This window comes from Channa argus, chromosome 21 (assembly GCF_033026475.1).
Source record: "Channa argus isolate prfri chromosome 21, Channa argus male v1.0, whole genome shotgun sequence".
NCBI classification, from domain to species: Eukaryota; Metazoa; Chordata; class Actinopteri; order Anabantiformes; family Channidae; genus Channa; species Channa argus.
This window is the reverse complement of record NC_090217.1, coordinates 5,808,876-5,953,054: the sequence shown is the minus strand read 5'-3', so window position 1 is coordinate 5,953,054 and position 144,179 is coordinate 5,808,876. Positions and strand designations below refer to the sequence as shown.

The window sequence follows — 144,179 nt, the reverse complement described above, 5'->3', positions numbered from 1 at the left end:
GAATGTGGTTTCTCTTGTGTAAAGTTACATTTGATGGCCTGAGACTGAAGTAACCAAAATGGAAAGTCTCCTCTTGGGCGAGAAGAATTTGATCTGTGATATTTTATGAGTTTATGAGCAGGATTGTCTGGTACGATAATGTAACTTATGTTACACTTTTTTTAATTATACGTGATTAACATTGTTTTACCTCATCGCAGTTCACACTTTAACTTATCTGCCGACTGCTTTTCTTACCTTTCGGATGGCAATTGGCCACGTATATGGTTTTCACTACATCTAATATTGTTGCCAACTTCCATGGACAATAACTTTAAATAGAATTCACATGTCCCTTATTTAGCTGGATAGTAGACCGTGATTAAAAAGTCATATCAATAACTGCCTCAAACTTTAATTAGATTGTCCTTAAAGCATTAAAGGGTTGTTTCAAAATTGTAAAACAACAGCATTGTTCATTGTTCATGTCGACACTTGTACTGCAACGCTGTGCAGCACCTTAACCCAGTTTATCCCGGTGCATTACCCGTCATCACTAATGAGAAATTATTTACTCATCATCGCTCTCTACAGTATTTGACAAAGTTGACTGAACTTTTTTAATGATAAGGACTAATCATATGCTTAGTATCATATATATATTGTAACTAACAACTACCTCAGTTCTTTTGTCCGGTTTAAATACTGCAACCACAATAAAGGATCCAATAAAGGATCCTCAGATGGGAGTCCTAACCTTAGCAGGAATGCTTCTATGTACTGTACTCTTAGGCTCAGGTCTCTCTAGAAAAGGTCTCAATGAGACATCCTGATTAACTACAGTTAAAGAAATATAGACTGTATATTGCATGTATTCTGTGTGTTTACAGAATATTTAATGCTGTTACTTTTTGTTATTGGTCAAAGCATAAGGGATTATCTCACAAATCATCTTCTGTGGATGTGAAAATGTGACCAATAGTTTAAAGAAGTAAGACAAAAGACAAACGGCCTTTGAACTTAAAGACAAACACAAACGGCCTTTGAACTTACTCTCTTCTTCACCCACAGGTGCCACTTTAGTGATGCAGCTACAAGCTAAACCGGCCCGATGTACCTGATAGGAAATTACAAGCTTCGTCAGTGAGTCAATCAGGTATCCCACAGTGGGACATATTTGCTTAAACAGTAATTGCTCATGCTGGATGAAATGAAATTTCATGTCGTAGTGTAGCTTTTTTTAAGCATTTAATGAATGTACAGTAGCTGCTAGCAGAATTCCACACCCCCTGCCTGAGTAATGTGCGTTATTAAGATGGACGCCACTGATGATGAGTCTCCTTTTCTATCAATATCTTAAAGTTCTAGCTTATTAATTTTGTTGGGATCTCTTTTCCTATTGGTGTCAAATAAACTAATAAAAATAGATAAGAGATCATGATAGTTTCAGGCCTCCCAACAACCGAAGAACTGGAGACAGAACACAAAGCTCTGTATTAATATCCTGTCTTGGCAATTTTAATTTTTCAATTTGATTACAGATTTTTTAAGTATAACCTTGCAAATTTCATTTAAAGTCACTTCTTGTATCTTATCTCATTATTATCAGATGATTTTGAGGAAAATAGCGCAGACCATTGAAATAACAAGTATAGGCCTGGCTAATGAGAGCTCCTCTTCACTTCTCTTTCGAGTGATATCATTGCCTGTGAGACCTTTAACAATACTGGTTTTCTTATTACAGGCCTGCCATTTTTCAAACTGCAAAACACTCCATGAGATTAGGGAAAATGCATCATATATCTACTCGACTTCCCTGTCAGATAAACTATTCAGTGTGATTTGAGAACATTCAAGCAAGGAGCTTTCTCATTTCTTACTCCTGAAGGACGATGTTGAGGCTGCAGTACAGGAGGTGATAAGAGGAAGGACGGGAGACACTTTATCCGAATTTACAAAAGGAAGTACATACTGTGTTTGAAGATGAACATATAGATGCATTTCGAACTGGTAAACCAAAGACACCAGGGATGTCTGCATGTAGTGGGGAGCTATTCAGTGGGAGCAATATTGAAATGATGAATGCCAAGGCTGGCAGCAAAGATAAAAAGCATACAAAAAGATGTAGGTGAGAAAGAGAGTGGGAGAATCAGGAGAGGGAAAGCAATGATAGATGCTGTTTTGGGCAAGAAGCAGAGATAAGGCAATGGGTGCGTATCGGTGGAAACACATTTAACAGTGTGAAATAACCAGACTGAGAACACTCCCTTGGCTGTAGATGAGAGGCTCAACTTAAATTTCACCACGCAACATACAGTCCCTAATAGATTAATAACAACTTTTATAAAAGATACACGTATCTTCAACCTTAAGAGCCTGACAAATGGGACAAAACACGATGAAAAAGACAAAAGGGGATTATTACATAAGCACAAAGAAGAGCAGTGCAACAAAACAGCAAACCCCAATACAAAACACATAATCTCACACAAATAATGCATATATGAATCACTTTGATAAATTAGAAACAAGATGCGTCATCCCACCGAGGTACATCAAAATCAAGAGTGTGATGGAGCAGCAAGGGGCCCTTAAAATTAAAATTAGCATCTCAATCAGGCCAATCAGCAGTTTTTCAAACGCCACCAGAAATAGAAGCAGGCATCAAGAGTATTCTCTTGATTCACAGGCAGTTAAAAAGTTTATGATTATACAGTATGGGCATTATAGGCAAGTTTTTAATTTGAAGGCAATAGGTTGTTATACCTAATTTGCCGCTGTATGATACATTCATTTTAATTGATAATACATCGATCTGTCAGTAATTTTCTCATTAGGATCCTGACAAGATCTTGACAGTTAACAGTGGTGCGGCACAAAGCAACAGAAGGGGGCAGGAGGCAGCTGCAGGAGTCTCTTAGCAGGTTTAAACACAATTTAAATCAAGACATTCGCCTCCCCCTTCTCTGATTTGACCAGTGGTGATTGACTGTGTTTTTGGGGGTAAAGCCTTCAGACAAACCTGTACATAATGAATTTCCTCCTGTCTGATGGATTTATGTAACCATCAGAGAGTAGAGGTTGAGGTATTTTTAAATCCATGCACACCGTATCATTATTTCACTGCATGCCATGCTCTGGGGTGGCTCTAATAAAAGTCTGTAGTACATCTGTCTGTCCTAGGTAAATTGTACTGCAAGGATATACACCTGGACATTTTATTACGGTAGTGGACAGGGGTCAGCATGAGTGCAATTTTACACTGGCTACGCGGTGGTGAGCCCCCGCTAAGCCCTGGAGAGGTGTGTATCACAGTGCAATTCCTGACCATCTTTCTGGACTGAAGGTTTAAGGTATAATCATCGGTTAGTTGGGACAGAATCAAATTGCGGGATCTTTACCGCCTTTTAAGAAAAGTCTATCAGTCTATTTTTTGGCTAAACGTGGATAAAATATCACAGTGCAGCAAACAAAATGATAGTAGCCCTAAGAGAAGTCCAGATATTAATATAAAGCTGCCAACGTGATAAAGGAAATGAGCATGTTTTCAGAAAATACAAGTTTAAGAAAATAGAGATTAATCTGATCAGTAACATTGTTTTAATCTCAGGAACACCATGAAATATCAGCAACTGCAAAAACGTTGAGGCAAAAACAAGATAGCGATCATGCTTTTAAAATTAAATTATACCAGCACTTTCACACAATAGAGGAGCAGCCAGAAGGCTGCGGACGTATGTTTAAAGAATTGCTTTGCATCCTCAAAGCCCTTTGAACCTCTCTGCTTACACATACACACTGATTTAACTGAAAGAAAACAGAGCCCAGGGCATCGAAGGAAGTGGAGACCAGACTGGCAACGAGCAGGAAAAAAACAACAACTGCTATTCAGTTTGTCTTAAATGTTCCACTCAGAAACCATTGAGCTCAGAGACACAGGGTGTTCAAGCTGAAGTACCAGCAACTGGAAATTCATTCCCTGGGGTCTTGAAGAAAGCTGTTGATGTTGCCATGATTGTACAGTAGAAGAGGGCACTGATTACAGTTCTAGAGTAACATAACCACATTGTTGTATGAATTGGTGTAATGGCAAAGGTAAAACGGGACTTTTAATTACTGCTGCAGAAATTCAAAGACATTTGTTCAGCAAAATCCAATCTTTACTGCAAAATTGATGTGCAGAAAACAAGTGAACTCCAAAAGAAGCTACTGGCAAAATCAGATTTGGAGCATGAATCCCATTCAGTGCAAAGAAAACTCAAAGCTCCGGTGAGTGTGGTTCTACAGACAACGTTCCGATGTAGCGAGTAGGAAAAAGCAGAGGGCGGGCGATATTGAAAACGTAAAAGGTGGAGGCATATTCCATCACAGACCAAAAATATTGTGATTCAAAGAATGAAACACAGGAGCTACAAACCAAACCCTATCAAGTGTATTGTCAAATGCTCTTTGTCTCCTTTTAAAATACACAATATGGGACAGTGGAACATGTGTAGAACATAGTTAGGACACACACAGTTATCTACTAAGAGGCGCAACACACCCCTTCACCTTCCTCTTATGGGCCAGCACGTCATTATTCCTGTCAACTCTCCATCCTCTCTAAATTTAGTCTGGACTGGGCCTTTTATTCATTGCCTATTAGCTTCGAATGACCAATGAAACGGCCCGATGTGATCCCAGAACTGTTTTCCCATTCTCTGCCTTTGCCATAATTTCCCTAAGTGTCTGCTGTGCCTTGTGCTTTGTCTGTCATTTTTTCTCGCCATTGGTCAAAACCAAGCGGTGAAATCATTCAGAGCTCTGCTTCTGTTTCATTGGCTCCATTGTCATTTTACATGGTTATTTGTCATCTTTAGCAACTCAAGGCAGCTTCCTTAATTAATCTATTGTCATATTTGTGGTATGTAAACAAATTGTCATGTGTACAACTATGATTTTACAACAGTGTGATAGCAACCCAGACAAATGAAGCCCTTAGCACAAATAAAGCTGAAGGAATTTCCGCTTATAGCTGCCTGTTAGCACCTGGATAGCTTTTCCTCTCAGCCTCAGTGTCGTTACAAGATACAAGCCCGGCACAAAAGCTCAATTATGCATCCCCCTCTTACGCGTGTTAAATATCTTTCCCAAATCGTGTCACTAGGCTGAACTCATTCTTATGAATAATCCAAACATCAGTTGTATGTCATAAATATTTCCTTTGTAGTCACTCAGGTTTGCACAAACAAGAATTTAATTATACCTTATTATGAGCTAACTATATTAACTTTCATGAATATTTTATCGTCATTTTCCAATAAAGACCCAACTAATTTGAAACTGCTGGTTGGGAGAAAAGCTTAGAGGTGCAACAGTGATGAGGGTCCCCTGCATGTGTCACTGTGTCTGCTGTAACAAATCAGGTGAATTTGGTTGAGCGAGACTGGTGGCAGACAACCGTTTACCTCAACAAGAGAAACAGAGCTCAGTTTTAGTGAAGTGGACACGAAGACAAGCTGACACCTATTATAACCAGCTTAAAGATTTGGTAACTTAAAACGATGCACTTTCTAAAAGATCACAGTCTACACTACATTAGGTATTAACTGGGGAAAATTCCTACAGGTGTAGTGCTTCCTTTGACCTTTAAACATAGGATAACGACCTGAGTTCCTAAACGTAGTTTTTAGTTTGAAATTAAAGGTTGTGTTTTTATTTTAACCCTGTTATGTGTTATTTACTGGGTCACCAATATTAAACACAAACATACAACTATGTCCCAAAATTCCAGGACACAAATCCAAGTACATCCTCAGGACCTTACTTTATAATTATAACTTTATAATAATAATAATAATAATAATAATAATAATTTAATTGTTTTTAATTGACTTTAATTCAACAAGTTAGTGGGCCCACCACACACAGTACACGAATAAAATAAAACAAACACTCGTTCCAGGCCTGGATGTTGCCAAAAACTTTGATGCCCTTTCACTTAAACAAGCAGAAGTAAACGTTGGAGTACTCACATGTGAGCAGAGTCAGCGTCACTGTCCGAGTGCACTGTAGGGAACCGAGCAACCGAGGAGCCGCCAGGCTTTCTCCTGGGGACCTGGAGCGCTACCTAGATGTCAACAGTGATTGTGATGATGGTGATGGTGACATGATTTTGATTCACTTATTATAAAACGGTGTTTCTGTCTCAAATCAGAACTTCTTATTAAACATGTCATACGCAGTGCCACAAAGCTCAGTTGTGTGACTGCTGCTTTTTAGTTGCCATATTTTGGCAAAATTCATTGTTATGCAAATTGTTGCAAATCGATATTTTATATAATTATTCTGATATAATTATTTGTTGTCAGTGTCACAGGACACAGGACAAACGACTTTAATAGCCCTTTAATAGCATCTTAACACCTCAGTGTCTGGCTGTGCTGTTTCAACGTCCGGGCTGTGTTCTAATATTATCAAATACAGTAAATGGTATTTCAAATACATAAGATGGTTGTGCATGGTTTTGTCTCACTTATCATAACTAAAGATGCATTAGCCTTTATATGGAGCAGAGAAAAGAGATTACGTTGCCCTTGCAGAAGTCTGCTCACCGTCTTCCCGTAGGAATGGTTTTAGTCACCAAACAATAATGGGAATGTTCAGCACCTGTTAAAAAATCACATTTGCCTCACGATCTCCTATTACTATTAATCTACTGTATTGTATGTCATTGTGTACGATTCTGCATTTTATTCTTAACCACGTATGTTTTAGTCAGGTTCAATTATGCAAATGCAATTCTAAAATAATGCAAACCCTCTGTACAACCTGGCAACACAATGCTCACTGCTCATTCAAACCTCTCAGATACTTTATATGATGTACCTCATAAGCTTCTCTTTGCACAATCTTTATATTCCCATTTCGTCCCTTCTCAGTAGTGTAACTACCTCAATAACCATAAAACACAGCGTAGAGACTTCATGGCCTGTGACATTAAAATGTCTACAGTGTGGGAGACTTCTCATCTCCTGGTTTCACTTTTACCGTTCAAAAATTCTAATCTTCCTATTCTCCAGTAAACAAGCCAACAGTAATATCTGCAGCACATATATAGCATGTTTACGTATATCTGTGGTTCTACCTTTCCTTTGGTTTCATTACTTGATGTGTGGGTGTAAAAAGTGATAAGTGACTCTTAATCATTGCTCTGCAGTTCCACCGCATTGCCCATTTCCCCCAGAGGCTAATCACGCATGATTAGCTGATGGCTTTTGAGATTGGTGTCTGAGTGAATATATTTCTAAATTTAACTCCAAAAGAGCACTTTGAAATGTCAGCGTACCCGCTGTTTGCATCATTATAGGTCACTCTTTGCTTGTATTAAGCCTGACACTTTGTAAAATCCACCCAGGCTCTTAATGTTTAAGACACATTGTAAAGATTTTTTTTTTGTTGTTTAATCCTTTATTATATTTGGTACAAGAGAGTTGGGATTTCCTCATGGTCCTGTAAAGATATAAATGCTTTAAGCAGTTACTTTGCAGTGGACAGTGGCTGTGGACGCACACTAACGCCTCTGGTGATTTCACATGATATTTTACATGCGGTTTGTGGTTTTTAGCTGCCATTATATCGTAAAATGAAAGTCATTTTTATTTAAGAGCTCAAACAAACATGCTCTTAGTACACAAGCGTATAGCCAGCATGGAAGCCATTTAATTTGTTCCTTGGTGAAGACAGGACCAAATTACTTCTCAGAAATACAAGAAGATTCTAGGTGGGTATGTCCAACATGTTCTCATGCTTTCTAAGGCTTCAAATTGCACTGCCTTTTATGTCCTTTAGCAGATCATATTGATGCCACAGGTACCCTTTGATGTTACTATTAGTACCATACCAATATTTGGTATTGACACTACAGTTGAACTTTGGTGTCAGTGTTGGACGCTCCAGGAGTGCCACCATTTGACACAATGGGAAGAACTTTATATACACACACACACACACAAGGAAAATAGCTTCAGGGTAAGGTTACGTTAAGAGACAACATCGGTTAGAGTTAGACGCAAAAACGTCAGGCTAAGATTTAGTTACAAGAAGTTAAATTATATAAAAACAAAATGCTACAAACAGGGACACTGTGGTGGGGGGGGGCAGTGGCTCAGCTGGTCGAGTGGCTGCCTACGGCCCATAGGGTCAGAGGCTCGCGCCCTGCTCGACTGTACAAAGCGACACTTTCTGGAATAAGAACGGGCAGGCTATCCACCACCCTGTCCACATGTCTAGGAGACTTTTTCACTGTAAAATTCTATGTCATGGCTATAGGCATCAAATACTGAAGCGTCAGAGTTTGCGTTGTACTACACTGAGAGCTCTGAAATGAAAACGGGCTGGCATGTCCTCTTCTTAACCACTGGCACCCACACTGTGCCCTAATAAGGCAGTGCTTGTATAATTTGAGTACAGAGCCTGAAAGCCCTATATTGAGTGGACCTATGTGCTCCTGGTACAGAGATTGCACGTAGCCCGGGGGGCAAGACTTCACAAATCAATCCAAGCTGCTTCTGAGTTTTAAGGCTTCATAATTTGCCAACCAACCAACTGATCAAGACAAGTGATCCAAAACAAGATCACGTTTTTTTTACGTTCGGCCAAGTGAAAATTAATATCGATTCTCTGCACAGAGAAGTTTGGTATGAGCAAGAGCACACAAGGGTTCAGTACAAGGGTACTGTGCATAACTCACATGTCTGATCAGTCTTTTCAATGCAGCTCTAGAGATAGATATGCAAGAAAATAACATAACATGTACACTTGAGCTCAGTTTATTAAAACAATAAATTTGTTCCTGCAGTCTCACTCAACTTCTGTCTCTCCATCTACTGGTCATTTTAGGTCTAGATGGGACTGTTTCGTGTCTCCTTGCAGTTGTTTTGATGTTATGTTGTTGCTGATTTGCAATCTTTGTTTAGCCCACAGGCCCCAGTGTCTGTATCTGCCGGTCTTGTTCAGTAAAAATGTGAATATATGATTATGGGAAACAATGTTGCTTTTGACAATAGGTGTTAAGTGGATCAAGATGCTTTTTTATCTTCTACATTTTAGAGGGAAGTGTGTCAGGGATGGTGAAACGTGATGTGTCAAAACCTGATGTGAGGGTTTAAGACAGGGTAAACTAATAATAGTGCCAGAAACAAAAACTACCACAGGACTGACTGGGAATCGTCAATGACAATGATATAGAGCTGTGCATGTAGAGAGACTGATGAAAAACACAGATAACCATAAATCAAACACAGGGGCAGGTAGAGCAGGAGTAAACAACTAACTAACGGGGCAACTTAAGAGAAGCTGACTGACCGGGGTCAACTAAAAACCGAACACTGAATCCCAAGGTAACCAACTAAGGATAATCAAATAACCAAATACGGAACAGAGCCGGATAGGCACAGTCAAAAGTCAGACCAAAGAAATGAGACTCCAAAAGAATTACAGATTACGCTTCTCCTCTCTGATTACACCTGCGCTTACCATTGGAATGACTGATGAAAAGAAATTGGATTTTAAATAACAATGTGTATTACTACTTTCAGCACATCAGCTGTCCTTGGTTGGTGGCATATTTTTGTGGCAGCCAGTCAAGTGCAAGCAGCAAAGCACGTTGTTGAACAAATGAACAACAAATTAGTTTCTTTGTTTACTGGAAACACAAATTGAAATTTTTTATTGTGTTACTTGCTCTTTTGTTTTCATTATCTTTGTATAATAATTTTTTGAAAAATCGTGTGCAGAACAATAGCTACACACTATTAATCATCAGCTCAAACCTTGCACCTAAATCACTGCTTGGCCTGTTTGCCGGTGCCTGTGATAGCAGCTGTCACAACAGGACAGCATGGCTGAGTGGATTTCCATCAGCCTTCTCTGTACATGCACGCTGCTGGAAGGCAAAAACAATCCGTGTCCCCTGCGTCATTTTAGGAAAACACAGACCAAAGTTGGACTTATAATTACCCGCAGACTCCAAAAGTGAACACAATCAAGCTTGTAGTAAAACAGCTAAACAGTAAAAGTAGTTAAAGTGGTGTCAAACATGAGGGAGAACAAGTCTTAAAGCATTTAATTTAATGACAGATTCTCATTTAGTAATTTATGAAAATTCATTTAAATGTGCCGAAGCGGTTTTTCACTGTGGGCCTCTGAGAGTAAAGCTGGTAGTCGGAAATATACAAATTATAAACATGGACTGGGATCCTCCTCATCTCTTTGAGAATAAATGGGAGTTTACTCTTTATTTTTCCCCACCACAAAGAAGCCAGTGAGGTTCACCTGTTAGCTGCTTGACATGCACGTGTGTTCCCTCGCACTTCACGCTCAGCGGCTGCTGCACAATGGGGCCATCACGGTAAATGTTGAAATGCATTAATGTGATATTATCCACCCTACAAAAGACGATAGCCTCCCGGGAAACTCCAGCCTGATATGAAAATACCCCCTCAGCAAGAAATGTAAAAGCAATCGAGTTGTGCCTTACATTGTGTACACTGCTGTACTATGCTGTGTAAAAATTCGTTTAGCGACCTGGAACGATGTTAATGCGTTTAGAGCGTTGGGTATTAGAAGGCTGGTCACCCGGAGGATGCTTTTGTTACAGGGGGTAAGGTTTTTAGAAAATGTGATGGTCCCAGGCCAGTGAGAGTGGTTAACAGCAATTACTAAATGTCATGTGTAAACATACTGTATATACATTTGACTTCTGTAATCATTATTCTTTTATAACCGAATTAGCAAAATTGTTATTTTTCCTTCATTTCCCTACGAGAAGGTACATGCCATTCGCTACAAGAAGGACATTTGATTGTAAAGGCCTTGGGTGGCTGCCCTGCTCTTTGCACCAGAAACAGTAATCTTTGGAACTGATGCATTAGAATTTGGGAACATAAGGACCAAAGGAATTTTAATCAGGCAGAAAACACGCTGCTGTTTCGCTTCTTTATTGATGTGAAAACTTGAAATCTTATATTTACTCCCTGCATTCTTATCGCCACAAACTACAGACGAAGGGTGGAAAAAAACAAGGCAAAGGAAGAGCAGACTAAGCAGACTCAAACAACAATACAGCCCAATGGGGCTCAAGCAGCATGAAACTTGATATTCAAAATATTGAGACCTGCTGGTCATGAAGGGAGGAGTGGGCGAAATGTACAACATTTTACAGCAAATTCTGTCCTAATTTACATAACGTCTTTAAGCCTTAATCAGTAACTGTTCTTTTCAGTGCCCCAAGAAGGAGTTTCACCCCCTCGGGCTTAGGTTTGGGCTATAAGCATAATAATAATAATAATAATAATAATAATAATAATAATAATAATAATAATAATAAATAAAGATCATTAGGTGTTGTTAAAATGTTGTGGTTTTGCTTCAATTCACTGATTTGTCACCTAACATATGCCACAGGACTTTTTACAATGAGTCTCCCTCTGTAATAGCACCCACAACTGTACCAGGCACTTTCATTTGGTACGTAACCAGTTCAGCCATCAAAGTTGCTTGTTATTTTAAATTGTACTGTAGTCGGAGAGGATTTTAATGTATTCTACACTATACTGTACATGTCCTCAGCTTGAATCTCAGTTTGGTTTAGCACATTTTTGGTGGATTTGCACATACAGGGTTTCTGCTGGGTTTTTTTTTTTCCCTTTAGCAGCTATAGTGATCCGGAAACAGCCTTTGACGGATCTGTTTATATAAAACTGCAGTACATTTTGTAACTACTGCATCGCTCTGAAACAGAAAAGGTATGTGACTAAGTGTAGAGATGCATGATTGCAAACTGGACCACAGCACTGCCAAAGGCTCTGCTGGGAAGCTAAGAGTCTCCATGGATCACAACAGCTTTCCCTTCTAACTTGTTAAATGAGACCGGAGAGGTATGATGAGTGGGTGTGCAGAAGAAAGTGAGAGTTCCACGCAATGAAATTAGACAGAGCTGGGTTTTGAATTTTCCTGTTAAGCAAGACTTATTAACTACATAAAGACTTGACTTTAGTTTTCATGGCTGGGCAGAAACAATAACCCCCCCCCCCCAATTAAAAACAAAGACTTAAAGTGTGAAAAGTAGAAAAATGGCTATTTGGGAATGTGTTATTGGAAATTATTATTTATTGAATAAATATGGTGCAAGATGAGCTTTCACACCTTTGCACCTTCTCTCACAGAGGGATGTGGCAATTTACTAGTTGGACAAAATGTGTTGAATTACTTCACACTATCATTTCCCATCATTTGAAGAAGAATAGTTAAATGAGCGTTGCGACTGACAACATGCATCACTTACGGGACTTGGATACAATATAACGTGACGCAAAATGTAACACGATGAATGGAGAAGCTTTATGAGACCGACACAAAGTGACACGGTTGTGTGGAAACACTGCAGGCTACTTGAAGTGAGGCTCCTTGGACCCAACTCAAATGAAAAGCAATGCAATCTAACACACAGCGTGAAATAACCTGCTGCTAAGTGAGTCATCTAGAGGGGCGAAGATCTATACGTTGGCATCGGGACGTTTTATTTTAAAGCACATAAATGCTATAAACCAGTTGATGTCAGTGAAGTTGGCATTTGATCAAGTGTTGAGAGGCTGAGTGGCTCATTTAAAAACTGGACGGTCTACAGTAAACAAACATGGGCACACACTACAAACACACCTAGAGCAACCCAGCATGCAAACAGACCCAGCATGCAAACAGACACAACAATGACCCTGTTACCCTTTTTTGACACTGTTAGAAAAATACTGCGACGAGTAGTGGGAAGAAGGTCACGAGCACAGACACAGTTAGTTGAAAGCTGTTTCACAGCTCTGGGGAGCAACAAAAAGTCCCAGATGATGATGCTCAAGATGTTACTAATAATTAACCCAAACTGCTTTACTCACTTTAAGAAATCTTTACAGATTTGAAACATGATTAAGAAACATCTTTCTGAGAACGCATTACAAAACCTCCACTTCGAAGACTCTTCACCAATTTTTTTCACTTTTTAATCAAAATGTTCACTGTGTAAATGTACATTAATGCTTTTAAATGCCTCTGACTTCCCTATATTAAAATAGTTTTCTACGTCTAGTTGAAAAAGTAGAGAGAGATATTTTGATCTAGTGAACTCAAAGGAAAGTTTAATGGCAACTGTGTCCTTTAGGCTTATTTGTATTCTGATGATAGATCTGCGGCTCTAACTTGGACTGGCTGCAGTGCTCTGATGCTGCGTTCACCACAAAGAACATTTGTGGTGAACGTTGCTTCTCAGTGACACATTTATATGTGGGATGCATCCTAACACAATTAACTGTAAGGAAAATAAAAAGGACGTACTGTACTGTATTAAAAAATACAGTTCATATTCAATACGTTTTATATTAACAATGAATAAATGACTCCTTGGTGGTGTATAGGGTGTGAAACCCAAATAAAATCATCAAGAAAATCTGCACTACTAAGCAAATGACTGTATGCTGGTTACTTATTTTACATCATGCAGTCCTATAGTTTTCAATAGGTCTCGTTGCTCTCAATGTTTATTCAGTCTGCAGCAGGCGACTATCAGCTATTTGTTCTGATAAATCCACTAAATCTGCTGTATCTACGCCCTGGCACCAAATGGCAGACTGAAAAAAAACTTAGTGACACTAATGGAGAGTTTAGTACCTAAACACCCATATCCAACAGTTTCTTAAGGGCGATGCTGGAGACTAAATAAATGAGAGACTTTTGGACTTAACATTCATCAGGGGGCTACAAGCATGACTCCAAGTTCAGGTCTTAACATGATTATGTGTTACCACTGTTTTAACAGCTAAAAACAGTGCAAACAATGGCCACACTTACAACTAGTGCATGTTGGCAAAATGTTTTACAGTTTCTTAGCAGTCGGCCCTGCTGGTTGTATGGTGAACTGAGATAGTACATGTGGAGCCATGACACCATGATGAAACCCAAGTAGGTGGTGAACGTTAAATATACTGTATAAAGGTGCAGTGGGTACGATTTAGTGACATCTAGTGGTCAGGTTACAGATTGCAACCATCCAAAGAACCCCAATCCCTCCCTTTCTAAAACTAAGAGAGACTATGATGTCGAGTGCATCGAGTAGCAATATGTCAAGTGATTAATACTTGGAATTGACAAAGTAGACCTGTTAAGAAAATCTAGGCTAGATTTTTTATGGAAGATCCCTTTCTCGTAGAAATTACTTTCCAGTACTACCAAACCAGCTAAACGGCAAACATGATTGCATTTTTGTAGTCACACAAACTGGACATTGTACTGCAGCAGATAATGACAACAAACATTTTGCTGCAGTGTTGGATACATATGTTGCCTGGTAACATTTCATTGATATGTTCAGTATCAACGTATCTGCAACTCACCATTTACGTTACACGTCAACATATTTTCATTATACTCACAGGAAACACAACGTAGTTGAAATTACGTTTCTCTAGGAAATATAATCACATTTGCAGTGTAGTTGTATAGGAAAGTAATTTTCCATGCTAGATATGTAACGATAGCATTTTATCGGCTACATAGCTGACTTTCAGGCAAGTATTGAGAAAAAGCCGCTTTTATTTTCAGTGGTTTACAGGATAAAAGACTACACACTCCACCTGGTAATTATACAGAGTTTGGAGATAGTCAAAGGAAGAGAGGCAGAAGTGATGGGGCCGGGGCCTGGTTAGAGGGGAACTGCAGTAATCTAACTAACCCTCCTCCATTTTAATGTATGCCGACTAACATTACAGCACACAGGAATTCAAGGGATGATATTGAGTCGTTTCGCTCAGAGAAGCTCCTCGGCGGGCTTTCAGAAAAGTCCGCGCTCTGTGGCGCCAATAAAAGAGTGAGCGGGATCGAACTACATTACCTTTGCTCGTGTATTGACTGGCTCGACTTTTTTCCTGGGAGCAGTTTGCAGAGTAAGCACAAACTGAATGTGTTTTTTTATCTCTCGCTGTGGTCCCAGAGCAAACACAGCCCTTGTAGAAGTTTACAACCATTTCAAACATTGATTTATGAAGGACTTCCACTTCTGGCTTGAAGAGCCACTACACAAGCTCATTAGAGGCGAGTGTCCCCGTTTATATGACAGTTTCCCAGCTCGGATGAGTTCAAAATAAACAGGGTTGATTACAGGTGAGCATGACATAAAGAAGAGGAAAAAACCATAAGAAACACATGGAAAAGGAAGTCAAGCTATAAGGTATAAAAGAAGGGTGAAGCATAAGTGCTGCAAACACACCAAGAGACAATAGGCAGCACCAATTAACTCGCTGTAAGAGTTACCACTTTCTCTCGAGCTTCAACCTTTTGACTGCTCATCTATAACTTAGAGACCATTAAGGGCCTCACAAAAGAAAGCCTCTCATTATAATTGCTTAAAATATTCATGATTTCTTCACAACCAACAGTAATTTCCTCAAAAAAGCCGACTGGATGTGCGGGCACGTTCTATCTTTTTTTAAAAATCCATTCACCAGAAAACACTCAGCACCTTGCTTGTCTCCACAAGTGGGGTCCACCCATCAGGGAAGCGAAAGCCGTGATCCACTCAAATGCCAGACGCCGTGGGCTCAAAAGGGAACTGTTTGACTCCGTGATGCAAAACAGCTGCTATGGCCTGCTCGGATTCCTCTCAATTACAATGCCAATTTTGACAGAGCGTAAGTGATCACAGCAAATAGATGAATTGGCTTTAGCCGTGGTGTTTCCAGGCTGCTTGTACGGTGCACGCTGGCCCAGTGTCACACTGGGAAACTCGAAAGTACAAAGCCACTGATGACGTCATTAGCAACACCCAAGTTCTTTCTGCTCCAAGTTAAGTGTCTGTTGAATATAACGAATGGAGGATTTATTTATTTTTTTGTTAATGAAAAGTGTGAAAAAGGTAGATTGAGATATATTCAACTCCTGGTGCTTATTCCATGTACCTCTGTATATCCAGTGTTTTTCATACAGACAACTAAGCAGCTTGATGTGTTTCACAGGAAAACATTTCACATTTCAACCCTGTCTCCCGCAGCATTTATGAGAAATGAGACTGCGACCATGGATGGATTATGAGCATTTGGGTCCCCGGACACAGTCAGGTGTGGTAAGTTGACATTTCTTTTCGTGACAAGTTGTGTGACAGTTATTCTCCTATTGTGTCTAGATTTTGTACGTTTCTGTCTGATTTGGGTCCAATTGGCTCCATCTTGGGATGTTTTCCGTCAGTGTCATTTTGTGCACGTCACATTTCAATGTGAAATTTCTCGGCACCTGTCAGATTTCTCTGTAACTCGGTACAGATTCAGTTTATGAATAACATTTCCTTTAGCTCCATAATACGGTTAACACTTGTGATTCGGAGGTAAATATTTCAACAGCTGCTGCGGGAACAACCATCAAGTGTGATTCAGGCATGATGGCCTTCGTGAACCCTGGTGACTTTTCATGTAGCACCATCCTACAGTGCCAATTTTAATTCAAGGTTTTGGTTTTCTCCACAAAGACCATCAGATCTAAACGCCAAAAGTAGTTAACGGACACATAATCCTGTTTTCTCTTCACTCGCACATATTCTATTTATTCTCCACGGTGGAAGTATGAAAGCCGAACAGACCAATGTCATTTAACTGTAACATTTCCCACATTTTTTTTATTTAACTGATCGAAACACTGTGCACAATTTCTATTTCCCTGACTGGCTTAGTTTGCTTTTGACCCCATGGATACACGACGGCCTGGGTGTCATAAAGGAGAAAGACATCTGTTTTCCTCTGCGGCATCACTCATCCACGACAGCTTGCCGGTATGACGTCTCACTCTTAGCTGATTAAGTCCCTTTAGAGTTTTTTTTGTGAAGGTGGCAGGTATGCTTTCCATCTGCGGTGTCTAATTCAAGTGACGTGCGTTGTCAAAGTGTGATTAGTCACACCAGATCCACTGTGGATACTTGATTAGGTCTTGGGCAACCAGCTTCAGGCTGTTGCACATAAACTGTTCTGTTCACTTGTGTAAGAACATAAGAATGGAAGGAGATATGAGATATGTGCCGTTTCAAGTATTTGGATAAGCAAAAGACAATACGAGGTAATATCTTACAAAAGCTTCAAAACAAGGTTATGAACATAATTATGCTTAAACCTTTTCGCAAATTCAATACATTTAAGTCAAAGAGGTGTCGTTGCTAGTTCATGTTCACATGTGAATTAACATTCACATCATCACTGCAGCACTTTTTCCGACTTACAGTCATTGCCAGTGTCACCCAACTGCTTCATCCCTTCTGTCTGCCAAACATTCAAGTTGATTTTTTTTTCCCTCTAAGCCACAGTCAGTGTTTTGGCTGTTTGCCAGTCAGCACTCCACACTTCTGCTTCTCCTCTTTTCCTTTCCCAGAGACTTCTGATGAGCTGTGAAAGAGCATCGATGGACTCCAACAGTGCTCCTTCCACATCTCAGGAAGATTGTAATCATGGGCACAAGGTTTTTTTTTGTTTTCCCCCTCCGAGCCAAGGCAAACAAAGTCACAGGCACAACAAATAGGTTCCACTCGCTGTGGCCTAATGACAAATCAACAGTCACCCATGTGAATGAGCCACTCATCTGTTTGAGGAGATGTGAGGTTTCTCTGCTGAGGACAAATTATATCCTGTTTGTGACTTTATTGCAATATCTCTCTGCTAGGACACATATTCACACTTGCAAAAGCGCATATTCTAGGTTTTGTGGTCTCCTAATTAACAATAATACTACTGTATGACTGCGGATCCCAGGGCTGATAAAAGCTCCTGGGGGTAATAATTGACTCCAGAGGAGTTTCCAATGTACTCATAACAAGAAAATACAGAGGTTGACCATCTTCCTGGATTTTAATTAATCCTGCTGCATAATTTCCCTTTCGGTGTGGTCAACGATACTTAATGTCACAACTCAAATTTACAGTGTAATTAGTGTAAAATAAAATGACTTCACATCTCTCATTCTTCCTCTGGTGGTTTTCCTATTACCCTCATCACAGAATGTGATTTAAACTCCACCAGCACCAGCACATATCATCTCAACACAAGCTCGCAATTACACTGCTATTGTCCATACTGCTAAACTTCGCCACGGCCATAAAACTCAACAGCGCTCTCCACGCTGGAAGCAACACATGAGGACAGGAACTTGCACACTGAACACAAGGTAACAACCACTGTTATTTGGAATTATTTCAGTTTAATACAATATAATGCTGTGTATCTTAATGATTACTATAACAATCAACTGGTTTAGTCTCAAAACAATAATACTCATCAACGTTTCCCTGAGCCAAAGTTGCACAGGAAAATTCTTCTGCAGAGGTGCAAAGGACATACACCCACCTCAGAACAGGGGGATTAGCTGTAGTCCCACCTAAATAACCACACATACCAGATGCACGAGATATATCAATGGACATTTCACAGAGCAAGGCAGTTTGTAAGAGATCTAAAAGCCAGCATTATTGTGCAAATATAGTTTTTTGCAAATGAATTTAAAAGTTTTGTCTTATGTTGGCCACATTTTATTCATTTGCATTTAAATCCAGGTAACAACACACAACAGAACAGCTTGTCTTACTCATCCCAACAATCCAGAATCTGAAGATATTCTGCTTTCTGCAAGAGAAAAAACAGCTACTTTTACATTTCAAAGTCCTTCAGCCTTTATGCCCAATATTGGTTGTTTGGTCCTAACGTCTCATACGAACAACCGGATCATTGGTTGAAAGCGCTCCCAAAAAATGTAAAAATGTACATGCATATGTTTATAATCAGCTACAGCCAATTCATTTTGAAAGGAACGTAACTCTGCTTGCATTTACATTTGCTAAGAGTTGTGAATTGTTCAATAGCAAAAAATGGAATTAGTGTTTCCTGAAGTTGCCATGTTTGCATGTATCCACCGTGCATGACCAGCTCTTTGCTCTGTTAAGCATTTCTTTGCATTACAAAAAACAAAACAAAAATAATGCCAGAGCACATCAAATATGTTTCTATACAAAACCCACATTTCTAGGAGCTAGAGTTTAAAAGGGCCAAAGCCTGTGATAAATGGTCACAAATAGAAATTATGTAACTGTCAGTGATCTGAAGTAAAAATAAATCTGTCCGCTAACATTTCAGCACTGTAGACAACATATGTGAGAAGACCTCTTGCTGCATCTGTGTTACTTGGATGACAGGTCAACTCCATTTTGTTCCTGACAGATCAGCACAGCGTTCATACTCTTTCTGAAATCGGCATTGACTAAGTATATTCCTCCCTTTTCCACTTAGTTTCTCTTCTAGTGTCCATTGCAGCCTTCTTGCTCACATAACCAATTTTTGTATTATTTAGAGACAAAAGCGGCTGCACTTGGCCGAGAATCTTCCAGGCTGCGTCAGTTTTCCTCCACAGTTCTTAATAATTTGCACCATTAAAGTACAGCACCTTCTCATCCTTCCCTGACCTCGCTCGCTCTCCACTTCATTTTGTGTGGTTATCGCGGCTGACGGAGCTCGTCACAGGTCAGATTTGATAGTGTAAATGAGAAAGCCTGGGCCAAGTGAAATCTCATTTTGTGAACACAGCTATACGCCCTGGCCATTTGACGACACGCTGTGCAGCTCCAATTTCCAGCTTGTTGTTGTCCACACAATATCAGACACAGTATATGGAAGAGAACGAAGAAAAAAAAAGATCCCATAAAAAAGCATTTGCATTTTTATGACTCACCCTGTCTGTCTGTCATTTCCCATGAAATCACTCTGAATTTGGCAGTGTATCTTAATGACACACTAGGAGGAAATTGTGTTTATGCTCGGTACCATAAGAAGCTTTTTTTTTCCCAGAAAAAGTTCCAACAAGATCTCTATTCAGTTAAAAATTCAGAGACAAACTTTTCCAAAACAGCTCCAGCTGCTTCTTACGCACATTTTGACACAAACTCTGCATGAAACGTTGGAGCAATTTCCCATATGAAGTTTGCTTTTGCTCTAATCATCTCTAACTGATAATTAGACAATGTTCTTGTCACACATAGCTCCTACTGGCCCTTGGATTTTGCTGTGAATTACACTTCTTCAGGGGTAGCTGTAATTTTAAAGTTGTGTCCGTATGAAATAGCACAGCCTTATCTAGGGAGGAGACACTTTCAAAGTCACAAGGGGATAGGGAAAGACTAAAACTCCCAAGAAACACGCAGATTTAACTTTTAAATATCCCTTGTCTGCTCACAAAGGCAGAGTTTCCATTATGGACACAACACCTGCCAAGAATGGGACAGATTTTAAACATGTAATCTCAGTATTTGTCTCTCCGCTGAGGAGCAAAAGGCCAAATTGCCTCTTACGGTGCATTTTTGTGTCAAAACAACTGTCTGTGTGAGTCACTGCAGCACAGCGCAGAGCTTTCGCTGAAGGTGAGGTATTTAAAGGCTGCAATAACCTCTGCCCCAGCACAGAAGCAGTGTCCTCTTATATTCCTTTCAGCGCAGCCACAGGTGAAAGCACCATTAAAAAGAAGTTGAGTATCTTCAACAGGACAGAGTAAAGCCAAAACAACAGCCTGTGTGCACGAGACTAACAAGTATTGTTTTCTTCTATTCTATCATATCTTGGACGGCATCCAGGTAAAGGCTGGCTGGCCACAACCAATCACACGATGCATGTTAGGCAGCTATAAGGCTACGAATTACTGTGATAGCCAATATTTATTGTGGTGTTTGTTTGTTTTTTACTACTACAATTTGTCTTTGAATGGACAGACTGTACATTCAGAGTTTTTTTGAGTTGCTGTTTTACTCCTAATTCTATGATTAAACAGTGGACCCCCCAAATGATCAAAAGCCATGGTTCATTTCTCACCCACGCCACGTCATGATTTAATTAGCCTATTAATGATACAACGCAGTACGATAAAATACAATACAATACATGTACGATGCAATGCGATACTATACGATATGATAGTGTACACGACTTTACTTTCATTTCACAGTGACATTTATTTTGCTGGACAGTTATACCAGCCAAAAAAACAAGCACAGCACAAATATAAAGCAGCAACACTCAAGACGCGTCTCGTCACCATTGTGAATCATTCATAGCACAACATATTCTCTGGATTCACGTCTCACTTTGCACCTCGTTCCTTTTGGTTAAGCAGCAGAGAACGACTGATGTGCAATAGCATTCTTCAGTCTGTTCTGTTTATTTTGAGGGAGTCTTAAATCACCTTCTGGAGGGCAAAAGTTGGTAATCTCCATTTAGGGCGTGAGGAGACACCTTTAGCAAGTCTGAGCAGGTTTTAGCGGGGAGGTACTTAAAAATAGGTTTCTAAAGGTCAGCCAGCAATCCAGACACAGAATATAGTTTAGTAGCTGTGGATATGGTGGCGGAGGAGTTAGTGCTCCCACCTCACAGGTAGAAGGATTCTGGTCTCCAGTTTCTTCCTACAGCCTCTAAATGTAGGAAATAGATGCAGTTTCTTTGACTAAAATGCCTGTAGGTGTAAATATCTGTCTTTATAAAGTGTGTGGCACTTAATAGACTGGTGACCTGGGTTAGACGCCAGCTTGAGACACTACGCAGGATTAGCAGTAATGGAAGAGTGGAGATACTCCAAAGTGATTTGTACTTTTTGGTAAAACACTACGGTGACCTGGTCAGGATGGAACAAGGAAACTGTTGACTGTGGGCACACACTGGTGTCCCTGTGTCAAAACCTGACATTTAGTTGATGCATCCACCTCACAGCTCTCATATGCAAACATTGGTTCTGTAATTAAAAAAACAAAACAACATAACTGTACAATTACTTTTTTCAGTGTATTCTCCAAAATCTTAACAAGAGAGTTCTTGCTCCATTTACTTATGGAGCAACAACTCACAAATTCTCTTTTTTTTGTTTCGATCACATTGTTAGCAAAAGTCCAGCAAACAGACTGGACTTCTTCGTTTCTAATGCCATGTTCACTTGAGATTTCACCGCTATATTTTCGCTCCTCTGCAGTTTTAGCTCCTCAGAGGTTTGAACTAGTGCACTGGGGAGAGGGGGTTTGGTCTTTAGCCGTGGCACACAGGGTCAAAACCTGCTGGGCTGCACAATGTTTGACAAAGCTCTATTGCACATCTGCACTCTGGTACAGCATTCATCCCTATTCCAATTATCCCACTTATCTAAATAACAAAAAAACGTTTCAGGCAAATGAACGCATTGCTCATCTAAAGCTTTAGCACAATAAGAGCTCGTAGGGTTTATTCTTGAGTGTCACCATTAATGACATATTCATGTATGCTACACCCCTAGCAGAGGTTTTGATGCTTTGTCCACCAACCCACTAATGCCATCACTTCACTTAATTACCCTCAATTAAGACACTATAAAAGAATTGCAAAGAATTGCTAATGAACTAATTTGGAGACATGGAAACACTCAAAAGGAAAGTCTGGATTGAGGGCAATTAACCCCAGGCAGGATAGATAAGCAACTCCACTCCCTTTATATATGGAGAGAAAAAACAGGAGCCTAAAGTAAAAAACAAAACACTAAACAACTCAGTCAATTTACGGATTAATATCCGCTCCATTGACCATGAATACAGGTGCACAACCTCGTAGTCAGAAAGCTTATGATTTCATATGATGCTACGTGGCTTCAATGAGAGATTTCAAGTGGAAAATGCATCCATTTACAAATAAAAATCTGCCCTCTTCTCTTCACTGGACCTGCAGACTGTGTTTCCCCATCAGGTACAAGTGACATGACTCTATTTATATCAGCTGACATGGCCTGTAGGAGAAAGAGGTGTGTGTGTGTGTGTGTGTGTGCCTGGCTTCAAGTCGAACTCAAAGTGCTCAATACCAAAACTCAAGGAAAGAAAGTAATCGAGGCTGCATTAATAGATTTCATTGGGCACTTTAGGGCATAAGTACAAATTAAAATATACTTTTTACTTTGAAAACTTACTTTTAGGAGTTATAATGTTGTTAATTAAAGCACCTTATTTGTGTGTGTTATGCACATTCATGAATGTAAAACAACATTTTAATTGTGGTGAGATTAAAAGATTGCCCTTTGTGAAATGCAGCTAGAGGGTTTTTTATTGGTTCCACGTGGGAGGGAAAACGTGTTAGAGCGTTAAAGCATTTTGAGCAACTTAATATTATTGAGTAGTCAACTTTTTATCATTTTGTCATTTTGTTTTATCCTACTTTTAAGTATTTAAAATAAATGATGGTTGTTTTTAAAGCCCTAAATAAATATTGAATTGCATTAAATGTATTAATGATGCCGATGAGTAAGTGAACGATACATAAAAATGCATTTAATTGTAGCTGAAACGTCAATTCCCACTAAATAAGGCAGTTTGTTGTTTTTTTGTTTTGTTTTTTTCTTTCACTTAATTTCACCACGCATTGCCACAACTTGACGCCAAACTTGTAATTGTATTTGTTGAGTCAAAACATTTGGTCCCCGACACTTGTTTTAGTCCAACTAATGAATACAAGTAAAGCTCTCAACCTTCTTTTAGTTGTGTTTTCTTTACCACCAGCTCCCAACATCCACCGCTTTAGTGGCTAAACTGTAAGATTTTTGACTGTCTTCACAAGCCAAATTCTAGCTTTGCCATCTGGTGCTGGAAAGGTGGTGTACATGTACCTTGGGTTTGTCAGATCTTTTTAGTGCATAAGCTTCCTGCTGTGGCTGGAAACAGGATTTGTGAACCAGAAAATGAAAAACAATTAGCTAAAAGTGGCTAAAAGCTCTGTGGGGTTTGGTGATAATTCTTTTAGCATGTGCGATGCCTTTGACATTCATTTTTTTATAGAAAATACTGAGAAGTGGAGGTCTACTCTAGATAGAAAAAAAGGTTTGAGAAAAGAGTGAAAGCTACGTAAATGTTTAAAATCCCCTTAAAAGGAAAATCCGGGCCACAGATTAATACACAAGCACACATCTCTCAGTTCTCATCCAAGGTGTGTCCATCAGCAGCTTGGAAAGCGCTGAATCGGTGGATTTCCCATGCGAATGGCCGTGCAAAACAGAAAGACCGATCGCTCGCAAAACTTAGTAGAGCGCAGCAGGCGGGTCACCAGGCTCTTGTGAAACCTATTTGAAAACGCTGATGCATCCAGAACAGTCCCTTTACCCGTTATTGTGCCAAGCTGTAAGCAGGGGTGCAAACTAAAGTAGCTTACACGGGAAAAGGACTGAGACAGAGCATCAACATCTCATATGACCACAGGGTTAAACCCAGGTCCACTAATACAGTTTAAATCCCTCCCTCAAATTCCAAAAGCCAAACATTTGATTTTTCACATATTCCACGACCATCCTCACCTTCTTGCCGCGTATCCTTTGATCACTTGATTAAAATAAAACCCTTCGCAAATTTGCTCTGTCCTCTTCCACGGAGGACTTTACAAAGAAATCCACAGCAGACTGTTGCTCAAAGGCACCAAGAGGATTAACTCATCCTTCTGTTTAATAAAGTCATTTCAGGTTTTTTAAAAAGCAAGTTAAAGTCTCAGCAGCTATCAAAGGGCACTCTCCAGCAGGTCCTACTGACTGCAGAGAGCACTTGAAGTAGTTAAGCGGATGTTAATGAGGATTTTAACTGTAACAACTTGCTGAGGGGGAATCACATTAAATTACCGTAGTTCTGAAATAAAGGAGCAGCACTTGGTCAATGACATGCGCTGAATCCAAAATTGTCATAATTAGACTTACTTCCTAATTGACATGAGGCTTTTTATTAATTTACTATGAAATTATAAATTCCAGAAAAGTTGTGTGTGGACAATAGTTGTGTACAATATAAATCAATTAAAAGCAAATTTTTGATTGTAAATACAAAATTCTGTTACATTTATTGGTCCTTTTAAATTTGATGCCAGCAACAGGTTTCAAATGTAATGGGACAGGAGCAAAAAGAAATGTGGCGTAATGCATAAAAATTGTGGTCTAACATCCCCCAACCAATGAGGTTAATGGGCAACAGGTAAAAAGTGCATCCCAGAGAAGCTGAGTCTTTCAGGAATAAGCATGTGACAATCACTTTGACAATAACATTTCTCAACATAAAATTGCAAAGAATTTGTGGATTTCATATAGAGAGATGCCTCTATAGACGAGGGACAGGGTCTAAAAAAATTACTGGCTGACTGTGACCTTCAGGCCCTCTGGGCTTCAGGAAGAACTCGGCTGTGAATGCAGTTTGTCGCTGCATCTATCACTGCAAGTTTAAACTCTACCATGCAAAACCACTGTTCTAAACGGACCCACCTGCAGGCCAGACCTGTCTGAAAACATCTGGAGCGTATCGCAGGGTTGCGATTTTGAAAAAATACATTGGCCAATTGTTGCGTTTTTATTTTATTAACATTTCACACGGTGTCCCAGCTTTTCCGTAAACTGGGTTTGTGTAATGGTTTGTATTTGGCATCTGTTCTACTTAAACTATGACACAGTGCCTTTTGAAATCTGAATAAGCTGCTTTCCACCGCTTTTTAGGTTTGTTTGTTTGTTTAAATTCAGTCAGTTTGTGCTGTGAAACGGAGCTCCATCACTCACAGAGGATACAAGGACGAAATCCCGTACAGCAGCAGGTGACACAAGCTTTTTTCACCCTGGGGTGAGGACTAAAAACCAAACCCACGGCAGATCTCAGGTGAAACAAGGCTCGACAGATCTCTGCTGCCACAAAAGGAAAAGTACATTAACGCTCAGCTTTATGTAGGCACTTTGATGTATTTGCCATTTACAGGATGGTGCATTAGATGAGTCTTTGTCACCGTGTCTCTCTCACTTTGAGCAATGCTGAGTCCATTAAAAACTGATTTTCCTCAACTAATTGCAGTGCACTCAAGCCCGCCTTTGAGGCCCTCCTGTTCATCAGCATGACACAGGTGCATATGCAGTACATGATCTGTCCATTCAGGTGCCTGTTTACAGTGAAAAGACACACACACACACACAGGGATTCATGAGCAGCATGTGTGTATGTACTGTGACTCATGTATTACAGATGCATGGAGAAGAGGAATAACTATAGCATGCGGAGGGAGTTTTGACTGTCACCCAACATCATTGTTGTCTCTGGTCATCGGATGAAATTTAGAAATGGGAACAACAAAATTATTATTATCGTGGTGCAATTTCCGTTGTCAATTTCCATGAGCCAATAATTCTGAATTCTTTCAAAGTTAAAATATGCAAAACTCTGTCTGGCGCCTGTCATTAGACGAAAACAGCCCCTCCCCTGTATCTTATGTAATTTTATGTCTTTCACAGAGCTTCCCTACTTTAAATGCAACCTTTCAGCACATCATTTCATCGTCTTCAGTCGCTACAGTAGCCACACTGCTAAATAATTCAAGTACAGTATGCATGTGTTTCCCAAACCCAAACCAGTGCCACTTGATCTGTTTTAATTGACAGCTAAGGTTCAGGATGGCTCCCTTCAAACTGTGACTAATGGCTCCTTTTCTGAATACGAAAACACATAAAAGTCTCAGCGTTGATGGGATGAAATCTGGAGTGATAGCATTATGAAGCTGGGGAGGATGAGGAGGGAGGAGAAGAGGCAGGGGAGGAAAGAAACACATTCATTAAAATCAAGTTGGTGGTACCTGTCCATCAGCGCACGGAGGAAGCAAGCCGACTGGTGTGAGTGTGTGAAACTGGCTTTAACTTTGCCTCCTGTTGGCAGATGACCTGTGAAGAGCCACACACACACACACACACACACACACACACACACAGAGAGAGAGAGAGAGAGAGAGAGAGAGAGGGGGGGGGGGGATCTTTGGAGATTATTTCCCCAGTAGATGTCAGTAAAACATTCACAATTTCTCTTTATTTCCCTTAACACTCATGGCTGTGTGGCAGGTTTTGAAGCCATAAATACGAAGAAACGTCACGTCACACTGAAGCTACAAATACAAGAAGCTTTAAATGAATTTGGTAACAAATCAGACAGGACTGTTCCTTTCAGGAGCGAAGGTAAATGTCTCTCCTAAGTTCCAGCCATTTTTAATTTGGCTTTAGCAGCTGTGTTCAGGCAGAGCAGCTCAAGGTGATGATCACCAAGTCTCCAGGTCTTCTTGGTTCAGACATGTGTTCAGACAGTCAACACTTGTAAATCTTTGGATGGGAAAAAGAAATTACAACTCTTCTTTTGTCTACTTTTAATTTGTTTGCCCTTATAATTTCTTTCAAGACACGTATTTAATTAAGTGTGACGGTTTAGTGATTCATTCTGTCTTGCTCGAAGATATTCCCAAACTGATTAGTCTCGCTCCCAGTGGCGGATTTCCCCTCTTATTTGACTTCAAATCGGATTATGGGAATGAATATTACATTTTTAGTTTGTCTTGTTCGCAGTGCGCTTTGGATGACGAGAGAGAGAGAGAGAGCGAGAGAGAGAGACGTGTTACTGTAAGAGTGCTGCTCTTTAAAAAGCCCTGTATGGCTGTTTATCATTTCATATCAGAAGGGAAATCTGCAAACAGCGCCAGCAGGTCTCCTTTTTCTTGCCTTGTCAAATCTGCGCTCTCCTCGGTGCTGAAACAGGGACGTCTGCGTAAAGCTGCGTCGATGTCCTTTTTTTCCCTCCTGAATGGAAATTAAAATATTACAAAAAGCCGTGTGCAAACTCTAGTTTTACTATAAAACTTGAAGTTTAGTCCAAAGAAATGTGAGTACCCAGTGATAATGGACTAAATGAGCTGATTTTATTTAAAAATGGTGGTTGCGTTTCATCCTGCTGTCATGAGATTTATTTGGTGTATTGACCAATGACGAGTGATTTCTTATTTTAAATGACGTCCAGACTGGTTTTCCCGGATCTAAAAAGCAAATAACGACTGTCATTATTGCCAAAGAAATGGCAGCCTGCTTCTTATAGCTGTCCCTCTCCTCCATCTCTCTCTCTCTCTCTCTCTCTCTCTCTCTCTCAAACACACACACACACACCTCCCCACTTTCCCTCGCACAGCCGAGGCGCTTTTCGTCTCCAAAGCCTGTCTCCAGAAGCATGTCCTCAGACATGCAGCCGTCGCGTGATGAAGCGGACCAAAAGACGCCACCAGCGTGACAGCAGGTAAGCGAAGTCTGATTCATCCTTCCTCGTTATGACGTGTTGGTGTTTTCTTCCGTGTTTCTCTAGCAGATCGGGGATAACATGTTTGTGCATAGAGTGGATGAGAAAAGCGGACAGCGGGTTTCATTAAGCTCTCCGGCCCACGGACAGTCCGACAGGAGGGACTGTTTATTACAAGGGATCGAACTTAAGACCTTTTGGGCTGTTTCTTTATAAGCACCAGATTGCTCACGCATCCAAGTCGCCACTTGTAAATCCTGATCCTCCGGCGCACGAACGCCAAAGCATAAAACCGGGGGTGATAGTGGGAGGGGGTGTTCTTCATTGCTTCAGAAGTTGTTCTGCACAGACAATGTGAGTAAAAGTATAAACTTTATTTTCAGAAATGCTTAGTCAGCAGGTGAAAACAGACAGATTCTGGCTGCAAAAGATGTTACACCGCGAAATCGACTGAATTATTGCGCAGGAAACGAGCGCATTGGTGGAGGAGCATAGAGGAAACGAAAGGTTTTACGCTTGATCCACAGCTGCCTGTCCCTAATAGCGCATCGTGGACCAGACCGATAGAGCAGAACTTTGTCCGCGGTTCGTTTCATACAGTTTTCTAAAGTCATTTAATTGTTTCTGGAACAAAAATATATCGTTTAACACGTCAGTAGTTTGTTTTCTTTGCCACCCTGCACCACCAACAGATTGCGCACTGTCCTCCTCCTCGGGACTATTTCCTTTAAGTGTTGTTGAACCAATTGTGGTTCACTGTAGTAATGTGTGCGATAATGGCACTGGTCTGCTATGTCTTCGCTATGTGCTATGTCTATACCGATGTTTGTCTAACGAATTGTCCTGTTTTGACTTGTACTCGGTGCTGTAACGATGCACACACAGCACAGATGCAGATCCCGGTCTGTTTGCCCAGAAGCCGTCTCTTCTCTCGTCTCCTCAATTCCATCAACCATTCTTGATTTCGGCGTATTTGGTCCTCAGAGGGGGCAAAAAATAAAAATAAAATAAACACGTGTTGTCATTTCTGTCTCAACGTCAGTAAAACAATCAACACAATGTAAAGTGATGCAACTGTTTGTGTCTTGAAGAATGAGTGAGAATTCCGCGTCGCAGCCGCGTCCTACGCGCGTAAAAGCGCAAAGCAAGAAACAGAGCTGACTTGCGAGGGCAGGTTTGTGTCGGATTTCCTGATTGTGGGTCTTCTTACATGCTTTAGGCACAGAGTGGACCTCTGAAGTCACGATTTGAGCAAGAAATTCCCCCCCACACACACAAACATACAGTTAATCTGATCACAGCGGTGTGGTCGCATATTTGAGAAAAGGAGCCAGAAAACGCAGATGTCTGCTCCTCCTGTCATTTGGCTGGATGCAATAGGACGAGCTCTACTTATGCGGATGAGTGTCGGTAGGCTCTAGTTTTGGTTCATTTGGCTTCAGAGATTCCATACATGAAAAAAATAACAAAAAAGTAGCTTCTCACTACTAATCTGAGAAAGAAAATCTGATTACTCGCGTTACTCTGAGGCTCAGACGCTGCCTCTATATATGGAAACAGTGATTCTTAGGATTTTTTTTTCCTGCACACTGCACAGAGGTAACTAATAGTCTAAACAAGGCACCTTGTTGCTGTAGATTTAGTTTGTGACTCTCAGCTTTTGAATTTTAATTTCGCTGCTAGTAATTGGTTTTGTTTGAAGATGGCAGGTAAACAACAACAACACGACAAAAGACTAATCTCGTCTTCAGTGTGTGTAATTGTGGCGTCTGGTCCCAGGTGTGTTGTTTTGGTTTTGCTCCAATTAGAATTTAGATTCGTAACAGAAGGTTTTTTTCTTTTGCCACTGTCCAGAATCCATGGGAAACTTTCTGTTATTGACACTACCAGCAGAGCAAGGCTGCCTTTAAAAAATCAAAAGTCAAAAATAGCACTGCAGAGGAACATCACTTGCAAGTCCATGTTCTTTTTTGGAGGAACTTGTTTGTTCGTTTGAGAAAACTCTTGATCCAAACTGGGTTCAGTAGATAAGTGACTTTCGGCACTGTCGAATTTCTACTTGAGGAAAAGCACAATTTGCTGTTTTTTTTTCTTCCACTTTCTGAAACTGTATTTGGTGGCTACTTCATCGTGACTGAATACTATTTCCTACTGCAACGCTTGACACAAAGCCATTTGTTTACCTGGAGATAAAGATTTTCTGACAGGCTATTATGTTTCCATAGAAAACACAATTTGCAGGACCACAAGTAAAACCTCCAGGTTCCATAATTCACTTGCAGAACCTCTTAAACCACAGCTAGAGTGGAGAGCCATTGCTTTCATTATAAATAAATGCTTCTAATAACCAACAACATACAGATAACAGTTCCATTTGGCAAGCAAGGAATCCACATTCTAATCATATTTCATAGTAGAAAATGGGATTACAATGCACAGCTGGTGAAACAGTTCAGCTTCTGTCAGTATAGAGCTTAAACAGTGCATGTTTCAGTACACTAGCCACATCTTTGTCCCATCTTCACATTATCTTTGTTTTCACACTAATTTCCTTACCGTTATTACTACAAAGACTGGGGCACAGTGAGGAGTGCAAAATGTCAAATTGAAACCTTTGCATCATACTTTGGCATCCCAGCCATATTTCTAATGTATTGCACCGTCGCTCTTTTCTCGGCGCAAGTTTTCTGAAGTTTCTCCGTCTCACTGCTGTCCATTCCCACTTATCATCCTGTTTGACATCCTGATGTTGATGGATGAGGTTTGGATGCATCGTGACTGGATGCTTATTTGATAGGGTTTTCAATTTCTGGCAGGCCACTGGCAGAGGTCAGACATGTGGATATTTTCACAAGAGATGTTGTAGATATTATAGAGTGGGCATAATTATTTTATGCAAATCGCAGCATTGCATGTATGTCCTGCTTCTGCAGCTATTATGCAGGAATTTTGCGTATTGGCCTGTTGGTTAATGCATATGAGAGTAAAGTGACGTGTGTGGTGAACAGATTGTCTATCACTGATTAATGAGTATAGAATTTGTGCGACTTAAGAGCCTAGTGATGCTTGTTGCCCCATATGGTGAAAATAAGCCACGGACAGCTGATCCTCACATCCAGTTTTCTATCCTATTGAAATGACGTAAACCAACATTTTGCTTCATAACAGCTAAGTATCCGTGCACACACAGAAAACATAATGAATCCGTCTTTCTTGGTCCCACTCTCATGGAGGACAGAGAGAGGAGGAGAAATTGAACGAGGAGGCTAATGCCAACCTTCCACCTTCCACCATGAATGCACATTGCTCACATACGGTTAAGTCAGTGTTTTTGGCAGCGGGGGGAAACTGTGTAAGGTTGCTTTTGTGCGAAGTTAAAATTAGCTGCTGGGGTGCCTCATTCCATGGACATAAGCTTCTCAGTTGTAGAGCGACTGCACAGTGCACATTAGTGAATCTGTGTAGCTGGCACACACAGAAAGGAATGTCTAATTATCACGCTTTCAACCGCAGTAGGCTCCTCTATTTGCTCTGAGCTCCTGCTCTAATCGCTGTCCTTTTCTGTCATTACACACTTATTTATTTTATTCTACGCCAAAAAAAAAAATGTTAGTTTTGCTCTGTGTGGATGGGCTGGGAAGTCCACGGAGCGTCGGCTGGGTGTTGAAGGAAGGTCTAATTGAGCAGAAACAGAAGAATGGCTCTAATATTGTGTGGCGCAGATGAAAAGAGAGGGTTTTACATAAGAGTAAACATGCCGTGTAAATGTGGGGATTGTGATTGGGCCCAAGAAAAGACTCATAGCTGTCTAAATATGGCTTTATATGCTCACACATCCATGCAGATTTCCATATGCTAAAGTTAGTTGGACAAACGGCTGGTGTTCACTTTATCAGATGCTGAGTGATTGCAGAGATTTACAATATGAAGTGCCACTAAACCACTACACGAAGTGGCATTGATTGGAAAGGATGGAAAGAGGGAGATTCCTCCTTAAGGTCATTATCTAGCAGAGAGAGCTAGACGAAACAAACCAGTGTAATTGCATTTGTAACAAAAGACTTGAAATCAATGGACTAAGCACTACTTACAGCTTTGTGTCAGCATATTTCATACAAATGGATTCAGTGACCCTGTAATTGCTCATAAAGTCTATTCTGTGAAATCAGTTCGGCAGCTCCCTGAAACAGTCAGAAATCATGACCACCATTTTCATTTGATTCAGAACGCGCTGATCATTTGAATACCGACGTATACTGCCCACATTTGAAGAATGTGACAAGTATAAGACGTGAAGGTGTTTCACTTCAGTGTTCCTACATATTACAGCAGTGTTGACCTATGCTTTACACTTAGCCTGGGGATCAAAAACTCTTATTTCTGGTCCTGGCAAAAGCAGCCATGGTGATACAGACACTTGTAGCTGTGCACAAAATGCAGACACATTTTTTAACTGCATTGAAGGATGTTTTGGCCACTTGGGGGCAGCAGAAACAAGCTGTAAAACCCCCATTGACTAATTCTTTTACCCATGAGGTTGATAAGGGAAAGTGTCATTTAAGCTGTTTATTTGGAGCAATGTTTCATAAAGCAGCCTTTTAACCGCTTGGTTAGCTGCAGTAGTCAACTTGACACCCTGATGCACTAGTTAGAGCCGTAAAGTTGTGAGGTGGTAGTTTGGGTTGGTGGATGGATCACAAGACACAGGGCTATTACATCAGGGCGCAGGAAAACTCTTACTGTTGCTTTTGCAGCGGCCACATGAAACATCTTTATTTAGTGCTTAATGCTAATTAAACCGCTGTGTTTGAACATTTTAAATCCAACATATTTTGGGTGTTTAAAGCAAAACATGAGTATGAAACAGGCACCAATTTGGCTCCATTGTAGCACATGGGATGCCCAATTTAGTAGTGTGATGTCAAAAGAGGTGCAACTTCAAACAGATGGCTACGTCCCTGGTGTGGCGCTATTTCACCAAATGGGTCAGTGATCAGCATGAGAGGGTAGGTATAAATAACATCTTTGTATGTTAAAGGACTTGGAAAACCAAAACATTGAGCTGAAAGATGCTAAAATTCTCTGTAGAACAATTATCAATTCATAGTTATGAAATTGTGATTGTAGCAACTTCAAAGCTGCAGTGAAAAGAAAAGAAAACTTTTAGTTCTTACCAGCAGATGTTTATTTAGATATAAATAAATGGCAAAATACAATGACTAGATTTGAATGTGGTCAAAAGAGTGGAGAGTAAATGGCTGATAAGATGAACATTTCAATTTGCCATTAAGCCCAATTCAAACATCTCCACACAGACTGTTTGGATTTCTGCAGCAGAATAGAGATACGGATAAACACAAAGTTGAAAAGCTTGAGAACTGTGATAACTCATAGTGTTAATGCATGGCAGCAATTGAACCCTATATGCCAATAAACTGCTGATCAGATGTCACGCTGCAAGATATACAACATGCTGTATTTATTTATTTTTTGTGTTATTATTGTACAACAAATTGTTATCATTGCAGTTTCAACAGTAGCACCATAAAGCAATTACAGATGGGCTTCATATGGGAACACACTGCATATCTGCATAAACACACGAACAGACTTGGATATAATGTGTAGCACCATTAATGTCACGAAAATCTGGATGTAACTCTTTAGGTGCTCCTGCATTTAACAAATACCAGTTACCGTGGTGATACAGAAATTCAATCAGAAAGGGAAAATTAAAATGTGTTTACGTTTTAGAGGCACTGAATAGCAAAGCACACTGGCATCTAACCTGGGTGAAAACTAGTCGTCCTTATTATTATGCTTGTTGCAGAGCAGCGTCTTCTTTTTAATCAAGATGGTTGTAAATCGACTTGGACAGCGGAGCGTTCACACCTTTCACCCCAGTATTGTTAGTCTGCACCTATTACACTCCAAGATTCTGAGGGTCTCTTTGAATGTGCTGTGCTTCCAAAAGCCTCAGGTGTTCCTCAGTCTTGCTGCTCATCCAGTAATAATGTCGGTCGGCCATTCCCAGCTCTTAATTACTCTAAGCTTCGGTACCAGATAATTCCAGCCAGCTACTTCAAGCCCTGGTGCTGCCGTTATCGCTGGCTCCATAAAACATTCAGTGTGCCTGTCTGGTCCGCTCAGACCGGGGCACAGAAAGCTTATTGTAATTGCCAGCAGGCCTAATTCCTCTGTGATTGCAGATTGTAAGACATGAGACAAATACAGATAGGATTGAACTTCCTGTGTAGGTGACACAATCAGGTACAATCGGGGTGCATAGGCCGTAAGGCAAACGTGAGAGAATTTGATGCTGTGGATGAGAAGAACAGACAGTGAGAATGCATTTCAGTTTGCAGCTCAGGTTGGTTTTACAAGTTCTTGTAAATGGCGCCAACATCACAGGGCACCTTAATGTCTCACTGTGCCGCTGCAGATGCTGCTTGTGTGGGTGTTTTTTGAAGTAGCCCTATGCGACTTTTCCTTCTTCTTCCCGTGGATCAGGAGCACTAACAAGCAATTAACCAACAGGAAGAGCGCTCTGCATTTCAGGGGAGGAAATCCAAGATTACAAAGTCAGGGGCAGGGGCTTTTGTTTGTTCTGCGAAGCACAAGCCGCTGCAGACACAAAAGCTGCTTAAAATCACTTAGGCAGACAAACAAGGAGTATCTGAGCATTTTACAAAAAGCCAGGAGATAATGGTCAAACACTAGACATGGCTGTGGAGGCAGGGCTTCAATATCCCAAAGAGAAGTTTTGTAACTTTACCACTGATTAAACTACAGTGTGCGCAATGCTTTAAAAGATGCTAAGCACTAATCCATCCACATGAACTTTTAGGAGCAAGTCAATAAGCTGCTGGCAGCCTGCCTCTATTTAAATGGGCAATAAACGTCAAAAGGTTCTCCACTGCTGTCCTAATTACAGACCTGCCTGAAGCTGATACACAGCCATGATTGCCAAATGGAAGCACAATGTACTTGAGGCCAATAACGAATCACTGGCCTCTTCTTCTTGTTATTCAGTTGTTCTGCCTGGATACAGGTAATGTCAGTCTGCCCACCAGTTTGCTGTAAAGTAAAAAAGCTCAACAGATGCGTTGCAAAAGTAAAACAAAACAAAACGTAGAATCCCAAATTACTTTCTGACACTATATTAGGATAAAGCAGCAATGTGGATCCCGTTATTCATCAATACGGTCCATCGTCCTTCACTGGAAGCCTAGTTGCAGTTTAAGATATAGTTGCAAAGAATGTGCTTTGTAATATTCCTGATGAGAAAAGCATGAAGGGTTTTGCCAACTTCAGAGCCCATGGCCTGCACTTGATTATCCCTGATTCACAATTTGCAAATGTCACAAAAAAAAAGAGCGTTTTGAATCTCAATGATTATCTAGGTTACAGATACTGCAACGCTTACTGTTGAGCAATAACTCATGGCCTGCGTTTTTATTATCATTTATTATAATAAGGGTTTTGTTAAGGTTGAAAACATGTCTTCTATGCACGGGTGACAAGAGGAGACACGTATGTGAGTGCAGTCTGCAAACGGTCTGCGACCATAAAACAATTATCCTCTTCACATTCCCAGCGAGAGAAACCCAATGCGTGAAATCAAAGCTCAATCAGAGCTACCTGTGAGACGCACAGCTTGACACAAAGTTTAACACTGTGTACATACTCAACAGATAAACGCAGGTGCCGACCCTGGATATTGTGGCTCAAATCCAAAGGTAAACATTCCTCTCTCTGCACCAGGAGAGACACTACAGCACAAACTGAAGTACCGAGGTGGTGGATGAGAGGTAGGTCCATGAGCTGACATTATTAAGCCCAGTGACACTCATTGTCTGTCACCGGATCTCTTATTGGACTCTGTGTCGACTCTCACTTTATTCCCGCACTTTTGCAAGCGAAGATCTGTTTATTGCCTCAGGTCTAACTGGATTCGTTCCGTGCTTCTTTTTAATGCCCGGAGGCATTGTAAACTGTAGTTTCCTTTTACGTGGTCAGTCAGTTTAATTTATTGACATTGTCAACACTGTCTTTTCAAACGTAAACGTGAGACAAAGCCCAGAGAATGGTAGTAAATACCACTGTCTCATTTGAGGGCATTTGGTGGATGTGTGTGTGTGTTTTTTCGCCCCTCAGAAAACCGTTCTGTTATGCAGCAGCTCTGAGGGACGTTAGAGGAAATTACAGGAGAAAGCAGCATTAATCCAGGTTGCACAGGAAACAGGGTCATGAGGTATTTGCAAGGGATATATGTGGCTGAGTTATTTAGGAGGCAAAACATATTTTGAGATTACATGTAGATGTAAGTGCAGCCTAAGTTCCCTTAGGCCTCACTATAAGAAGCCAGTGGACGTTGCACTTTAGTCAAAGATTCGTGGTTTGGTTTGACATTCTCAAAAAAAAAAAAAAAAAACTCCCTGAAGGTCTGTGGAACTTGTTCCAGGTGAATGATTTGACATTTGGAGGAAATGCCAGCACGAAGGAAAGTGGGCATTTTTGAGGCCGTCCGGGGTTGTGCGTGCACACGTGTTGTGGAACTCATAGGGAGTCTTTACATTCTGCAGCCGACAGCAGCGGATGAGTTCTGTACATTTCCCGACTAGTGCTTCGAAGCTCTGTGGCTGGCTCGCCGAGACAGAGCGGGGAACCTGTCTGAAATGTTATATGACTTGGCAGGAACAGGGCTGCTGACAGAGTCCAGAGACTACACTGTGTCCATGGAACACAAACAGATTGTGGGATGGATACACTGTGTGTGAGATGCCCACTGCCCCCGTGTTCACATTCTCTGATGGCCCGTGTTGACAGCTGGCTCACAAACAAAACAGTTGTAGAAGAGAAAAAAATGTCGTATGAAGCAACAGTCAAATAAGAAATCCTGTACCTTGGAGACAAACATTCCTCTGTAGCGTCAATCACTGTAACACTCCAAAGATGCCACAATCGTTTCAATAAGTAACGCCCACATCTGACTGGTCTAATCTTTCATAAATGCACACTGGCATATGCCTTCACATATAAAAAAAAAACAAGCTTAAGAAGAAGCTGAAGTGGCTTCAGCTGGCTCTTCGCTGTATCTTTAAAACCTGTCTTTCAAGCAGACAGTCGGAGAGCTCAGAGGGGGTGCACTGCCATGCAGGTACAGTACGTCTCCACAGCTGCGTCAATCAGCACAGCAGAACAAGAGACAAGGTCCCACCTTTTCTCTCCAGTTTTGCATAGGTTCCCAGTCCAATCAATACAGCCCAACTTGGCTAAATCAAAGCTCTGCTCGTTGTGGGAGTGCAGAACCCCAATCTGTTTTTCGACGTGGAACCGTTGAGTATGTTTCGGGAGGATCCAGAGAAAGTCTCTAGGAGTCTTTGGAAAACCTCAGTTGAGAGCTAAAAATGCCCATTGTGGCTTTAGATTTCAACTACAAATATGAGAAACACGTTGTATGGCTTCTTTAAAGGTAATTCTTGCACTAGTAACAACCTTTTATTCAAAGTAATACAGGTTTGATGCATATCGAGAGTCTCATTTTGTATTTAAAGACATATTTATTAAGCAGTTTTTCACAATTCAACTCAATGTCAATTCATGGTTTAAACTATGGTTTAAATGTAGTCATTTAAACTGGGACTGCATTTGTTTAACTCGGGGATTTGTGCGGCAATTAATGCTTTATTAAAGGCAGGCGCTTCGGAAAGGTCACCTAGTTTGTAAAAAGCACAGTGATAACATGGAGACATTCAGGACTGTGTTTTTACAGGTGCCCGATTAAAGTGATTTAGGTGCAGTTGATTAGTCAAGGAGATACAGTTGGTACAAGTGAGAGATGGTGTAGTCTGTACACTTACAAAGAGAACTTCTGAGGGGACGTACTGTACCTCAACTGACTGAAACGAAGTTTTGTGCTTTCAGACAAAACATTAGGAAGTACGTGTTACAGTCTCAAATAGGTAAACAGAGTGGGAATGTGTGTACGCCCTTGCTGAACGACCTTTGCTCAGCAGTCGATGGATGTTGGGCTCAAATGTTGACACGGAGGCCGGCTGATTCACCTCACCCTTTGGGTCACTTAACTTTCTCTGTAATGCTCCAGGACAGGTGCAGCTGACCCGATGAGAAAAGAAATACCTTCCTTCGAGCAATGTAAACCATGAGAACTACTCACCAGACAAACATAAAAAAATATTCAGCTCCGAGTCCTGCTCTGTCATTCCCCACATAATAATTGCTCTGGGTCATTAGGTTTCTAGTTAGTAACTTTCAAAAGCATCACAAAGTCCTTTTGAATGGTGCTATAAAGGGCTTCACAATAAATACCCGTATCCAGGTTCCTCCAGGTCTAATTTTCTGCTCCTCAGATCGAAACATTTGCTCCTTGGAGAGGGGTGCCGCCATACAAGTTAAATGATGACAATGATTCCTGCAGCCCAACACAATCATTATGGCAACCAGCCTGTCAGGTATCACATTCCTGGAATTAATCCAAACGGGAACCAAATCCCCATTCTTTCTCTTGGAGTTAATTGCAAATCACTGTGTCACTTTTCGTGCCGCAGTAGTCCCTCGAGTGCAGCTCGTCCAATTATCTGTTGGCTGGTGATTTATTCGGTCACTTCTTTTCTCCTTCCGTCCGCTCGCTAGCATCCTTCATTTACACTCCCTCGTTCCCTTTCCCCCACTTCATCATTCTGCTTATCCTTATATCCTCACCCCTCTCATCTTTCCATCTCTCCTCCCCTCGCTCGTAACGGTCTGGTTCACCATGCCTGGGGTCCAATAATGAAGCTGCTGCCCTAGAAAAGCCATGGTAATGTAGACCTCTGGATCAGATTCTGCTGCACAGCAGTGACAAACGGAGGCGCCAGGTTGAGCTCAGTTGGCTCATGTAGATGTGGATTCACGGCTTTGAGAGTTGGGTGCTGAATTGCTTTGTAGACAGATTCTGGATATTAACAAAAACTACGAATTCAAATGTACTCATGAGGGAATGTTCAGATCAGCTGATGGTAAATACTGTAGCTAACCACTAAGTGTTTTGGGATGTGTCCAAATGCAGCTGTATGATATGTTAATGAACAGGAACATAGCACTGTAGCTCTCTTAAGTATTGGCTCATCCATCTGGTTGTCAACAGCATTGACAAGCTGTCTGCTTGCTCCTGCTCTGCCACTCCGACCTCCCTTAACCTCCCTCGGTCTGGTCTGACAGGCAGAGATGTGCGCCGTTCATAAAGAGGTGTGTGCGTCTGTCTTTCTGCCATTGTGCGGAGCTGCATTTACATCTGAGGACTGCTGTGCCGCTGACCTTGGCTGATGTACATAGTGAGATGAGAGGAATCTCCTCCGTCTGCCATCCCCACGTTTCTCCTGTCAGGCTCTGTCTGGAGCCCATAGAGCAGCCAAGCGTGCCTCCCCTCCCTCAAAACCATGGTCTCTTTTGGCCAGGCCCACTCATGCTCTCGTGGTCATGTGTAATACATTAGAATCTTTATAAATGTTTACATTTATACATTGTTGGTCACAATGCGAAACTAAGTCGCCTTTCTCTATACACAATGGCTACTTCCTGTACGTTTGTCCTAAAAGAGGGATTCCTCATCTGTGGCTCCTCCTGAGCCCCCCAAATTTAAGGGCTTCTTCTTATCCGATTTAAGGGTCTTGAGCTAAGAGCGTTTTTTGTTGTACAGAGTGTTAAGCCAGCAGATGAAAACAAATGATTGATCTGACTCTGTGAATGATGTATTTTTATTTTAATTATAATTTTTTGTGAAGCATTTCTTGCAAAACAATTCTCTCAATTGGATTTAGTTTAGTGCGTAAATGTACATTAATGCTTTTAAACTTTCCTCTGACTTCCCGATATTAAAATATTCCTCTGCAAAACTGGTGGTGTTCATCACCTGGAGGAGTTCATTAAGAGTTCAGATGATATCATCTGTCGGAGCTTTGGAAAAGCAGGATTACAAACGTCATAATGTGAGCAACAAGATGACATAATCTAAACTTAAGGTTCCTCCGAGTGATGCCATCTGGAGGCATTTTTTCAGCGAGAGGTAGGGAGATATATTTGGATATAGGGAAGTCAGAGGGGGGTTTTATGGCATTTATGTGCATATACTACCCAGGTCCAAAAGAAGAAAGCTAAATATCAGTGAAGGCGTGCTTTAATGCTACTGTACAATATGCACTTTGGGCCTCTTCACATCAACATAAGTTATTATGTTGCTGTACTGTAGCTTTAATCCAAATTGGACTTGTCTATTAAATTTGAAATGTGAAATCTTGCACAGTTATGAATGCAACAGACGCAATCAGACCACAAAATGACACCAGGCATCCATCTTGGAAAAAGGAGGAGCTGACATCATTCTGCTTTCTCAACACCAGTGCGATGTTTGTTTGTAACAGTTGCAGGGCAACGGCACATGAAATTCAGATATGAGGTGCAGTTCATTCCTGGGCACTCACAGCAAGGAAAGCTGCATCCGTCATGCAAAGATCATCCCCACCCTGTCTCTTTGAAGTGATGGCTGGGATGTTGTGAAGCAACATGGCTTCGGCCACACAATTTCCTCCACAGAGAGAGAGAGAGAGAGAGAGAGAGAGAGGGAGAGAGAGAGAGAGAGAGAGAGAGAGAGAGAGAGAGAGACCAGTGTAAAAAGGTCCTGCTTCTTTGGAGACGCTTACTGAAAAATGCATCAAACTCTCTATGCATAAGGGATGTGAAATGTTATGAGACCAGGTGTAACGCGGCCAAGTCAATCAATTTCCAATTAAGCCACGCTCCTCAGTCATCCATAATTCTTTTTAGCATGTAAGTGGCTTTTTAATCTTTTCATACAGGAGGTGTGCTTAACCCATGCACTCTGTATGAAAAATGTCAATGAGCGTGGGAGGAATTAATCAAAAAAAGGCAACGTGTCTTATGGATACGGTTGAAATGAAAAATATCGTTCAATCATCTAATTTATTCTGTGTGTTCAAATCAGGGTGGAAGTTCCAGTGATGGCCAGACTACTCATTTATAGTTCAAAAACTCCAGAGATTTCAAGTGTCCTTTCACTTGCTGGCATGCATAATTTATTACTCCATCTCTCCAGCGAAAACCCACGGGACATTTAGTGTATCCGACTAATTGTGTAGAGCTCCAAAACCATAACCAACGCTTTTTTAAAATTCAGCTTTTATGTCACTGTAGCTTTTCCAGGCAAGTTTTGTTGTCTTTGAGTTATTAAGCCACAGATAGACAGTGAAGCATTACTTAACTCTGGGGGCCTAGTTTTCAAAGTAAAAACTGTCGCTTTGCTCAGCACAGAGAATGTGATCGAGCACGTTTGGTGGCTCCTCACACCACCGTCTTGCCATCTTCCTGGATGCACCAATTGATTAAGCTGTCTGAACTGGGCTTTTGTTGGCCTGGTGCCCAACCTAGGGCCAAAACACACCTGCCCGGCCTGTCAGCTACTAAACTTATGACATCTTGAGGCCCCTCATAAGGCACCTCCATTGTTTTTAAATGAAGGCCCATCAATTTCATGTGCTCCGTTGCCCATCGGATGATTTGTGAGCGCTATTATTCCCTGAAATCGCTCTGGAAAATGACTGTGCAGTGAAAAGACAGGTGACAGGGGGCTGGAGGAGCAGTTGGATGCATGGACATGGTTAATTTGTTGTTTAAGAGCAAAGTCACAAAATGTGTCTAGTTTGGTTTGGAAGTATAAAGGCATTTCCTAAACTTGACATCCAGCAAATAGTGACAGAATGAGAGAGTGGGGTGAGGGATGAGGGATAGTGACCAGTAACCTAGTTACAAAATCTGCATGCAAGCACTTGATCTTTCTCTTTTCATTGCAGCAGTGAGAACAGGTCTGAATGCCATCCAGCTGACAGTGGAAGTTCTCATTTCCAAGCCTGACTAATTCATTATGAAGCCATTTGCATGCCAAAACTCTTTGTTGTTATAACCTCAATCTGAGAAATGGAAACTGCTGACTGTTGGAAATAATCATTTCAAACTTGACCACAGTGGAGGTAAAATGCAAAATGCATCTAGTTAGGAATTCACTTCACTAAACACTTAGTATGAGCTGTTCAATTTGTCTGAAGCTTTCACCAACTTAGCAGCAAAATAAGCAGATTGCTGATAAAAGAAAAAAAAAAAAGCTCATTAATCAAGTCTGTGCAGCAACTGAACCTGTCCGCCATGTATTTTCCTTTCACGGGTTTATCTCAGTCGCACGAGAACAAAAATGTGAATGTGTTCGGGAGGAAAGCATCGCCGTACGCTTTCATAAGAGCAGCTGCCGGAGCACAATACGTGGTCAAATGTTGGAGTTATCAGTGGAGAGCAGAAGTGAAGGAGCCACTTCACCACTGTGCTTTCCACACCTGCACTGAAGGATTTCAGTTCACTAGCATAGCCCTCAATGATGTTGCAGAGCCATTCTGCTGGTGTGAGATAAAACATAACACACACACGCACACACACCAAAAAAGTCAAATAATGAGTTCCAAAGAAATGCATGGGTATTAATCGAGAGCAGACTGGAGGATAGCTTCTCCCACAGGGTTGCTAGATGGTTTCCAGAGGGACTGAGGAGATGCTTCCCAGTTATGTACCAATAATTTTTAAAATACCAATATTTGATGATGTTTTTAATTCATTCTTAAATTTCTACAATAAATGTGTGCACCCCTGAGGCTGTGCTTGTAATTATACAGTTAAATTCTTCTTAGATGGGAAACATTATTCTCTTCTATTTCTGTTGTTATCACTGTGCTGCTGCAATGTGGGGGGCTTCTTTTTTAGGCATCCGACTAAAAGAAAGTTAAGACATTTTGAGGTAGTGTCAAAGTGAGAGCAGACTAAGTTATATATTTCTCTCATGAAAAGTCATTTTTTTTAATCACTAGCAAGTGCGCAGAGGGTGACAGTGCAGCCACAGGTTTAGCTTGGTAAAATGCCTTTGATCCCAGGGTGACTGCAAATGAGGTTCAATGAGGATGAATGTCGTGAAGACATCAGATGTTTAAGGTAACAAGTTGTTTTTGGAGGAACTAACTTGTAAGTTTTTACACAACTCATTACTGAGAAAAAAACTGCACAAAGATAAAATGAACTGAAAAGCCAAAGCATCTACAAAGTTATTAACCACTTTGTGATAATCAATCTATTATTGTTAACTATAAGCAGTCACCAGCAGAATAGAATAGACTATGTTTGGTGCCATCATATATACACTGCAGTTTAATCTCACACCAGCCTATTAACTAGTTATACACACAAACACATTGGTGGTTACTGAAGGGGCCTCCCAGACATGGGCCCAGGGGACCAAAGGTGCCCCCTGACCCGAGCCTTTGTGTCAAGCAACACCAAAAGAGAAAGCACATGGTAAAAAGACAAACACATAGACTGAAAGAACACACACACAAAAAAAACAAAAAACGCTGTTTCTGCATACGGTATAAAATAATGACGTAAACATTGTTTTGGTTTGTGGAAACAGACTTATTGGCTCTGGCAAGTATATTGTAGTTTGTCAGAAAGCAATGATTAACCTTAGCCGCATCTACGGTAAATTTACTTACAGTATTGTAGTCAATGTTAATTAATTGAACAGCAATAATTTTGATAAATGAAGCAATCAATCCAAATTAGAAGCTATTTGGTTTGACTCATGCTGAGTTCATCTAAACCGGTGCTGTTACCCTTCAGCCCCATGCTCACATGCTGGTTCCAAATCAAGACTGGCCTTGGTCCTGTGACTCTCTTTATTGAGAGTCAAAGCTTAAACTGGAATTCAACAATGAAATCATCATTAAAGCACAACAGTGTGAAGACTGTGAAGGTTTTTCTTTCTCAGCGTCTCCATTATTTATTTATTTATTTGCCTTTTTAGGGCAGACGAGTCAAACCTAATACTCATTTTCAATTCCAGCACCATAATGGGACCAACGTTGTGTCTCCTGAATTGGTCGTAACAATAAGATTTTTATCTTCCCCAACTCTTTTCTTGCTACTCACTTGCAAACACCAAGATTGTGTTTGACCCCATGGGAGAAAGGAGTAAGCACATAGTAGAAAAAAGAGGCTGTAGTCAAATTATCTGTAACGCTAACATTTAATAAAGGATTTACTGGCTTGATTTGAAGTTTATACTTCAATATTCTTACTCAGTCATAATCCTCCGATAGGATTATTGTGCTGAAGAGTAGTACCTTTTTAGCTATTCTGAAACCAGATGGAATTTGCCACAAATGAAAGCCAGGATGTGTAAGAAGGATGTCAAATGTACAAAAGAAGTGACAAATTAAATCCCTGGCTCTGCATGAGCCACTAACAGAACTTTTGAGCGGGGAGCAAATAACTTTCTCTAAAGTCTGCTTAACCCGTGTTTCTGGGCTTTTTCTTTGTAGAATAATTCCCTGCGGTTTGACTCTTTTCTAAAAAAAAAAATATATCAATTGTGAATTTAATTACAGTTGTAAGAGAAAGGCGTGCTGGAGAATAGAAAGAGATGGCTGAGGTTTCTTTTTTCAAACTAAAGTTGTAATGTTATTATTTCATTCAGTTCATTTTATTGTCATGATTCCAGATATGTATGATTAAAACCCACTGGCAGTGAGGAGAGGTCCAGCCAACTGGCATTGAGATTGAATCGAAGCTCAATGGAATCTCATCTCTTCTCCTTGTGAGAGATTTTTTCGAGCTTCTGTGCCTGCAACCTTTATGTGATCCTCACTGAGAGGGTCTTCACATCCTGTCCTCTGTGTGGCTGAACAAAAAAAAAAAAAAAAAACTCTTGCCCCAAAGAGTCAGTGGTTTCCACTGAAGAACAGATGGTGTCACGATTCTGGTCTTGGACTTTGTTGGGACGTCTCATCAGTCATGGGGTGTTTCGTCAGCTCCTTGCTCCATGATGATCACTGCACTTTCTTAATTCTGCTCCGATAGTGACTAGTATTTACTGCTCTGTGTTTGCAGCGCTTAGTGATTGTGATTTAGCTGTACTGGGAGCGAGGGTTTAGTTTTAGTTGGATTCAACACGTTCTCATCCCACAGAGTCAGGAAATGATGCTGCCCAAGGCACCAAATACCGCTGCTTTTTAGGTCCTCTGGTGTCTCATATTGATGCCACAGGTGCCCAATGTCGTCACTTTTGGACGCCACAGGAACAATGACATGCCAAGACATGCTCTGGTACAGTTGTGGAAACATCACAGTTTAGATAACTTTGTTTTAGATGACCTTACATTACTTTACACACTGAACCGTTTCCCTGTGCGAGTCCAAATCTAAAAGTAAAAAAGACGGCAAAGACAAAAAGACATTATTCATTTTCACTCAGTATTCACTCAGCAGTCTGACACAGTAAACAACCATTTGTTCAACTCACAAAGCAGAAACAACAACTATGGGGGAAAAAAGAAAAATCTTACTCTCAAACTTCTATTTTGAAGTTGTTGGCAGCAGCATCAAAGATGTCTCTCATGCGCCATTTAGGGTAAATGTCTGGAGTCTGGTTTGAAGCAGCAGCTCGAAGTGCAGTGAAGCCACAGACTCATTACCATAATAACTATTATAGTCTGATAATGTCTGCACAGAGATCATGCTGTGTCATTAAAATAAATTAATAAACATGGCAATGATAAAGAGTACAATTGCATAAGTCCTTATGAAATATGATTACCGGGGGTGGAAGTATTTACAGCCATTACTTTAATAAAAATAGCAACAACACAATGTAAAAAAATACCAGCATGTAAATGTGGTGACACACTTTGCTGTATCTGTTCACATTTCTTGTTTTCGCTCATTTAAAAGACATGAAGACCTGCACCACAAGTACAACAAGATGCAAGCCAACTAAAAACGAATGAACAATGACCCGAAACTGTCCGAAGAGACAAAACATGCTAACATAGTCACAAAATCTTAGAGGAAAATAAAGGAAAAGCCAGACCAGCTGATTCACACTGACACTGCAACAGCCCCAACAAATAATAGCAAGAGTCAGATGTATTAGACATTTATTATGTCTTCTTCTACTAATACTACAATGACACAGTCCTTGAGTAAATCTACAACGGGCGACGTGTAACGGGGGGATTGACACAGATAAATGTCACTGAAGTTCGACTAAGAGACCGATGACAGGCAATGTTTCCGCAAAAGCACACTGTGGACTTCGCACGGCTGTCTGCCTTCCTGCAGTCCTCTGCCTGTGCAGTGTGTGCAGTAAGTATTTACCAAACAGCTAAGTAAACTCTCCGGTCTAATAATGGGACCCTTCTGCCCTGAGATTAAACAGATCCACTAATCACTCTCTTTGTTTAGTTTGGGCTTTGCATTCATCCAGGCGGCGCACACAGCGATGGATGCCTGTGCATTCGCGGCTCTGCCGTTTCCGTGTCTCTCGAACCTAAACACTGGAATTAACGTGCAGGTGCAGAGAGATCAACGCACCGAATATGAATAATTCTCATGCCAATGGCCTGTTTAATGACTTATTATTTGGTTTTTTGATCAGTTAAAACTGAAACAAAGTTAACAGAATGTGCTTATTGATCCATCATGTTGACTGGAAGTATAAGTCCCAGATTCTCTAAAGGATCAAATGCCTTGGCTTGTAAATAGGCTGACACCCCGTCTTTCAGACAGTTACATAATCAAGGCTTTTTTATCCAGACACAACCCCCCCACCACCCCCCCCTGCTTAGATCTTAGCTGAGAGCAGATAATGAAGAGCTAGTGTAGATGTCCACTGAGATCTATGACCATGTTCAGAATCGGAGACGGAGCCTCCCCCTCCTCCCCAGTCATAATGCTGATGTAGCAATGAAGCAGCAGCCCACACTTGAAAGAAGGCTTTAGTAGTTGTAGCTGAGGGACAACAAGTACTAGGAAATTACATTAACCACGTTCCCTTAGGAGTCTTTAAAAATGGAAGCACTGCAGGCTCGTTTTATTGCTTATGCTTTCGATGAGGTCGCTCCAAAGCAGTGTGAACATGTGAACACAGCGCTCTGGGGGGGGTGCAGAGGTGGGGTTGGGGTGGAGGATCTCGTGGAGATGCAATCTCACTTACAGGGTATTCTGAGGTGAAAATGAGATTTTCTCGTTTTCCACAAGACGCACGCCACATCGTCCGTGTGCAGCACAGGATTTATTAGTATTTTATGCCATTGCCGGGCAGGGGGTGACCCACAGTGAATTACGTGCATCACAAAAACGAAAAGGCCTTCTTGAGGAATTTTGTGCGTCATTTGTGACATTGTCCCATCACAAACATGTGAAGGCTCAAAGATGCCATGTGAAGAGTTTTTTATTTTTCAAATATAGGCACATTTTGAAATTGATATACTTAAATAAACACAGTTAAAAAAAAGTTGGAACACATCAGCTCTAAGGGTTTAGAAACCAACTGCTTTATTTTGAAAGGGCTCCCCCCCACCCAATGCATGAATGGATCTTTGACAGATGTGCCGGTTACCCATGTAGCACGCATCAATGTGCTCCTGGCTATTGAACAAGTCAGATGGTCTCTCCCCTCTGTAGTCCATTTCAATTCTCTGAATGTTATTGATATTATTATGTGGCGTAGATGATGAAGTCCTCACTCGGCTTCTCTGGGCCTCTTTTTTTTGCGTTCTCTTATACATTTAACACACTGCAACTTTTCTGCAAATGGGGTTTGTAACACAGAAGAAGTAGTTAAAGTTTTTGAACTAGAGGCAGCTGCTGAAGATCAGCTCCCAAAGAAAATCATTTCTTTCAGGCTGTTACGGTCCCTTTCAGCAAACCACGTTCTCTGCCAGACATTTAGGCTTCCTCTGTGGTGTCAGTCTGCTCTACAGGTCTGTCAGTTTATTTAATAAGAGGTCCCCCACCCCGGAGGCTGAGGTAATTCTGGGGACGTGGAGGTGATCGGTTGTGGTTAAAGACAGCTGCCTGGGTCAGGCTGCACTCGAGGAGAACGTGTACTGGTCTTGATGGAGTTTTTCCTCTGTCCACCCATTTGTAGCCTGGAGAAACTTATCTTCAGTCATGCTGCCTTACAGGCAATCAAGCCACACTATATCTCATCTGTGTACTGTATTGTACAGCCTTACAGCACATTTAATCAGAATTCTCAGATTTGCTCCTGCGGGAGATTGCAATCCAAAACTGCCTATAAGCCATTTCAAACCCTTATCATCATCGGACAATTTTATGAATAATTTTCCTCACAATGCTGCGGAATTGCTCGAAGCAATAAATCCTCTTCCTACACGATTAGAGAACAAGGAAGTATGTTTATGTAACGTCTGATCAGACCCGTTAGCATAATAAATGAATTAAAGCACCAGAGACCAAGATCATTAGGCAGATTTTTACCAAGGGGAAATCGTTTGGACTATGTCTCGTCTAACTATGTGAGACAACAGTGATGTGTCACACAGCCTCAACATGTTGCACCCCTGAAACTTTTCCCAAATATTTCACTCCCTAAAGTTAAAGATTTAGGGAGCTTCACTCCCTAAAGTGAAAGATTTGGCCCTGTTTTGTGTCTGCATTCTGCTGGAGCGACCTTCAATTTATTCAAGCCAGCTGCTTCGCTTCAAATGTGGGGGAAACTGGGATTTCTCCGCTGTCATGTGCTCTGTGTTTAGTCATAACAGTGAACGGCGTGCTGCAGACAGTAACGGCTAACACATCCATGCAGCGACATGCCATAAACACAAGCTGCTATCATGAAACTGTATCTCTGCAGCAACACAGACTGGCTTAGTGTTGTACTAAACGTTGTGGCCTTAAGGTTTATCCCATAATCAGCTGTGTCTACCTTTCCCCTCGTCGTCTACAGGTCAACTTCTTTCTCTGCCTGCACTTTAAAAGCAGGTGTGACATTCTTTCGTTCTTGCTCTTCTTATGGTAAAGACATAAGCAAGCAGCTTGTTGGGAGTCGTGTTAAATAAGCGTGTGCAACTTGGTTAAAAAGATTTCTAAACTGCTTTGGTTTTTCTGTAAGGTGCTCCATCTGAAATTTGCATTTAAATGTCAGGTATGTCTTTGAGTGGCTCATCTGGAGATATGAGTGAGTGCTTCAGCACTCTGGGATAATGGCCTTAGAGGACTGTGGGTTCCACACATCGTGTGCACGTATAGTGATCTTAGGCCACAGTCATTTACATTAGAGGCAGCTACACACCCTTTTTTTCTCTGACTGTCGTGCAGGATGTGTCTATTATGTAGCTCATATCAACAGAAGTCCACAGGGATTGGTGAGGCCTATATAGATTATGAAATGACGTTGCCTTTCTACCCTTGACATTTCCGTCAGAAATGCTGCAATTGCAACAATTGCTTCATACAGAATTTGGTGAATCCTGTGCAAACAAAAAAACATTGCAACATGCACACGTTTTTTTTTTTTTTAAACTTCATACTCATCAAAAACTGAGATTGAAACTCGGATTTTACTATAGGAACAAACAATGCTTCTCTTTTGAATCAAGAGAAAAGTTGGTATCTGCTACAATACTACCACTTATAGATTAGTGTGATATTGTGTATATGCAAATAGTTGAGTGTCTAAAAGCCATAGACACAGTTTATGTTTATCACAGTGTATTGAAACATGTATTCAAACAGTATAGAGCACATTTACACATTCACTCAATTTTAAGTAAGTAAAACTGCTGTTTTGTTGCTATAGTGTTAATGCTGCGGTCTTGGCCAGGTCTCTCCTGAAAATGAGATTTGAAATCTCAATGAGTTTCATACGTGGTTAAATACAATATCTAATAAGATATCAGGACTTTTAGGTTGCCTTAATAAAAAGGTCTAAAATCTATGAGGGACTTCCCTTAGATGGCATCACTAGCTTTGAACCATTGAAGAAAATAAATCTGCAATATTTACAGTGGATATTTTACAGTACATTTAGAAAGAAAGTGCAACCACTTTGATTTTACACTACGATTTTTAATGTTTTTGAACCCAACCACATCTTCCTTAACTTTACCGATGTGTTTAAATTGGGTAAACTTCATCATTTAGTTGAACAACCTCAACCACAATCATTTTGGGAAATAGTCCTAAATGTGTTTTCTTGCTGAGGACGAAGATTGTCGTAACGTTGTACAATAAGCTACAGCTGTCTCCTGCCAGCAGCTGAATCTGTAATCGAGAAAGTGGAGCTTGGTCAGTAGTACAAAGTTCCTGATGAAATTAACACTTTCACTTGGTTCCCTCACACTACAATGAGAGCTCATCAGCGCCTGCATTTCCTGCGTCGGACAATGAGAGCACACCTTCCCCCTCCCACTTCTATAGAGCCACTGTAGAAAACATCTGCTCTGGTGGCTGCAGTGCCTCAGACTGGAGGTCCCTGCAGGGACTGGTAAGGACAGCGGAGAAGATCATCAGGGCATCACTTCCCCTGAGATACTGCCTGACCAGAGTCCACAACATTATTAGATACCTGGCCCAGCCCCACCAGTACAGCTGTACTCCCTCCTCACCTCTGGGAAGAGGTTTAACACCAGGAAAACCAGATTCCTCAGCACACGCACACACACCTATCTTTCTCTTAATCGAGCAGAATTCAAACAGAATTTCCGGCTTTTGCACTAAACCACCTCCAGGCTTTAGTTTCATATTTAACAAACAATCATAAGAGTGGTGTCAATGTTATCCACATCATGGAAGGAATGTGAATAAGGGAATTTATTATTTTCACCATACTGTAGTCACCAAGCTTTGATTGCTAGAAACAAGGCTGCTGGCTTTATTGGGTTTTATCAAATGTGTGTGTTCTGCCTGGAGCTGGGATGACATGAGGCACATCACAACTTCAATGTCCATTGTTCATTACTTTTTTTGTGTGTGTCATTTTTTACAGTGGCCATGACTATAAACCATGAAGCTGGAGCCAGACACACCCATCGCATCCCTGTGTCGACAAAAGCAACTGTGGTGCTACGCTGAACACAAACTCTCCAAATATGCTCAACGCACTGCCTAACACCCACTGTAAGTACTGACACACTCTGACTCTGCAGTGATACAGTGACAGCTTTTGAGTGTTTACTCATGGCACTCACATCAAACCAAATCTCAGAAGAAAAGTCATTTTTATTATACACACGCACACAAACACACACAAATGTGTTCATTGTGCATATAGGTAAGTTGCTCGATGTGTTTTAAGATGGCTCAAAGGTCACAGATGTGTCTGTGGATCAATGTAACAGCATGTGTATGTGACATTTTCCCGCTTGTCAATGGAGCTCGTCCTACATCAATGATACAAGTGAGCACTTGACCATGAAGTGAAGTCGTGCATCCTCGCCTTCAGTGTGTGTGTTTCACTGTGCCACAGTCACGTTGACACTTTTAACACAGACAGTGTAGCGATGAGAGTCAGGCGGCTTTCAAGCACCAGCTGGGTGAGATTCATTAGGAGGAAAATTCAATCGGTGTCAGGTAAGTAGCATTCATAGTAATTCATGCCAAACTGAAATGTTATATATGTAGGATTTACTGTTAATATTACAATACAGTCATTTCTATAAGTGCAAATTGTGCTTTTACAATTAAAATAATTTCCTATTTGCATGTTCAGATGACATATTAAAGCAATTAGCAGTGAAATACCCAGAACTGTGTGTGTGTTTACCAAGTTCCGAAACACATCCCAAATTAATGCTAACATTGCTCAGTGTCTGCTGGTTGTGGAAAAAATGTCAATTGTTTTGCTATTATACCATTGTAACGTGATAATGTCAAAAGGCAAACACAAAGGACAATGTGTACAGCAATGTTTGAGCACTTGATATCAACAGCTTCAACTTTTACTCTGGGAGTGTGTCCCAACGTTATCAGCAGACATGGCATCTGCATGTACACTCACACAAACACACACACACACACACAAACACACACACACACACACACACACACACCACTGTTTGATGCTGTTCACCCATCAACACTGTCAAGTGCTCTTCCTCTTCATCATAGTAATGCTGTACAGAAGCATATCTCAAATGAAGTTGCAGCTCTTTGAACTGAGATTGTGTGTGTGTGCGCGCGCACGTGTGTGTGTTTGCCTCATATCTATGCATCTCATTTGCATAACACTCTTTGTATATATGTGTTTCTAAGTGTTTAATCTTCTCTTTTTCTGGGCATGAGCCCCCCAAAAAAGACTGTCAGGTCAGTTCCATGGAAAGCCAGCCAAATCCTTGGCACAGATTAACAGGAGAGGACAGCACCAGCCTTTGAGGGAGAGAGTAGGAGCAGTCGCACCAATTAGACAATCCGACCACCCAGCCTCGCGCTGGCCCTGGCTGGCTCAAGATAACAGAGCAGACACACATGCTCAGACACACGGGGATGCTCTCGTTTCTACCCACACATAACTTTGTAGCTAATGCATATGCAACGCTGTGCCAAACATCATCCATTAGGTGCAACAGGGGCCTCAGCGTGCTGTTAGAAGTGTCAAGTATGCATAAGGGAGTTGGGGTCTGCCTCACAATCCTCGAGGCAATTAATACAGCTGTTTACTGGGCCAAGCACCTAGATGCACATATCAAACCTCACCTGGGGCCTTCTTCATTTTTTAGCTTGACTTATTTACAGGTGCATTGGCCAGAGGCTCACTTTCATATATGGCAACAGTCTGGAAGCAGGTGGCAGTGAACCACACTGTGGTTAACATATTCACAGTGCTGGAAAAAACGTGTTTAAACGTGTTCTGCTAATAGTCGCATTAATTGAGTAGCGATGTGGTGTTTGAATTGCTAAGCTGAGTTAAGTGTAAATTGGGGTTTAATTGTTCAATTATAACAGGCCGTGAGATTCAATTATAGTACACAGTCAGTCCTGCGAACATGCTTTCAGAGAGATTCCTTTCTGTTGAGACGCTCTTTAAATTTACAACAACCAAACGTGCTATTCGCAGTCTCAGCTGATGTACAAAATGTAGTCGTTGTTATTTTTTCTATTAAACTGTTTTCACTGCATTGATGCTGTAGACAGGCTCCTGCAGAGCGCACTGTCGTCTCACTGTAAAGCATTTAATTCGACCCCGCTTTTCCGTGTTGCTTCTGCACATGTTTTTTAGCCTCCGGTCAGATTATTGATTGAAATGTTCAGCCCAGTGTGAGGAGAGGGAGGCTGCTATTCAGAGGCAGGTTGGCGGGGAAGCGCTATTGATTGCACTTAAAGTGACAAGATTGACGAGGTCCACTTTGACACGTTGCCCCTATTGCCACCAACGGACAAAGCGAGGGCCAGAGGAGCAGCGCTGATTGATTTCTGATCATGAACGGCCTGAGACCTATTAATCAATCAACCAAGCTATGCTGCTTGAAAAAAGTTGACTATTTTTCAAAGCACAGTGGAGACTCAAGGGCCGATAGTGTTGTGTTTAATTTAAGAGAAGTAAATGCTATAGCTTTGTGCACATTCTGATGAACTATGAAGTCCTCACAGCTCTGGCAATAACAACGCAGTGCGTGAAGCACATAGGGGGGGTAGTATATTTGAAAATGCAGGGAGTGCAGGCATCTATGGGATCTGCTTTGTGCATATTTCACTGGTGAGGCATGAAGCTGATATAGCCTCTCCCCGTTTTTGGACCATCCATCAGGTAAAATTGCTTTCTTCTAACATTAGGCTATCAACGAGAAATAACAAATGTCGCCTTGCAGAGCAACACATGATTACAGAATAATAACACCCCAGGGTCAGAGGAATGTGACCTCATTTTGAGCAGCTTGTGGAAGGAAGCGGGTGAAAAACTAGTTGCAATAGATAAACAGTCACCAGGGAATGATCATCGCGGTAGCTACTATTAGGTACCTACACTGCTGTGATGTCTGTTTGCAATTTTATGTTTTTAATGTATGTTCCTAAAAACACTTGAGAGGAAAAAAAAGGGAACTAGGAAGCTCGGAGAAAGGTTCAAATGAATGCAGGAGCGTGATTGAAAAACATTTGCGTCACCCCTTGATTCTGGTGGGCTCTGAAAAACATCTCGCACCAATAGTGGAAGGCTATTTCAAGACCCACATATGCTCTGATTGATATTGTATGAATCCATCACTATAATCTTCCAGGAAATTGCACAGGCATTTCCAGAGGTCTAATTGAGATATGGGTGCACTCACAGACTGAGTAGGAGTGAGAATGAGGAGGAAAATTAAAGAGACACAAGACAGATGGAGGGAGGACCTGCAGGCTGAAGATGGATATTTTCAAATAAATAAATACACACATATACATACACATACACATATATAGATATAGATATAGATATATAATAGATAGAAAGAGAGCAATTGCTGGACAGAGTGTGGGGAATATTGAGGAAAGGGAAAGTACAAAATGAATAAACAAACAGCGATTGGATGGAGGGAAAAGTGTTTACCATGCTTCACCAATCTCAGTTTCTTCCATTCTCGTGTTCCCCTCCATGCGTCGCCTGCAGGTCTCTTGTTCCATGTGCTGCATAGCAAATTACACAGAGAAACATCAGAGAGGAAGCCAGTTGCTAGTGTTATGCTCGCACACACACACACACACACACACACACACACACACACACACACACACAGAACATCTGTGGAATTTCAACAAATGACAAGTGAATACTAAAAAAATCTTTATGAGTTATCAGTCATATCTGTATCAAATTGTATTTTATTTCTGTATCAGAGCATTTAATCTGAGAGCACATTATTTTATTACTGTCTAATGGGAAAGAACAGCAACCATAAACTGGAGAGCTGTTTTTTTCTTTTTTTTTGGCGTTGTTGTTCTTTACTCAACTTACAATGAATGTCATAACAGCCAGCTCTGCACAAGCAAACACAGCATGGTATATCATCACAGTAAGTGTTAGCACATGCCGTTGGGGAGGGGGTTTAACACAATTCCGAGGTCTAGATTGGTAGTGTTCTGTGCAGGAGAGGACTCAAAGGACATTTTATCGAATGGACCTCGGGGAATGCTGGGAGATTGGCTGCCACAGTATAGGGATGAATATACCGTTACATTCTGAAGTAGACTTTGAATCAATGAAAGATCTGTGCACTAATCATCGGCAGCACTATCTCAGCCTGCTGCAAATTTTTATTATTTGGGTTTCTAGGCAGTTTAATTCTAAAAAGGCAAATGAGCATCCGAGTCGCTCACATTGAGAAGCAGAGTTCATTATTACCAACACGACTTTAAAAAAAAACTAAAGTGGCTGAGAGGCGTGTTGCTACTTGATAAGTTGTGACAGCCGACCTCACTCAGCCTTGGGCACCTCAATGTGTATGTTCCTGTGGCCAAATGACGCAATGAATTGCAAATGTATTCTAATACCAATTTTGTCCTGTTTGAAATTCCATCTTTGTTGCAGTTTATTAGTTACCTACACTTTTCTCTCAGCTCTTAATCAAAACACAGCAGGCAAATGGGGAATTTATGTGCATACATATTTCTTTAATATTAAAGACTGTGAGCTTTTCTGGCGTGGTAATATATTTTAATCATCCAAGGATTTCAGTGATTTAAAGGAGCTGTTATTTTCAGGGATTAGCGATGCTCGTGTGGGTGTGTGTGTGCACGCAGGATCTTGTCTTGTCTGTGCAAATTCTTGTATACTTGTGCACATTTTGTGTGGAACCACCTGTACACAATGGACCTGACCCTGTGTGGATCATTTCCCTTCTTTGGTTTAATTAGGTTGTAAATGTCAACATGTGAACCATTCTCTTCCGCCATAACTATGCGCACTTGCTGTTTTGCCTCGGCAGACGGTGAACTGCTGTTTATCTTTTGCCTTATGTCGAATTGTTGGACAATTAGAGAATGTGAATGACTCCAAGACAAGGCCAAGAATAGCTGCCTGAGGAATCTCTCACTTCCTGACCTCCATTTCTCCTACCATGCATCACAACAGAAGCGGGAGATATGCGTCCTGGCAACCACCAATTAAGGCCACATATCCTTCACATGAGGGCTATTGCTTAATCAAAGCTTTGAGAATAATGAGCCAAAGTAAACAGTAATTAGTGGAATCAGGTCAGTGATTACTGTCCTGCCTCTGACTAACCCTATGGGAATTTCTGAGCCAGGGAACATCCCCAAATATCTGCTTGAGAGCAACATGTGACCTTAAGGCCTGTATTTATATCCATTCACCCTGCTGATTTTGCATTACATAGTGTTCATTCAACTTTCAGAAACACACATTTCCAGATCCAGATTGATGACAACTCCCCAGTAAACATATATTCACACTCAGCCATTTATTTATTGTGTGATGATAAATGGTGCCCACATTGACAGCGCAAATTATGCATGACATGTAGACTCCCTGCTCCTTCATATAGAAGGCAAAGACATGACTGTGCTACAAAAAGTCTGCAAACTGGACAAACAGCCAACGTTTGCTTGAACTTCTTCGTCAGCATGGACATTGACTGTCAGTTCCTAGTGGGCCTGTGCCATGTTGTAACATCTGCAATATATTGCAACGTCTGCTCACTATAATAGGAATTTGGTCATATAGCTGAATAATGATGAGTTCACGTGCGTGTGGGCACCTCATAGGAGCCTGCAAACAGTGTATGAGGGGAGCAATAAAATATGATGCCAATCCAAATTCAGCAAAATAAAACATGAACCACAGATATACCTTTATGAAGGAAATATTAAATTAACATTCTAATTTTCTGGCACTTAACGTCTAGCCTTATTATTTATGGCTTGGCTCTAAAGACCTACTGTCTGAGGTGACTTGATGTGGCCAAAAAGATTTTCATATTGTAATTTAAATTGTTCAGCACAAATATTATAAATTACTGATATACAGTACAGTACAGTACGGTAGATCCCTTCAGACCCCTGAACTTTGTCTCTTATTTCAATATGTTCAGCTCAACCTGATTACTAGACAGAAACATCAGCACAGGACAACAGTTCAATAAAAACAGATCAGTAAAGTGTTTATAAGAATGTTTAGTCAGTGATAATATAGGACGCAGGTGCAGCTTCCAAACACGTAGGCCAGTGAAATAGGAAGAATCCCCCAGGGTCTAGATGCCTAAGGTGGAGGTGGTGATGAACTAAGCCAAAAGAGGGAGGATGAAATGCCTGGGTTGCCTTTCAAGATGAGATGGTGAGGGGGAGGATGTGGGCTGTGCAAAAAATCTCAGAAACAGTGATATTTAAGGGGCAGTCTCATCAAACTGATCAGGGAACACGGGGATAACTGTTGTTAGTCGGCAAAGAGGCTTAGCAGAATTTCATTTGTCTAATGCTGTTCAGCAACTGTATTTTATTACATCCAGTTCTTTAGAAGATTGTTTTCTACAATTCATATGGCATATTACAGGCAGACTTGGGTTATAGCACATTAACTATGCTTAAAGATGTATGAAAGAAAAGTCGAGAGTATGGAATAATCCAATTGAGATAAAATGAATACTTGGACAATGGACATTTTGAAATTTTTAATTAGCAAAAATATTCATAAAAGCATATGACCGCCACATGAAACCATGTTTAATATGATCTACAGTCGTGTTGTACAATTTAGTTGCGCTAACATCAGGCAATTTAAAAAAAGTTTCATCATTTAGCTGTGTGTGCTTCAATGTAAACCTGTGTCTGCAAAACTTGGTATGAGAATTAACCTGACCTGTCACCTACAATTATCCTGAAGAAGTGTAAAGTGCCTGCAGCTGCAGCCACACTCCTGTACACACACACACACACACACACACACTTTAAAATTCATCCAGTTTGTGTTTAAGCAGCACTCTCACTGATTCGTGAGGTTAACTACAGCCCTATGAACTTTTTCCGCTGTGGAAAACACAAACTGAAATGACACAAAGCTTTTGTGGTAATTTTCTGACCAAGTTTGCAAAGTATTATCAGACACCTGGACTCTCACTTCTAGAAAGATGAACTGAGGGGTGAGAGGTGATGTTGCAGGCATTCACAGTAAATAAGATCGCGTCAGCTAATTAGATTGGTCCTGCCCACTCACATTTACTTAATTTTCCCCCTGCCCTTTACCAATTCATTACATAAATGCGCTTTTTACCCATCACACATCATTTGTGCGTGTTATTGCAGGACTCAGATGCATGTTGCACACATTTCCCCAGAGTCTTCACAGCACCTGCAACACAGCTACAGTATATGAGGTTCACAGAGGGGGACTCAAACAAGGCATCGGAGAGACACTACAATTCTAGTATCTCACTTGCCATGGGGGGGGATGGGGTTATGCTAAATCTACTGGGAAAGGACAGTTGTGTGTCGATACAAAGAGTACCCTCATTGTACTGCAATGACAAAGTATTGAGTCATCTGTGTTCGCCATTTGTCTGCAAGGGGGGTTAAAGGCCACTGTAAAGTGTGGCTGGTTGACTGAGAATTGGTAATGGGAACACGATAAGGCTGCTCACTCGGAATTACCATTCACTGTGGCTCTTATCATTAGAACAGATACTCTCACACACACACACACACACACACACACACACACACACACACACTATGTCCTGAACACAACCTTCTATTACAAGCCATTTTGCATTCCCACCATGTCATCAGTGTTCTTTGCATACATGTCACAAGCAGTCTGTGTGTGTGCGCGTGCGTGCACCATGAAAAATGCAGTATTGTGTGACTTTCTTCTCTCCATGAGAGAGTGTGAATGTAATTGTGCTGCTGCTGACATTTCCCATTATTTGGACTGCAGGTGCAAAAAGTTTAGAGTTTGGCATTGAAAAGGGTCTAAGCTCAAAAAAAGAAGCGGAGTGCCGGACAAGCAAGTGACAGCCTCAAAGCACATAGATTACTGGAGAAGTCAATAATAAAATAACACTATTCATAAAAACAACCAAATCTTGTCAATAAATGATAGTATCTATAGAAAATGGAAACATTTATGTCCAATGCAGTTTTTCAGTGCCACCTGAGTAGTATTCAGTGTATGGATAGTTTGCCGCTTTGAGGGAAAGATGGTGGATGTGTGTGATCATGTATGATTTTCATGCAGTAGCCAGAGTTCACCTGTTGACAGACCTTTCGTTTTAGCCACAAATACTATTGTTCCCTAACCTTAACCATATATAAGTGCACCGGGGAGACGGTAAAAAGTGGCATTTTGGCAATTTGGGGGTTTACAGAATTATCCAATATCCATGTTCTTGTCTAATGTTTGGATTGAATAACAGCAACTGTTGCCATGTCCACTTTTTACAACACACTTGTTTTTCTGTCACAGGTTGCAGATTTTTTTGGACTTGTTTCGAAGGCTGGGTCCACACTACAGACTAATCTGCTCAATTATGGGTCCAATTTGTCACTTCTTACAAGTTGGGGAACTAATTCCAGTCCAAATGATCCTGTACTGTGAGGTCATTACCAATGCAATCCTAGTGTTCCTGACTGCCTCAGAGTCTCCCTGGTTTGTTGAATTGCAAATATGTTGGATGCGGAACTCACATTTTGTTCTCTGGGCCTCATAGAGGTTGTAGACTGTGTGCTTTTAGCATTTGATGTATGGCTGCTATCAAGGGTTCTGCAGAGTTGTCCAAATCAGCGTTCTTATCTGATGATGTCTGATGGGGTGAGGCACAGCCTACTGCTCATGAGAGGCCCCAATGGAGACAAATCACTGACACCTTAGGTCCCTCAGGGGACAAAAAGAGCTAAGTTATACAGTATGCATGTAGCCACTGCAGCTTTAAAGTATGGTTATAGAGATACGTACAGCATCACACAGAGAACATAAGAGCTTGGTTTAGTTAGGTATAGAATTGATTATGTCCTTTTTAAAATTTAGCTCAGTTGCAATTAGTGCTGTCACTGTTTGTCTGTCACAAAAGATCTGCTGTATTCATGATCTTCAATGCTCCTTATAAAGGCAGCGTTGTGGAAGGTGAAAAACACTTTGAAAAGGAAACGGATAGGGCAGATTTGTAGCATTTCACCAGGCAAAACATAGGTAACAGAAGATGCAATTGTCAAATTGAGATAACCCTGTAAAAAACACAAAATCAAATTTTGTCCAAACAGGGCATTTTAATGAAACCTCTCTGCTCCCACAGAACCTGCACACTTCTTGATATATTACTCGATTCTGTGTCCTGCCACAAAATCAAAGAGCGGGAGGAATTAAGTTCAACCTGTAGCGTAACCAAAACCTCCTTTTCTCTGGCAAGTCGAAGTAATGTCCATAGCTGAAAACCTTTTCTAAACATAGAAAAGCCTTTGGCCGACCACATTAGATCAATGTTTTGACATGAATATAACCCCATGGAGAGGTTCAGCCAGCCACATAGTGTCTAAGATGTTCAATTTATGATAACCCCTGCTCCTGTGAGGGTTTCGATTTAGCACATCAATACCACTCAGTAATTTCTAAACAGAATGAATGAGTGGTCAATGGGGAGTCGAGAGGATGACACAAGCTCTGCCACAAGAAGCCTTTTTCTCTGTGTCCCGCTGTTTTTCAGGACACGGGGATCATTCCCGGCATGGACACAAGATGGTAACTGTAACAGTTTCTTAGTCTTTGCTGCCTTTCAGTGCACTTCCGGAACACATTCATGAGAATAAGAGTGTAATGAAGTGGACGGGGCACAAGAGCTTTAAATGATGCTTTTTGGATCTACAGTGCATTGTCTCTGCACTTTGCGCGTGTTGTTCTTTCAACATGGCTCCAGCACAGTCCTCCAGCTGTTGGCGCATAGAACCAAACAGGGTTTCAATTTGCAGCCGGAGAGCTTCAGCAGGACAGCGGCCAGATTTGGGCGGGAAGAAAAGGGTACATGTCTCAATCCTGAATGTGAGGTGTCAGCATTTGATTAATGCCTCACATCCCTGTGCATTTCATCTTGGGCAGGTTGATAAACTGAGAGAAATTGCTGATGGATGGCCACCTTCCCCTGAGATAAGGCTCATTTCTCTTTGGGATATAGGCAATAGAGAAAGTAGAGATTTCTATTTTGACATTAAAGACCTTGTGTGTATCACATCGGGGATCTTATTACCCGTTAGTCCACTGCAACAAGATAGGCTCGACTTTGTGCACTCTTTTGTAAAATGGCACGGATGCTGGCTGAGGGACAGACGTGCAGCCTTCGAGACACAGAGTGCATGTCTTGCAAATGAGCCAAATTATAACGTGACAGACACTGAACCACACCTGATAGCTCATTTAAGTGGCAACCTAGTGTGCAGTGAGGCCTCCCAGGTGCCACATGGGCACATTAATGATTCATCAGCTTTTCTGTCACAAAAACATGGCTTCCTTTCACATTTATTCCCATGTCTTTATAATAAGCTGCAGTTTGTTTATAAGCTAATATAAGGATACAGGCCTAAAAAAAAAAAAGAGTTCTACTTAGTTTAAAACAAAGACGTTAACAATCCAATGCATATTTGAAAAATTACACTTTTAGCCTCAAGAACTGCTTTTGACAAGTCACCTAACTCACAGTTGTCGATTCCATCATATTCACACCGTTTGACCTAATCGGTACTTTAGATGGATGGTGATTAGGACAAGCTGAGAAAGTGGACTAGTAATCAATTCCACGTGCACTAGTATTAAAAAGCAGGCAGAGGCCTTACATTTCATCTCACATCGTTATTCACCACACAGCACCTGGGAGAAATATTTCGTTAAAGAAATTCTCTTTTCCTGCCATAAAATAAACAAATTAACATCTTCTGGGTCGTTTTCATGTGCCTGCTCGACATATTATAGTCAGAAAATGTATCAAGACGGTGCTGCATTTACTCTCTTTTACCCTAAGGACATGCCGATTAGGGGAGATTTACCACATCTACCAGGTCCCTGCAATTGATTTGAGGTAATTCCCAGAGGAGTCGAGTAAATGAGATGTCAACATATGTGTTATTTGATGTAAATGAATGCCATCCAAATACGTAAGAGGGTAAAAGTAAGAGTGCGATGTAGTTGGCTGTCAAGTTTGTTTAGACTTCAATCAGTCAAGTAAAATCTTGACTCTGTACTAGTTGCCAGCACTGCTTACATGAGTCAGAATGAAATGGTTCTTTACAATCTGCACTTTAGTTCACAAAGGTTTTTTTGTTTTATTGACATGGATAGAGGTGGTAAAAGTACACAAAGTACATGTAAACTCCACTAGTAGTAGAGGTAGTACTTTAAAGTCTTTATTCAAGATGAAGTATAATAGTAAGTACGTGCACAAACATTTACCTAAAGTACAAAAAGCAAGTACTACACTGAGAAAGCAGTGTATTAAAAATTATGTGTGAGTTTTATGTTCGGATTTGTACAAAAACTTAAAAACTTTCAAACTTTGTTCGGCTTCATGAACCAGTCAGACTGCAGTTTTGTCTCGCTAGACTCATTCTAATCAGTTCTTCGATGAGTCCAGATTTAATGAAATTCCCTCCAAGCCTTTCTGAGATAGCAGCATTGATGGCATTGATAGTAACGGGACAAATGTTTAGTCACAGTAACTTTTACATTTGACCGCCAGAATCTAATCAATTTATCCTTGAGTCCAAATTTGAAGAAGTTCCCTCAAGACCATACTGTGATAGCTCATCCACAAGAAGGAGAATAATAAAACATACGTGACCTTTGAGCACTAAAATATAATCAGTTTATCATCAAGTCCAAGTGGATGCATGGACCAATTTTTAAGAAATTCAACTAAAGCAGTAACTAAAGTTATCAAATAAATGAAATGTAGCTGAAACAGAGCCTAAAAAAACTTTAAGGTGTAAAAACACTGAGTGTGTTCACAGCTGGGTGGAGTTTTTGTTGTGTACAGCTCAGCGGAGTTCACCTTCTTTAATCTCTGTCATGCACCTTCCTCACCTTCTCACTGTAATTATGGGCTACATTCACCACGGTTGAACTGGCAACGCCGGTAATCATATTAAGTAATCCCACTACTGAATGGTAGCAACAGCACATTGTTCGATAAGATGCTTAGGGTGGCAATGTGCCAGACATGTCTCTCTCCCACACTTATAATTTTCTCTTTTTTGCTGCTGAACATTAGTTCACCTTGATCTGGTCTGAGAGTGTTGTCAGCTGGAGTCACAAGATACAGCAAAGTACAAAAACACACTAAACTATACCAGATTTGTTTCCTCTTTTGAAGCTAATACTTATTTCTGGGCTTTTTCTTTTGGCTTTTTTATACAGTTCATCTCCCTCATTATTTACATCCTCAAGTTGTTTCCCATTGAGCTGCCATGGTAGTAGCAGCACCAGCTAAACCGAGAAGACAAAGACACTTAATGTGGTGGAACGTGAAAAAAAACTCATTGGATTTGAGTTGTTCTGACATGAGTTCTATCAACTTGAGTTAACAACTCAGTAACTGGGAGATTTAAGGAAACTTTAAATTATGAAAGAAATTTTGATATAGATTACAAAAACCAACTTCCTGCATTCCATGCATTGTTTGAAACTTTAGAGTTTTACACTCAATGTAATCAATGTATTCTTATAAATATTTTAATAATTATTCTTTTCATAATAATAAAAGTCTTGGTACAGCAACTGTAAAAGTCACTTGTGATGCCCACAGATGTCAGTTGTAGCTGGAAATTCCTAATTTCAACAGGAAGAACGGACTCTAAACTATAAAAACTAAAATCTATTTTGACTGATCATTTATCAATATCTTGAGTACTGTAAACTCTCATGTTCATTTAAATTGGGGACAACCCTGGAGACTAGCCAGGACTGAATAGGCCACACATGAAGTCTGTTTCCACCAGCTATCACAGATTTATAGTCGATGAGCTTCTGGGAGCAGCACACACTTGACGACTGAGTAAACTGGGGGCAGTTAGAATGTGGCAGCAAACAGGAATGTTCACATTTTATTTTACCTAGTTACACAGAAAGAAAAAAAAAACACAAAACAAAAACAAACAGCAAAGACCAGTTTTTGTGACTCAATCACGTTCATAATTAGTCGTTCATTGCCGGCCTTTAACTAACCTTTAAGTTTACATTTACAACTTTACATTTTAAAATTTCAAAATGCTTTGAGCCAACTATTAAACTTGTAATCCATTAAAACGCATTTGACATGATTTACTGTGCCGAGGAAGTCATTTCACCAAAATGACCAAACAATCTAAAAATAGTGAGTTTTAGAAATGGTCGCAACTGCTTTCCCTCATTTATAGGTTTTCTCACTTCCAATGTACAGCATAGATGTGGGACTTTCCTTACTGCTGTAAGTGGTCTAAAAAAAATGGGTAAATGAGTAACTGGCAACAGGAAGAAACGAAATCCAAAATTAAAGTTTCATCGCCATTTAGACTGGCAGTGGAAAACAGCCCTGGACTTGTCCCAAACAATACCTGGGGAGTAGCAGGTTCTTTAGTAGTTCCTGGGCAGATGTGGTAATAAGTATAAAGTATTTTACATGTCAAAGAGACAAGCAGCATTCCATTAAATTTTAACCATCTTATCCATCTTTAATTTATGTTCACTTGAAATTATTGCCAAGCTTTTCAATTTATAGAAACTAATTTATACAGGAAATAAATAATAAATCAAGTTCAAATCCAATGACACCTAGTTAGTGTTTCACTCATCTGCCACAGCAATTAATTAATTGAAATATCTCAATGTGAAGCTTGCTCCAGCAAATACAGCCAGTCACTGCCTAATTTGATTTTTACTGATTGTCATCACCCCAGCCACATGTCTGGTCCATTCATTTATATGGAAACATAAAATCATTTTAGGCTGTCACACTCGTCAAGTGAAGTCTCATGTTTGAGATATTAGCAAAGAGGCATTACCGCTAACAATAATGAGGGGTGTTTGAATAGTCATAAAATCCTAGTAGTATTATTTTCCCAGCATAAATTCCTCTGTACTGGTACTGAGAACTGGCCTCTTCTTCACGTTTGTACTTTACAACGCTTTTCTGCCGCCGCTGCCTCCAGCCCTGTTACTGGGGTTGGTCAGCATTCCCATCATCACCGAACAGCTTTGTTAACTTCCTGCATTTGAAAGCATTGCTCTACACCGACCCCTTTTTTTCCTCTGCACTTAGCACCCACCATTTTCCTGACTATGCATTTTACTAGTAAAGTCAGACCTGCCTCATTTATTTCAAATACTCTTCTCCCGCAGTTTTCACTAGATGTAGAACAACCACATAGCCCAGTATAACCAGCACCATCTGCTACTGATATATTTTTTTTGACAAAGGGGTCCTGGCTGAGATAGTCAGCAACCAAAATGCATCACACCTAATACGGTTGAGACTAACCTTGACAATTGATTAATACTAGGCTAAAATGTGCATGATAGCATCACCCCATCTAACTTTGAAACTGACTCTACAGTCTATGTAATGAATGGAGTGTAGTGGCAGCTTTGTTGGAGTTCAGCAGGACATTTCCCATAAATAGTCGCTTATATTAAATAGTCCCGTATGCACAAATGACCAGTCCGCCATTAAAGGCTGGTGATATCCTCAATGTCGTGGACAGTTCTGCTGCGGAGGAAGGATTAGGTCCAAAGCAGGTAAAGCTGAAAGAGCAAGCGAACAAAGTTAAATGGATGTGATTGCCAAATTTGTTCATTTCTCAGATGCCCTTCTCGCTTCTTTTTCACTCTGGCATAAAGCAAAATCACTCGCTGTTTCACTTGCAGTTACCACAGAGCCTCATTCATCTCAGCCAATCTGAGAACAAGCAAAGTGGAAAATCTTCAGTCTGGTCAATCTTCCACAAAGCACATGAAGTACAGTTAAACATACAGTTCATGCTGCATGAGTGTAATTTCTTTCAGACTAAGTGTGTGATCGTTACTGTTTCAACAGTAATAATTGTTTGCATCTGTATTAATTGTTCAGGTATTTGATCATTAAACACTCGAACAGTTCTTTGAAATGATGCCCGGATGATTTGCCCGTTCTCATTCATCCTCAATCTTTCACTTTCACCCACTATAAATACAGGCATTAGTTGTTCTGTTGACAACGGACCAAGAGTAGAGCATATTTTTCATCCATTTGTGTCACCAGTAGTTCAGACACTGTATTTTTCACTGTCAACCAGCTGAGATGTGGTGAATAATTCAAACGACAGGCTGATGGGTGGCATTAATCATTCTTTGGTTGTCAAATGAGAATCAGAGGCCACAGACAGAATCGTAACATCATAACTACCGCATGATTACAAATTATAGCCCTGAATGGGGCTGTAAAATTGCCTCCTGTCTATGACAAGATGCTGCCAAATGGAGTAAAGTATTATTACTCGTAAATTTAAACTCTACAACGCAACAAAGTGAAGGGGTGTGAATGTGTACTGTATCTAAAAACAAGGATAATCAAAAGCAAGAACTTTATTAAAGCACTGAAATACTTCAAAACAATGGAACAAAGGTACATATAGGTTAATTAATCATGTTTGAAAATTTGTAATCCGATGAAAATGATGATTGATGGTAAAAATGGAAGATTTCGCTTCCAGGAACCAAAGGCTGCTTTTTCTACTACATGTACAGTAATACACAGTTCTAGTTCCCTTTGCAACACATGTAATGTCAAATATATTCAAAACGTATAAAGCTATTCTGCAGTATGGGCTCATTGTCTATGTTGAAGTATTTTAAAATTTAGAAATAATGTCAAATTCATTTCCCCATGTTTTTTTTTAGCAGAATCGTCCAATACCATACTGCTATAATAATCTCCCTCAAACTTTAGAAACCTACAAAATAGAGTATGCACTGCTGAACGTCTGGCAATTACATCAGTGAGAAAATCCTTCCAGGTGACGGCCGCTGGCAGAGGAAAAGGCTTTGAGGAGCTCTCTGCTAAGAGCGAGCAGTGACCCATTACTGAAGTCTGGCCTTTCTGGCTGCTCACCACAGCCTTCCCAGTCACTCACACACAGAGCCGCTGCTTTTATTACTGCAGGGGTCACGGATGATGGCCTTTCGTGACTGTTTCTCAGCACACAGAGCTGCCCAGTGCCCACGGACCATGTGGTCGTTCATTTCCATAAACATATCGACACACACAGGGGAAGGATTTCATGTGCATAATGAAGCTTCTACACACATACGAGCTTTTAGTTTAAATGTTTGCCAAAGATCTTCCTCATTCCCTAAGAGCATCACTCCATATGCACAAGAGGATGACATCCTCCAGTCTCCAATGCAGCTGCTAATCGGGGAGCTATAAATCAAATTGGCAAAGCCACTCCCTGTCAGCCTGAGCCACATAAAGGCGACGTGGCTGAGGATAGCATACTGATGCCAGCCCTCTCGAGTCCAGTTGTGGCTATCCAGCTGGACTGATGCCTGACAGTGCTTCTGCTCGCTTCCTGCCATAGCAGTGGTTTTTCAAAACCACTGCGCCATGAAAGCATGACAGCATGAGGCCTGCAGATTAAAACCACTGCACGAAGAAAACACACTGTAACAATACGTTCGACAAAAGTCACAGCTCTGGGTTATTGAATTATCGTTGCTAGTTCTTTTTCCTATGCTGGACTAAAAAGAAACCAAAAAACGCCCAAAACACTGAAGGCTCATCCAAAACTGCTGTGTTTGGTGCCAGGTGTTTGATCTTGCACACTTCAACAGTGACATCCAAACAGACCTTAATCTGAATGTTGAATGAACACATGAGATATCGTTTCATTCCCATAACAAAAGTATTCACACAGCCGCACAATATTACATTCGTAAACCTGAGGGAAGCAACAGAAATGAAGTGGTTATGCAACCTAACGCGAGCCCTTTTGGAGAACACAAGCCTTTTAGCTTCTGTGTGATGGCTAACTCCTACAAGTCCTGCTGGGTTATATGGGAGTAAACAGATCAATAGTCTCACCTGAGAGATGGATGCTCACCTCCTCTGAGCAGCAGTGATCAAGCCATCCTTCCAGCTGGAGCTTAATGACTCTAATGGGCAGGGATGCTCTCAGAGACACTGATTAGGCCAACAACCTCGAATATAAAGTCATAATCTGATTAAGAGATGGACAGGAGCGGTGGGGTGGGGGTAGAACAGACAGTGAAAGGGAGCAGACTAATACAGATGGGACTCCTTGTTGTTTATAAAGCAGAAAAAGCTCAATTGCACAGATCTGGCTGTCTTCTGCTGGTAATGTACCCTAAAATGTCGTAGTCCGTAGTTCATGGTCCTTAAAATAAATAAAACCATTTCCAAGTGCACAACTGACACCAAAAGGGAACTTTTCCACCAGTGGGAATAATAAGTACTAGTCAGATCCCCCAGATGCCTGGGAACCTTTCTGTGGTCTGTGTACAGTAGGGTTCAATATGCCAATAAATCAATACCTTGATCTTTGAGGCCCAAAATATGCAATTGCAGATGCTTCAAATTACACAAAGGTCAAAGTTACGCTTTGTTGTTTCCACCAGAGGCGCAATAGCGGCTGACCAGTTTGACGAAGCCGAACAGGTCTGTAAACATGGGCATATTTACAATTTGTCATCTCTTCATTCAAACCGTGGAGCTCTTGCTCAGTGACCAGCCTATGGCTGAATGTGCTCCTCTGACCAGCCAGCAGACTGTGCAGTGTGTGGGAGGGGAAGTCCAGCATTGAGAAGAGTTTAGACAGCATCCTCCTCTCAGCCACAACATGCAAAGGGTCCAGCTGCACACTCAGAGCAGAGCCATCCCTCCTAATTAATTTGTCCAGTCTGTTAGTGTCAGCCACCTTCCTGTTGCTGCCCCAGCAGACCACAGCCTAGAAGATGACACTGGTGTGTTTCTCTCACTTTTTTTCTCTTCCTTTTACTGCTGTAGAGTTGTACAGTCCAGTTTATTATGGTCGATTACAACCGCCAGCTTCTCCCCCCAGGTAGTGAGGAGTGGTCATCCCACACCTGTCCAGCACTTACTGAGAAAACATCTGAAGGTGGCAGGTCTCTGAGATGTATCTCAAGTGTGGGGTGCACAGAACTGTCCCCTGGTGAATCTCTCAGCTGTAAAGTAGTGTCTGACACATTGGGGGTGGCCATTGAGATCTACCTGCATGTTTTATTAAAATTTCTTACAAATCAAGGCAGGTGAGATGGTCCTGCAGAAAACAAAAACCCTTGTCATCCCAGTGCCCCCAGGCTAAAGTAGAGCCAAACAATTTTTACCTATGGAACATTAAATCAAGCATTCACTCAGGTATGTGCAATTCAAAATTGACATGAGATTCAAAAGGCCCATCATATCTGCTCATCCCAAACAATTCCCATCATGTTAAAGCCCTGAAATGTACTGTCTAGGATATGGATTGCATCACTTTTATCTGTTGAAAATCCGAAGGACAAAATAATGCACTTCTGCTGTGACGTTTATCATGTGACCCAGGCCAACCCAGAAAGCAGTCATTTCCTCGGGGGTGAAGCCTGCAGTGATGGATACCTCCCCCTGGCTTGCAAGACAAGAGTGGCACTTTGGGAGTTTATGTGTGTAGACTACACTTCATTTAGCACTGCTCCACAGGGGAGCCAGGGGAAATCACATAGAGACACAGAGAGAGAATAAACAAACAAATCAAAAGCGTTAAACCGAGCAAACAGAACATAGGAGGCTTTTTTTTAAGGACCGTTAAACCTCCATTATCCACTCAAATTAAATGTCTTCTTTGGCTGGCTCCTGTCATTCTCAACATGCTATATAAGAACAGGTTGCAAAAGAAAATAAACAGGCTGTCAGTAGCTGCATTTTCAAAACAGACAAATTGGATATTAACTATAATCTGTTTTGTCTCTCATTTTTCTAGTCAAATGGAGAAAATGTTCCCTAGAATAGAAACGGCTCTATATTTACTCTGTGAATGCTTGTTATTCTTTTTACTAGCCAACAGGAATTAAAAGAACACAAATTTTTCCACTTCACATCTTGTTCAATGTACGAATCCATCTCCCTGAGAGTGCACTGATGTCACGACGCTTGCAGTGCATATTTATATGACCACACCCATCATCTTCCAGCTGCAGGCACTCAGTCGTTACATGATCCAATTAGATGGCACAAGCTACCCACCCGCTCAAACAACATCAACAGGAACAAAATGTCATTACTGCAAAATTAGCAAATTGTACTGGGAATTAAATTTTAAGATTGGAATCATTTTAGAGACATACAGCAATGTGTATATTTGTTAAAGGAATAGTTCATAATGTTGACAAGGATGTTCTCTTGTAGAAATATGTATATGAAATATGTAGGCAAATACAGTATACTGTTCAGTTTTTGTTTACAGAGGTGTTCACGGCCATTTTGGAAGACAGAGTTTGTAGTTCTGTTGATTTGTTTTCTATTCAAAAATACTTCCAAAGTGATCAACTTTTAAAATTGTTTCAATATGACTGAACCACATTCAACAGTAACTGAAGGTGTCCCTGTAAATAGCCAAGTGAGAGTAAATATGAAACTGCTTATATTGATTAAAGTACATAATGTTTTCCCCTAATTCCACATGTATTATAACAACTGTAAAACAGGAGCTAATGCTCTTATAGTCTAATTTAGCAATCTAAACTAATCCCTCTCATAGACAGCAGTGGGGCAGCTGCATAACAGATGACTACCACCCAGGAGAAAGTTGATTCTGACGGATTTAATTTTCCCATTCTGCTGACATGAAACGAATGCAGCATGAGCTGTGCCTACTTAAGACAACTGGATGTTTCTTCATATTTACTAGTAAGATCAGTATTATCATTTCACTCTTTACAAGCACTTAATTAGGCATATTTCCCAAAATACTGACTTTTATGATATTATGATAAGCATTTGCAATGTCCACAGCCAAAGTTTGCGGACGTTTGCAAAGTCTGCACAGAAAAGAAACATGTATTTGTATTATTATTTTAAAAACAATAGATATCAGTTTAAAAACAAACAATAGAAATATACAATGGCCAATATAAAGCTCTGGCTTCTGCTTATTGACTTAGATTAAATTGTGTCTGAGTAGGATTTTCACAAACCTGATCAGACTATTTTTATCCATCTAAATACTAAATCAAACTTGGATTTTGTGTTTATTTAAGCAAACTAGTGAGAAGCTGGGTTTTTGAAATTTAATGTGATGGCGGGTTATGCATGTACTTACAAGTAATGTGATGTAAAGCTTTATACTTTGATCAGAGGTCACAGTAATTTATAGTGAATGTTTTATTTATTTATCCAGTGCTCTATGATTGCTCATAAATGAGAGTTGTTTCTTTCAGCAAATCCGACTGAATGCAGTGGTTAAATTAGCCAAATAGAAAATGTCCATCTCTGATTTAGCTCTTAGATAGCTTCACTTTTATTTGTTTGACTAGTGAACCTTATATCAAGATGGTGTTCAGTGGCTGCTGTCTGCAGATACAATGGGTTCAATAAACTCTGCTGTTCTGCATCTTTTCACGTCATTTAAAGAGCTTCTGCCAAATCAGACCTATTCAAAAACTTGCATGAAAGGCAGACAGTTTGCTGTATTTGCATTATGCCTGAGTAGATCTAGTGCATTTCTAAACATGGTTAGCTTGTATCTTCTAATTGGATCAGCTAATGAGTCAGTGCCTGCAGCTGTGAGATGCTGGGTGGGGTCAGAGTTGATATGTTTTGCACACAAGCAGGCTTTGCTCATGACGGTGTCACAGCCGTGTGGCAGTGAGGGCCATTTCTTCCACTTTTCTGACAGTTTACTCAACTGAAAATATCTGCTACACAGAACTGTAGGAGCTTAACAAAGGTCCTTTTCAGTCTTGTGAGTTTTCTCTTTTACTAGAGAACCACATCAATCTGTCAAAACCCCCTGTCAGACTTATAGTTGGACCTGTGCATTGTGAACTTTAATCAGAAATCTATTTGAGTGTGAAATAGATACAATATTCTAGGTTGACATTTCAATTCAATTGACAGAAAATGGCTTTAGAAACTGGGAAGGTTAAAGGCTAAAAATAGTCAAGAAAAGCCCTCAATCATTGTGGGTGGTGTATCGAAACTGCACAAGGAAGAAAATACAGAACATAAAAATTAAGAGGCTTAACTTAACCAAAAGCTGATGTGACTGGAAGTAATCTGTTTTTTTTCCTTTTTGCATGACATATTTCAGTGCATTAAAAAAAGCCAGCATAGGAATAAGGGGCTCTAAACAAAGCAAAACAACAATAAATGAAACAATTAAAATTGATAGCTGTGAAAGCTGTACTGAAGCCTAATAGTGCCGACCTGTTTTCGTCAAACTCGACACAGTGCAGCGCTCACTTTCCCAGGATTTCCTCATGTTCTTTGGCTACAGCCCACTGTTATTTTCTTTTAAACCAAACATTATTGCTAATACCCTTTTGAATGGAACACAATGCAACACCAGCACAACTTCCATTGTGTGCTGCCTGAACCACTGGCACGCTCACCCTCTATATGCAGATTCGTGCAATTTATTGACACAACTTATAGGGGGAACATGCAGTAAATGAAAATGAAACGAGAATAAAAGAGTGAGTCATGGTGTAGTGGGTGATATTTTCTTTCGATTATCATGGAGGAAACGCTGCTCTCGCGTGATTAAGCGCAGTAACGAGCAGCTGTGCAGAACGTTGCACACTACTTTGCTTTTTTATCATGAAAGACTATTATACTACACTACAGCTCTGCTCCTCTGCCTTCACTTTTTGGCTTGACTGACACCATGATTGTAGCATAATGATGAGCCGGGCAAGATTTGAATCCTTCCTCCAGAGACATGTTCTTGCCCTTTCAGTCTGGTCAATTATCCCCTTTCACTTTTTTTTTTCTTTGCAACTGGTAGTCGTCAGAATCAAATTACAACAAAGGGGATCAACATCTGCCTTTTTTCCTGTAAATTATAGACCATGGCAAAGTTTGAGCAGAGATGGGTTGAATTCATTGTAATTAATCTGATTTTATCATTATCATTGTCACTGTCACACTGGCGGAGGCACTCAAACACTCAGAAGCTGTGCTCAGCCTCTCTTAGCAGCCTGAATAGGCTCCCTTTGGCTTTTTGAGGTCAGGCTTGTCCCATTAGGCTGGCAATAGAGAAAAGCTTTATCCCATTTGTAAAGAGAACATTTTATTTAATTAATTATTAATGCAGAGGTTTCCCTCCTGTTCCACAAATGCATCACTTCATTTGCTCGATTAAAAAGTTTTCTGTTGCAACCATTTAAAAAAAAAAAAAAAAAAAAAAAAAAGGTGGCCAGTCTAAAACGACTTTTATATTCGGCATCATGAGCACATTGATCTGTTAAATTAAAACAATGTATGTGGACTAACATCAAGTCAAAGCAGCTCCACGGCATGCAGTGATTGTGATTGGTGTGTGTCATGGATACAAATCTGAATGTCCAAAAACCTCATTTACTGTGTATGTGAGTGCACAGCTTCTGTCTGTTTACTTGTGCTGTCTTGCTCAGGATAACTTAATGATTATTACCCGTTGGCTGATTACAGTGATGTTTATTTCCCTGCATGTTGGCAAATAATCTCTTCAATATATCCTCACTAGCTTCATTAACTTGCATATTTCCAATCAAGATAAAGAGAATTACACTGAGTGAACAAAACAATACCAATAATCATCCAAACAAAGCCCGTTTCTGCAATTTGGTGAGCAGTGTGTAAGTCTATCACATTTGAGTTAGTTTGCTATAACCATGGGTAACTTTGGCATAAGTACAAAGGGAAATGAAACCAATTTTTAATTTAAAAATATATAAATAAATAAGTAAGCAGGAATATCAGTATGTCTGACTGCACATTAATTCTGTCAAAGCGGTGTTGCAGCACCACCTATACATAAGTACTGGTTTAGTTAACAGTTGTTTGTGTACATATGCCAAACCATAACTTTTACTAACCCTAAAATCTTTTTTAGTGCATAATTATAACCTAACCTACCCGTGACGCAAGCGTTGACTAGTACCAGAGTTAGGTTCTTACTAGTTCACCAGTGCTTTTTGGTGTGTGGTCTTAAGGGGGTGGAGTTACAACAGATTCCTGCTTGTCTACATGGGGGCACTATTTCAAGCGTTTGTGTGGGTCTTATACAAAGAGGATTTGGTGTGAAGACACATTTTTGTAGACATGCTGCAGCATAGATCTGAAATTATTCACTGAGGTAATTTGCACCTAATCACTTGTTGCAATGACTCTACTCAGTGACTACTCAATGACTTCATCCTATTAAGTGTCATGTATGTAATTCTCACCGGGACAATAACCACGAAAACAAAATGGGTCACTGACGCAGCTACGCTGACAAGCTATAAGAATGTCTTCAGTCAAGCAAATAAAGGAAGACCTGGAAAAGGAAACGCTAAAGACAAAGTTTTATAGGACCAACTATTGTAGCAGAAGTTTGACTAAATGTCGTATTCACTTTGATTTTGAATACACACTGAATCTAGTGTTAAAGGATGAAGGATGGTGTTTAGGTGAAAACTGGTCAATTCAATCTGCTACAGGCAACATGACACCAAAATTTACCAGGCAAAAGAATCAGAAATGACAGCAAGTTCCCTCAGGCTAATTTTCTTTGTGTGTACTCTGTCAACAAAATAGCTGTCACCAGTGTCAGCTCTGCTAATGAATGTTTAGTTGGAAGGGCTTGATTGGCTCTAGGCGAAATGTTTTGATGAGGTTAGGTGAACTAGCATTGCTCCAGCAAATGTGAAACACCAATTAGCCACATTTTAACGATGGAAAGAGCATTTTATTTTTTATTTTTTTGGAACAAATGTCCAGTGGCATACATGCCTTTTAAAATATAAAGCTGTCAGTCAGAACACAAGGGGAATGATATACTGAAAGCAAAAGGAGGACAGGCTAAGAAGAGCTAATTACATAGCTGACACCTCTTGCCTTCAGACATCCTCTGAAAAGCATTTGTTTCACTTTTCCGCTCTAATTTCACGACACTGGCTTTGTTTGGGTGTGCATCATTGTCTCAACTTGTGTGGGGGGGGTTGCTATTATTGTTAGGTCACTGCTTTAAGACAAACAGAAATGCTGTGATGTACTTGGTGAGCAAAACACAATGTGGGCAGTTTGTGTAGTTCCCACTGTAACACTGGAAACAGTGCTATCAATCCTGTCGAGACCAAAACGAAAGACAGATGGCTTAAATAAATCAAATATGACGCAGGATCGTGCCTCTTATCTTTCCAAATGCTTCATACATCCTCCAGCAGCAGAATCAAAATGTCTCTCACATCATGTCACCAAAGCAGCTCTTCTTGTGTGGAAACGTGGTAAGAAAATGTAACTCTGTGATCATTATTTGTCTTTTTACACTCTACAAAACATTGGTAAACTATGAGTTGTGAAATCGAGAGCAGATTTAAAGGTGGGGGGCTTATACTGTAGTTCTTCTCTTAAAAGAACTAAAGTAACAGATTATAAAGTAACATGCGCACATTAAAGTTTTACACAAAGTATCAGAAGTTATGTGAGACTGATGAAAAATCACCCGCAGAAAGGGAACTGCGGTGAAATAAAGGATGAAAAATTGCCAGTCGGGTATCACATTGCTCCACTTCTAATCTCTTCATCAGCACATAAATGAGAGGCAGTGACAAGGTAATCAAACTGGGAAAGCCACGTAAGTGAGGCCCGTTGAAATTACCTGTCTCTGTGACAACGTGGCTTGACAGGCCGTCAGGTCTGAATGCTTTGAGCTCTGGTCATGGCGCATCTGTTATTTGGATCAAGGTTGACTAGCGTGGATTAGCATCTGTCAGCTTTATTTTCAGCAGCACCACGAGGCTTCACAGTGCAGATTACTGCCAAGGATGCTGACGGCCACTTGTGACTGGCTGTGGCACATTGCATTCCTGTCTTATCGGACATAGCTGAAGCTCCTACTTTACATGTGTGAGACAGATCCCTCGGCAAGTGAACAACCACAAGTGCCTTCATATATCAGTGATTCTCGGACCACATGTCCCGTTAAGGCTCCACAGAAACAGACAGCGTTATAAAAGTAAAAAGTTGTCAAAATAAATACTTGGATACTGTGTCTGAAAGTTCTACTTAAGTACAGTAAATATATTTGTATGTACTTCATTACTTCCAGCTTCTGATAATCTCCTGACTTTTGGTTCAGCTGTTGCATTCAACAACGTGAATTTCAAAGAACATGAAAATGGAGAATGGAAACTAGAGTTTTAACAGGCCAGGCAGGTCGATTTACTCCTAAAAGAAACTTTACACCCCACCGCCCCCATTTGGTGGTTCAGAGCAGCCACCAAACAGGACAAGATCAGGCTCCAGCAGACAGTGAGAATTGCAGAAGAAATCACTAGTGCTCCCCTGTCAACTCTGCAGGACTTGTACGTACCAAGAGCCAGGATGCGGGTGAAGAAACTCACCAGCGACCCCTCTCACTCTGGACACAACCTCCTTCAGCTTCTTCCCTCCGGCAGATGCTACAGAACCCTCTCTGCTAAAACTCTCAGACAGCGGAACAGTTTCGTTCTTCAAGTCATCACACTCATTAACAGCTGACCTCTTACTCACACACTCTCTCTCTTTGACTGATAACACGCATTGTTGTGTTGTTTTCTTTTTTCATGCTAAATGCATCACAGTGTAGGCTGAAAACGTACGTGACCCTCTGGGCTAATGACGTCAACAAAAGTTAATTGGAGTCAGGAGGTGGCTAAAACTGGCGTCCAATCTATGAGAATAGATTGAGCTGCTCCGACTTCTATTCACATTCTCTGCTGTGAACAATGCCTAGAAAAAACAGGTCTCCAAAGATTATTGATTTGCAATAGGGTGGAATGGGTCACAAAATAGTTTCAAGTCTTAGTTCACGAGTCACACACATGTAAATGCATCATTTGCACTGTGAACAGGCTCTTATACAGGTGACCAAACAGATTGTGGCAGTGACACAGCAAACAAAATGTATTTTTTTTCTTCCCAATAATTGTTTGTTCTGTGACAAAGACAAAGCTCGATTTATACTCGCGTGTCAACTCTATACCACAGACACTCACACACCCATCAGAAATATAATTACACGTTGCATTGTCCCGGACAGCATCTATGATTGGTCCATTCAGTCTTTCTGCCTTAATCAGTTCAGTTGTCATACTGATCACCTTCTCTGATGTTTGCTCTGCTTTTGGCCTGTGGCATAGGATCTGCCTAGACTCACTGTAGGACAAGTGCAAAGCAGAAACAGACAAGATATAGCCGTGACTTTGCTTTCTAGGGGCTTGCTGGCTCATCAATTTTTTTTTACCCATGCTCAGTAGGAGCCCAAAATGGTGGTTTTAATGTAGGCAAAGCCTATTTCAGAAATAGGCCTAAACAAGAGGTGCCAGACGCATAATTTCCCATGTAGATTCATGACTGAAACTGTGTATACGCACAATGGCAGAAATGCGCACACACATTCTTTTTGTCAGATTTATGAAGACACCTACGTCTGGTTCTGGCTACAGTACATAAATCTCAATTATCGTGGAAATGAGCACAAGCCTCAATTACACACCCACAATTCCCCATTAATGAAGTAGAAACGCCCTAAAACACCATGTGCCTGCTCCTCTGTGAAAAGCAAGATTTAGTGAATGTCATGCATGTGCAAAGTTTTATTCCACTGTTATGCACGACACTGACATTTCTTCTTTATCAAACGTAGATAAGTAAAATAGAAAGTGAAATAATGACTAAATGAAAAGGATATAGTTCACAACTGTGATTCTAAATCAGGCCTTTTATGATTATTAGATCAAAAGTAGACTTTAAAGTCAAGGGAATTTTGGGAATAGTGAAAAAATCTTATGTATTTCATCTAATAGTTAATCTCCTCTTGATGATTTCTTTGTTTGTTCATGTGTGGGAAAAAAGATGGAGGCAGGTTTTCTGTGTGTACGGTGTCCATGCTTTACGTGTTCATGCAGCCCCTTGTGTGGAGAGATGAAAACACGATGAAATACTTCTGGCTTAGTGCAGATCTAGTACCAGTAAACTCAATCAAACCCAGTAAAAATGCTGTGGAGTGAACTCAGGCGAAGGATGTGGCTTATAAAGACCAGTTCTGTCAGGAATTAGGGTTCAAACTTCCTCCTGAACATTGTGCAGGTCTGCACTGCAGCTACCGGAAGCACTTGTTTGAAGTAGTTGCTGCCAAAAGAGGTGTGACCACTTATTAAATCCAAGGTTCACTTACTTTTCCGAGTCAATAAAAACATGAAGGATTGTAGTTTGTCTGTGTGCTATCGTCTTGAGGACATTGTGTTTATGGACATATGGGACTCTGATGAAGATCAGATCAAATTTTATGAAAACTAAATTCAGAAAATACAGACTTTTAGGTTTTTTAGAACAACCTGTCCAAGGGCAACATCGCGCTGCTTTTTATCACTAAACTTTGAATCACAGGAGAAAGACAAAATGAGGAGGGGGATGGTTGGTGAAATACAGAAACAATGAGGTGGAACAAATCCAACAGGCACACGCTTTATCTCCTTCCCTATGCCTTCCCCGCCTTTTTTCCATTTTTGCTATCTTTCTCTATCTTAATGAGCAACACAGCTTTCTATCGAGGGACGGTGCCAGCATGATACATCACAGGCAGGACACATACAGGGAAAAGAGGACAGGACAGTAGCAGGGTGACAGTGAGGCTGGCGGAGCGATTAGGAGCAGGCGTGCTGATTCAGAGTGTGAGCACAAGAGTGTCATCACCATGCTCAGGGAAATGGCAGAGCTAGCCTTCGTTTCAACATGAGAATGGTACGACTTCCTAGCGTAGACGATGTAAAATGGGTTGCTTTGGTGCAGCTGCTGAACTCTAGTCAAAGTGGATTCACTTCCAAACCTACTGTGGCTCCTGGTGTAAATAATTTGCCTTTCATCCATAACGAGGCTCGTGCACTAACTACAGCTTTAATTTGCATGACATCAAATGACCTAAAATGCGCTTGACACCTTTTTGGAGAAGCTGTTAAACCTTTAAGAGTGTCACACTGAGAGTGACAGTAATGGGCTGGTGCTATTCCGGCAAAAGCACACTCAAGTCAAAGGGTTAGAGTTAAAATGCCTGGTCATGAAGTCAGTCTACACAGAGAGCCAGTGGCAAAATCCGAACCACTCACTGTACAAAGTCGGAGGGCTCACTTGCATAACACAATCTCATTATTCAAAAGCAATGTTGCACCACATTAATAGAAGGTGACCTTTCCAGTTGTTTGCAGCAGACGCTGTCTCATTTTATTTTTGCTCCTCTTAGTCATGGTGTGTGTGTGTGTGTGTGTGTGTTTGCATGCTGGGTAATGCAACACCATACATTTGTTCAGTGTTGGCACATGAAAGCAGAGGTCTTGATCACCTGCATAAGATGATTATGGAGCTGCAACATAGATGCAGATAGTTTGGTGGAGAGCGCGTCTGTCTCGCCAGTGTGTGTGAAATCAATAATAAGGCAGCAATTGCCTGGAGAGACTGGCCAACCGGCTCATTGCCATGCACAGTATGAAGAAGCAGGCACAGCAGGGGAGTCCCAGAAGCAATATAGAAAACAGGAAAACAGCCTATATTGTGGGGGGGGTACATTACTTGAGTGATGCTCTTAGCTGATAGCAACAATAAGGTAAGACTGCATATTGCAATGTGGCCCATGATAGGAGTCCTGGCGGTGGCTCCATTTCCTTAGAGTTATCAGAATGGAGTCTCAAATACTGCAGGTCTTAAGATGGGCTCTCAAAAAGTGCGTGTCAGATTACGTGGGCAAAAATAGAACATTTTTGTTTCAAACTCAATTGCACAGGGGGCCAAAGCTCAAAGCAGGGCCGAACAGGGTAAACATTTATTGAACACGCTAAAACTAAATTTTTTTTAACATACATATGAATAAGAATAGACAGGAATATTATTATAGAGGATGTTAAGGGATTTCTCGCATAAAAGACTGAAATTGCCGGTGATTTAAACCTTTAGCTGGGATAAAGTTTCCGGTTTGTGTTACAGTGCTCATTAAATGTTCAATTTTTAACACTTTAACACACAGTGTTTCTGATGTATGATGCGGTGATATGCTGTCAACTCACCAGTACAGTTCTCCTGCATCTTTACCCGCATCCTACCCGAGCCCACTTTTTTCACCGCACATCACAGGTGCTCCATCTGTTGTAAGTGCAATAAGTTTGTCCCAGGGCAGTTTCATGTCGGTTACAATTTGACATACGTTTTCAAAAATGTCTTTTCCTGTCGTTGTCTCCGTGCATCGATTTAATGTCTACATTTTCCTCTGTAACGCACAAATTGGGTTCCACTCCACGGATGAAGATGGCTAACTGTGCAGTGGACTTTCCTCCACAGCCAACAGTGTGCAATAAAGTCTTTGCTTCTTTCAATCAACTGGTTTCTTAAATCAGTAGCCATCTCACAAACCCAATCAGCAACTGTATTTCTACTCAGGCTACATTTGCCAACATCTGCTTTTTGTCTTTTGTCTTGTTGCACATCTTCATCATGCAGCTCTTCAGAAACGCTCCCTCGGTAAATCGCCTGGCTGAATTTTGTCTCTCTTCTGCCACAATAAAGCTTGTTTTAACAGCAGCTTCACTTTGGTGAAAAACGTCTGCTGAGGTCAGATTCTTCTTTGACTCTTCTAACTTTTTGTAGTTTCTGCTCTGCATTCAGGTTTTTTAAGCTTATCCTGACGTTTGGTCTCGAGGCGCCATCTTAGATTCAATTCCTTAATTACAGCCACATTAGCTCCACAAATAAGAGACACGGGTTTACCTGCACCGTTATTAAACAGAAACTCAGTCGCCCATCGGTTTTGAAACGCTTTGTTTTCAGAACCAACTTTTCCTTTCGCCATTGTTAGGGGCTAACTTTGACTTTACAATAGGGTTGTATACAGCAACAGACGCTTGACTTGATTGACGCGGGAATGTTCCCGGGTAACGGCTCGTTCGACGAGGCAGCTGTTGCGCTGCATTGTGGGATCTGTAGTTTGTGTGTTATCATCTCGCCGGGCCATTAAGAACAATAAATAGATGTATATAAAATGATCTCGCGGGCCAGATATAATTGTAAGCTTTAAAAAATATATATTTTAAATTGTATTATTAATTGTAATTGATAGAATTATACTTTTTTTATGGGAGACTGAAGGGAAATGTCAATGCATTTGTTAAGGCTCAAAGGATTTCTCTGTGCACACTGTGGGATCCATGATTTCTGCCACTCTCAACGTCCTGCAGCAGTTCCACCAGAGGACTGGGTCTCCTGTCAGATGTTGCTTAACGTCTCGTTCCAAATGTCCTGGATGCCCACAGTGACAAATGTCTGTCATGTTACCGCATTATGTAGCTAACTGACACAAGTGGTGAGTTCCACATGGGGGGAAAAAGCAACACTGGTTATGTTGATCAAGCTATGAGGTTTCCTGACTGGCACTAGGTTTTAAAGACACACGGATAATGATCATGGTATTTTTAGATCAATGTTGCTGATTATGGTGTTGTCAATCTTTTGGAGACACAGCTGGTGTTACTTACAGTATAATAAGACACAAACTCTCCACTGAGGTTCAGACTAATGAAATTGTACTAGGTAGGGTAGCAGCTCATGCCACCACTTCTTCTAATCTTGAGGAGCAATTATGATTAGAAATATGGAAATCTGCTAATTAAAGCCAAATCAACAGAGGCTACATGGTGCATGGTTTTTCAGTCATGGGTAAATAATTGTGTCAAACCAAATATTCAATGTATTGTGCAAGGCAAGATAACAAGCGTTTGAGTAGGTAGCATGACGGTGTTCGCAAAGTTGTAGATGCCTTCGGGTCTTTTTGTGCGACGTGAGAACATTGAGTCATCTGCTTTACCTGCCCAGCTTAATCAGGACTTCCTTCATTCATTCATTAGTGACAGAGCTCCAGTGTCTCTGCATCCCAGATGGCTTGTGATATTTTCCAGGTAGTGCAGCTTCTCAACTGTCAACTTTTCATTGACCTGCATCTGTTCAGAATAAGCTGGCTGGCTTATTTTAATCTAGGCTCAGCAGATGGCTTAAACGTGCCTCCAACAATTTTACCGTCAAAATGTATGTGTTGGAACAGATACTTGGGTCTGATGTGGGAGCTTACAGTTAATAAAAAGTCTTTGGCTGGGCTGCCTGGCAGAATAGCAGAGGATGTCTGTGTAGAGGGCGCCATAGCAAAGTATCTGTGAGGTGAGGGGGAGTAGGTGGCTGGATAGTGGGCAGCTTTAAAAATGGAATTCCTGCAATGTGAAGGTAATTTGGCATAAATTAGTAAAGACATCTGTACGTAAGAAAGGACTGCATGTGTTTCTTGGTGCCAATACAGTCAAAAACATGACTTTGGTAGCACTCCATCGATTTTGATTCAGCTGACCATTAAAATGGAAGATGGAGACAAGTCTGGCCAAGACCTGCAGGCACACACCACCTACTCTGCATTCAGAATCTGTGCACACACAAACACATGCTAATTCCCCTGTCTATGTTTTGATCTCATTCCCCTCACTTGGCGCACGATGACACGTGGCCACCTACAGATTCTCTGGGGAATCTCTGCGTAGTCGACTGTTTGCAGATTATCACAGCCTGTTTTTTTTTTTTTTTCACTCACTTGAATGTCATTTCCTGCTCGTTAACTCCCCATTAACGTCTCTTTTGCTTTATGTGCAATAACACAAGAGCCGCGAAAGAGGTCTGGTTTTGAGAGGCTTTGTGACACCTGTAAAGGAGAGGTTTTGCTGTTAATTACATCCTTCCATGCGGAATGCTGTTATCTAACTTTTTAAATAAGAGGCCATTATCAACTTATTCCATAAGGATTTGATACTTCATCAGTTGGGTGTGTGCCGCTGTGACTGTCAGAAGGCAAAAATTCCTGGCTGGGTCCAGCACAAATACGTCCCAGGTGAAGGGTCAGATCAGGGGTGAATCCAAGATTTTAATGTCAAAACGGGGAGGCTCCAACAGAACAGGAAAACCCTCTCCTGGACGCAGCATTAAGGGGAAAAGAGTGGAATACTAACCAGGCAGCAGTACAGTACTCTACACATATTCTGTGGACACCGTGTTCTTAAAGACGGAGAAGCTCGTGAGAATCAAATTTATGTTGGCGCATATATGTGGAATATGGTACATCCTGCATCTTGGATGAGTGCTCACATGTCCAAGTCGGAAGTCTTTCTAATGAAAGCATGAAATAAAATAAAATAAAAGAATAAATAAGCTACAAAATCGTTCAAGCGGAAATTGTTGAAATTTTCTGATTGGTTAGAAGGTTGAGCCTCAATGAAAAACTTTTAAAAAAAATTATCCCTGCACTGCTGCCAGTGATGTTTAACAGGTCTTGGGTTAGGTATTAAGGCATTAGAATGTATAAATTCACTATGTGAGCTGTCAGGGTCACCGATTCCCACACACCATGTAGTGTGAAAGGTCAAGAAGAAGTGTTTTTTAATTTACACACTCTGCAATGTGTTAGTTTAATGTCCAGAAATTGACCCAGGTTCTATGTAACAGAAGAGCAGTTACATTTCCATGCACATGTACCTTTTTAATTATGCACACACTCAGTTGTTTTGAAACGGTATTGTTGAACTGCCTCGTCTATTTAGGTGGATGGAGAATAGAATTACTGTAAGTGCTTTCACAGCAAGGAAACCGTACGTGACACATGCAAATTAACATCAAATTACATCATGAGACAAAAATCATAAAGTGCAACAAGGGTGAAATAAGTGCTAATCCATAAAAGAAGAGAAACTTGAATTCCCCCGAGCAGTTAGAACTTCTCTAAGCATTAGTGTCAGGATTATACAGTATAACCAATAACCTTTTTAAAACTTCATTAGTTTTATTGTATTGTAATTTCAAATTTCCAATATTCCATCGTTGGTAACTTTTAATATGTTTTAATTGATGGTCAGTGCTTCTGACCTATCACCTGTTTAAATCCTACTGTCAGATCAGCTGGAGCTTTGACAGCACCTCTTCACATTAAACACATTTAAAAGAAAATTGCAAAATTGTTAAAAAAAAAAAAAAAAAAAAAAAAAAGTGAACATTGTAGCTTTAACCATCTTTCAGATAAGCTGTGCAGTAACAGAATGAAATAGCGGGTAGAAGCAGCCAGAGCTGCTGTCTGCACTTTCTGATGGGGGATCTACAGGGACGTGTGTCTGAGACGGGCTCAGACAGCAGGAGTTTGACTGCTCTTTGAATTTGAAAGGATTCCACTTTTTTTCTGCTCTAGATCCTTACCTGGGAGATTCTTCTTGTGCACATGTCTCCCTGTGTCTCCTCTCAGGTCAAGATCCAGCAGGATAGGTTAAATAACAGTTCTGGGCAGGGAACACCCCAGGATTTACGCAGGTAGAGTCTGGAGCTGAGGGAGGAGAACGTCTGGGTATTTTATTTAGCCCATTGCCACCATGATCCAGTACTCAAATAAGTTGCTGAATGGATGGGCTAAATGGCTTCGATCATTTACTGTATAAATATTTACACTGACTCTCTACAGGCATCTGTCAGGATCTATTCCTCACAGTCTGATACCCCTGAGACAGTGGAAACAGCTCGAGGAAATGAATGCAAATTTGTAATTATACTTCAGCTCAAGATTCGGATCGTTTGGTAGCTGTGTTTCATCAGAACACGGAGATGCTGTGTTGCTTTGATTGTTATCGCAGCCTTTTTCATTTCCTGCTAAACATTGCTCCGCATATGTGTATGCGTTGTGTATCTGTGTGTACGGCAGTCTTTTGTCTGAATGACAGGCCTGCTGGAACACACACACACACACACACACACACACACACACACACACACACACACACACACAGGATAAAATGTGCCAATATTTACATGAGCAGGAACTTAACCTCAGTTCGGAGTCCACAAAGATGCAGGTGTATGAGTAAACCAGGGTTTCCTCTGATGATGTCATTAGTGACATCAGGTTTTGATGATGTCACACTGAGGCACACTGTTTTTTACCTAGTTCTGTGGGTTTAGCCATACTTTGAGAAACTTGTTTGATGAAACTGTTTGTTAACATGTTTGTGAGGAGCATGTTCGTAAACTTGTATGTACAATTAGTCTGTTATCGTCAAGTTGAGAAACAAAAACAATAAATTGTTGGACCATCAGATACGAGTAAGATGGCCTCTATAGTAGGACAATGATTTAGTGAAGAAAAATACTTCATCACTGATACAAAACAGTTCAAGCCTTCCTACACACATCGAAACTGTAATTACCTCTTTGTTTCTTTGTTAAAACTTATTTCCACCACCTGTTATGTCATGGAGATGAGTTGCTGCAGTGATTTCTCATTCTGATCACGCTTCTCTGCAAGCAGCAAGCAAACAAAGGCCTGACCCTGCACACCCCCATGCAGAGGGGCAGCCGTGGAAATGCATGTAATCATGGGGAGCAGGGGGGGGCAAAAACCCTGCGCTTCACCTTGGATCAGTGATTAAAGATGTGGAATGGGAATCTGGACACTGGGGAGCAAGGGGAACTTGGATTCCTATATTTATGCATGAAGCCACATCAGCGGAACGCCAACACCTGTATATTGTCCCTAACAAAAGCGGTGACCTGTGCACTGTGGTAATTTCTCTTCAGCTAAAAGGCAAAGCTTTTATTGTCATTTAAGCAAAAAAGCAGAGTTCAGCTTGGCCCAGTGGACATCTGACCAGCTTGGAATCCCCTATAAAAGACAAAGTGTGGAGAAATTGTGAGGTTGGGGCTTTCTGCTTCCCAAAGGGCACAGGCAATTTTCAGCTCTAGTGAGTCCTCTCTGGAAAGTCTGAACACAGAACAATGCTCAAGCTCATTTATTCACGTGCTCCCATGGCAGCATGACTTTTTTTTTTTTAAATATACTAAACAAAATGAGGCAAATTTGGACACATGTTTAAGGGAGCATTTTAAGGATGGTGAAGATAAGTCTGTCTCATGTTTCACTGGGTACAGAGAGAATGTTATTCCACTGACAAGTGCAATGAGATAAATGAGAGAAATCTGAATATTCATCTCTCTTCAGATAATAATGGAGGTGTCACTCATGTTCTGATTGGGCTCTGTCAAATGCACTCGCACTGACTGCAGTCATACCGAGACTTGCAGTAAGTTCTGTGATTGATGGCTCTGCTGTGAGCGCGACTGCTGCTCACCCCAGGCGATGGAAACAGCACTCATGCACAGCAGGTTCGGATTCCATTCCTAACCAGTCGGCACCGAAGCTGTCCTTTTCCTGTTTAGCATGACTTCCCTTCAGTTGTTCTGTCTTAGTGAGATGTTATAATGCTGTAAAGCCACCCGGGTTTTCCTTTTAGAAGCAGCAGGGTTTTGTGCAGTAGCTTCATGCCAATATGACTCACAGTATGTGGAAGGGGGCTTTGAAGTCCAGGCTCCCATGAGACCACTTTTGAAGAACCACAGCTGTCCACGTTGAGCTGAAAAGCATTTGCACACCTTTAGTTGACCGTAGCCAGGGCACACATTTCACTGTGTTGTGGGCAGAGATTTCAGGTGTGGGATGAGGTTTACGGCAGCTGGAGGTGGACAAAGAGCAGCTAGGGGAGCGAACTGCTATGACCATCTATACTGATCCTCTTTACTTCTCTAATCCACTTGTCTCAAGTGAGCTACAAGTGTGTCCCATTTGTATGGTTGGTGTTTTTTGAATGTAAATCAGCGGACTTAAACATTTTATGGGGATTAGGCCAGCTTAGCTTCACGCCTAATGCAATGATTAGGGATTTCTGGAACAGCAGATAAGTAAATGTTCACTAGTTACTCAGCAACTGTGCTCAACTGTTAAAGACCTTAGGCTGAAAAGCAAAATACTGGACAAGACAGCTCTCGGGCTGCAGTAGTGCAGCAGTCATTAACTTCAGCAACACTGATTCATCCGTTTCACACTCATTCAATTTCATCAGATGGTTAATGACCAATCTTTTGTCACCAACAAGGTCGAATCAAGTGAGTGAACCAGAGATTATGACAAAAATTGTCATAATCATGATAGTTGAAAGAAATGGAAACAAAAAGAGAGAAGAGCTGTGGTAGAGCTGTGTGGTGAAGGAAATATCTTCACTGGTTTAAACAAGTGAGTCTACACCAGTTGGCTTCTTTACAATTCTTTACCAATAAGAAGCTGGAGGGAAAAGTCAACTGCACCACGATATTTATGTCAAACTGAGATGCGATAAGCCACCAAGTGTGACCTACAGCATTCGAACTGACCCCAAGAGTTACGGCCCAGCTCAAGACGTCGGGCATACAAACCACATTGCTCCTAATATCAAAGGTCGATGAGGTGCAGAACGGAGCAGCCTATAAATCAAAGAAAGGTCTGCAACACAGGCTAATGTATTTGAGAGTGAGTGAGTGTATCACTTGGGGATCAAAAGAACTTTATTTTTTGTGCTATGCCAAAAAATTATTTTGAACTGCACTCTGAAAATGGGCCTTTGAAGATAAGCTCCAAATTTTGTCAATAATTCCATTTTAAAGTTTTTATTGAGCTGTTGTGGACTGTGTGTGCTGTTTAATTAGACTCTTCCCACATTGTGTGCTTTAAAACATCATACACAGGTCAAAGGTGGATTAAGCTCTAAATGCTCATCAAGGCCCGGAAAAAAAAGTCGAGTTTTGAGCACTTTTAAAGAAAATAAAGAATCAGTTGGATTACAGTTGAAAATGTATCACCTGGATTTCTTAACGGCGAGTTTCATTTGCAGGTGCCTGTCTGAAGTTGCTGTCCTTGTGTTGCAGGTGGTTCATATTTAGCATTGTGAGTGAAAACATTTTTATAGAGATAGACTTCTAATTTAGCAACCGATTCATGCGACTGACGTGAAACTTTTCAGCATCATCGTGATCATCGCATTTGTCTTCACACATTTCATTGCTCATCCATGTGCATTTAGACTTTGTCGTCAGCTTTTCTCTATAATGAAGCAGGTGTCTAATGGGGAGATGTTATTTACACACTGATTATGAAAAATATCTGTGCCAGATATCTGTGCTTCTAATCAACAATCTGATTGTTGTACAGTCAAAATTGTCACTGTTATTTGATGAATTGCTCTTAGGCTTAAAAAGCTTATGTAACACTGTCATGCATTTGTTTTATAACCTACCACTGGTTGGATGATCAAAGATGACACTGAATATATTTTACAGTCTGAAAGTGCTTTAAATAATTGTTTTGTTTTGTTTTGTTTTATTGAATACCTCAAATTCCTGAATTCTGAAGTGACGAAAATGGTTGATGGTTCTTTACTGAAACAAAACAGTTTTTTTCATGGATGGGTTAAATGTAATAGTATAATTTCTTTATCTAGGACCCTGCCACACATGCCATTCAGAAAACGTTAAATGACTACAAAGCTGAAGTCATCTTTAGCCCCTCCATTACAAGAAATCTCACTCCTTTTTTTTTTTCTTTTTTTGTTCTCTTTTCTAGGTTCCATCTGAGTAGGAGGTGGCAACGAAAGACCAAATGCCATGGATGTATTCAATTTCACCTACTGGAATGCCTCTGAAGGCAATGACACAGACGTTGTGCAAGAGAGCAAAAGCACCTACAAGACTGTGGAGGTGGTTTTCATCGTGTTGGTGGCTGGTTCGCTCAGTTTGGTTACAGTAATTGGGAACATCTTGGTCATGCTTTCCATCAAAGTTAATAGGAACTTACAAACTGTCAACAACTATTTTTTATTCAGCCTTGCATGTGCTGACCTAATTATTGGACTGTGCTCCATGAACTTGTACACGGTCTACATCGTAATAGGCTACTGGCCACTGGGGCCGGTGGTGTGCGACCTGTGGTTAGCCTTGGACTATGTTGTCAGCAATGCTTCGGTCATGAATCTTCTCATTATAAGCTTTGATAGATATTTCTGTGTCACCAAGCCCCTCACCTACCCTGTCAAAAGGACCACCAAGATGGCAGGAATGATGATCGCCGCAGCCTGGGTCTTGTCTTTCATTCTCTGGGCGCCCGCCATTCTCTTCTGGCAGTTCATTGTTGGTGGGCGGACAGTGCCTGAGAAGGAGTGTTACATCCAGTTCTTCTCTAATGCTGCCGTCACTTTTGGCACAGCCATTGCTGCCTTTTACCTGCCCGTCATCATCATGATTCAGCTCTACTGGCAGATCTCCAGAGCCAGCAAGAGCCGTGTGAAGAAGGACAACCGCAAACCATCAGGGGCCAACCCAGAAACCCTGTCACCTGGCCAGAGGGGGAACGACACACCAAAACCCAACAACAACAACGTACCAGGGGAGGACGCAGGACATTCCCAGAGCCAGAATGCTGATGATGGAGCCAACCAGCATGATGGAAAACTGCAGAATGGTAAAGGACCTTCCTCAACAACCGCAGAGGGAGAAACCGAAGGTGACGATGGGGCAAGGGAGAACTGTGCTCCAGGGGAAGAGAAGGAGAGCTCCAATGACTCTACATCTGGCAGCGTGGCTGCGTCCAACCAGAAGGATGAGGAGGCGGTAGCCTCCGCTGCTAACAGCGCCGAGACAAGCCAGCCCCTGCCTCGCCAGCGAGCAAAAGCAGGGGGCTCCAAGCTGACCTGCATCAAGATCAAGACTAAATCGCCCAAGGGTGACTGCTACACACCATCCAATGCCACGGTTGAGATCGTCCCGGCCTCAGAGCGGCAGAATCACGTGGCGCGAAAGATTGTGAAGATGACTAAGCAGCCTCCCAACAAGAAGAAGAAAGTGGCGCCTTCGAGGGAGAAAAAAGTGACCCGCACCATAATGGCCATCCTGGTAGCTTTCGTAGCCACCTGGACTCCTTATAACGTGATGGTGCTTATTAACACCTTCTGCGCCAGCTGCATCCCCAACACGGTGTGGACTATTGGTTACTGGCTGTGCTACATCAACAGCACCATCAACCCGGCCTGTTATGCTCTGTGCAATGTCACATTTAAAAAGACTTTTAAACATCTTCTTCTCTGCCAGTATAAAAACAGTAGGTCGGCCAGATAAATGTGGGCCACTCGGGAGGAAACGTTGAAATTTGAGATGCCTGTGTGCGTGTGTGCCATCCATGTATAAGAGTGGCTGAGTGTGAATGGGAAAGAGGTTTCTGAGCGTGACAAAAACTGCAAGAGTGTGTTTGAAATTGCTTTCCATAATTTGATCGTGAGTTTTTCAATTTCTCTCTCAATAACCGGTTGTAGCACTTTACACAAACTCAACTGACACCAGTTGCATTGAGACGTGTCGTGCAGAAGCAGAGTAGATGAGGAAGGATGTGAAAGATTCTGTGTTACTTGGAGTTGTGAGCTCGCAAACGAGGGTGTGTAAAAGCAGGGAGCACTTGGGAGTGACACCGAGCTGATTTCAAAAAAACCTAATGGAGCGGTGGAAGATCTGCACGAAAACATAAGAGAACTTCAAAATGGGAAAATAGGGCTGACTGAATTCAAAGTTCAGTGAAGATACCTGTAGATAACTGTACATATCAGCGTATACTCTATTTGTGTGTGCACATATGGGTTTGTGCTAGCTTGGAGTGTGTTTCTGTGTAAACCCATGTGTGCCCCTCTGCCTGCCTTCTTTCCGTCTGTGGTCATCTTAGCACTTCCAACCAGCAACATGCAGGGTAAAGCGGGGAAGCTTGTGTACTGGTCAGGGCTGGAAGCCGCCCCCCGAACAATGATTGAGAATCCTTTGTCAACAATACATAGCACATACGTAAATATATTAAAGCTGCACTTGTCCACTTTGCACAACAGTGGGACCAACTAGTAGACAGAAAACTAAACTGTACTTAAAAGAGCAGATTGGCGAAATTACAAAAATAAAAACTTTTACTTTCCTAAATTTTCATTTAGGATTTTAGAGGTGTTGTTTTTCTGGAGCCTGAAATATCCACCCCCTGATTTTTGCCTCTGCCCCCAAACAGTGCTGTTTGCTGTTTTGTGCTCACAGCATTAAAAAAATAACATTTGAAATATTTAAAAGCAGCTTGGCCTGGTTACACAAACCTCACTCACAACAGTTCTTGCTGGAACTGCTTTGTAATAAAGTGTCTTTTTGAAAAGAGTAGGAAGCAACTGAGATGTTTTTTTTTTCTTCTTTTTTTTTCTCATCATCATTTAATCACAGGATCATAACCCATTTGGAATCATTAGATAGAAAAATGATGGACACTGCACATCATTTGATCATCTGAGCCAAACAGGCAAATTTGTGATTCTACCTATTGAGCCTCTCCCTCAGTCCTTGATTTGGTTTTGACAAATATGTTAGTCACTTTTTGCCAGGAATTTGTAGGAAAATGTGTACGAATCATATCCCACTGTAGCTCGTACACGGTACAGATGGTAGCGTTCAGCCTAGAGCGAGTAGCTTAACACAAACGCTGAAAACGGTTCACATGGAGTGAAAACCCCTTCGCCGGCGCCTCATAGGCTTTATTCTGTACAAACAAAACTTAACAAGAAAGTTGTGGTTTTACATGTAATTATATCTGTGCTCCTTTTTTTTTATTGTTTTTGGCCCTAACACTGTCTCTGCACCTGGCCAAGAAATATTCTCCCACATAACACATGTAAAACCATCACTTTCTGATTTCACATTTTGGATTTTAGTCAGATTCCAAATTTACCAAATAATATTCACCGGACACAACCTCTCAATGTATTATAAGAACATTTTAAAAAGCTCTAAACGTACCTAGCAACAACGGCATTTGTATTTATTAATTCCTAAATAATAAATGTTGTAGCATTATTCAGTCGCGCTCTTTGACTTCAGCTTCAATACCTGCCAAAAAAATGTCTGTTTTATGGCAGCTATTAAGATATTAATGTTTGCCATCAACCTATTCACCACTGCTTGGAAGCATCCTACTGCATGCGTGCAACAGGTGATGGGAGCTCAGAGCTGTGGCTTATTACTGTCTGTGGGAAGGCGATTGATGTCGCAGTGTGGTGTGTACTGAGATGTGTGTGTGTGTGTGTGCGTGTGTGTGTGTGAGAGTGTGTGGGGGTGTTCTTGTGCGAGGTGTGCCTGGGTGTACATGCTGACGTGCTTGCTCGCTCCAAGAGTGGAGTTTAACTTCAGATCACAGGTCACCACCTTGTGATTTAAAATAAGGGCTAGTTTTCCTGTCTCTCTGTTTTGTAAACCTTTAGATGAAAGAATTAGAATAGCTGTAGTTATTTTAATTGAAATGATAATAATTAAATAGCAATTAACTGTAAGGTATGTTCTGTGTTTACATGCATGTGATCCATCATTTGACCCTATTTAGCAATTTTCAGCTACACTCTATGTGCTCCTGAGTTGGAGTGATGAATATGCAGCAGCATTTGCCATCAGGAAGCTGCCACGGTGGCTGGTAGGGGGGCTTTGCAAAGATTTACGCCCGCACTGAGCAGCTCCTCGAGGCTGTCTCCTTAAAAAGCGATCTGGGACATACGGTATAATGAGAACGCGCCATGAGGCTGATCAGATTATGGGACAGCGTGGAACACCTACATTTGAGATTAAAAGATCGCCCATTACACGCTCAGCTTGTGCTCTCATGCTACGTGCCCGTACCCCACTTAGTGCTCCGCTCAGTCCTGGGCGTGCTCTAGTCTCCACTTCAGTAATGTAAATATCACATGTTTGCTGTTGCATTTCTTTGTCTTTGTCCTGCTCTCATCTAAGACTTTTTCCTGCTACACAGCTTGTGCACTGCAGAAGTAGTGCAGAGTTAACGTCCTTGCATTTGCATTCAAAACACGCGGGAATAAACATCAATTTTGCATTAGGCAGCAGACTAATGGACACTGGCCGCCGGGAAGTTTAAGAATTTCCCAGCAGCCCAGTCTGCTTTGATTTCCCCCCAAACCCCTTAAATATCATAGTAAACTATACCGATATTCAATGGGGAATCTTCAGATTCGTGTGTTATTAAAAAAAACATGCAGAGAGAGAGAGAGAGAGAGGAAATAAAGCAGCAGCTTAGAAAAGGAGAGACTGCAACAGCCAAGTGGAAAACATGAGCAAGATAAAAACAACTGGCAATGTACTCTGAAGGCTCTAATTAGGTTTTTGTTCGTAGTTGTAAATTGCTCATTTTGTATACTTTATTTAAAAAATGTAAAATTTAAATTTAAATATTAAAAAAAAAAAAGAAGAAACAGGGTAAAACAGAGTAAATAAATAGAAGTGGCGTCTGTCTGGCCACCTCGTGAACATGGTCTGTGTCAGGGGAGAGTCACTTTACTTTTATCAAACTATGAACCTTTGCTTTCTGTACACACAACTATGTGGAGAATTAATGATGGCACCCTACAGCTAACGTGTAAATCATTTTTTTTATCGTCAGTGGTCCTTACTGTCCTGACCTGGGTTCCCCGATTGTTTGCAGAGGTGGTCAGTAACTAAGTACATTTGATCAAGTACATTTACTTAAGTACAGCTTTAATAGAATTTTACTTTACTGCAGTATTTCCATATCTGGCACTTTTACTCCACATTTCAGAGAAATATATCATCATTTTAAGCCACTACATTTTGCAGCTTTAGTTACTAGTGACTTTTGTTTGTTACAAAACCTAATTAACAAATTATGAGGTATTAATTATATGTCAGTACAGAAACTGGTTAAAATCAGCTCAGTTGCTGTTTTCATTTCACACCAATTTATGACAGAAAGTTATTTTTAAGTAATTGCTTTTCTCTCTGACCTTCTGGAGTTAGTTGAATAAATATGATTAGACCTATACATTCATTTTATCAACAGCCTCAAATTAAGTACTATTTAAAACACATTCTGTGGTGGAGTAGCTGTACTTCTTTAATTCGAGTATTTTTTTATTGTTTGTACAACCTGAGTAAAGTATTTGAATTACTTGTAGTCAAGTATGTTTTTAGGCAAATACGAGCACTTTAATAAATGTAAAATTAGGACATTGGTGTTTAATTTTCACAATAATGAAAACTGTGTGAACCACGATAAAGGTTAGTGTTGACAATAGTTTAGTGCAATATTTAATCAAGATTACATTTACATGTGTTAAAAGAATAAACTGCCTCTTTGGTCACATTTTTACTCATAACTCATAGATCTTTTACTTGAAGTAACGTTGGAACATCACTATGTAAAAATGCATCACTGCTTCAACCTTTTACTCAAAGGCCACTCCACTGGTTTGACATATCAAAGTATGTTTACTAGTCACATGGGCTGTGGCTCTAGAGGCACTTTGTCAAGTCTGACAAATGTAGACATGTGATGTCAAGCAGGAGTCTCAGCTTGAGCTTGAGGACTATGAAATTAAGCCAGAAGATGACCCAGATAACTTTATTTTATATCTTTCTTTCTTCTTTTTGACTTTTAACAGTCCAAACTTGGCTAATCTGTTTCATCGTTTTTGTGTGGATGTGGTTTGTATTCATTGGTTCCATCTCCTAAAATGAGAACTGTTGTTCCTTTTTCTTTTTCAGAGAATATGAACTGGATATTTTAGGGTTTTTTTCAGACATAACCAGACATTTGAAAAAACAGTAAAACATGTTGATGACACATAACTACTCGCAACATGTATCAAAGAAGGAGATGTGTATATAGGATCTTTGTGCAGAGTAATTAGTGTTATATAGACTCTGTCATTGCTCCTTCCTCATTAAAAAAAAAAAAAAGATAATTCCACCACTGCTGCACATGCATAGATGGTCCATTTTATCTGGGACGTTTCTGCAGAACCTGAGGCGTCCGTCCAAGTTCAACATTCAGCCGTGCGTCACATTGATAAGTGGAGCCGTGTCTGTCTGACGTCTGTCACACATCTCACTAGTCGGCAAAGAGCCTTCCAGAGTATCTGATTAATCTTTTCCTAAGCTGTCATTTGAGTGAGACCAGCAGGACAGTAAGTGGCTCGGAGCTCCAGCGAATGGACCACGGGTCCCAGTTAGAGCAGCCGCTGGGGTGTTTGATGGAAGGCGATGGCGTCTAAAAAAACAAAAGTGCTTTCGGTTGTTATCACAGGAGCAAAGTTCTCATGAGGAATTTTACTCCCCTCTCCCCCATTGTTGTTGCCAAGTCGTTCAGGAGATGAGAACAACACGATGTTGTTGTGTCAGAGGTTGTCTTTTGTGTTGGAAACAGGGGAAGTGGGTGTTGTCAGACAATGTGAACACGCTGTGTATATGAAACAGATAAGCTCGCCATAGTAGTCATGGTTACTGGGGGGTTTTGAGGGGAGGAGGGTGAAAAGATGGGAGGATAGGGGGAGGGCGGGGAACCTGTCAGTGACAAAACCCAAAGCTAGAGGATCCTACTGCATGTGGACCATGTTTGGTGAAGTCCCAGCAGTTCTAGACAGGTCAGCCAAGAGTTCTGCCGCAGGAATTTAAGTGTCCCAGACAAAACCTGCCGCCTGGTGTAAACACAGTGTGATATGGCGCTGTTTACCATCCCTCCTGCACTTTTATTGTGTGTCATCCTCACATTGTGCAAACAGAATTCATAGTTTCTTACTTAGTGGTTCTGATCATAAGCTGGAAACTTTACATGTCCATTTAAAGGGACATCTGCTCGTGTACAGGACAGACCTCACAACGTCCATCTGTCTAATATGACTATTGTAAACATTGTTTCCATTGTAATCAACAGATCATAAAGTGCCGTCAGAGCTAGTTGGGCTCCTCTTCATACGGCTTCTGTCAAAGGGCTACACTCCTTTTACGGAGTACATACTACATGTAATGGTTATCAGAGATGACTTGGAAATTGAGGTTTCTCTGGCTTCACTCTTTGGGGCCGGTGTTGAGAATAACCTCAACAGCTTGGTGCAGCCATGCAGAAATCCCACATTTGGACAGGTGCTGTGCTAAGATGGAACGTATGTATATCGCCAGATTGTACAGAGCAATTTGAAGTGCCTTCTCCAGAGTGACGTAAACAAATTGCTCTTTTATCCTAAAATCCCTGTTGTATCTTCAGTGTGCATGTGCTGAAAGTTGTCAGTGTGATGCACGATAAAGAGCGTGTTGCTCAGCCTTTCCAAATTACCGTTTTTTTTTTCCTTTTGTCAGACATTGTTATTCCCAGCTCTGAGCTCCCATTACTGTAATTTATTGTAACAGCCGCTGCCTGATTGCAGATGAACTTTGGACTGAACAATATAAAATCTTCATCTCAGTGTCTTTTGAAATAATTTATCAGAAACGGTACAGTGCAGACACAAGAGTAACGTATTTCAGTTTGATCCTGCAGGCAAAGAGTGTGATTGTGGTTGATTATCCGTGTGTGTGTGTGTGTGTGTGTGTGTGTGTGTCCGCATTTCTCCTATGTGGTTTCCTGTGCAAACTCTGTCTGTCATTATATCTCGATCAATGCTGTCATTTGAGCGAGAGAGTGAGTGTGTGTGTGTGCGTGTGTGTGTGCGTGTGTGTGCATGCAGCTTGCTGTGTGGTGTTTTATTTTTCTAAATGGCATTCTCAGCATGAAAACATCAGATTGGACAAAATATCATGGCACACATCAGGGAAGATGCACACAGTGTTTCTCTGTCCTCACTCCTTCCTCTTTAAACAGTCTTTCAATAGCAACAAGCTTCCAAAGACTCACTTAGACACTGATCTGTGTGTAAATGTATAATATTGTACATTTTCTATCACATTTTGTAATCACGTTTCTGTAGAAATGTACCGTAGTGTTGCAAATTAGTATATGATCAATGTACAGCCAGAGAGTTTCTTTTGTTTGAAAAGATTTTTAGCACTTGATAATTGTTGGTTATGAAGGTTTCAATATATGTGCATTTCTACAAGTATGATTTGCTTTGGAATAAATCCCTGCCTTATAAAATGAGTAACTGGATCCGAACTTTTAAACTTCAGAGCAGCGTTCCAGGGGATTTATAAGAGTGACTTTTGCAGCCAGAGGGGGAAAAATAGAGCAAACCGGGGAAAAAAAAAACCCGAGAGGAGGACAGGACAAAAGCTCAAACTTAGTTTCAGTGTGACGGGAAGGCCCAGAGGCAAGGGCTTCATTTTGGTTTCACCTGTAAATATATGAGACTTCACACTCACCTCGAGAAGAAGCTGGTCATCTGCCATCACACTGGACACACTTTATAACTTTTGCAATTTTAACATACCTGGGGAAAAGTTTTTTCTTTTTTTTTTTCTTTTTGTGGAACAACCAAAGTGGTAAAGGTTGAGTTCTTTGACCCGATCTGAACTTTACAGGGTCCCGATTAACAATAATTTGAAACAATCAGCAAAAAAAACAAAAACAAAACCACAAAAAAAAAATAACAGTAGCCTGCAGCAAGTGTTAAATGTACATTGAAGTGTTCATTTTTCATTTGCTTCTGTATGTAGGTGTTCACTGTGTATTCACTGACTGTGGCTTGTGGCTTCTCTTGCAATAGGAAAATAAAATTTAACAGTATTGTTTGCATTGTATATAAATATATGATACTACATTCTATGTAATTTGGATGCGGTGCATTTAAAATGTACATACACGTGTTTAATAGCTACTATATGAATGTTTTTCCTTCAAGAAACCCACATTTATTCTCCTTCCTCCTCTGATATGATACTTCCTGTACAGTAACAATGGACTCGATTTCTTTTTTTTCGAAGCATTCTTGATTATTTGTTCTGGACAATGAGTGTTACTGTCACCGGCCACCTCTGACACTGTAAGATCGACTGCATTAAGTGGTTTCATTGTGCCATATTCTCTCAGAATGAAATTCCAATAAAAATATATGAAACGTGTTGTAACTTTCTGGTGTTTTTGACGTAGGGCGAAAGACACTGGTGATCTTTTCTACCTTTCGATTTTTTATTTTTGGAAAGAGGAATGTTAACACCAACTGAGAACTACAACAGTGGGTTTTTTTTTTTGTTTTTTTTTACAGCCAGGAGTAAAAATTGGTGGGTAGAAATTGAGGTACAACAGAGCAGCAGGGAGGGGGGAAAAAAAACTTTCAAGAGTTACAATTTGCAAACTTTACATGGTTGTAGAGGAGCTTATTCATGCACGCTGCAGACAAAGCTATCTTGTTCTTGCTGTTATTGGAACTAAAAAATATTATAACCTGTCTGGCATTAACCACTTGAGAAATAGTGAATGTTTTTTTTTGCTCAAATTAATTAAGTGAAGATGTTTAGAGGCTTCACTTTCTTGCAAACGGCTTCATTAAGCCGGGGCATGGACCAACGACTTCTCCAAATTAGAGTTAGGCTATGCAACTGTAAAGCAAATCCTATCCAATTTGTTTCTCCGAAAATAATCCTAGAAAATAATATAATTAGGTGAGAACACTAGTAAACAAATCTCCATATTCATTATGTGCCCCTACTGCTGAGTATTATAACTCCTAATGCAACATTTCTTATCAGGTGCTAAAAAGAAGGAAAAGTAAAAACTTGCTGTCACTAAAAGTCTTATTTCCACTGGCTCTGTCACAGCTCTATAGGCTCCTACTGTCAACCTACAGGACATATAAAGAGGAACCATGTTGAAACAGGGCAGTGGACATTTTTCCACCATCTTCTTCCTTCCTCTCCGAGACAAACGAGCTCATCAGTCCATTTGAGTGCGGTCTCGCTTCTTGCCTTCCTTTTTTTGCTTCTTTGCATCTGGAAGAACAGAAAAGACGAAGAGTGACGACCCACCGTGTTTACTTTTCACAATTCCTCTGCCAGTGGTGTCTCTTTTGAAAATATATGAATCCCATTGTTTCCATGAAGAGCATCCGTGCTCCGCTACGAATTGTCATAATCAGCCAGATGGGTTTTAATTAGTTTTTGCAGGTTTAGGGCTGTGACGCTGAAAGCAGTCGGTCACGCTGCCTCTCGAGGATTGATTTCGTGGCCTGGTGTGTGCCCCATGAAAAATGAGCTTTATCAACTTCCTGCAACAGTGGATTGGTACCTGGCAGCCATGACAGAAGCCAAAGTCTATGGCTTCGCTTTCTGCTTTATGGCCTCTACGCTCTGGTGAACAACAGGAGTGCAAAACCTGCAGCACTTCGGTTAGCCAGCGTTTGGTGAGCTGTTTGTTGGTCTGTCAATGTGCCAGGATGTTTGGATCTCTGCTTCTCTGTCCCTAAGCTGAATTGTCTTTTTCTTTCTATGGTCAAACACCATGTGGGTCCACACCTATACGTTCTGACATCCCACAGTTGGTCGAATGGGACCCAAAACTCAAACATGATTTCTAAATCTCTGTATGAATCCGATCCAAAACTCTTGGGTACCAGCAGGTCTTGGTTGGGTTGGGTTTTGCTGTATCAGCCTGAGGTTTATTAAATTCATTCATATTATACATGTATTTGTTTTTCTACAATACTAGGCACAACCAGTCTCTGTTGGCTTTTCAGCTTATTGTGTGTTTAGACAGAGATGTCAGCTTCTCTAATTCACTCCCTTGTCCTCAGACCACGTACCGAAGTAAGTTCCCACTGCTGCACTGCCACTAAAATTAGATCCTCCCACATAAGATCGTCTTTGGCTCACATGTGAAGAGAGTAGCTACACATATTTTTACTAAACGGTGGTGTTTCAGAGGTCAAACTATGGGAAAACTCAGATTTTTATTAAAATGTCCAAACAAAATCCAATAGTGAGGTGATAAATAAAAATGTCAGTGTTTGAAACGAGACATCATGTTGTAATATATGAAAAGACTTTTAAGATGAACCTTGAAGTAATTTTTCACTCAATGTTAACTGACACCTCCACAACTCACAAACACTCTAATGAGATGCCAACAAGCACTTTTGAACAGCAACAACGGAAGCTTAGTATATTAAATTTCAGCTGAGTGTGAAGCTTTTTTTTAATTTTCTGAATGTGCACTGTGAGAAAATCTTCTTAACAATCTTCCACAGTCATGTGCTCTCACCCATGCAAATACAGAAATGACTCGTCCATGTTTGCTTGTTTTCATTGATCTTTTTTAATTTTCTCTACACTTTTTTTTTTTTTTTCTCAGCTCCCTGGGGAAGAGGGGATGCTCACGCTGTGTTTTATCTGCTCGGTATTTGAGATGGGGTCTCTCTCACTCATACCAGGCTGCAGTACCTTCTGCTGCATATGCACATTAGTACATGACACTGCTCGCCCTCCTCTTTGCCTCTGACACGTGCTCATAATTAGGCCTTTGCTGCTTTCTCTGGCTTTAATCTGCCTTAGGCCAAAACACAGTGACTACATGTTTTCCCAAATTTGAGTTAAGAGGAGAATCTGACTTTTGAAATTTCATGAAGTGGTGCAATGTAACAGATACATTTGTTAGCTACCTCTGTTTTTACTTGCTTATCTTATTTTTATGCTACTTTTGTAGTTCATTTTGTAACTATTGACTATAATCTTTCTGAACAAATTAATTAATTACAAATGTATGCATTAAGACTACTACTACTTTTACTTGATGAACATTTACAGTAAAAATACCTCCACAAATGCATTTACTTAAACAAATGCATAATTAAACATTTACTTAAACACTTAAACATATCGCGACTCTGCTGGTGGCCCCGTTGACTAGGAGTTAAATTGATGTTCCTTTGCGTTACATGCTGATGCTTATGGCACCCGTTTCTGTTAGTGATCGACTTTTCAGTGTAGTACAGCGGAAACCTAAACGCTTCAATATTTGATGCATAAAGCCATGACACACGATACAGGTCTTTTCCACAGGAGTCCAGGGTTCAAAACTAATGTCGTGCACTTTAAAGATGATCGATACAGACTGTGGCGCACGTGGTTACTATAGTAAATTACTACGTGTGTGCTGTTGTCCCTGTTTGTAGGGTTCCATTTATCTTGTAACTTAACCTTACCCTGAAGTTTTATTGCCTAACCCTGAATCCGTTTTGGTGTGTATACATAAAGTGGTTCCCGTGGCATCAAAAGGCGGTGCTCCCGGAGGGTCCGATGGAGACACCAAAGGGTGCCTGTGGCTATATGATACACTAAAGAGTGTAAAAAGAGTGGAAGAAGCATCAAAAAAACACCATTCTAATGTTTAGGATGTCTTCAGTAGCTAAATCAAGAGAGACGTCTGCATTTCCTCACTGATAAATTTATTATAATAAGACTTCAACGAATTCTTGTGACTGTCAGATGCTTTAGGTGGAAACACAAATCTGCCAAAATGGGCGTAAAATGTAGTATTTGCAAGTTACAGCAAATAAATTCAAACTCCAAAGCGTCTTTTCTTATTTCCACAGCTTTGCAGTTATGTTTTCTGCCTCCCCCGTGAGTATTTATACCATGTTTGACTGTGAACGCATGTCTTTGGTTTCCGACCACCTGCCTGTCCAGCAAGAAGAGTGCAAACAAATTCGCTCCAAACACATTCAGAGACACCAGATTTATCCAAACAAAGCCTTTTGTTTAACCTGGAATCAACAGTGGCATCCAAACAGTCCCTGGTGTGCTACTCGCTCCTGTTGTGCTGAAAGAGAAGGCGGGGACCTTGAGGTTTCTACAGGCATTCATAATGTTTCATTTCTGTCACTCTTTGTTCTCTCTTTTGCTCCACGGGGTCTGTGCTTCACCTGGACTAGACAGCAAAGACACGCAACTCTGAATCTCAGATCGTTCCCAAGGCTCCTCTTAGCATTGTCTCCTGCAGAATCTGCCAGTGACAGATGCTGCCTCCATGACAGCCACCTGCTGCAGTCGGGGGAAACCTATCGCCCAAACCCATGGTGGCTGCTCAGAATTGCAGATTCTCTGCTCCCAGCCCGAGGTTAGATGGCCTCTTCTCCCAAAGCCAAAGCCAAAACATTTTCTCTATTGTCCATAAGACCTCAGATCCTACTGCTGTGGACCGTGTCTCTGCCATCACCTGACACATGCAGAAAAACATAGACAAATCTCCTCCTTCCTGTGCAACTCATGGTGCACAGCACCTTTTTGGTTGGTCTTCCCAGTAACCCCTGTGCTTCCCAGAGCTTATCACCCAACTGGCAGCCATGGGAAATCATACCTCACTCAGACAGCAGCTCTGCAATGTCATCCCTCAGCCCTCGCTGCTCGCTGACGTTACTCCACTGCTTCAAGCTGCAACATATGTACTTTGTACTGTAATTGACCTTTTAAAGCCACTAGACAAGAGTGATCCTTTCTATTGTCAATTTATTTTTGGCCAGTTGCTGAAGCAACTAATGTTTTCTTTTCTTTTTTTTTTTTATTTGAGAGGTCAGCCTGTTATGGCAAATAACATTCATCACACAAAGTGAAGTGACAGGGTTCCTCTCTGTATTTTGACAGTGGCTTCCTTTAGCACATGTTTGCAGCAAAGACTCACAGATGGCAAAAACAGCGCAGCTTCTCAAGGAACTTCCTGTCACAGTGCATTAATGATGTGCCACCGTTTGAAAGTCAAACAGAGTTTGGCATAAAATGGTAAGACAAACAGCCCTGCAGACAGATGTGTTACAGTTGGCACTGCAGCCGCAGACGTCCTGTAGTAAAAGACTGTCTCAGTAGTGCTTAAATTGTGTTATGACCTGACTGTGGTTGTTTGATGAAGTGACGGTGGGCTTAAGCAAACTCCGTGTGCAAACCTCAAGTGCACACATGTCATCTGCTGAGCGTGATAGGGTGCAGTTTATGACCGTTGCACTCATTATATCCTGCTTGGACAATGGCACATTCACAGTAGGGCTATTAACACACCCTTGTTTACTACATGAACCAAGAGCTTTGACTCACTTGAAGTGAACTGAATGCTTTCTTATCTCCGTCCTGGCTGTAATACATTCTACACGCGTCCACGTGGTTATTGAGCTTTCTCCCATTTGTTCAAATTTATGGCAACCGAAGTATTCTGATAACTGCAGATTGAAGAAGAACATTGGGGGGGGGGGCTTCCTAACTTTAATGTCTTTGACGCGACTAAAAAAAGCTAAAAGCATGTAATTACAGCTGAATACTGAGTTAACCTATTCACCCCTGCCTCACCACTGTCACTCACCGCTTCAACTTAGCACTTAAGTAGGCGGATTTCCATCACGCTGATGTGATGAATGAGAATCACAACCGTCACTGCCTGAGACGAAGTCATTGCAAGGCTCTGCTGGATTTAGTTTAAAATGTGCCAAGAGACAAGAGAAATATCTACTGTAATTATACGGTAATTATCATTAGGGTATAAAAGAAGTTCACTTTCACATAATAGAAAACTCACCCTTATACAATTAATACACTGCTGCTAATTTATCCCAATTAAACCAAGACTTGTTTTGATTCTTTAATTTCTGACCTCTGTGTTTATTGAAATAAAACAGTGAAAAACATGGGAGCTTGGCAGGACAAAGATCAGACGCTCTGCTGAAGAAACTGAGACATCCAACTGGTAAACATCCCTTCAGCAATAATTAATTTAACAAACCAAATAAGCTAACATTCCCTGTAACTGTTTACACTGATTAAACAGTGCCAGAAAGTCCTGGAATAATTCTTCCTGTATATCATTAGTTGAATATTCACTTTAGACTCACTTGTAAGTCGCTTTGGATAAAGATTTTTTTATTTTTATTTTATGTTTGAGTTGATATTGATATCTGATTTGTCTGTAGTGGATAGTGGCCCTAAACCCAAACTGGTTTCCCTAAATGTGATCAGGCTGTTTCTGAAGAAGAGAGAAGGTTGAAATAAAAGGGGGGGGGGGCGGGGGTTGTGTGACAGCCAGGCACAGTCACACTGTCACGATAGGAGATGGTGGAAAGCTGTTGTTTTGTTGTTTTTGATTTTCTGTTTTGTTTTGTTTTTATCAAGGTGATCTCGCAAAAACTGACAACAAAGTGCTATTAGCCTCCTTGCCAACTGTTGTTATGCTGAGCCCTCAATGGTCTGACATCACAATTTGGAAGGATTCAGCTGAACAAAACCTTTTTAGGTGATGATATTCTTTTTTTCATTGCATTTTGTCTGTTGTTTTATTTGAATTAGATATTTTTTTAATTCATTTTTTCAGCATTGGTGGACTGGTTAGCGATGTTGTCTCAAACCTAGAAGGTCCCTGGTTCAAATCCACCTGCGGGCTTTCTGTCTGGAGTTTGCCCTCCCTGTGCTTTTGTGGGTTTTCTTCCTCCCACAGTCCAAACACATACACGTTCAGTTAATTGGCGACTCCCAATTTGCCCTTTGGTGTGAATGTGAGTGTGAATGGTTGTCCGTCTGTGTGTCCCTGAGATAGACTGGAGACCTGTCCAGGGTGGACCCCGCCTCTCGCCCACTGACAACTGGGATAGACTGTCATTGAGTTAGGGGACGCTAGATTCTTTATGCTGTGTGCATTAGTCTCGTCCTCATTTTGGATGCCTTCTCTGGAACTTCTCAATCACCTTTAAAGCTCTGTTCATTTCATTAACCTGCACAAAAGGTGCTGCTGTACATTAATAAGAACTGAGTAATTGAGTGGCCAAAGCTGCTAAATTTGACCAAAAGTCTAATAATAGTGTAGTTTTTACACATGATATGAGATTGTAAGTAATATAATTTATATGATATAAAGACTATACAAACATCATAGTCCTGAAACTAACAATTGAAGGTGTTTTACTCCTTTAGGTATAATATTATGATTTTGATTGCACTTCACTTAATTTTCTTCACCTTGACTTGGATTTTTCTGCTTCTAACAACTAACTTAACACACTTCTGTTGAGTGATGAGTACTTAACTTACATCACATTCAAATGAATTGGAAAAACAACATTTGAGTAACTTTCTGATTTATTGTTTTTGTCTCTGAATAGTAAACTATCGCCTCGTTTTGTAGGAGCGCAGGGAAGCTTATGCTACATTGCTGAAGACACGGGACATTCAGCAGCAGGACCTCAGCACACCCCTTTGTTAGTGACAGGCTCAGCTTGTCGTGCGAGTAAGGATGTACGCCTCTCAGCTTATACGGTTACCTTGAAGCTTGGTCTTGGAGGTTTTCCCACAGGGCTTGGTGGCTGTGACAGTGGTAGCGCAGTTTGCATCCATGAGCGCTCGCTTCAGCACACCCGTCCTATTCTTCTTGCCCGTCGCCAGATCACAGTCCCCCCAATCCTGGAATTCATACTTGCATTCCCCTGTAGTAACACAAAAAAGGTGAAGTCATCAGGTGCTTTTTGTGTTGGTGAGGCAGCTCTGGTGATCAAATGGAGAACAAATGACCCATTGCAGCTTCCGTAGTTGTTTTTAAACGTCATTTGAAATCAGTCAGTCAGTGGAACATACCCCTTGAGTCTGAAAAGTTGTGAGTCACAGACTTTGAATGGCTTTTTGGTATAATTTACTTGGCTCATCTCCTTCCCAGCAGAGTAAGTTGTGCTGAGAGCTCGTCGTAAGGCTCTCAACAACAAAATAAAAGATGCGTGTAGCTTTTTTGCTAACAGGAACAGATGGCACTTTACAGTTTTGATCTTATTCCCTATATGAAAGCCACCAACAGATGAATTTCATCAGAACTAGCCCAGCTGCTGTTCATCACGGACATATATGGTCTTGGCAGCCGAGCGGTGAAAGTACCTCCCACAGCACCTAACATAAATTTCACATGTGCTTCCAGTGGGTAGAAAATGTAATCTGCCTAAACTCAACCCCAACATGATGTAATGTTGCTCTAGAGGATGGTAGTACTTGCTGGTGTACGTTATAGAAAAGTGTGTGTGTGTGTGTGTGGTGTTACTATGTGCATAAGTGTGCTTGTGTCCAGTGCTGCATGTCCACATCTCTCATCTCTCTCTCCCATTATTTTCTTGCTGCTCAGCCCCCAAGGCTCTGACACGCTTTCATCAGCTCCCTGAGATCCCAGGGTGCTCATCAGGGCCAGGGGAGAGTGAGAGAAAGGGTGAGGAGCAAGAAGGAGTGTCGGAGAGCTGAGAGAGAAGAGTGACAGGGCCGTTTCTGCAAGAATCCCACAGGGACTTGCTGTGCATTTACTTTAAAACCATGCGCCTCCATACCTATAATTTGTCTCTAAGAGGGACCTTCCTTGCTGGCTCCTGGGAATTTGGCCAGGCAGCCCATGTCCTCTTTGAGATGTCACGTACAAGTAGGCAAAAAAAATTGGCTGTGCAAGTGTGAACAGCCTCCTTCATCATCGAGGCTTCGGCATACGAATTCTTCAATGGGTGGAAATTGTAAAATCATTTAGAATCCCAAACTTCTTGGTTTGCCATCAGAAAATGTAACTCGTTAGCGCTGCATGTTAAAGATTTCACGTAAACGGGTTTAAAGTTGAGCGTTACGAAAAGAATAGCCACGTTGTAGAACTTGTTTAGGATCCAATTTGTCACGATGACTAAAACAGAGAAAAAGAAAAACCAAAATGGACGAGATGGACTGTTTTTACGTTGCACTTTTGTTGTTTTATTTTTTTTCTCTTGTCATTTGTCTCATGTTTTATTCAACTGTTTTGTCTGTTATCTAAAGTTTTATCTTAATTTTATTTGTTTTATTGTGTTCTTATCATTTGTCATTTATTAGAAATAGAAATAACGTATTTTTATCTTTTATTTGTGTGCATTAGTCCCACTGTCTCATTCTTTTATTTTCATTTTAATTTTACTTTTTTAAATTATCACTGTTTTGTTTTTATATTCTATTGTCTGCTTGCTTTTTTTAAACTTCAGTCATCTGTAAAGCACTTTGAATTCCCTAAATCTGTTTGAAAGGCGCTACATAAATAAAAAATGTATTTTTAATGATTTTGAGCGATAAGGTTCTGGTTCTATTTCCTGTTCCTGTTCTACTTTCTATCTATTCCTTCCTTTATCTATTTTTTTCTTTTCAAGAATGATGGTCTCTAACTTTTTAAAAAACATTTAAATATTTTAAAAGCACTTCAGCTTGCTGTATAGATGCTTCCATTGAATGAACGCCCCTATTATCATTGTTATTATAAATGTGTTTTTCCTGCTACAGTAACTTAAATTTGCTAAAAATGTACAACAATGTTTGATATATAACAAATCCAATGGAAATTTGTTGTTAATTTTGTTCTGAATTTTTATCCATGTATCACTGCTGAAAATCAATCAGACTTCCAACTTACAAATTATATTAAAATATTAATTCTCTTGAATTTAACCTATTTATCAAGCATATTTACGATCATAAAATGTGCAGCTGTGACTCTCTTGTTCATTATACAGCATTTATACTTCATGTCTAATTCTGAAATTGATTGTCATCTTTTTCTTTTTCCTACTTTATAATTACAAAGCCAGTTCAGACCAAATGCCATATAAGCTTAAACCTCCCCACAGCCCACTAGTTTGTTTTTAAGGATATATCTTGGTGGTAATAAGACAAAATAGTTTTGCCTTATGTGGTCAAATCTTTCATGCTCTGCATCTCAGAACTGTACCAATAGGAAACCACATATTTACAAGAGTACATGTTTTTGTTGTAGTACCTAAAGTTACATAATGGTATTGCTTAATGAAGTATGGTTCATACAGGTACTGAGCCCGTTAGTCTACTGGCTAATTAATCTTTACATCAATGAAAAACACTTTCACTGGGCAGCACCACAGGTTTAGCTGCCAAGGTTAAATAGCAGGGTCTTTTCCCACTTATGGTGACGCATTTTGTGGCGTGCTTGCACCAAATGCCACAGTACTTATCTTTTTAATTTGGTTTACAAAGATGAGCCTCTACAACACACGGGCTTATTTGTCACTTCTTTCCTTTTATCAGTTTCTCTTTTACAATTTAAAGCAGCGTGTAACTTATTGCCACAATGCCAAAACTTTTGCTGCTACAGTTTAGTGTATGGAGCCGGTTTGCGGGCCCATTATTTCCTGCAGTGTGTTCATCAATCGTGACAGGCTCATCGCAGAGCAGCAGGCATCTGCCTGACAGGACTTACTGGGGGGGACAAAAGTCCCTGAGGCTTGTCACTGCAAGACATCTCGGCTGCTAAGGCTGCAAAGTCTCAAGCTCAAAAAGCCACTGACAAATTTGCTGTTTGGGATGATTATCTTTGTTACATATCCTCAGCATATATTTCTGCTGGGCTGCTAATTAGCCTCACTCCCATCGTGGAAATAGGACCTATGTCTGTGTGAATGCAAGGCTGCCATACACCAATGGGAGATGTGGGGTTCTCAGAGGGCTCTGGTTCATCTAGTGGTTGATGATTATGCAGTAAGAAATATCAGGTACATTTCTTAGTGTTTGCACTCATTAAAATCTGAGTCTAAACTAAGCACTTCTCACCTCCAAACTTCTTCTTCCAGTTGCAGGGGATCTTGCAGCGTTGGGTCTTGATGGTCTGCTTGCACTCAGTGCCAGTGCGCGTTCCCTCCCTGGTGCCTAGTCCACAGTCGCCTTCATTGGCCACACACACGCTCCACTGCCACTCCCCGCAGTCCGACTTGCGCTCCTTCTTTCCTGTAGAATCCAAAACACACTTTTAACCCCAGTGTTGTAACCTGCACAGAGCCAGAGATATTTCAAGTCTGTTGAAACAAAAATACTACACAAATACAAATTATTTCAACCCAAAAGGCCTGTTTTTCATTTTCATGTATGTTTAATAGTTGTGTCCAGCTAAATAAGTAGTCAAGACGAACCTTGTTAACAGTCCTGCCTCTGGGCAGTGATGACACTTACCCTTAGGGATAAGGTTTATTCAGGAAAGTACTTTTGCATCTTCTAACAAACATAGTGCTGGTTTGCAACATTCACCTATTTTGTCTGCTTTGCCTCCTTCAGCTGCCATTGTCGTTAGCACCAGGAGCGCCATCATGGCCACCCGTGTCCACAGCTTTTGCCCATTCATCCTGAAAGACAGACAAGACTTAAAATGTGTAAAGGAAGAAGTAGTTTAAGTGTTATCACACTGTAAATGTCTGTGTGAGGTCTGAGGTGACCTTCAGCCTGAGTTTTTAAATTCTATTGTGTGTCGATTATGGTGACCCCCACCCCCCACCCACCAAGCTGTTTGGTGCAGGACAGGAGGTAGGACAAAAAAGCCATAGTTGTCCCCAAGTCTCATGAGACCAGAGAAAAAGGCAGGGAAATCTCTCCCATCTCTCATCTTATGGCATTTTCATCACGTTGGATTCAAATTTCAGCATTTTGACTGTCTGCACTGCTGCTACACTGTCAGTCAAGGATGTATTCGCAGTCAATCTCTGTGAAATGTTGTCACGGTTAGATAAAGTCACCATGTGAGTTTGATTTAATTTGTCAGAACTCTTGTTTGTCTGCCTCCTGTAGTCTGACACAATAAAGAAAGTTTAACAAAGTTTAAATTTTTTCGTTACGAACCCACGAAAAAGGCAACACTATCTGTCAAGGCCTTCTGTCTCTCTGCTAATGCATGTCACATTGTGCTTCTAGCAGCCCATTTCAGTTGCATCATGCCATTGGATGGTTTCGATGAGTTACCTACTGCCTGCCAGCAATATGATGGAGATGTGCGTTTTAATAGAAACATCTAGGGGCTTAAGTAAATGCCAGTAAATTTAATAATTGTAATAATTTCATTAAAATTTGAGTGCTAATAACAACTCAAGGGACACAGTAATGTTGCAGCTAAACTCACAACGCAACGAGCAAGAAGGTTTGGAAATCTGCTTTTTTAAAATGTTTTATAGGAAAGAAAATGCATTCGCATGTTGATTTAGTGCGATACAGCAGCAATTCAACCTTTGCCCCAACAGCTGATGGAAATGGAGACGGCACTCGTATCTCATCAGTGCTCCGATATAAGTAAAACGTTGGGTGTCCAAACTGGTGCAAAGAAGTGTGAAATATTTGCTCTAGATCAGATTACGCCTGCTAAACTAAAGCCAGAAAAAAGCGACAGGCTGCAGTGCACAATGAAAAAATGTACTTTGGTTACTCTCTCTCTCTTTGTTGTCCAATAATTGCAGAGAACTGCTGATGTTTAAACTCTAACCAAGGTTTTACAAATCAAACTCCATATTACGAGTCTCACTTCCTTCTTTGATCCTCCAGCTGGTTGTGTCTCAGCAGAAAGCAGGATAACTAGCCTAATGTGCTGTGATGAAATGATTGCAGTTAACTCTCTCGCTCTCTCTCTCTCTCTCTCTCTCTCCTTACAGTACCATGACTTTGACGTGTCTTTATGTTTCCCTCTTTTGAGAGGCATCCTCCAGCAGCAGACAGAGCTGTCTGGGAAGGGCGGCGGGGGGGGGGTGAGACGAGCGTCTGATGCCAAACACACTCCCCTGCGCTCGAATTCCTGTGGAAAGGTTGAGCCTGGCAGGGAAATAATCTTCATTTGTCAGTTTTAATTAATCAGGATCTTGCTCAAAGCCTACACTGTGTAATGAACTTACATTCCCAGCTTTTCATTTGCATCAATTCGTACTTCACATACATTTCTGTCTGTTTAGAGAACTGTCTGAAATTCAAATCTGGTATTCAAACCATGTATTTAATTATTAGGCATTATTGTAGTGCATTTTAATGTCTTCTGGCACTCGTAATGAGCCTTTTGGCAGCGCCTATTTTCTCCCTGCCAGGAAAAGCCATCTGAATCCTTCACACGATTGATTTTTATACTTTTCTTACTGTGGCAGCACATAGACAAACCCTGTTTTTGATTAACCACTTCAAACTCCATTGTTTTAGTCTTGTTTCTTTTCTTTTTTTTTTTTACTTTTTTTTTTTTAATTCGTTTTGCAATATTCTAAATTAATCATCTCCATAACAGAAATGAAGTCACTGAATCCCAACTGTACAAAGCCCAGATTTTCACAGAGAAAACCCAATGAAAGCTCCCGGATACAAATCATTTCCAAAGGAGAAAAAAAAAAAAAAAAGGAATTTTGGCCCTTTCAAAAGATGAGAAAAGCCTTTTCCTCCATTAAGTCACACACAGAGTGATGAGCGGTGCACGTGTAAAGGGAAAGACTTTGAATGAGCACTCCATACAGTAGGGTGAAAAAAAAAAGAAATACATCTTAGAATTAAACCGATTAACCATTTCCTCTGTGACTCCTGGAAGAGGACAGGTTTCTCCTCCATTTAGAGGTCAATAAATTGAATGGAAGTCTCCTCCAACCATGAAGCTTCCATTTCCGGAGCATGACAGCGTCTGTAATGGATGACTGGATGGACCGGAGCATTTGACTATCATTCGGCAGGAATGTGTGCTGCTTGTGCACCGCTTTGATAAGAAGTGCTGGGGATTGCCAAAGTGAAGGCCGTCCACTAGTGCTTTTCCCCTAAATCCTCTGCCTCTCTTGCTTTAGTACATAAATGGCAACACCTACAGCTCTACATTAAGTGACAGGGAGGAGAAAATGCTGACCTTTTTCTCCCTCTAACTGTGGCGTAACTATTTGCTATAAGTAATTCTGCTGCACATGCATTTGAGTGAACATGAATGTTTAGATTTCTCATTATTGTTTAATGCGACCAAAGGTTTAAGGAACAGTGGAGATTTAGAGCTACATGGGCAATTTATTTTATGGCATTCTTTGGTTGAATATACAGAGCACTGAATTCAATCAAAAAAAAAAACCTCAAAGCAACACGGGGGAGCAAATAATTATCCTCAGTAGAGAAAAATCAAAAACAACTGATGCAAAATGCATATATTTCATTCTAAATGTAGACATTCTGTAGAGTTATGCCCTGAGATGGAAACGGGGAACTTTTCAGAGTGTTTCAGACGGAACTTCAGAAACATCTGTTGGTCAGTCTGTCTTGAGCTAGTGCGGTTTAATCCTGTCAAACTTTTCTCGTGACCCATTGATCCAGAAACAGCTGTGAGAGCCTGAGGAAACCCATTGCTGACCACAAATTAACATCACAGACTGATGGTGTGCTTCAGCAAACGATCACACACTCACACACTCACTCACACTCACACACACACACACACACACACACACACACACACACACTATACACTTCACTGCTCTGGAGCGCAGACAAACGCCAGATGTAAAAACAATCTCCATATCTCTGCTCTCTCATGAGGACTGACATAAACTAATCCCTGCCAAGTACATAAAGGAGGATGTGTTTATACTATCAGATCCTTTGCCTGCATCTGATATGGAAGCAGGAGGCGGTGGAGTCAACGGTGCAAGAATAAAAGAGAGAGCAGTTTAATTAATCATTCATGAGGCCCAAGAAAAAGGGGATCACTTGCTTTATTAACTGTCTGAGATACCACTATCCTGTGAAGAAGGGATTTACAAGCCGATTCCAAAAAAGTCGTGAGGATGCGTAAAACATAAATAAAAACAGAATGCAATGATTTGCAAATCTCTTTAACCCATATTTTATTAACAACAGAACATAAACAACGAGTAATTGCCTTAAATCCAAAAGAAATGGAGGAGCATTTGACAACCAATTGGGTCAATTGGCAACAGATCAGTAACCTGACAGGGTATAAAAAGAGCATTTCAGAGAGGCAGAGCTTTTCAAATTTAAAGATGGGCAGAGGTTCACCAATCTGTGACAAACTGCGTCTAAAAACTTGTGGGTCAACGTAAGAAAAATGTTCCTCAATGTAAAAATTGCAAAGGCTTTAAGATCCCACCATCTACAGTATATTATATCATCAAAAGATTCATAGAATCAGGAGGATGGTATGGGATGGTTCTCTACATGGGCTCAGGGACTATTCCAGAAATCACTGTCTGGGAACACAAATGAAAGTTAAAGCTGTGTCATGCAAAAAAGAAGCCGTATGTGAACACGTGTTCACTGAACTGGTTTAAATCTTTCAATCTTTAGACAACAATAACCATCTTTAACTTGAGGTGGAGACCTGTAGCCGCTCATCTTTGACTGTCAACATGATTATGTATTGCTGCTCACCCAACCACAGAGTCTCTTACAACTTGTGATTAGTGGACTCGCAGGTAAAGCTGTGAGAGCTTGCTTCACTGACCCAGACGTGAGTGCTGCAATTCATCCAGCCTTCAAAAAGCAACAAAGCCAGATTCTGTGGCAGGTTTGGACACCAACAAATCGCCACGCTCCACCTATCTCATCTGTTAAGTAAATCGGGATGGGAGCTAAGGATGTTTGCTGACATAAGGTTGATTGACTGCAGAGGGCAGCAAGGAAAAAAAAAATACACACACATAGAACTCCTGATCTGTAATGTGCATTGGAGAAAGTTGTGGACAGCAAAGACAAAACATGCAGCGATAAGCATATTTAGTCTTGTGCAATAAGCATTTTCCACATTTTTCCCTTCTAGCTTTTCCGCCTTTTCACAGCCACTTTCAATTTTGGAGCCCCTGAGTGTGGAAAAGTGCATATGTACTGTGTAATCTGGATGCCATTCTACTCTATTTAAAACTCAGCTTATCCATATTTTATATAAAGAACAGATGAAATGTCTGGGTGTATCGCGAAAGGGGTCGAATCAATGTGCACTCTTTAAGTGGCCAAATCCTCATAAATGCTACTTTAGGAGCTGTTGTTTGCCGATAAAAGCTTCACGTAATCCTTCTTAGTTTGGTGTTAAGATAATTTTTGCACGCATTTTCATTTGTTCATTGTTTGATTTTGATCCTTCTGCTACTCCTTTGGAAGTTTCCAGTTTCACAAATTTTCAGTTTGATTGTTGTTTGTCCAGAAAATCCGACTCCTGTCACCTGGCAAATGTATTATTGATTATTGATTTTTTTCCATTCATGCCAGGCCAACTGTGATATTCTGACAAATAAAACTAAAAGAAAATATATTTAATCAACAGATTCTTCTGTTCAGTTCGCTGTTTATCTTTGACTGCCTTTTCCATCTCCTTTGTTGTGAGACAGAAGAGGAGGGGGCTGCCTCACCTAGACACAGGGCATCATGAAAGGATTTTTTTTTAGGTGTTTCTCGGTCTGTGTGTTCCTTGAGCTAAGCCTTTGAGATCTCAGCACAGATGAAATGAGAAGTGTATTGACTAGAGGACGGAGGAAGGCCTTTGAAGACGCAGACAAGCAGACAAGCAGGGATAGAGCTCCAGAATGCAGCCTCGACATAAACAGCAGATTACAAAACATGAAGTGTGAAGGGTGACAACAGGAATATAGGGGGTGCAGCATATGAGAGAACGCTAACAAAAGCAGCTGTGCAATTATACCTGCAGGTTCAATAATGGATGCCGCCAAATAAAAGTGAAGCATTCCTCATGGGGATGCAGGAGGACTTAATTGAGGTGCGACACTATTTCTTGTATGTTTAGGTGCAGATGATTAGAGACAAATGCCACACATTTTCTGACTTGTGTTTGTAAAGGTCAGACAGTGGAGGGTGGGGTGGGGGGGGGATCTGTGTGTTCACAGGGTCTGCACTATCTTTCAGAACAGCACTGGAGGAGCCACTCTCCGGAACAAAAACACAATGTGTGGTACTCACACACATACTGTCTGTGTGTGTGTGTGTGCTTGAAAAAAGTCTTGAAAACAGCTCAGCCTGAACAGCGGTGGAGAGTGACGGCCTTGTGTAATGATAAAAACACAATAATTAGGATGACAAACAAAAGCTCCGTGAGAGCATCAGGGCTGAAACAGCTGAAATTGGAGACTTCAATTTATGCGCAAATGGCTCCATTACACTGATCATGTTATATCTCCGCCTCCAAACACCCACTCAGTGGCTTATCCTCCCACTCATCCCCGTGCCCCTTTTCCCTTTGTTAGAAGCACTCCTGTGAGAACCTTAGGAGCTCTATTCTGTCGCCAGGCCAACTAATTCCAGCAGTTATCAATTAGCCGGCTTTTTCTGATTATGAAACTGCAACGAACGACGCCTGAGGAGAGCGCTCTCTGCAAATGCAACCCCAGTCACCCTTTCTCTTTATCACAGATTCTATTGAGCTTTGTAATATTTTAGCCATGTTTTCACACGGGGAAAAAAAAGGCTGCGTAAGGAGAGCCGGGGGGTTGGGGGGTGGGAGGTGGGGGAGGGCCGCACAAGTGGATTACACTTTCAACAAGGGCTTCTTTTCAGAGGAGACAGGTTGGTAAAATATCAAAAAAACAAAACCAAACATGTTTTTAGTACTGGCTCAAGGGGTAAACATTTCACGTAAATCCTGGAGAATATTCAAATGTAAGACACAGTGAATGATAGGACAAAAGTTTAAAGACTGCCTGTGTTTATGTTACACTGTTAGTTTGGCAGTTTTCATGTTAACAAGTGGACCTGCCTTCAATCACACTGAACTCCAGAATACACCTCAACCAAGAGGAGAAACAAAAAACAAGTCCAACTTTCTGAGTTGTTTTTAGACAAGTCATATTCTGCTTTTTATAATCTAAGTTGTAACTTCACTGTTGCGATGATGGGTGTCCGTGTTAAACTATGCCATCTTATCATGACCCGATGCAGAAGAAATCACACAAAACCAGACACTGTCGAGATTTTCCAGCAGCTGACAGAGACTTTCCCTCAGACATCATCTAACAGTTAGTTCATAAACACACCTCCATTTTGGGTCAGCACAACACTGATGAATCATGACAACTGAATATGGGATCGACACATGGAGCCCATTTATTTCAGAACCTGCTCAGGGACACATAATTAAATGAAATCCTCATTCGTCCACATTCCAGGATTTTCAATCCTTAAACTTTCCTAGTTTTGGGCCCACAGAGCATAGGCACTAGCATTCACCTCCAATCGTGCCTCTTAGCTCCCAGCAGATACAAATGAGGATAAAGTAAAATGATCCTAGACCTCTTATTGATTTTCTAAATTATATTAGATAAAAAAGCAATTCTTATAATGAAAAATCACAAACCCTTTGCAAGGTTTGGGAAACACCAAAATGACTTCACGGAGCAGCACTGATTCTAGGAGCTTGCTGCGCAGCCACAACATACACTGTCACGCTTACCTGCTCTCATCACAGCCATGGCCACGCTGCTCAGCCAGCCGAAGAGAATGGAAATAGTGATAGAAAATTCTGCATAATAAGGCCTTTTACATATACGATCCTTTGAAAATCATTGTTGACCTTTTGGAATTATTGCTATTTTTGGTCATTTGTGTTTTTTTGTTTATTTGTTCGAGCTGCACACCTGGGGATGGGAATGGGCTGTTGGGGGTTCAGTGTCTTGCCCACTTTGACATATAGACGGGACCGGATGAACTTTACCGCCATATTTGTTTTGGCATAAAAACAGGCGAGAATTTTCAACTCTCTGTGAGCTCTGCTGTTGGAGAAAACAGTGTTTATGTGTGAACTACCCAGTCTTTGCTAGTCTTCAAGTGTGTCAAAAATATCTCAAACATATTGGTTGAATAGTGCCTTTTGATTAAACCAACTGATGAAGATTAGATTAGATCACTTAGCTTTCAATTGTAGTCATAATGTGTCTGCATGCAAGTATCACAGACTAAACATAGATGCTTTACAGAATCGGCAGGAAAAAGGATGCACAAGCGCAAATATTTTGAGTCAGCAGGTTTGGATCATGTCAGATCCTGATGATATGGGTGTGTTGTATTCATACAGTCACTTATTTTCCTCCCATTCATTATCATCATCTCCAGCTCCTTTCAGCAAAGAAAGCTACACCTGAATCACCAGTGTACATACAGGCCGTGGGACACGTCTTATCGCCACTCTTTGTCCTCGTGCTTTTCTCTCCGTTTGGATGCCTTTTGATTGCTAGAAATAGCCGGCTCGTTCCCTTTAGACTGCAGCTGTCTGGCTCTAGTGGACCTGTGCCGTCTGATTCCCAGCCCAGGTAGAGAGCTCCGTCCCTCAAGCCCCACGCTGTTAGCATCAACGGTTACCACCTCCCTCTCTCCTCCCTCAGACCCTCTCTAGGTCTATTTAGACCTGTCTAATTGAAAAGGCAACATTTATCTTTGTGTGTGTGTTTGTGTTCCCACTGAAAGCACCTTAAGTCACTTGTTCATTAAAGAATGCTGGATGAGAAAGCCTTTGCACACAGCGTGGGCAGTTTTGTCTGCCTTTTGATTAAGCCATCCTCCCCCTTTTTCCTTTTTCATCTTGTCTGCCTCTCTTCCTTCGTCTCTGTTCCATTCCCCATGTCGTATTCAATGAGATATACAGAGAAATTGCATTCTGTCCACTTGAGCAATTCCGTGCATATCTGTGTATTTAATTTTGCTTGTAAACAAACGGTGGAATTTCATATTTGGAGTGGAGAAGCACTGACAGCTTATTAAATCACCGTCGGCTTGAAAGTGAGAATGCACTTAATGTGCTGTGGATTAAGGTAAATAGCGCTGTAGCAGACATGCCCGCCAGTCATGATTCATGCAGAAAATAGGAATAACATGATTTAAAATAGGGTTTAAAAAGTTCAACACGTTCTACAGGTTTATTTCAAGTTTTTTTATTGTTCGTTTTTGATGTGCTCACACGCCATTTCTGTAAAGTCATACAGCAAATTGGGCCCATAAATGCAGTAAATGCCAGTCAGTAAATCACAAGCACACATAATTACGGAGACAAGTGTTAATTACTACATTATTTGCTCATTAGATCTTAATGATAATCCAACCAAGATCTGTTATTTGCATATCAAACATTCACCCTCAGTAAACATGAAAGGTTTTTGCAGTATTTCTCATGCACATGGAATCACTTTGTTGATTTCAGAATAAACATGTCACTTTTAGTGTTGAAGTTCAGTCTGTGAAGAAACACGACCTAATATAAGCACTGAAATTGAGAAATCCACAACCACCGAGCTACATCAGTGGAAACACTGATGTAGCGATTGTCTGTTCAACTCCGTTTTGTTTTACAATTTGCTCGCAATTCATTCATTCTTTTAAAAGCTCAGCGACAAAGAAGTGGGTCATACCAGAGCTGCAGTTAGAATAAATTCCAACAGTAATTTTATGGCTTAAGAAAAAGAATCCAAATGTCTGTGGAAACTGTTTGAACCACCTGTGCACATAATCCACTTGCTGTCAGTCCATATGGTCAGTATTTTTCAAACTCTCAATTCAAATGTTTTCCAAAGTACAGATTAATGCAGTTAATCACAACTCTCTTCAGCTTGAAAGAAGGGGTTACACTGTTACAGTGATCCCCTAAAAACTTGTAGCAGGCACTCAAGCCACTCTACCAAGCTATAAATGTTCAGCACATATAGTGGTAAAGGTTGGTTTATAGGCTGCCGCCCACTATGGGAATATCAGACCGTTCTCATTCCCGAGGCGTCAAAAAGCATCGCTTTGTCCAGTCTCTTCTGCATTACATGCTCACGCTTCAGGTACCCGTTTCGCGAAGGCAATCGACCCTTCGAGCTTTTAGTATATTTCAATGAAAAAAAACCCAGATGCGTCAATACTGATGCTTAAAGCAATGACCTACAATAGAAAGTGAGGAGTTGAGCTGAGCTGAGCCGATACTGTCCAATGGAAAAGTGGCTTAGGACTTAGGATGCTGAGATATTGTTCACTGCCTTTAGTTTGTCAATGTGCAACCAAATTCATTGTAGTTAACCTACATTTTTTTGTCTAAACAAACCTATGATTCTGTAAAGCAGACACTACATAGACTTGGCAGGACCACTGCTGCCTCTCAGCTGGAAGGTCCCCAGGAGTTTGCATGTTCTCCCCCCGTGTTTCCGTTGGTTTCCTCCCACAGTCTAGAGACGTGCTGTTAGGATAAAATTGTGCGTAGGTGTAAATGCTTGTCCGGCTCTGTACCTCTCTGTGCCGGGACAGAGTGGCAACCGGTCCAGGACGTACCCTGCTGTTCCACTCAATGACAGCTGGGATCAGATCCAGGACCTAATGACTCTTAATAGGAGAAGCAGTTAAGAAAATGGATAGATGGTGGGTCAATGCCCTCACCAGTGTCCCTAACATGTTCTGTGTGAGACATCATAGACAATATTTTTATTATAGTCTTAAATCAGTACTAGTAGTCCATTTCTGTCCCCAGCGGTACACTCTAAACAAATGTAGCCTCTAGGGCTAATTATTGGACCTCAAGGTAACTGAGTGTACCTGTTGAAGGCCAAAAAGGTACATATATGTTCCCAAGCAGTACAACTTGCATACATGTACCATTTATTTAATTAAGGTACAATTTCAGGCGACAGTTTTTAAGTAGATTTGTGGATGTGAAGTTACAATTATCGAGTCAATATACTTTTATCACCGACTAAGTTGAACGTAACCAATTGCTTGAAAGTACAAGTACCCAGTGTGAAGGGTACGAACGTGGCCTCTAGAGGAAACAGCCCCAGTGACGAGCTGATGCTCAGCTGATCCCTGAAGGTGCAGCACTCATGTTTAGATGGGTGTTCGCTCTAATACAGTCAGCTCTGCTCTGCTATTATTCATTATCAATTTAAAACAAATAAAGAAGCTGCTAAACTTCAGAATTCGGCCGAAATTGTTGAAATTCTCTGATTGGTTAGAAGGACGAACCTCACCAGTCTGTATCACAGTGGGCTTTGACAGCACTTCTTCATATTAGGTACATTTTAGAAAAACATGTTTCTACTAAAATTATATTTTTAGACATTTTACAGCTTTAAACTTTGTCAAAACCTCAGAGGACCGATCTACCCTCTGGTGGCTAAGGGGTACTGAGACAGATTCAGTGCAAGACTATAAGACCATTTTTTTTATAGGGCACATCAGAGAGAGCAGGAGATTACTCGTCTTCTGGACTTAACCACTGATAACCTACATCAACCACCTACACAGACGCCAACATTTCCCCACAGATGTTTCCCACCCACTTCCCCCAAACCAGGAGTCACACTGTGAGGCTGATGAGATGGAGCATGACTACAGCTGCTGGTGGAGAGCTACACCTTCCAGTTACCTTGTAATCCGACACCATCATTGGGGCAGCAGCATGTCCAACAGCAAAGCATAGGACACTGGGAACATATGCTGTAAGAGCCATCACTAGTGTTAAATCATGTTTTACATTATGTAAATAAGAATAAGAATAAGAATTAGAATAAGATTGATGCAAAGATATTTTTAAAAGTAAAAAAAGGAGTTTTCTTCCTCCCGCTGAGTTTATAATACTTGCAAGTTTGCATATGCTTATAGATAATTATAAAAGTAGATTTTAGTGATTTCGTGCAAAACGATTTCAGGTCAATAGGGCAAATATACAGTAAGAGTCCATGTGAGCTGCTCCAAAACCACCATTAATCAGTGGCTCATGGCATATTTAGTGGTCTTTAGAAGTACCCAAAGCAAACAAGCCAAAAAAGAAGTCACACTTTAAGTATCCGTCAGAGAATTATTCAGCATTTTCATCTCAGTGCGATGTCAACAAAGAGGCTTTCTGCAGCACAAAACCCACTTGCTCTGAGGATTTCTATCTATTAAAACAAGCCGCCACTTTCCAAATAGTGGAGTACAACACAGCTTCAAGGTCAGTGGCTGGAAATTTAAAAGTTGCAGATGTGCTGCTCAAAACAGCTACATAGCTACATTCCAGCAGACGGATTGAACAGGTTTATGCATAATATTTGAAAGAAATATTGTTGAATATGCGTAACGTGAAGCAGGAGGACATTTCCTCTTATGACTACCTATATTGCTATGTTGCAAAGATACAATTAATTTCCCCCTTTTTTTCCCACCCTAGAGCCTTGCATCGTGACAGTGAAGTGAGAAACTGTCAAAGGATTCATTAATGTTCTTCTCTCCTCCTCCTCCTCCTCTCACATTCTGCCTGCACAATCTCAGCTTGCATCTTGAGAGAAGCTGTGGTGACAGTGGCGCAACATTAGCTTGCAAGGCATGCTAAACTGTGCCGTCACCGAGACGTGCACGAGATGAGACGTTCTGACTGTCTGACACCAAAAAGAAAAGACAATAACTGAGACAGTGTGGGCAGATCGTGTTTATTCACTTTAGCAAAACAAATTGTGGTGGACAGTTTGACAGCTCTTCCTACCGTTTTGAGGAGATGTAATGTTGTGTTCACAGTATTAGTGCCACATTGCAGGCGAAGATGCTGGAGAATATATACAGTATATTTGTGTTATTTGCCTATCGTGTATAAACTGGTGCTCTCCCACATACTGTGAATCAGAGGTGCTTTTATGGGTTTCTCCATACCCTGCAGAAATAGGCATTAAAGGTGCAGATCTATATGGACAAATATACAGTGTGGTTCTTCGTTTTGCTGAAGCACCGCGGCTCTTGTGGTTCCCTTGCAGCCCGTGTGGCAGTGGAACAAAGCTTGATTGCAGATTACGAAAGCTTCACAAAAGCAAACAGTAGTAGATTTCCCTCCAGGCTGAGGCTCACCTCAAATCACGCGGCAGCGACGTCGACGGCGGAGAGAATTGGCAACAGTTCAGCGTCTACAAGGCCCACGTCACACACCCTCGACCAGTCAAGCTTCCCGCGGCCCCACAAGCCTAAAAAAAGCTTATTGATTTAAAAATAACAATAATAGTCAGACCCTACAGGCCTTTGAGTCGCAGCATTACCTCGATATTCAGCCAATTTCAGGCATGACTGCAACCGAGCACGTCTAGGCCTTTTTAATAACTAACCTTTGTGATTTGGTAGGAAGAAGACATCACTGGTCATTTTCAGCTGTGTTCTCCCAAGGACACTAGTCAGTGACACTTTAATTTTCACTACATGTGCCCAACACGCTGGAGGCAGGTGTGGATTCACTGTTAATTAGTGCACGCGTGTCCTAACCCTCTGCTCGTTTCCCATCTCCAGTTTAAAATGCTCGCTTGATTAACATTCACTCACATGCTGCTCCCATTTGGAAGACACGCAGAGAGACGGGAGGTTTAGCTGCTGCTGCTGCTTTGGTAGGGGATTTGTTCCTCCCTGCAGTCCCTCCCCCCTCTCAAATTACCCCCCCCCCCACACACACGCACACAGTTTGTCTGAAACTGAAAGATAGTCAGAGTCAAGATAAACTTGGATTCTGTCGTTTCCGACGTCAGTTAGAAAATCTGTGTCTGAATGAGAAACGTCAAATGGATTTTTATGTTCTCACGAGATGAAACCATTATTATTTACAGCTGCTATTGCGTTTTGCATAAGTAAAATGGCTCAGGATGTGAAACTGTGCGGAAGAAAAAATCAGCATTAAAAAGTAACTTCAATTTAAATCAATAACTTGAAAAAAGTTTCAGTGCAGCCAAACTTATTTGAGGTTTTTATAATCATGCATTTTCTAAACAGATGAAACGGATGAATGTCCATCCGAAATGAAAGAAATAATCTCTAGTCTGACCGAATTTGAGTAAATCTTGAGCAAAACCATGAAAGAAATCCCTGGTCACTCTTTCAGACTGTTACCATTTTCACCACATTCTTGCTTTTATCTTTTCCACGTCTCCCTTCAGATCGCTCAATCCTCACTTCATTTCCTTTACAGCAGTAGGTGGGTGTTAGAAATAAGATCTGAGTGATTAGGATATCCCAGTCCCACATCAATTCTCTACACGAATGGTTGGGAGGGGGAGGGGGGGGGCGGCTCGTTTCTGATGACTCAACTATGAAAAATATTCAGACTTATTCAGTAAAAGTTTATTTTTCTCTTAATATGCAGGAGGAACTGGAGGCAGGAGACTGATATTAGTTTCTTTTGATTGAACTGTCAGCAGAGGGCTCTCATGATCTATCCATAATAGCACTGACCTCTCATCTGCACTCTATTATAGTAACTGTATTTAATGACATTCACCCTTGATGTCCTTTCATGCCAATATTGAGGGCTTTTGTCTTCTGCTCCGTGTCTATTTTTCACCTCAGACGGTGGTGGAGATTCCCTTGACAAGAACATTAACTTACTGCCAAAGACTGTTTTATTTGCTGCTCGAAGCCCCATTGATTTCCTCACAGCGATCCTTCTCCTTGGAGCTTGAGTAAACGATGCCCATGTTCCCACTTCTTCACTGCGCCCTCCATGTGAAGGTGTTCAAAAGCCATTTTCACAGTGTTGTTGTCACCCTGAGAGGATGACCTCAACAACTACACACTGGCCTCTACTGGGTGAAATAAGTTATTACCTAAGGCGAGGGAAGACGTGAACGGGAGAGATGGGTTCATTTCAAGCGTTTGTTCTAGATGGAAGATGTCAGCCACATTAGGGGCTCATTTAAAAATATTATCCATGTTGATTGGTACTTTTGTGGTATACATGCACCCAGAAATGGTTTCTCCTTGTGAACCTGTGTGCCTTCTCATCCTCCCAGAACACTCTTTTGGCAGGCTTTGAATTACCTGCACTCATTCCTGCCTAGATTGTTCAAATATGGTAGAAGTTGATCAAACAGAAAGGCTTTCGGAGCGCACGGCCATCAGAGCTTTTCCCCTTTGGGCTGTTGGGGATCAGACATGAAAACAGGGAAAGAACAAAGGCTTGTCGGGACTGTTAAAGATGCCCGGACCACAGCAGCCCATCAAAATTCATTCGGTGAAACGGGCATGAAATACCCGTTGACTGCATGTCAAAACTTCCCATCTGTCTCGGAGAAAATGTTTGAGATATGAAGCCCTCGTTCTTTGTCTTTCTTAAATATGAAAAAATACATTTATTCTCATCTTCGATCAATGAAAATGTCAAAACCCTTTAGTTATTTTGGTTTCTTCATGTCTTTTTGGCTTTGAAGGGAAACACAACATTTAGTCCTGTTCTCACATTGTTGCTTTGACTAGTTTCAGCTAACAAGTGATTTAATGCTTCACTGTCCATCCAGTCTTTTATATTTTAAGAATAGGACAAACCACTACATGCACAGTGAAGGAGGCTGTAATAAACTGGAAATCTGCATTCGCCTTCAGGTTTATCAGAAAGTTATCAAGGGTTGTTTTAGCCCAGATTCATACCCTGCAATGTCTTTGTTTTAGTTTACATTGAGCTTAATCAGGGTTGTTTCGGGCATTTTTTGGAAAAGGGTTTGAACACCTGTTGTAAACCTTAGGTTAAAGATAGCGACTGGCTGGTGAACCTGGTGTGTCTAAAGAGCTACAACTAAAGAGTTTAATATTTCCATGCAAAACAGCATCAAAGGGACAGTTAAAGCTACAGTACAGGTATGATACTTTTTCAAAAAAATAATGCTTAGAGATTTCCTCCACATCTTATTTTGAAAAGGTGCCCTTTTAATACAGAAAGCTGACCTGTGGTTACCTGGCTTTTCCTTAAGGGGCCTCTGTCACTTTAAAGGGAACTAAAAAACGTTACTCCAGTGCTTAGACAGGTATCAGCTCCCTGGTATCAGGGGCATAATCTCCAGGGTGACGTATAACACACACCTCCAATATACATCGCTTTAAAATCAATAGTGGTGGTTGAACCACAGGTTATTGTGCGTTGAGTACAACATAATATACATGATTATGGCCACAGATTCACATTTATGAAGTAACGTGTGTGAATAGGAGCTGGCGGAGAATGGGAAATCTCTCCCCCATATAATTGTGGGGTAATTGTTTAAAGGGTACTAAGACAGTGGTCTGGCTATGCATAACACGTGACTGATTGTCATCCAAAAAAAAAAAAAATAAAACTTTCTTATGGGCCTGTGCAAGTCTCCTTGTGTCTCCTTTATCTTAATGTTTTGTCTCATTGCTGAAACACATCACTAAAACATCAAATCTGACCACAATCGTCAATATGTTGAACACAACCCAACTTTACTCGAGCATGAATTACGTCATAAATCACGTCAGTCTCAAATGCAAGTTCAAATACTCTGACACTACATCTGGCGGCTTAACGGAGAGTAAACCCCGATCCTTGCATGAGCAACAAGACGTGGTAAAGACAGACAAATAAAACACAATTAAGACAAAAGACACTAGAATTCATTAAGATTTCAGTGTCCCAATGATATTTGGTGTTTTGTGCTCGGAACACGTCTGTCTTGCTTCTATGTTTGATCTGTGAGGAAAACAATGAAACCTCGTACGACAGACAAAGACTGCTACGTTCAAGTTGTTTACTCCAGTTTGCAATGATAGTGTCACTCAGTTCCGACTCTGCACAACTCCTCGCGATCCTCAATGAATCAAACACAGCTTGCAACGCACTATATTCCCGGACCCAGTGACAGTCTTATTTCCAGCCATCAAGGAAACAGGGGAAAGTTATTTACTGAGTATGGTGGACAAAGGAAGATTAGACATCCCTGATCTGTCAAGGACATTACTTTTGGCCGAGGGAAATCCTTCACTTTTATTGCATTGTCTTTGGGGCCACTTGGTGCGAGGAGATGGAATTAGAAAGCTAACACTGGCTTCATCTAGCACTGTCTTCCACTCCTAAGTTTCCTGGACAGAGATAAAGTCCAGTCTATAACCCGCAGAGTCCAAAAACACTCAAACAATGCTTCATAGACACTGGCCTTGCTCATCGGCAACTAGAAATCATTAGGCCGGGCAGTGTAAGATGATGCGCTGTCTCAGAATCAATCACACTTTTAAAAGCAAGTAACCAAATTGAGCTTGTTTTAAACAAGCCTGATAGCAGCTGACTGAAGATGTTCAACTGAACATCTGTTTTACCAAAGAGCCATCAAAAATCTTGCCTTAACACTAAACTGAATACACATGTAGATAATGTTTTATATGGGATGCTTTTATATGCATATATTTGGCATCCAGATCCCAGGTGCTAACACAACTGTTTGCTTGTGTGTCTGTTTTAGTTTGTGGTGAAGTGCACTGAGGACACATGCAGCACCACAGAGATCCACCGCCTGAGGTCCAGTGACGTCAGCTGGAGATGCTGATGGGAATTCAATATCCAGCATCCACACCGCCTAATTTATCCCAAAATATAATTGCTGCAGTTGTTCTAATCACTCCCGCTGATGAATGACCACAGATTAATAAGCAAAGGAGATTTGTGTAAAGTATTGGAATATATGATGATTTATTTAAGCTGCTAAAAGAAGTGCAGAGTAACACTGACACAGTAAGGCCAGTTCATTTTGTCTTTTAAACAGGCCACTGTATAATCATGGATGGTTTCCTTAACGCGCATGAACAAATGACAAGAGAATAGGGTCTCTGCAGGTACTGTATATGCTTCCTGTTTGAAAGAGCTCAGTTAAATGACACAAAATGAATAAAAGAGATGCAAAAAATTTAAATATCAAAGAGAGACATAGAACAATGAAAAAACAGCTACAAAACTACTACAAATTTGCTGATCAAAAAGATCAAAACAGGCATAAAATGACAAAGCTACACATACTACACACACTTCTGAAACATTTATTTTTACCATCAAAGTTTGAATAAAAAAAACAAAACTCCTCTTTAGACTTGTTGCACATACACAATTCAGTTTGTCCAGCTCCCAGATCCATCCAATACACCATCATGCTGCCTCTGCACTAAGCCAGTTCCATCCATCAGGAATGCAACCCACCAGAATTTCCTGTGCCCCCACTGCTGTCATTGTTTACATTCATCCGCACAAAAACATTATTTGCTTCTGCATTATTTGCCAAACATAAATGTGGTGACCCAGTGCACAGACAAATAGGGGAGTCCATTTTGCTGTGTGGATCCAATCCTTCCTGTTTAAAATGAAAAAACAACTCGGAGCAGCAGCAGTGGGAACGCCTGAAGCCTTTCCGCGACACTGCCTGTGCTCAGCTGTGGGGTGGATGCGGGGTTAAGAGGTGGAAGAGGGGGCGTGTATGGTGTGGAGAAACTGGCTCTTGCCCGCAGTCACAGCCCCAGGCGTCAAAGAAGAACTTTCAACTTGCCACAAAGCATTAGAACTGTCAGAGGAGACACCGAGGCCTCGTGTACAAGCACTGCGCAGAGTGCAGCTTCGGCTGACACCCTCTTTTGCTTTAATGTGTGTCAATGACTGCCACTGCAGTCAAGGTAGGTTCGCCCGGTGTGAGAAGAGCACCCAAGTGCCCAAAGCTGACACACAGTCGATTCGATAACTCAAGCACAGAGCTGCTTGTCACCGTAGAGGAAACCATAGTAAAAAGCTGTAGCACAGGTAGGAGTGTAGCATTATTTTCACACAGTTAGTTAGTTTACTTAACTCATATCCATTTTGATCTTGATTTGGGAATTGAGTGACCTGCTTGCTGCTACCTTTTGTACCTCTAATAAAGGTACAATACAGTTCCTGGTACTTTAGATTAGAATGTATAAATTCACCCTGAGGCAAACGTAAACAGGTTATTAAATGTCATGTTATTAATGTTTGTGAAAGCAGTACACTGATTAGGAAAGAAAATATGAGCCCTGTTAGAAGTGTTGGTAGGTGGGAAGCTGGCGAGGGGTCATGTTCTGACCCTGACTTGCTCGACAGCTCCTCCAAGCCAAGAGTGAAAGATTAGAAAGCCTGAAGGACTGCAGTGCAGTGGGAACTGTCCATTCAAATTAGGGCAGCGCTCTGATTTTCCTTATAATCTCAGATGATTGTGTTTAAAGGTCAATCGGGTGCATAAAGGCACTTTTAAGTTAAATACCCAACAACAGCATCTGAGGTCTAATTCAGTGCTCCAGCCTTTTAGTGACAGCGATGTCCAAGTTGAAAACCTCCAACGGAAGGCACCCAAGAGGCATCATCATAAGATGTTGGAACATCTTCAACTGCCTCCTTGATGCTAAGGAGTGCTATCTGGATGTCCCAGCAACTTCACCAGCTCAGTTGCCTCTTCACCACAGTCTGTCCCGTACAATCTCCACATTACTGCTGATGCTGCAGCAATTCGCCTGTCAATCTCTTGTTCCATTTTACCCTCGCTCGTAAACAAGACCCAGAGAGACTCGCTACCAACCCAAATCCATTTTCAAAATGTGCTTAAACACCTCAGGAAGAAACTTGCAAAAAAGCTGAAAAATTGAAGAAAGAAAGTGCTCATTCCTTGTTTGAACATTTTTGATTAGACTCTCTTGTAGCCTGTCATGGTGCCACTCATTCTGTATAGCTCCACTTTACCCCAAAAGCCAAACAATAAAAAGAGCAGCAGTGTTGGGGGGTGTACATTACTATACTATGAAGGCTGATAAAACACCAGAGGTATTAATTATATAATATTGTCATGTCCTCATGTATATTTCACTAAAAGGTAGTTGATACAAACATGCACCGATTCACTTAAACCTTGAGCAATATTTGAATGGAAAAAACTGCTTCTGTAATAGGTTCTGTCACAGCCTCTTTAAGTTTCATGTTTCGGGTTTGTATGCCAGCTGAGTGCGACTGTCTCCTTTTGGGAGCACTGGGCTCTGTCAGTGATGAACTGTTGGGAGGAAAGGTCGAAAGAATGGAAAGACGAGACGTGTCAAGGGTGGAAAGACGCCTGTTTGAAAAGAGAATGCATTAGGCTGTAGAGGCTGTAAATCTGAAATGTTCGGAGGATGAAACAATGTGGATTTACATTGAGTTTTTGTCCCCCCCCCCCCCCTTCTCCCCCAGTGCGTCCTCGTACGGATGTGTCCTCATCATGTACTGAACAGCATGTGAAATGTTGCTTTACGAGCCCCGCTAACATCTCTAAACTCCAGCGGAGACAGAGGGCACGGCCACAGCCTTGGCCTGGTGTTTATGGTCAGATGGAATGTGAACTCTGGGTGAAAGAAAAAAGGGGGAAGTTATAATGAGGCATCCCCCCTCTGCTGGTTGTTTGTTTGGACAGACCGGCTGTCTCGCAGCACAAGCTGTGGATGGAATACTAATGGATATGACTAATGATTCTCTCTCTTGCCTTTCTCCCGATTCCTTCCCTCTCCACTCTCTCCTCTCACTCCTCGTTCTCCTGTTCGCTTCAGAACTCTCACGTCAGGAATTCAAAATCATATTTCACTTACAACTCAAGGGACAGCTGGGACATGCACACACATTTCAGGGTGCCTATGGGGCTTTAATGAACACACCCCCATCCTGTTTTATAATCATTTATTGGTGGGTGGACATAAAGCCATCCCTGGTGATGCAGCTATAGAGTGAGCCTAATCTAATCCTCGACTCATACATCATAGGTGTTTAAGTTTCCAAATCATACTCCAGAAGACATCCCAGAGCTGCAGACAGTCTCCACCAGGCCAGATTAAAACCTGCTGAGATTTACCCAAGGATTAGACACCCCCTTTGGCATGAGGAGGGTGTTTAAACTGTTTGAAATTATTTTGGTGTTAAGTATTGAAGATTTGGCCCTTTAAGAAGCCTGTTGTAACAGTTTGGCCTCATTTAAAAAAAGGAGCTTTAAGAGGTTATAAAGAGAGATTATAAAACAAAAATAATTTTTACTGAATCATTTGAGTGTAATATTAAATAAACTGGACCCCTTTTGTAATTTGAAAAATGACTGGGTTTGACAATAAGCTATGCAAATTAGAGAATTGTGTCACCGCAGCATAACACTACTATCAGCAATCCAATCAACAGTGGGAAGTGGAAGATGTTGTTCCACAGTGGCGCTTAGATCAATGTAACTTTCCATTCAACATCAGTGGCCACACCAAAACAAAACCCTGAATCTGTGTGTGTGTGTGTGTGTTTGTGTGAGCAACCTACTGCCACGCATACTTCCTCATTTGAGTTACACACTGTTTCCACCTTGCAGGAGTCGAATTCTCTCTCTCTCTAAAAATGATTATAATATTCCTAATAACTCTACTGGCTGGGTCGAATCCACTCCCGGCTACAAAGCATCCAAAGAGTGGCTCTAAATAAAATGAGCCTGCATTGACTGAGCCAATAGATTACAGCATTTAGGTGGAGCTTTGGCAGCGCATTGGCTGCATGTTATTTAATAGTCCTCTCAGGATTTACCTCGGAGCCATTTAGCAAAGATCTGCATTGGGGAGAAAGTCAATAATGTGACGTACTTATATTTCTGCTGCACCTGTTTTTGGTATTAGGAGGAGAATTCGCAAAAAAAATGACCAGATGGTTGTCATTTAAAAATAAGACGATTTCTATATGATGCATGCATACAATCTTAACGTCCAGATGTTCCAGATGTTGCTCATTTTACAGTAAATATGCCTCAACCAGCATCGATGGTCCAGAGTATCTAGCTTCCTCTTTTCGTCTGCTGAGAGACAAGATCATCCCTCAGTTCATTAGAGGAATACAAACACTCCCCACTCCCCTGTGCTTCACTCTCTGAAGCCTGCACACACACAAAGTTGTGGTGGGAGAGAACTCGCGGGACCTGTATTTCCCATGTGATATTTGCTAAAGATACACAAAAGCTGCATCTCAGTCCAAAGCTTCTATTTTGAACACTACAGGAACTGTTTAAGCTGCTTGTGTAGAAACTGAAATTAAGTTTGCAAGTTTAACCTTTTTGTTTTCCTGCGTGATGCAACCTTTAAGTTGTTCTAATCCAAATATGTTTTCATCACAAAAAAAAAACAAAAAACACCCAATTAGGCAAAAACGCAGTTTCCTCATGCTTACAAAACTTTTCAGCCGTGGGTTTGATTTTATGACCTCTTTGCTCTCATCAACCTCACTTGAAGCAGCTGCAGCAGCAGAGAAAGAGAAGCCCGCTATACACTACCTGCCCGACACCGAACAGCAAGGAGAGAACAACTTAGCAACTAAAGAGCTGTATATTTCCCTCAGGAGCCCTGAAGTCGTTGCTGTTTTTGACAGAGATAAATTAGATAAACAGGTTAACCAAACTATGGCTCCAAAGAATGCTGATGCCTGCTTACCATGTGAATTAATCCCTTTTGATAACACGGTCAACATATTTACTTTGTAAGGTCGTTTCCAACATTTCCAACCCGTTTGACTTTTGGCCACTTTGGGGCAATACATCTATTTTTGTCGTGGCCATTTTTGAATCACTGGAGTACAGCTGTTTATTTTGGAGGATTGATTTCTGTGTAGAATGCAAATCAGTAAATGGGCCCTTGCTTTGGTTGTGTAATCCGCCAGTACAATCAATGTCCAAGTCCACATTCCTCACTGTTTGATGAGATTATCATTTTTGTTACATGGAAATGATGCAGTACTTCAATTTATAAGATGGAATTAATTTTGACTGAAGTGCTCAGAAGTTTCAAATATGTAAGTATATTTGGTTTATAAAGAAATGCATACAGAAAAGCATGTATAGTATATTTGGCCTACAGCAGTATTGTTGGCTTATACGTACAAGTATGCAGAAATGCAGAAAAAAGTGTGCTTGGCCTATACTTGTACATATACTTACTGTAAGTATAGTTCACTTTTACTCGTAGTACAGTTGACCTAATGAACTTTAAGTTTTTTTTTTTTTATAAGGGTGTAGATCACATTGGGTGCCAGAAACAGGAACAAAGCTAAGCTGTAAAGTGCCAGAGATTGTAAAAAAATTACTTCGAAAAATGAAAACGTTATAGTAGTATAATAGTGAAAATGTTAGTGTTATTTAAAAAGGTATTTTTCAGCAAACACGCAATGGGTTAACAACTTACAACTCTCTGGCAGCAGTGGAAGTAACTTAGTGAAGTAACTTGAAAGCTGAAGCAGACGCTTTCTACAGGTGTCCTGACTTGTGTTAAATCCTCTGTCTGTATAAACACAGTATTAGAACTGACTGAACTCTCTGAAGCATTATTTGGAGGAACCTGCAGTGCTCTGAGTGACTAAACCCAACCACACAACCTTTAATACCGCAGCAGTCACATTAACTGGATGTGGTAGTGGAAGATTAGATTTTTTGCTGAACAAAACTGCATAAAATTGGCAATATTTTATTAATATGAAGTATCACTGTACATTCAACTTGCCATGAACTGAAGGTAACCGCCGCAAAAATTTTACTTTTTCTGGTTATAAATAAAACTTGTTGCCAGACCAACACTGAATTACAATCAAACACCCAATTAAAGTGTCCCTACATCACTGTAATTCCACTTTGTCAGTAGGTACAGGATTTCAGTCGCAGCCGTGTGACCTTTTCCTTCTTTTAGTCACCTACAAGCAGCCATGGGGACAGTCTGTTTGTGCATGTGTGTAAGTGTGTGTGGGCGGATGTGTGTGACTGACTTGTACACTAATGAGCTGACTGATTACTGCGGACAGCCTCGGGTTATCATTAGCTCTCTGAGGATCAAACACCAGATCAAGCCGACAGCAGAGAGGAGAGGACAGATGCAGGCCACAAGCGCACATTTGATTTTCCCTGGTGAACGTACAAAATATGCACAACTGTAAGGAAGGAAAGAACTGTGCACCTTTATTTATGGTGCAGCACTACATGGTGGAAGCAAAAGGCGAGCATGCCTCCCCACTTGTGCACGAACACAAGCCTTGACTGGGGTATTTGAATTCCTCCACCAAACTCATTATTAGCCCCATCAGTGCTCTCTCAGACCACGAGGACCAACCCTCCACATTGGGAACATTCTCTCAGACAACAGCTTCGAGGTTTTGCAGGCAGCTTTTCTCTAGGCCCCACCTGTAATGAGATGCCTGCTCGCTTGGCGCCTCCACGAGAACGTCTGCATTTTCACGCACGACTATTAACCCAGCGGCCTCGGGAGCCAGTACCCCTGCAGACAGTGCTCATCACCACAGCTGAATAAAACATCGGGGAAGAGTTTCGAGGCAATGCAACTGTAAGCACTTCTGCATCTCCTTAAGGACCCGAGTTTAAGGATAACTACATTATAACATGCCTATTTTATGATGGTTTATTTTCTTTGCCTTTTTTTTTTTTTTTGAACGAATGCACAGTACCGACCAAATAGCTGAGTCCTGAAAGGTACTAAGTTCCCATTAACTTAACCAAAAGTGTAAAAATAACAACATTTTCCAGCAACTTTCTAGTGTCTTGAACTGGATGAAATGAAGGATGGCTCCTTCATGACAGGCCTCGCTCCTGGAATCCCTCCCCTCCTCTTTTTTTCTATTCCTCTCTTTATCCTGTCCTCCCTTTCTGCAGAGGCCCTCCAGACCCCATCAAGGCTCATTCTGTTCATCCCACATGTGAGGGGTCAGCGCGTACCCCACAAGAATAAACCAGCCACTCAATGTGAGGATCTTTGTGCATGTCCTCCCCCACTCTTTCTCTGTCTCCCTCTCACTTACTTGTGCCCTATAGATGAGAATTGGCTCCATTCACAGCACTTCCCTCCCCCTGGAGTGGACTTCTCAGGGTCCTAACAGCGGAATTCTATGCCTTATTGCTCAGGCTCCCCTTTGGAGAACAGTCTCGTCAAAGCATTTGGGAAGACACAGAAGGAAATGAACTGGCTTTGTGTTTGGTCTTGACATATAGGCAAAATCACGTGGGGAAGTCTGGGGGGCAAGCATTTAACAAGAGAAAAGGGCAGAATGTGTAAAATGTTTCTTAAAGGCCTCCAAGTGGCCGTCGTGGAAGGAAAATGCCAGAACCTGTTTGGAAAGCAGTTTTATGAGTTTGGCCCCACTGGCAGTCGTCCAGCTTAATCCACATTGTGTTCTGACTTCCTGCAGACCAAAGCTGGTTTCTCAAGCTCATCTCCACCTCATGTTTAATCTCCCCCAGCTCTTTCATTAAGACCACACCATGTGTTGATTCTAATGAAATGAAGCGGACACCTCATTTCGAGCAAGAATGAGCCGGAGAAAGTTTTTGTCCACAGCAGGAATGCCCATAAGACAGAGAGGAACACTGTTTGGTCTGACTTGGGTTGCTATACCAGGACTGAAGAAAGCCATGGCAACGTGAGCAGAAGGTCTGCTGGACCACATAGCGCTGATACAATGCGGCTTTTCGGGGTTTGTCATTCCAGTCAGGCCTGACCCAAATAACAACATCCTGGGAAAAAGTGTCCCACTTCAACCAGAACACATGCACAGACATACTTATCTGGGTTTGCATATATTTGGCTGACAGCATTAATAAACAAAACATATGGATGTTTGATGTCTAATCACTGAGGAAACGGTCCTGTTAATGATTTAACACCACAGTCCACAGCCCATGGCTGCTGGATTATTGGAGCTTTTCGATTGTTTACCAAACAAGACACTTTTCCATCTGCAGTTAGAATTCTCAGCATTTTAGGCTTAATATTCTTGTATGTTTTCATATGTTTATTATCTACTATCAACAGCCTGGGGCGTAAATCTGCTTAAAATGGGAAGAGCAACAAGGAAGCAATTAGGACCATGTCTACGAATGTGTTTTAGTTTTACTGTAATTGTTTTGATCACAACAGAAGTTTTTACTAAGTTTCTTTGCCCAAACTTTTCTTTTTGTGAGCTGCAAAAGCAACATAAACACACCAGGGGTCGGACATTTTGGAGATTCCATAAATGCCACCCACAAAATGCAGCCACACACAGACACACACACACAAATGGCCTTCAGACTGTATCTTCTCTACTTTCTGCCCAGAACACAGTTCATCTCCAAGCGTATGTGCTCTCCTACTGCTCAAACCACCCCACTAAAAGTCATGCATCAGTAAGTTTGCTCCTAGAAACAAAAATCACTTACTTCATTTTGGAGGTCTGGTAGTTGTGTATCAGAGCTTGTGGAAGTGGTTTCTTTAGGCTCTTTTCATCTGCACCTCTGCCCTGCTGCCCTGCCTCTCCAATACTATTTCTCTTTGTGGGCTGAGCATACGATAGCTGTGTAGTTTTTTTTTTTCTTTTTCTTTTTTTTGTGTGTTGCATGGGGCGAGGGGAGGGTGGTGGGGTGGGTGTTGAATGCTGGGTTTCCTGACTCGTGATCAGGAGCTCATTACCCCCAAGGTCACTCCAGGGACGCCCTGCCTGGCTCACCGAGACACCGGAGAGAAGATGTGAGATGGAGGGAAAGGGAGAGAGCAGTTAAGAGCCAAAGAGCCTGGGAGATCCGTGGGGACGAGAGAGAAAAGAGACGGACAGATATATATAAACAGAAAGAGAAGGGAGACAGTGAGAGACACTGATTCAAACAGAGAGGCAGACACTCAGGAGTGAGCGAGCGAGCACAGCAACAAAATGTGGCTGGATGAACACAGTAGGAGCCCACAGAGCAAACAAGATGGGCACAGCAGCCCAGTCAAACCTCACCGAGTTATATAAAATGTTCTGTTGATCCATGGAAAAGTGAGTCCGACCACAACAATCAATAAATTATTGACAACAACCAGCTGGGCACAGAAATTGCTTTTCAGCTTTTTATAAAGACCAGCACTGCAAAAAACAAGGGGAAAAAACTGTTTCTATGTCATTAATTTATCATTTAATTTAAATAGTTTTTCTAGATTTTTATATGCCTTAACTAAGTCGTTGTCTATATTGTTTTATACTGGCTATATGTAAATAGCCACAGATTTGCACACTTACAAAATGTTGTGAATTGTATCATAAAAGGAACATGAAAAAAAAAACTAAAGCCAGAGCTTTGGGAAATATGTTTTCTTTTGTTTTTAGTTTTTAAGATAAAAAGATTGATACTATTCTAATCATAAAGCAAATGCCAGCAGACAGAAATGGGGGGGAAACAGTGAGTCTGCTGCTATAACTTTTAATTGCTCCACTCTGTTCAGCAGCATGTTGCCAACTTTGTCTGCTGCTTGGTGCTGGGCAGGAAGTTTAAGAAAGTGGTAAAAGTACACAGCAACTGAAAGAGTTAAACTGAAGTATGTTATGTTTCAAGTATGTTTGGCCCTAACGTGTTAAAAGCCAAAGGAAACCACAATATTGTAGATGTTATGTAAAGTGGAGGCGTTGGAGGAGCTGGGCTGAGTAAGGAAAGTAAGGTAACGTGTAGTGTAACTATAATAATTTTTTGCTGCTGGTTTCAGCAGGTAGTAAAGTCATGTAATTACATTTTCTCAGTGACTAATTAGTTTTCGATTACATTTTGCCTGCCCAGTACTGATTTTCTGCTCAACTAATGGATTAATTGGCTCATTATTTTAGTAAAACAACATAGCACAGTCCTACCTGATTACTGGTCTGAGCCACGGCTCATTCGTCACATTTCACAGATAAAAATAAGGCTGATTCTTTATAAAGTCACTTGAATGAAGATAATTAAACTTTCCTCTGTCTTTCTGGTGTTGTCCAACCCCCAGCACTCTGCTGAGGTTGGACAAGTCTGAATTGACAGATTACAGCACCCACAATCGATAAAGTGTACCATTAGTTCTGTCCACAAGGCCTGTGTACAATGCTGATGTCAGACCGCCTCTCTAAACTCTCTGTAGTCCACACACAAAGAAATGGCCTTATACTTCACCTTATGAGGCTGTCTCTTCTGGCTTGGGTTATTGATTGAGTGCCTGGTGTGGATCCATTCTGCACTAGAAAAAAAAAAAACTCACAGTGCCAGAAAAGCAGCTCTTTTTTAGCTCATAATTATTAGATAACCCATTTCAGTGCAGGGCATGTGGTTAAGGTGCTACTCAGAGTCATTCACAATGTGATTATAATGCACTATTTCATTTCTTTAATGGTGATTAGTAGGTGGAAGCACATTAGACGGTGTAATAGAGGTTCAACATTATTGCGTCTAAAGAGAAGGAAGGAAATTAGCTTCAGCCATCAGTGGTCTGCTTTGTTCTGGAAACTGAGAAAATTTCCTCAGCTCACCACTGTTGCTTTTCAACACGAAAATCAAGTCTCAAGTCAAACAACTTAAGTTGCAAGTATTTCCGAGTGAATCACAAGTCAGTCTCTGGGTTTGAATCTTTTAGTTTTTAAGACCTTGGGTCAGTTTCTACTGTTTTTTAAAGTGCTTTATAAATAAAGTTGGCTTGGTTTTGCTTCTTTTGAAACCTAAAAGTTAACATAACAGTCTTAGCACAAGGACACCGGTATAGATGTTCAGGAGGAGTTTTTAAAGCTGTCATTAAAGCTGTAAATTTCCATTTGTAAAGCTCCTTTGTTCAATTCAAGGGCTTCGTCTCTCTATTAACCATGTCCGAATTTCATTCTTGACCTTGGAGATGGCAGAAAAAGGACCCACATCGCATGATCCTTATCTGACAGTCATCAAGTGTGTCCTGGATGGAAAAGGCAGCTCAGACATTTCAATGCATAGATTTTATAGTTAATTTTAGCTACGCATGGTCATTGTGTTGCTGTTTTCATTCAAAATTGCTTTCATATGAAACACATCCACGTCAATCTGTTTCTTTCTGACGAATATCTTTTACCCAAGCAAAAAAAAAAAAAAAGATTTTTAATTATAACTCTGGTGTGCAATTTCTTTCAGAATGACATGTAAAGGATAACAGGTAAGTGAAAGGGTGGGGGAGGAGTGTTATACATTTCAAGCTGCTGCTACTCAATTGCAGTTATTTAAACCTCAAGTTCAAAAAGGAGGATGAGTTGTGTGCCTCGAACACCTTTTGCCTAGCAACTGCTTGTTTTGAAAGCCATCAAAGAGGTGCTTAGTTGGGGGGAAATAAATTTGAAATTGGTGAGCAATAGGCCAGCGGCAAAATAATGGATTAGTTAGTATGGAGCCTTTGGGCTGTTTGGTGCATCTGCCTCAGAAAGATATGTTCTCATCTACAGTCTAAATTAAGGCAAAGGCTAGAAATAAAGGCATTGATCTTTGGATAAGAACAAGCAGAGGAACAATGTTGAGACGTTCGAGGTTGGTATCAGTGTGCACGTGGCCAAACTGCATGAAAAAGCAGTTTTGCCACGGAATAAAAGTCAATCAGTGAATTCAGTGTGTTCGTGCACATTCACCATGTGAATGATTTTTTAAAATATTAAATTATTCCTCTGCACTTGAGTCCATTGTTCATTCATCTCGGCCTGAGCTTGAAATGTGCTGGTTTTCTTTGTGTCAGGTCACTGCAGCTCCACATGTTAAGAACCCTATTGCACCACTGGGGATATTAGCATCATCCCCAGCGATGGTCAATGATTAGTATGACTCATCCACCCCCCCACCCCCCCTGCTGATAACAATACATCGTTCCACTGCTGCCATCTCATATTCACCTCATTAATAATACACTTCATCCATTTGCACCCCTTCAATATGTTTAAGAGGATCCACATGGAGCTTCTCCTATGATGTCAATCCCCTTCTTCTGAGAAAATATGATATGGCAAATATACAATTATTTTTAAAAAATCAATGATGGTCGGTCTCGAAAGCGCTAATTTACAAACCAGTTTACACACATGTAAAGGGAATTTGAGTCAAATGTAATATTTATACCAACATCATTATTGTTACTCAGTTCAAACTGGCTGCTGTCACTGTGAGGCCGAACAGAGTTGGGATAAAGTTGCTGTTAAGCCCCACTAACCCTGTTCACTCAGCTACCTTATGTCCACAGGCAGCCCAATATAAGAAGACCGCAGTGAATGGGCCTGTCTGCACTGACAGTCTGATGAAACCAAATGAAATCAGCTTGTCGAAGTGAGCCACAGCCTTTCTTTCTTTCTTTTTTTTTTTTAACCGCGGCTCCATCGCCTCTGCTCCTCTATCCCATCATTCTCTGACACAAACACCACAAAGTATCTGCACAGATGAGAGCGCTACGAAATAGCAGAAAAGTCATTTTTTTTCACACCTTGTTTTTTCTTTTTCCAGAGCAAGTATTCAATTTGTGCAACATCTCTGGATGGAAATGGAGATTGAATTTATGGTTGTAAGAAAAGGGGTAAAAAACAGCTGTGTCTCAGGACATCCTCCCAAATCACTCAAAACTGTTTAGGGTATAAAATAATAATGCACGGTGTATAGGAGCTGCCCCACTTTGGGGGTGCACAAAGCCCTTGTCTAAGTCCTTGGCCCAAAAGCACAAACAAAATGCCTTTACAGTGTGGATGTCCCCCAACCAGGCCACACGTCATAACAGCTGCCGGACATGTGCACACGCACGCACACTGCACATCTGTGGGGCCGTGACCACCATTTAAATCGGTATCCAGCCAAATACTGTACTCAGCTGTCTACAGTGCACCTAACGACGCAAGTCACGTTTCATCAGATCAACCTAAATCACAAGTGTGTCTCACAGGGCTTTGCAACATCATCTAACAATGCATGTAAATATGCCAACGCCTTTAATGGGGATAAACAACTACTCCAGGAAGAGTGAAAGCATGGACTGAAAGATATAAATTACAATACTGAGAAACAGCAGAAAACCAAAAAGCTTCAAGAAATGCAAAAAGTGTCTAAACAAAATAAACGATAAAAAGCTAAGAGTCTGTAGCAGACTGATTTTAGGCCCAAATCATTTAATTTCTATGCAACTGATATTCTGCTTTTATGTGGGCTCAAACTGGGTGGGGAACACTCACATTTGAGCTGCCTACTAATTTCAAACCATGTTGGCATTACAGAAAGAAACAATTTGGTAATAACAGGTTAATGGTGGGGCAATATTTCAGAAATATCAATGTAATAGAAAGTAATATCTGTGCAATAAGCAGGTGATTGGGAACATATACCTCAGTAATAATATCCATCTATCCATAATCTTTCACCTCTTCACCACGGGGGGAGCTGGAGCCTATCCCAGCTGTCATCAGGCGAGAGGCAACGTCCACCCTGGACAGGTCACCAGTCTATCTCAGGGCCACGGATAGACAACCATACACACCTATGGGCAATTTTACCCCACCTTCTATCTATGAGGTGGCAGCGCTGACCATTCCATCACCGCGCTGCCCCAGCAATAATATAATATCTGTAAAATTTTGATAATAACATTTGCATTGTCGTTTGGCAGACGCTTTTATCCAAAGCAACAATAGATGTATCCAGGTAAACGTGTACAAAAACACATGGATAAAACTCTTGAAACATTAACAACAGTTTCATTGTAATAGAAATAAAAAAAAGATGTAAAATACTAAACTACCTAGTTTTTCATTTATTTGTATCTAATTCCAGAATTCACTTAGCTTCCTGCTACAGCTAAGTCACAAACCCTGAGCTGACAGATTTTGAAATATTCTTACTCATTAGGAAATGCAAAATCAGAGGACAACTGCCTCTGTGAGAAGCACTGTGTGACACCTTGTCAACTGATATGTTAAGAAAAATCCCTATCGATTCATCCTTTTCCAGTGGACCTGATCAGCACTACATACCGTATCCTTAAATCCGACACAGGCACAACACGGACACCCGACTGAGCAGATCTCTATCAATCCTACGAAAACACAACTATTAGGATAAAGTTAATGGCTTTCATCTATTCAGCACAAGGTAATGAACAGTATCCCACTATGCCCATTTAATTTCACAAGAAGCTCAGTTTCATTAATAAAGCATAAGCTCTTGCTTGACTATTAATATTAATATTTATATGCATAATAAAGGTAAAGAGCTTTTTACCATCCACTGCATTCCCTGGGGAATATAATTGGCATTTGTTTGTGTCGTTTTGTGTTGTTCGATGGCAAGCAACTTCAGGCAAGACTCTTTCCCATTTTCTTTGTGCATAAGAGTAAAAAGCGGTGGTTTACTTCTAATGCTTCCAAGACTGCCGCTGCATTTGTTATTCAAGCCTTAATGCAGTATTTAATCTCCATTTAAAATCCATTTGATGCTAATTAGTCATCATACACGTTTAGCATCTGCAGTGTAATGGTAAAAATCTATTGATTAGGGAGATAATCCAACTGAAAATGAATGAATGGTGATTTATTAGCCTGATACTTTTGTATGATAATGTGATTCCCGCTTATTGGACACCAGAGATCCCCCAGGGACTTTAGAGCCTGTCAAGTTTGGACTTACTCTTGGGTTTCTGACTGCGGAAGCTCCTCGCAGTCAAACAAATGGAAATATGATACAGCACAGGGTTCATTTTGATGTGTACAATGTCTCACAACTTTCCCAACTGAATTTTAATGCGACTCCCAGAAGATAAATCCGACATGTCCTCTCATATACTCATGTATAACCATGTCAGTGAAAGCTCCTGTCCTGGACATTCTGTGTCAACACTGCAGAAGTTAATTTATGACTGACAATTAATCTGAAGGAACCAAAACACTGCAATGTGGCCGCTGGAGCGTGACTGCGTTTGGCAAAAACAGCTCCTGCCCGATTCGTCTCCACAGTCTGGCCCCCGTCGCCCAGCGTTTATCTGCCTCCATACGCTTCCCCCTCAGAAACTCATTAATCTCTAATGGCTTAATTCTGTGTTCCCAGTATGGCCTGCGTATGTTCTCATTAATGGCTTTTCAATCTCATGATATAGAGCAGAAGCACGATTATAAAATGTCTTTTTCTTCCCCCCCTCCCCAAAAATGGCTTAGATTGGAAATAGAAAACGTACGTGATTCTTCGTGTAGTTATTTGATGTTGAGTGCTACACATAATCGAGTATGAGATCTGGTAGGAGAGATGATGACAGAAAATGAAAATGTATAAAGGCTTCAAGCAAGTCATAGTTCAAACAAAAAATTAAGAACTTGTGAAAGACGCAGAGCAAACTAAGTTTATAGAGGGCAAGGGATTCTTCACTAATGCATGATAGTTTGGCATTAATGATGGAAAATATCCTCAGCTGGAGGCGAAAACAAACTTTTAGCATATCCAAGAGGTGGTGCAGATAAAAAAAATAACATTTAAAGAGCACCTGCTATCTCGTAGGTTCGCAATTATGAATTCCCCCTTTTGGTGCATGTTTCATTCCATTATTGGCTTAGTGAATCGAAAATGCATTCCTCCTAATTTCTGGAGTCTTACAGTCACGTCCACAACTCAAAACTTTCCGTTGGAAAAAGTGTGCACTTGAATGCATCTTTCACTCCTGGTATGAAATTAGTGAAGAAATTGCTGTGTAAAACAACCCAAAAAAAACTACACAGACAGAATGAGGGCCGGAGTGAGAGAGGTGAGTGAAAACGCAAATCACATGTCATCTGCCAGGTTCAGTGAAAGTAACTTTGTGTAATTACCCCCAAAAATCACAGAGATCTGTACATGAGCTTGGAGCATCTCAGCTTTCCTGGCAGCAACCTTTAACAATAGGATTAGTGCCAAGCTGTGCAGGAAAAAAAAAAAAAAAAAAGACAGGGGAAGGGAGGATAAAAACTGCCTGGGATCACCGCTATCACTGATGGAGCTTGAACCCCTGAGGGAGCACTTGTCTTTCTGTTTGATTTGTTCTCTGTCATCTACTCTGCAGCCAGTGGGCCGGGGGCTGTTTTCTTGGCACGGCACAGCTTTTTTATCTGTCGATTGAGAGAAAGGAAGGAAGGGAAGTAGCTTTGTGACCAAACGCTGAACCTCTTTACTCCTCCACCTCCTCAGAGGGAATGCTTAAGGAATGTGGCACCGGCCCCGAGGACATCAGACTGAGGTGCCACGTACCTGATACTAACACCTGCCTGGTGACTGTGTCAACACTGCACAGATGCAATCAGCTGATTCTCTGTGATACAAGTTGCTGCAACTGTCAGCTTGCTTCAAAACACTTTATAACGATGACCTACCTGCGGTACTTAAGTGAATTTAGATAGAAGTCAATATCCTCATAACAAAACACCTCTGTCTCGCTGCAGCTGATCTCTAGTTGTCAGTGTTTGGAAGGGCTTGTGGTCCTAATCGATGAGAAAGTAAATTACCACTGGAGAGAGGAAAGAGGAGAGGTGCTGTACCACAGCTGCAATGCACCCACAATGTGCCCCGTTCCCCCTATTCCAAAGACAGATTGACAAATACTTTCAGTAATGAGACAGCATCTGGGTGATGGAGATCAAATGCAAAAGTGATGGATTTGTCTAGACTTTTAAATCTCTCTTCTTTGGGGGATTTAGCAAGACAGCTAAAGTGTTTGTGATTGGCACCGGGCCCCTCGGCCTCATTGCTCCAGTTGCGTCCGTCTCTCTGAGTCGACCAAGCGTGTGAACACACATCAGCTTAGCGGACGCTGGTCCTGCACTTTGCAGGTGCTCACTGTCAATCCCGGAGGTGGTAAAGTAAATAAAAGTCCATCTGACAACACAGCTCGGACATCTGCACCCAGCCCTGTGTGGACCGCACGGTTTATGTTTGGCCACGGTTGCTCACGCCATAACATCAACATGACGTACATTTCTAAAAGCAAGAACAGCAGGGGATTGCAGTAAACTATCAGTCTGTTAATTAAACTTCAGGAGTTTCTCCAGTCTTCCTGCATTATTAGTTCGGTTGACAAAATGCAATCAGTCTTGATTAAACGTGACTCGCATTTTTGGACATGAAATGCATGTTTAGCACCTTATAAGAGGAAAAGTGAGATAGTGAGAAAGTCCTGCACGAATTACAGACAAGACAAAGTCTGTTTAAATAGGGACTTAAATTTGATCACAATACTCTAAGCTCATTTTGATTAACATCCATTTTTAATGAAGCCACAGCAGCAGCCGCCACAATGAAAATGTGCTTCAGCAGGGAACAATTTATCAAGGATGGACATTCTCACAGAGATAAAGTGTAAGGATTAGCCACTGCATTGCAGTGCTCCATGCTTCCTGATCAGCTTTCATGTATCATCAAGGTATGCAATGCTGTGTTCTCATCAGTAAACATTAAAATGCAGCTTCTCAAATGGTCTCTATTATTGTAATTGGAAAAGAGGTTTGTAAGTTTGACACAGAACATCTATCACATACTTATTATTTCTCCTAAAAGTTTTCTAAATGCTTTTTTTTCTTTCTTGAAGATGAGCTTTTAACTTAATTCTGACTTGCATCACACGTATGAATATTGATCACACCATTACAAAATGGACCATTTTGAGCCATTTGCATTCACACATAATATTTCATGGCTGGCATTGTGTGTAAAATCATCCAAGCAAGGCAGCTGCAGTGAAATGTGTTTCATTTGGTTTTATTTGGGTCAATTTTAGCCAAGCAGACAGAGCTGGGTGCCCGCCACATTGATGTCTGTATTACTGTCTCCTGGCATACAGATGAGAATGCGTCTGGTCGAAGAGGAGCTCTCTGATTTCCACTTAATGAGCCCCAATCCAAGCAGCTAAGACCAGACTGCGTTGACCTTTATCACCCTATAACTATCAGTTAAAGGAGCCGGACAAATTGCAAACAATTGACCAAAGCACTGAATATCACTTGTTGTGAAGAGCAGGACAGAGAGGACATAAAGGTGAAATCAGTTCCCAGTTAG

At 41.0% G+C, this 144,179-nt stretch overlaps 2 protein-coding genes across 4 annotated transcripts; one reads left to right on the top strand and one right to left on the bottom strand.

Annotated features, from left to right (window-relative positions):
* The first annotated feature begins 27,526 nt into the window (after positions 1 to 27,526).
* Positions 27,527 to 97,975, top strand: chrm2a (cholinergic receptor, muscarinic 2a). Of its 3 annotated transcripts, none has more exons than XM_067490268.1 (3): positions 27,527 to 28,126; positions 51,030 to 51,160; positions 88,679 to 97,975. In XM_067490268.1, exon 3 carries the CDS (start codon positions 88,720 to 88,722, stop codon positions 90,223 to 90,225), a length of 1,506 nt encoding a protein of 501 aa, XP_067346369.1. In that variant the 5' UTR covers positions 27,527 to 28,126; positions 51,030 to 51,160; positions 88,679 to 88,719; the 3' UTR covers positions 90,226 to 97,975. The 3 variants fall into 3 exon arrangements, with proteins under 3 accessions (XP_067346369.1, XP_067346370.1, XP_067346371.1); XM_067490269.1 differs by lacking the exon at positions 27,527 to 28,126 and adding an exon at positions 28,186 to 28,480; XM_067490270.1 differs by lacking the exon at positions 27,527 to 28,126 and adding an exon at positions 35,607 to 35,937.
* Positions 97,976 to 98,020: 45 nt separating this feature from the next.
* On the bottom strand, positions 98,021 to 134,735 carry ptn (pleiotrophin). The gene is made up of 5 exons (XM_067490271.1): positions 134,577 to 134,735; positions 108,907 to 109,001; positions 108,436 to 108,609; positions 105,138 to 105,299; positions 98,021 to 98,841 (listed from the first exon to the last, which is right to left on the bottom strand). Exons 1-5 carry the CDS (start codon positions 134,579 to 134,581, stop codon positions 98,786 to 98,788), a joined length of 492 nt encoding a protein of 163 aa, XP_067346372.1. The 5' UTR covers positions 134,582 to 134,735; the 3' UTR covers positions 98,021 to 98,785.
* Positions 134,736 to 144,179: the final 9,444 nt, after the last annotated feature.

Bases quoted from the DNA above. Each gene is read 5' to 3' on its own strand.
- chrm2a (XM_067490268.1), top strand. From the start codon at position 88,720: ATGGATGTATTCAATTTCACCTACTGGAATGCCTCTGAAGGCAATGAC.
- ptn (XM_067490271.1), bottom strand. The intron at 105,300-108,435 runs GTGAGAAGTGCT...GTGTTACTACAG, and splicing joins CTGGAAGAAGAAGTTTGGAG to GGGAATGCAAGTATGAATTC. The intron at 98,842-105,137 runs GTAACCGTATAA...CTGTTCTTCCAG, and splicing joins CTCCAAGACCAAGCTTCAAG to ATGCAAAGAAGCAAAAAAAG.